General features: G+C 41.7%; 2 protein-coding genes across 8 annotated transcripts; both read right to left on the reverse strand.

Annotated features, from left to right (window-relative positions):
* Positions 1-279: 279 nt before the first annotated feature.
* Slc37a2 (solute carrier family 37 member 2) lies at positions 280-25003 on the reverse strand. Of its 2 annotated transcripts, XM_021638661.2 has the most exons (19): positions 24834-25003; positions 11614-11695; positions 11078-11171; positions 10880-10958; positions 9403-9538; positions 8947-9023; positions 7892-8058; positions 7329-7366; positions 6884-7036; positions 6527-6617; positions 5168-5230; positions 4738-4823; positions 4019-4067; positions 3792-3865; positions 3498-3576; positions 3291-3388; positions 2983-3047; positions 2716-2772; positions 280-1299 (listed from the first exon to the last, which is right to left on the reverse strand). In XM_021638661.2, exons 1-18 carry the CDS (start codon positions 24890-24892, stop codon positions 2742-2744), a joined length of 1521 nt encoding a protein of 506 aa, XP_021494336.1. In that variant the 5' UTR covers positions 24893-25003; the 3' UTR covers positions 280-1299; positions 2716-2741. The 2 variants fall into 2 exon arrangements, with proteins under 2 accessions (XP_021494336.1, XP_021494337.1); XM_021638662.2 differs by lacking the exon at positions 2716-2772 and having other exon boundaries at positions 24834-25000.
* Positions 25004-44773: 19770 nt separating this feature from the next.
* Ccdc15 (coiled-coil domain containing 15) lies at positions 44774-115547 on the reverse strand. 6 transcript variants are annotated; one of them, XM_060371727.1, is made up of 16 exons: positions 115444-115547; positions 114859-115044; positions 110790-110939; positions 109425-109607; positions 93580-93693; positions 90022-90141; positions 88910-89620; positions 87281-87403; positions 86130-86252; positions 85579-85701; positions 77451-77546; positions 75548-75651; positions 52047-52223; positions 51444-51592; positions 50033-50184; positions 44774-46468 (listed from the first exon to the last, which is right to left on the reverse strand). In XM_060371727.1, the coding sequence occupies exons 2-15, from the start codon at positions 115036-115038 to the stop codon at positions 50057-50059; spliced, it is 2481 nt and encodes an 826-aa protein (XP_060227710.1). In that variant the 5' UTR covers positions 115039-115044; positions 115444-115547; the 3' UTR covers positions 44774-46468; positions 50033-50056. The 6 variants fall into 6 exon arrangements, with proteins under 6 accessions (XP_060227710.1, XP_060227720.1, XP_060227713.1 ...); XM_060371737.1 differs by having other exon boundaries at positions 77451-77543; positions 115412-115532; XM_060371730.1 differs by having other exon boundaries at positions 50055-50184; positions 115412-115532.
* Between the last annotated feature and the right edge of the window lie 10295 nt (positions 115548-125842).

Here is a 125842-nt window from a genome sequence, read left to right on the forward strand (position 1 = left end):
AAGTGAGGACCAGGCGGATTAGCTTTACATTTTCCTGCTGAGGCCAGTGTGTCTAGCTAACACACTGACCAACACAGCATCCTAGTAAATGCAATGATTATCTTGCATGGAGTGGAGGGGGGAATCTAGGCTCCTGCTGTATTGTGTGTGTTACTAATATCACGAATAATTCCCTCTGGGAATGCCAGCTGTCACAGGCCCGGAAGACACTTTACTGTCCCTCATGAGCTCCGCCAACGCTGCTCCGCCAGGCCCCACCAAGGACAAGCACAGGCACAATTGGCAAAGGACATCTGTATTGGTGCTGACAGGCAGCTGAGAGGTCAGGCGGAAATGCCAGGAGTCAGCCTGGCATATCCACTCAGAGTGGAAGGAGCTCCTGCATCAGAACCTGTGGCAGAGGTGGCTGCAGGACAGCTCCAAGCAACTGCTGAGCAACAGTCACTCAGATGTTTCAAGCGGTAGCCTCATCCCTTCTACACTCGGCACCCACGTTCAGGCTTCAGTCCTCTGTATCCACTTCCTGTTCGTTCTTATGGGAGAGCTGCCATGCAGTGAGCACCAGGTGGTTAAAACACTGGTATTTTCAGTTGCACACGACACCCCTCAGTCTTCATAGCACACGCTCCAGTGTCTTCATCCACGGAGGCATATTCAGGGTGAGGTGAGGGAGGTACTGGATTCTGAGGGTGGGCATGCTCAGGAGCCAAAGAGTGAGTTTGTCCTCCAGTCGGTACCCATGACTGTTCCCTTACCCCATCCAAGCACTGCCCGTGCGTCAGAGTGGCTGAGTTACCAACAGAATCAAACAGAGGAGAGGGCAAGAGGGTCCTACTTGGGGAAATACATAAAGAAGACTGGTTCATGGACAAAGGGACAGAGAGAGGCCCGGCACCTTTGAAACAAGGTGAAATCCCTCGCAGGCACAGGCCGATTACAGAGGTTTTAAGTGGACATGGGAAGGAGAGACGTGCCTTTCCCAGGCCTTGGCTCTTGCTTGAAATCAAGAGTCTGAACGTCCTCCCCTTTCCCTTTCAGCCCCATCCCTTCTGATTGCAGCTCCCAGAGCTCAGGCCTTAAGTCCTCCAGTTTCCCATGCTTGCTGCTCAACAGTCCCTTCCCAGAGAGTCTTCCGTACCCTTCGTGGCAGTGTGGGTTTGGGCTGGATTGGTTAGATCAAGAGGCTTTGCCTCACCCTGTGATGGAAGTTTCCATTTTCTTGCACATAGGGAGACTTTGGGTACGCAGCAGGGACCCTCCATGCTGCTCTTCCAATTGAGGCGTCATATTTGTTTATACCTGCATGAACAGGAGAGATGAGATGGAGGAGAAAGTAAGCCACAACTTAAGCTTCTGCCTTTCGCGTCCACTGTAATTAGGGCTCCTGTTTACTTGTTGGGCAGGCACTAACAAGCCAGAATAATATGGAAGACAAAGTGTTTCTGCCGCATTTGGCCACTTTACAAAAAGCATCGCTCCCTATCTCATCTTCTCTCAGCCTCAGACCAACCCTACCAGGCACTTGAGGAAAACATCCCCATTATGTTCAGCGATGCAGAGAGTGAGGAGTTCACCAAGGTCTGAGAGGTGAGTGTGCAGAGAAACCAAGAACGTCCAGGGACATCAGGTTCTCAGCCGAGAGTGCTCCCTGCTCCAGTAAATCACTGCACATTTCTTAATGGGCCTTCCAGAAAAAAAAAAAAAAAAAAAAGAAAAGAAACCAAGAACCAGCCTGGGGGAGCTGCAGAGGCCAGAAAGGCAAGCTACCCCCACAGACCTCTGTTCAGTTTTAGGTTCTGCCAGGGCTGGCTCCTTCCTTCAAATGAGAATACCTGCCTCTCACGGTGGCTGTTAAGCTAGAGTGCCCTGCCTCTACAACTCACAACATACTTGGGTTTTTTTGTTTGTTTTGTTGTTTTGTTTTTTTCTCCCTTTCTGCTTTTCTTCTTCTTCCAGGTTCCCTTCAAGCCTAGCCAGGAAAATGTAGGTAAAAGGGAAAAATCATGCTGCCCAGTCCCCTGCTCTGGTCCTCCAGGACAAAGCAGTACAGGGCGGACCCTGTGGATGCCTCCACTTGCAGTACCACTTCCTGCTTTCAGCTTTTCTCCTTGCGTGATGCCTTCTTAAAGTGGAAGTGCTTCCCCAGACACTGTGTGGGTTACCGTGACCCCAGGGGGTGGGTCTTCACATTTGCCATCCAGCCCAGGTCCAGGCTTCGCCAGCTCTTTTTCTTAGTAAGGTACTTCTGCCAGGAGAGCCAGCAAGGCCCCAGGGACAGTTGCCCAATCACCAGCGCCTGAGCCTCTGACCTCTGACCCGCCACCGCTGGACACCAGGACTAACCACTGACTGCAGTATGTCCCAGAGGCTTTGATTGGTAGTTGCCCTTCTCTGCACAGCCCAGGCAGAGGGGCCAGGTGACTTTGATTTCTGACATTCAGGAGGCATCTGCAGCTCAGCCTCAGTTCAGGGAAGAAACGATTCTGGATCTCTGGCCCCTTTGCCCTACAGGCGTGTCCAAAGCCCTCTGCAGCCACTCAGCTCCCCTGAGGACCATTTCCCAAGCACCATGCTTTTACTAGCTTGAATCTCCAGGTATGGCTCCCAAGGAAACAGAGAAAGCTGGGGGGATGGGAGAATCAAATCCAGGAGAGAAGAGGATTGACATGCAGCCCGCATTCTGATGGCTTATTAGTCATACTTGAAAATACTCACAAAAGTCATGGGACTTGAGGAAAATACTATCGCGGGTGGGTTAGGGCCAGACTAGAGCTATGGAGACACACAGGGACAACAGAGGCAAGGTTAGCAGTTCTCAAGTGGGGGGGGGGGGTCCAGCACCACATCAAAGGTTGGGGGTGCTGCTTTGGTGTCCCTGAGGCCCAGGGTAGACCAGCACAGACTGAATATAGAGTAAGTGAGCACCGGGGAGATTTCTAGAAGTGAGGTTAGGAGCAGGGCTTCCACCACCAGGAAACTCACCCGCTGCTTCTGCTCCGGGCTGTCTTCCAGGCCAGGATCTCTTTGTACACCAACCTGCAGAGGAGCTGTGGGGAGTTGAGGGTGGAGAGGGAAGGGAAGATACCGTGAGCTTCCAGGCTCAGCTGACCGCTGGGCCAGGTGGTTGAGAAGTTTCCCAGCACACTGCTCCCCACGGGAGCAAGCAATTCTGAGCAAAGGGCAGCTCCTTCTCACCATCCCACAGAGCCCCAGTGTTTGATGCCAGAGTTCCAGATGGTAGACCTAAGGCATTTCCCAACTGACAACTACGAACCCCCGAGAACTCTTACCAAGCAAGCCAGGACGTCGGCAGAGATGAGCATGTAGAAGACATTGTTCCAGCCCGTGGGAGAAATGAGCCCAGCCAGCAGGGGCCCCAGAGCCGCACCTATACAGAACCATCTCATGAAAACAGTATGTATACATTCCCGGACCACCTTGGGCAGTGCACCTGGGGGGTCCGAGATAAGGCTGGGGCTCAGCTGCCAGTAACAAACCTATGGAGCCGGTGCCGTCGATGATGGCCGTGACAGTGGAGAGGGCCTTGGCGTTACCCTTCAGGCTCTCATGTGTGCCCTGGGGAGACAGAGTGGGACAGCCCGAGTTAAGCAGAACCACTGGATAAGAGCTAACTTGAGGAGGGTGGTGGTAGAGCCCTGGGGTTAAAGGAAAGAGCCCATGGTGGTTCTGTGGGACAACAGATGTGAAAGGAAGACGGGGAAATGGCCTTGTAGACAGAGCCCCTGACCAAGCCCTCAGACCAGCCTGGTACCCAGGAGTGACCCACTCACCAGATCAGCCGAGACTGCTGTGGTGATGAGTGCGTAAGGGCCGTTGACCAGGATCCCACAGATAATTAACATCACTGGGAAGACAGAAGAGATGATATGATTAGAGATGAGGGGCTGTGTGCAACCCCAAGTTCAGAGTAAGCAACACTCCCCACCCCTGGCCCCACACCCGCTTCATGGAGTTCCAGAAACTCGGGGAAGCAGGGGGATTCACTCCACCTCCTCACCTATGGAGCTGGTTATCCCATTCTGGCCAATGTAGTTGTACAGGAACATCTGAAGGAAGAAGGAGATGTTTTTCTCTTGCTAGGCTAGGAGGCCTACTAGTGTGAGCAGGGCCCCGCCTGCTCTAGAATGCCACATATCACTCTTCCTGCCTTGTATATCTGGTCTTCTCAGGTCTTCTAAATGTCTCAGAAATGGATGGTCTAACTATGGTACTCTCTAGTATCATTTTTGGTTTTGGTTTTTTGTTGGTTGGTTGGTTTTGAAATGAGTACCGTGCAACACAGGCTGCCCTGAAACTCACTCTGTAGCTGAGGGAAGACCTTGAACTCCTGATTCCCCCTGCCTCTGCCTCCCAAGTGCAGGGATTACAGGCATGTACCACCTGGTAGGGCTCTGTAATTTCTCCTTTCCCCAAACGTCTTCTCGTGTCTACCCTCAATCTCCTTATTGATCCTTGATCAAAACATGTAGCAGCTGATATCCTCCTCTCTGCCAAGGCTAGACAATCACTAATCCCATTCCAGAATTATCAGTCCCAGTCTCTTTTCACAGAGCCTGGTCCTCTGCTCACTCTGCTTCTCTTTCTCTGCACATACCAAGGAAGACACATAACACATGTACTAAGAGACAGCCATGTATGTAAGTGTAGAGATGAAGACACAGATACGAGGCCCCACACACCTGCTCACAGGCATGTGCACGCTGAGATTATACCCACCATGGGAGCAGCCAAGATCAGCATGATGCAGCAAGTGGTGGCCCTGCCATTGGTGTAGTCGCTGATGAGCCCTGCCATGATGCCACCTGGAACACAAGCGCACTCACACGCTGTCCCTGACACTACCATGCTGCTCCTCATCTGACACCTAGTTTTGTCTCATCGCCCTGCCCACTGCTGGCCTGGCATTAAGGAAGACTACCTCCCTCTATAGCCTTCCCCTGCACCCATTACGCCAGGAAACCAAAGCACCATGATTGTGTCTCGTAGGCCCACCCAGCCTAGCAGGAACAGAAATGAGGATACACCAGTATGCCTTTCTTCTCTGGAGCCACTGCCCAGAACATGGCCTGCTGTCCCTTCTTTCTGTGCCTCTGCATAGAAGCAAACAGGGAAGACAGCCTGCCAGGACACAAGGACAGGGTCTCACCTATGATGCCACCAACATCGAAGAGTGTGGATAGGTCCCCAGCCTCCTTGGCACTGAAGTGAGCTATGGAAAACACAAAACCATAATCAGAGACTCAGGGAGGTTCAGGACAAAGCTCCTGAATACCATGGCCAGAAGAGTCCCTGTGGGACATTGGTTCAGCCTAAGGAAGAAGCTGAGAGCCCATGGTCTGAAGCAGCTTAGGATATACCTTTCAGGCCCCAAGTCTTAAACTGTTCTCTTTCTCTGAAGGATGGCCTAGACCTTTCAGTGCAAGACCTCTCCTGCAAGCCTGGTACCTGACCCACGACAGTACCTCTAACTCTTTTTCCTGGAGTATAATGGTTCTGACTGAGCATTGGCCCAAACAGCCATTTTCTTGATCCGCTCCTAACCTAGAAGCAAGCTCCACAGGGGTTCTTCCTAGGCAGGTCAACTTAGGTCTGTGCTAAGGCCCACAGCCATAGAAGGAGACCTTCTGTGCAAGGAATATGGGGATCCTGGGCTTAGAAAAGGGGAACATCCAGAAGCTTGTAACTCCACCCTCAAGGCTGATTCATACTCTGAAGTCAGCATCAAAGCCACAAAACAAAGGGTCACAATGCCTTTGAAATTGCCCTGGTACCCTGCCAGTTCAGAGAGAGGGGCCCCTCGTGCAGAGCTATGGGGCAAGCCACAGCTTGAGACCTGGTCATGACTAATCCCCATGGTTTCCTGAGCTCCCATTCAGAGTACATGTGTGTATGTGGCAGGACAGCCATTGTCTTTTTCCAGAGCCAGGAAAGAGTAAAGCAGTTCTGGGCAAAAGGTCGTGGGTGAGGGGAGGGGCTCTCAGAACCCTGGAGGTCAGGCAAGTAGAGCATGTTGCTTTTGGTAGGTTACCCCATCACTGGCAAACCAGAGACCCTTTCAAGCAACAGTGATTTCTTTTCACCTTTATATCCTTAGGTAAGAGCAGTGGAAAGGAGCCATTGCATTGGGGCAGCTCCCTCAGTGTGGTCCAGAAGACCCCAATACAAAGATCCCTCCCATGATGCTCCTGGAAGATCCTTGGAGTCCATGGAGTAGGGAAGCTCACACAGCCTCTTCCTTGAATTAGAGGTACTCAAGGCAGACCGCTACCCACCTTTGAGCCAAGCAGCCCACACTCAAGCTGGAGAAAATAGGACTACATGACAGAACTCTGCACTCCTAAGTCCCAAGTCAGATCCAAGGGGGCACGTGGCTAGGGACAGTGCATAGGGCTCGGGCCTGACTGTGTGCTGGAAGCAAACCCAGGTATGGCGTTCTCCCTGCACCAGCAGTGGCCTGGGCCTCCTTGGAGATCCTTTTTCTCAGCTCTTCTCCCCTTGGACTTACCCACATTGAAGATGTACAAGGGCAGCCAGTAGAGAAAGGTATAGCTGACCAACTTGGCGAAGAGTAGACATAAAGAGAACTCGATCACACCCTGGGAAGCACAAGAAAGGGCACAATGGAAAGGGACTTGAGAAATCCCCAGTCCAGCGGAGGCCCCACAGATAGCACTACCCCATGACTGTCATCAACCCCCAACATTGCAACCTCAAATATACACCCTATCCTAATGGCAGCAATGTGCCTAATACTGCACGTCATGTCAAGATAACCTATAGAGATTCTACCCATAGCATCCCATCCCCTAGTATCTAATGGAAAACTCTAGAGACTCTCTCCTTCATTCCACAAACATCTCACCGGGATTTTGAGTGCTCCCAAGAAACTGATGGCTTCAGGCTCAGGGCCGTGTTCCTTGGAGGAGCTGGCTGCGATGTCCACGCTACTGTCCCTGCTGGTGTAGGGACCATTCACAGGATCTTCCAGGTTGTCCTGTTCTTTCTCCAGGTCACCCTAAGCAAAGGACATGATCCCTTCTTGAGGGCAGGGCCAGGTACCAGCCTTCTCTAATGGGAAGGACAGCCCTGGTGAGAAGTAGGAGACAGCCATGCTGGGGGAGGTGTATGTTTTTCTCTTGGGCTGGCAGGCCTAGCAGGTTGTGGGGTGTTTAGAGCCCAGCACTGGGTCTGTGAAGTCACTAGACGGTCACAGCTCTCTTCTCCAACTCTTAGCCCTCCCAGGGGGCCCTCTACATCTCTGCGATGTAGAGAGGAGGGCAGGAGGAGGGCTGGGATGGCAAACTCACATGGTGCTGAGGAGGGGTGCAGTCCACGTCTTCTGGATCTGGGGGGAGAAACAAATACCTTTCTGAGAAGTTTGCCAATAGTCAACCCAATTACAGTGGGTCTAAGCTAGTGCAGAGTTGGCCCTGCACGGCCCATGTGGTCCCCAGCATTTAGGGAGAAGGTTTTCTAGGCCTGTTTGACTCTTGTAGGAATGGGGTCATGACTTCCTCAAGGAATAGTAATGATAACACCAGTCTTGCCAACACAGAGCTGTCAGGGAATAGGAAAACAAAAACAAAAACAAAAACAAAACAGTAGCTGTCTGCACTGAATCTAAGAGGCACAGTCCTTTAACAGAGCACATGCTACAGACAAAACACTGAAACTACATTGTCCCCCTCACACCTTCAGAAAACCTACAGAGCAAGTACTACCATCACTTTACAGATGAAAAAACAAAACAAAACAGTTTTAGGGTCACAAAGCTAGTCACCCAATAGCCTGAGCAGCAACACTCGCAGAATGTCCAGCTGCTTCCTCCCATAAACACGTTAGGGCACGGGGATGGGAAGGGTTCACTCACATTCAATAAGAAAGAGGAAGGTGACGATGCCCATGACAGCAGTGATAATGCCAGGTACGATAAAGGACAGGCCCCACTGCTGGTTCACCCAGACTCCAGCGATCAGGGAGCCCAGAATGTTGCCCACAGACGTGTGGGAATTCCAGATGCCCATGATGAATCCCCGCCTGAAGAGAAGTAAAGGGGATAAAAATGGAAAAAACGACAAAACAAAACAACAAAACAGGCCCAGCCAAGCTCAAAAGGCTGCCTGCCTCTAGCCGCCAGGAGGAATCCACAACTGAGATCCTCAGAGCCCCTAAAGATAGTGCAGGAGAGCCTCAACTGTGGTCAAGCAGCCGATTGATAGCACTGTGTGGGGTTCCGCTGCTTCAGCCAGCCCCCAGGGCAAGCACAAATGGAACTCTGACCACGGAGAAATCACCTCCCATTCCTCTCTTTTGATCCCCACCAGAATGACTCTAAACGGTAGTCTTCAACTGGGGATGACTCCGCCCCTCAGCGGACATCTGAAAACATCTGGAGATCAATGGCCATAACCTGGGTTTCGCTCTTGGTACCTAGCGGGGAGATACCATGCCTACTGAAAAAACAGTGTGTGGGGCAGCCCCCAGAGCAAAACTTGAACAGCTCAGACCAGCAGTGCTGAAGGTGAGAAACTGAGGCAACCTTTTTGTTCTTCTGTCTTTTTTTCCCCCATAGCTGAGGACTGAACCCAGGGCCTTGTGCTTGCTAGGCAAGCATTCTACCACTGAGCTAAATCCCCAATCCCACAAACCCAGTCTAAGAAAACAGAGTTGTGGAGCCCTTTCACATTCCGTCAAAAAATAGAATTTCACCATGTTATGGAAAGTATACCTAAGCTGCTTGCTGAATGGGCTAAATCCTAAAGATGAGAGAAACAGCACTATCCTTTAGCCCCAGAGACATTTCTTCTCAGTGGACGAGACCCAGAAAGAAGACACAGTTTTAATCTTTTTTCCTGAAAGTACCCCGGAACCCCCACCACCCTGTGCCCCCGATCAGGGTCAGTCCCACTCCCTCATCACACTCACTTTCCCTTCCCAAACCAGTTGCCAACACAGGTCACCACGGACGGCCAGCCTGTAGTCTGAACAAGTCCATTGCAGATCTGTAGAAGGGAGATAGGAGTGAGCTCAAGCACCCTTGGTCCAGGAGGCTCAATGTCATGGCTCAGGAGTCCTCCACACCTACACTGCAAACCATGCCTTTCCCTCACTTGCATGTCCACACACAATGTCACAAACTGGCTTTTCCTAGCCCAAGGTCATGTGAGCTGAGACCAAATTTCTCATGCAGCTTCAGTGTGGTACCCAAGGAAGGCACTCTGAGCCAGTCACATGGGACTCTGAGGGGGGGAACAGGATCCTGAGTAGGTGACAGAAGGGACCTGAGACTAGAACAAGGAGAACAAGTTCGTGTCTGCTGTGACCTGCGGATGGCTAGGGACCTCTGAGGGGAACAAAGGCCCAAGCCAGAGAGGCTCATACCTGGATAAGCACAAAGTACCAGAGCATATGGATATTCCAGAAGTACCCTAGGCCAAACAGGGAGGTGAACAGGCCGCTTAGCACCATTCCAGCTGAAAGGTAGTAACGAAGGGGCAGCCGCTCCCCAAATATTCCACTAGAGAAAAAGACAGGGGTGAACTCCCAGTTAATGCTCTGTCCACCCTACCGCCTCCCTCTCCCATCCCGTATTGCTGAAGCCAGTGGCGACCAGCAATGATCTGTGTCTTGCTGCATTCCGAGACTGACCCTGGCCCTCACTTTCAGGACTCTCCTGCTTTACCTGGCACTACTCTGAGAATTCTGTTGCCCATGTCCCTCCCTGCTGGCTGACCACTCCTTGTCACTTGTTTTCATTAAGCCCAGTCTCTTGCATCAACTTCATGCTTCTAACTACCATGATATGTGAAACATCTCCAACTGCATGAGTTCGGTCCCCATGTATCCCTTTTTGCTGCAGGGTCATATTCAGATAGCCTTTTGGATACCTTTACACCGGTGTCCCTAAAGCAATGGAAACTCAACACTCTAAATTCTAAATTCTCCCTCCTCTCATCGTGGAAACCTCTGAAACACCGCTGTCCCCAAGTTCAGCAGCTTAGGCGGCTGTCATGCTTGCTGTAACCTGCCCTGTCTGCTTCAAGCCTTCCTCAGCTTCTCCTTCGCAAAGAGCTAAACTCCTCCCATGGTTCTCCCATTCTACAGTCTGGAGCGATCCCTCTGCAATTGACCTTATCCTTTAGCCCTGTCTTCTGCCGCAGCTTCCCAGGGAACCCTGTGATCATTTCCACCTACACTCCAGACTGTTCCCTACCTGTGCTCACTGGTGCCTCCAGCCTGGGTGTCTTTTCCCACTGTCAATGCCCGTGGCTCTTTACATTTCAAGGCTCATCTCCTCCAATGCCTTCCTTAACTTCTTGTCTTCCATCCCAGCTTACACCCCATGCTACCCAACACTTCAGCAATTTCCAACTAGCTGCTAAGCCAAGGGTCCTTCTACTCTAGATGGTGAGCTCCCTGAAGGCCACACCCCTGCCTTGTCCATCTGCGATTCTTGGCAGCAAGCTCTGTGTTTGCCAGGAGAGACCCCTAGACAGCTTACCTAGACAGTGCTAGGTAAGCTCTCCTCGGGAATCTACATGTCCAGGGCTGTGCTTTGAGGACCCTGACCATACCCACCAAAGCTTCCTTAAATGGAGTATCCAAGAAGCTTCATGGGAAAAGGGCTGCTACTAGCAGGAGTCCACCACCAGCAGTGGGGAGGAAGAGTTTGGTGACCACAGAAAAGGAAGAAGGAATTGCCTGGGTGGGTGGAGGCCTTAGCCTCAGTCCCATGTGGAGGCACAATCAGCTTTCTTACTTTTAGCTGCAGCCCCCAGGTCAGTCAGGAGAAACAGCAGTTATGAAGCACCCACCCCTCCAGCACCCCCAGTGGGCCCAGGCTCTGCCTTTCTCTTACCTAATAAACATGCCAATGGCATAAGCCACTAGGAAGGCATTGTCCACAGCTCCCAGTAACTCCTTGTAGTCATCTTTGTCTGAAAGCACATAGGAAAGACAGAAAGCTAGCTGGCTGGGCAGCTGCCCCCACAGGAAGCGCCCTTTCACTTTCAAGGAGGGACCAGGGAGTAGAGACAGCCACGTGCCCTGTTTTTACCAAATGGACTCCAGTTGCACCAGGTAGTATCATTGAGGTCATGGGTGTCATTATCGGGTCTGATCAGCTCTGAGCAGTTCTGATGCAGGCGGCTCTGCAAGGCAATGGCACCCTGGGTCAAAGGTCATATCATCCCCTGGAACCTGCTCCACCCAGGGAGAAGCAAGCAACCTGCTACTCAATCACAAGCATCACTGCTTGCCAGCACAGTCCATGCTCCTTCCTGCCAGGACCTCCTCCGACAAGGGTAGGTGGCCATATAAGACTCATAAATGGAATCCGCAGAGCCTGGAGCCTCTTCCTTCTTAGCTCACCCGCACTAACCAACAGGAGGCCAACTTAAAAGGAACATGTAGGAAAGCATTGCAGGAGGGTTGTAGGAAACAGTCACCAACACTGAGTGTCCGCCAGGTGGAAGGAGCAGTGCCAATGACCAGGGTAAAGGAAGTTGGAAGGGGATTGCCTGAGGTCTACAGCATCCAAGTCTGCCAGGCTCACGATGTCCTACATTCTTCCTTAGCAACCAGCTTCCTCACCTTAACAATGCTGATGGGCTTTCTGGACATGTGATAACAGGCATAAATGAGGAAGGTGAGCAGCAGGATGAAGCCACGGAACCTGGAGGAGAGAAGAGCATCCAGTCTTCAGAAGCCCAGTCGCAGTGTCCCCCAGGCCTCAGCACCACCAGCGCTTCACCTCCAGGTTCTCTGCACAAGTTCCTGGGGCAGAGGCCAGGAGTGTCTGGGAGCAAAGAACCTCTGTTGAAAGCACCCCCCTCCCACACACACACACACACACTCCTGCCACCTTCTTTCCAACCCCTTATCTTCTCTAGGGTCCCACTGAGGCAAGGGTGTCTCTGTGTCTGGGTGTGTGGAATCCACAGAGAGTTAAAATCATTTCCCTAATGTCAGCAATGACTGGCATGGGTTGGAATTAAAGGGGAGAGGGTTCTGTCTGCAGAGTGAGATCCATATTCCCCCACACACACACACTTAGAAGTTAGCAGTCTTAGCCCAGACTACAGAAAGAGATGACTCAGCCGGGACAGCCGGTGACAAAGCCTGAGTCCTCTCCCTCATGGTCCCTGGCTAATCAACTCCACTGGGCAGAAAAATGATTCTTTCCCCGGTGGCTCACATATGCCATGCGCCCTCTCCCGCCCTGCTTCTTATCTCATGTGGCGGCCAGATGGAAAAAGCAGTCTGATCAGGAGTCTCTCAAAGTTTCCACTGCAACACAGCCACTGCACCCACCCAAGGGTCTGGGGAGGGTCCTGCAGTGCCCTGCTGAGTCACTGTTTCCCCAGGAAGGAATCAGCTGAGCTCAGTCAGCAACCAGGAACCAGGAGGTATATGGAAAATAGATCTCAGAATGGGACTGGGGGTGGAGGGACAGCTCAGAACACATGATTTGTGAGCTTGAAGCCCTGAGTTACAACCCACCGACAAACCAGCCTGGAAGAAAATGTTAGACAAGAGACGACTCAGTGCCTCTGCTCATTAGAGAGAAGGGTGGGGGAGAAGGCTGAGCAGGCCCTGGAGCTCTCATTTCCCTTGGGTCTACAAACCCAAGGATGCTCACCCTGCCCTACCCATCTGGTAATCTGCCTCCAAACTCCAAACTCACTTCCCCGAAGCATGCAGTTAAGCAATGCAGGCCACGTCTTGTAAAATAGTTGTTTCTGCAGAGCCTGAATTGAGTTGAGTTACCAAGCCTTGTCTCACTTTGCCCTGGACTTAAGTTTCCTTCCTGGGCATCTGTTTCTATTCCCTGCACTGTCCTATATTTTTTCTTCTAAACCTTGGATGGTGGTGAGCACACATGCTGTACCAGCACTCAAGAGGCTGAGGCAGGAAGACTGGGAATCTGAGGCCAGCCTGGGCTACATAATGAGACCCAATCTCGAAGTACCTCCTTGGCTACTTGTTCCCAAGGCACCTGTGTGAGTCACATGGGTCCTCTAGGGACTTCAAGGAAGACAAGGCTACTCCAGATACCTGCCTGTCCCAGTGACTGACATAAAAAAGCTTGGTGACACCAAAGTTTTCCAAGTCTGCCAATTGCCATATAGCTGATTCCTAGTTCAGGGATTTCTAGAATTCTCTGAGAAACTTTAGAGCACATAGCTAGCCTAGGCAAAAAGCAATAGATGGAAGGCAACTGCAACACTATAGTTAACTGAGATGTTGCCTAAACCAGGGAGAAGCAGACAGCTTTGAGTGACACCTCCCACTCACTTACCAGGGAAGCCTTTTCTGCTTCTGGCTTCTTCAGTTTTACATGGATGGGAGCATCAGCCCTACCTATGTTACTCTCATCCTCGTCCTTGGGTGCCTGTGATGCCACCTTTAAGTGCCACACAACTCAGCTTGTGTGACCACTCATCTTGGCTGACCGTGCAGAGGTGCCAGGACTCTTACTGTGTGGCCACAGTCACGACATGTCAGATCCTTCCTGGTTCTGAAAGACCTTAGGGAACTCACATCCCACTGGATCCCCTGAGAGTGCAGCAGTGACAACTGGCCAACAAAAGACATGCCATGTCATGGTCAGCAGCCATGCCAAGTGCCTCATAAGTTTCACAGACCCAAAGAGGGACTAGAGGGATAAGCCAGCTATTGGAACCCTTCCCTTTCACCTCAACCCCCAACATCCATACTCCTTTACTCCCAGATACCAGGAGCTTCCCAGAGAGGGCGTTCCAGCCCACCTTTCTCCCACCCAAGCTCCCAGGTGTTTGTCCTTATCTGTTCCATGCCCTTTTCTTCCAGAGTCCTGTCACTCCCAACCGTAGGTAGAAAAAAAGCCATGGCAGCGAACAGGCATACTCATGTCCAATTCTAAAATCCAGACGTTCTTGGAAAAAACAAGACTTTCCTTGCGTCTACCTATATGCCTCCCATGCTGCAAGCACCACTCTAGGGACCTGACAATTGCAAGAGAAATGGGAAGAAAGATCCTTCTATAGCTCACAGGTCAGTGGGGAAAACAGAGAGAATGGGGGGGGGGGGCTGTTCTGTAAAAACAAGGAGCCTGTGCCACACAGGAGCACAGGAGGGACACCAAACCCAGTGGGATAGAAGTACTGTCAGGAAAAGTTCCAGGAGATGTGGTTTCAAAATCAAGCAGGACATGGCTAAGTCAACCAGGGCTAGGACAGGTGCCAGGGAAGAAGTGTCAGGCAAGGCACAGAGGCGTGAAATAACAATACCAGTTTGGGAACACTGCATGGCTTAGGATATCTGTAAGAGGAGACTAAGCCAAGCACAGAAGCAAAAGTGGTAGGGCCCAGGCCAGCCAGATAGGGTCCTGTGTGCCAAGAAGGAGAGTTTGGGCTATCTCTTGAGAAGGACAAAAGCCATCAAGAAGGGCCAGGCTTTCCTAGGCGAGGGTGCTCTGCATATGAGCCAGGTGAAGCCACAGGGAAGCCCCACACGGGCTTCCTTGCTGCAGGTTGGTGCTGGTCCCTGTGTCTTCCCATCCTGCTGGCTACTTCCTGATATATGGCTATCTCACAGGATGCCCTAGATATATTTCAAGCTCATGTCCATGGAGAAAAAAAAAGTAAGAACTTAAAAATCAGGCAAAATATAGTTTTATTCCCTAAACCTGTCCTCAAAAGGGACTTTTTTCCACCTTATTCACAGAACTATTGACAGATGTTTGTTATAGTTCTCAAAGCATTCCTGATACCCAGTGGACACTTAAAAATGGCTGGTACTATTTCAGATTAGGACAGGAAGTAGTAGATGTAGCCCTTGCTTTACAAGGGGAATTCCGGACCTTTATTTGCCTGGCAGAAATTTGGAGACCATCAGCCCTTCCTATCTCTCAAAGATGCCTACCTGAGTCTCTCAGGACACAAAGACCTAGGGTTGCTAGTACCCTGCCTTGTTTAGGGAGGGGAAGGTAGCTGCAAAAGAGTCTGCAACCACACAGGAAACTGACTCTGAGTAGCTAAGATCTTTCTCAGGACAGGAAGATCGCATTCTGACCTGTGATTTTTTTTTTCAGCCCTTCAGGGTCCCGCTCAACCTAGATGCCAACCTCCTAACAAAAACCCTGACCCCTAAGTTAGCAGGAAAAATGGGATCCTTGAGAGCCAGGGTTCCTTGGCTCTGCTGTGTGGTGTTAGCCTGACACTGGCTTCCTCTGGGGCTTCCTGCCTGGCCTCTAGAGGGTAGAAGGTTAAGCTCATAACACTGGCTGGGACCCAGCCTTCTTGGAGCCAGGCCTCCCTCCTACTAGCCAGTGCTCCTTTCAGGCCACATCAGGTGTTCATGGAAAGGGCCCCAGGGCTGTTATTGAAAGGGGCCTAAGCAACATGGGGGTAGGTTAGGTAAGGGCGGGGCTAGACTGAGGCTTCAAGGAACTCAAGCTCACAGGCCTGACAGCTGAGGAATATGGGCAGGGCAGGACCTGCAGGTTTCACTTCTCACAAGCCCTTTCTTCCCTCTGGAACCAAGACACCCCACAAGAGGAGCAGAGAGAAAACTTGCAGAGCCACGCAGTAAGGGATGGCCGCCTTGGTTCAGAGTTGGACTGGGCAAGCAGTTCAGAGGCCAAGGAACATGTTGGGGAAGGCCCACAGACTGCTCCACATGGGGCTAGCTGTCCCATGACCCTCTAAGTCTTTGTTAGCAAGAGGTGGTGCTTCTCAGAGTCCCACCTCCTCCATCAGATGCTGGTTACTGAATAACCAAGTCAGATAGAGAGGGACTAGCTATCTCTTAAGTATTAGCTAACAATCCAAATTATTCTTTCCCAGGACCTCGATAATAGCTTTATCAACTTCATTAAGACTTTGCACTAAGAATGATTCGGGGCTAGGAACAGGGAACAATGTGTCCCAAAGTAGCAATAAATAATGAACAAACCCCACCTGTAAGTACCCTCATTACCACCACCACAACAAGCCAGCGAGACCCCAAGAGCAGCCTCTGATCTCTGGAGAGGTGGAAACAGGCCCCTGTCCTCAGTCATCCCTGCTCCCTGCCTGATCCTCCTTTGATGTACAACTCTGATAGCCATGACCATGACTTAGAGACAATGGGGGTTTCAACCCTCTCAGTTACTAATCATCACCACCCCTGCTTCAACCTGGGATAGCCTCGGAGATCAATGTCAGGATGTGGCTGCAACTGACCTTGGCACTTCCTCTGAGGAAATGAACCTGGTGACCTGTTCTTGGGTGTGCCTGTTCTGGGGTCAGCAAGTTCTGAAAAGGATAGAGGGCTGGGTACAGTAACAACCAGAGCAGGATCAATGCTGGCTGTGCCACCACCCTCACCCTCCACCAAGCCCTCCACCAACACTGGGAGATAGCCTAGTGGGAAAGGGCCATCCAAGGGCAGATTCCCAAGGGCAGAGTCCTGAGTCATTGCCTGCAGCACACAAGGGCCAGCAGGGCCAGGCCAGGCTGGGAAGGTCTCTGAGGAGAGAGCTTTCTTGGATCAGGGAACAGGCCCATAGAATCCCAGGCCTCTTTCTCTCCTCCTCTTTCTCTGGCTGGGTCTTAGATCTGCTCTGAGAGAAGAGAATGACTTAGGGTGAAAGTTCCACACTTCTGAAAAAGTCTGTATTCTAAACAAATGTAGTATGGACGGGAATGTGATGATGGCCACAAAGCTGGAGTCCTAAGAAGCAGGTTCCCTCCGGGACCCTTCATGAGGCCTCACCCTCACTGTTTTTTTGTTTTGTTTTGTTTTTTTTCACCCTCACTGTTAATGAAGCAGTGACACAGCCCACCCAGGTCCCCCATGACCATCATACCAACCTAGTGACAATTGGATGAGGGCGGGGTCTGATTTTGGAACTCTACCCCTATTGGCCAGCTCTTCTGAAACCCACAAACTTGCCCCCTTCACAATTATCCTGTTGGCTGAGTGACACCTAGTGCTGCAGCTTACTCTGTCCATCCATTCTGAGCTCTTAGGAATCCCCTACTTGGTTTGCTTCTCAAATATATATTCCTCTTTCCTGAGAAAGATCATCACCTTAACCACATATTTCATCTAGAAAGTTCTGAGTTCCTGTGGCTACTGGCCAGTGATTTCTTCTCTGGGAAGGATCTTGGGGTCCAGCCTTATGTCCACTGGATTTTTCTAATCCAACGCTCAATCCCAACGAAAAGGGAGCGAGAAGCATGGGTTTCTGTGGGCCTGTTCTCTGGCCTAAGACAGCTTTTGTGCTTTATGTGGGTGTTACTTTGGGACTGTCTAACTCTAACCTCAGAGAGTACTGGTATAGCTTGACTGAAGAAAGGTCTTGACCAACTATGAAGACAACTCTGGGGCACTTGCTGCCTCCTAGACCAGGTCACACAGCACCATCCAGCATGGTGGAGGTTGAGGGCACATAGGTCTGTCCTTTAAGGAGGGAAAGAGGAAACATCAGGGAGAAAAGAGGAAGCCCAGAAGGCAGCAGCTGCAAGCTACAATAATAAAAGACGTGGGGGATGGGCCTCAGGGTCACATGCTAGGTGACAGATGGGCAGACTCCAGCATCCTTCGTATTATTCCTTCTCAGGGCAAGACAGCGCTGGCTTTCACAGCTCTCTTTAGGCAGTTCTTTCTGCTGCCCTTATCAAGTACCTCTTTGCAGGAACCAGGAAAATAAGATGAGAGACAGGCACTATCCGGGACTCAGATCTGATTCCAGCCCTCTGGCCACAGAATAGGGAAAAGGACATCAGACTTACGCCAAAAGAAGCTGAGTCTCCATTTCTGGTTCTGCTAACTGACTGTGACTTTTGAGAAAATGGTCTAACCTCTCAAGCCTCCATTTTTATTTTTAAAATAAAAGTCTTGTGACTGCATAAGACTGTCACAAGGACTGACAAACACAATGGGTGTGCACAAGTGTCTAACCCAGGCAGCGTCGCTCGGTCTGTGTGTTTCTGCTCTGTCTTTCTCACCAACTCCACAGCACAGCCAGCACGTCTGTCAGCCTTGTCCAGCTTCCATGGGAATATTAAGGTATGGGGAGAACACACTGCGTGGGAGTCCAGCTCCTGCTCCTCCCGCCTGTGAAAGCTTTCTCCCTCCACACCCATTCCTGCTCATCCAGCTGCTGTCTCACCCTGCTCCCTCCTGAAGGACCTGAGTTTTTCTACCTTACAAGGCCTCGGGAAATTCACCCAGCCCTGTAAGCATCGGCCACAAGTCATCTCTCTGGACAGATGCCATGCTGTCAGCTGCACCCCCTTTCCACCCCACCCCCCGCCACATGCCCTCACAATATTGGCACAAAAGGGAAAGAAGCAGGCAGGCCCAGGGCTAGAGACCATGGGTGTTTGGTGGCTCAGAAATACTGTGGACTGGCTGTCTACTTAGTCCTGACTAGGAATGGAGTAACGCCTACTGGGCAGAAACTCCACAGATTCTGCCGGCCTCCACACACCTGGTGCCACCTGCTCAGAGCCTCGCTCCAGGAACTGCTTTCTTCCATGCTATACTCCTGCTGGCTGGAATAACCAAATAACCAGTACAAAGACAAAGATTGCCCAATTCAAAGATGATTCAGTGATGGCCTCCTCCCAAATCCCTTCCACAACAGAAATTTTCACAGCCTAGCAAATCCCAACTACAGTAGCCTAAGTGCTTTAAAAAGCTTTTCATTTACACACACATTGTAAAGATAAAGATGCTATCAACTTGAGAGTGGGGGGGGGGGGGCATGGGAAGGGTTCAAGGGAGGGAAGCTGGAAGGAGCTAGAGGAAGAAGAGTGAAGAGGGAATGTGATATAATTCTATTTCAATTACAAATATATTTTTCAGGCTGGGGGCAGGGGGTGCATGCTTGACCCCAGCAATGGGGAGGGAGAGGCAGGCAGATTTCTATGAGTTTGAGGTCAGTGTGGTCTACAGTCAAGTTATAGACCAGCCAAGGCTACACAGAGAAACCCTGTATTGAAAAGCAAAAGCAACACACACACACATATATACACAAAAAAAATCAAGTTTCTCACTTAATCTCATTAATACCCTGAGATATAAGTATTGCTTTTTTTCCTTTTATAGTTAAGGAAATGTGGTCTCAGAGAGATTAAGTGATTTGTCTAAAGTCAAATGACAGTGTAATTTTTTTTTTTTTATTTTCCACTCACATGACCATCAGGAGTACAGCAGGAAGACCAAAGGTTTAGGAGTCAGATTAACACAGATCCAACTCCAGTGTAGTCATTTGCCAGCGATTCAATACTGTGCAAGCTACATGCTTTTCTGTCTCTTGTTTTACCAGAATGTCTCGTGAGGGAACTAACCTTTCATTAAAAAAAAAAAAAAAAAAAAAAAAAAAAGACAAATAATACCAGGCACAAAGTAGTATGAAAAGCTTATAGAATGACAGTGGATAGTAAAGCTTCTTTAGGGCTGACGGCAAGCCTGGCACGCATCCAGATACTTCCATTTAAACCTCAGCAATCTTAGGAGCGGGTACTGCTGTTATCCGTATTTCACAGGTGAAGAGTCCAAGACTATCTGTTATCTTCACGTCTATTTCAATGCTCTCCTTAGGGCCATGTGAAAGTAACGTGTGATGGAGCTCATTTCTCATTTTTTTTTTTCACACAACAAGTCCTCATCCTGTTGTTCCCACCTCAGCTTATATTTTGTTTAGCACAGGAAATGTCCATTGGACTAACATACATCTGTAATGATCTTCAGTAACACTAACAGTGAGAGCCACCATTACTGCATACTTACATGCCAAGCAATTTGTACCTCTAATCTCTAATACCTCAGGTATCAGATATACTCACAGGAGGCAGTTTTCTTCAAGATCAATTCAACTGATCACTAAATATATGAATCATCACCCTTTGACACTCAGTACATGCAGCGCTACTTCTAAAATTGCTAACTCGGGGGCTGGAACGTAGCTCAGTAGCAGAGCACTTGCCTGGCTTACACAAGATCCTGGGTTCTACACGTAATGCTACAAAAGCAAACAAGTAAAACAAAATAAAAATAAGATTGATGACTGCTGTGTGCACAGCACTTCCCAGCTCTGCTGCTAATTCCAAGAAGGCAGGGTGATGTCCTCATTTTCTCTGCGAGCCCCGGAGTTCAGTATAGCATCTTTTCATTAAAACGTTGGTTCTCAGGGCAGCAGAGCATCTGAATTCACACTCTTTAGGAAAATGGAAGACATCTCTTGTGGATCCTCTATCAGCCACAGAAGCTGAGAGTCTTTATATGAGCTATCAGACATCTCTTCTAGAACTACCTACTGATGAGAAAACGGAGGCTCCAGGAAGTTCATAACTCAGAAGCACAGAGCGCTAAAAGGATCCCTAGCCCTGCATGTCTTGAGCTTTGGAGAGCTTAGCAGTTAAGAAGAAGCGTGCCAGCGGGACTGGAGCTGCAGTTCCGTTGGTAGTGTGCTTGCCTGGCACACACAAGGCCCTGGGCTTCCATCCCCAGTACCACATAATCCAGAAAAGGTGGCTTACACATATAATCCCAGCACTAAGTAAGGGAAGGCAGTGGGGTCAGAAATTCAAGCTCACCCTTTCCTGCACAGGCAGTTCAAAGGCCAGTGTGGGCTAGAGACCTTATTTGGAAAAGACAACGCTCAAGCGATGTATGTTTAGAGGGCTGTGTTGTGTGCATTCCTGTGCTGAGGCGCTGGCATGAGACAATTCACCCTTATCACCCCTCATTTTCCCTGATATGTGCTACTTTGGTCTGAGGCTGTAGCTTGATGGTAGAACATTTGCCATGCGTGGTTATAAGTGTGTTTTACGGATAGGAGTGAGAGCTGCCTTGGACTGTAATAGGTTCAAGTGGAAAGTCTGAAAAGAAGCAAGTGAGTATGTTGAAAATCTTTCCAGAGCAAGCTCAGGCTTGGTGACTTGTCTCAAGTGGTTTTGAAAATTAGGGTTCCTGAGCTGGGCATGGTGGTGCACGCCTTTAATCCCAGCACTCAGGAGGCAGAAGCAGGTGGATCTCTATGAGTTAGAAGCCAGCCTGGTCTACAAAAGGACAGCCAAGGCTACACAAAGAAACCCTGTTGGAATAACCAAAAACAAACAAAAAAACCAACCAACCAACCAAACAAACAAACAAAACAGAGTTCTTGGGAAACCACCTAAATTTGATCTTTCACTTTTTAAAAGAAGTGCTGAAACTAGTATGGCTTGGTAAACCAATACTTAGAATCACTGGGAAATCAGAAGAAATAATCAATTTTCTCTACATCAAACTCAAATAGATAAAATGCTATCATTTTACCAATAGTTTAGAAATTTTTGTAAGAGAAATTGCATAGATTTCTGGATGCCCTTTCTGTCCATTTTGTTTTTGTTCATGGTATTTGGGGACCGAGCCTTGGGTCTTGCATGTTCTAAGCAAGTGCTCTACCACTAAGCAACATGCTCAGCCATTTTCTATTTTTATTTGAGATAGGGTCCCCTACTTGCCCAGACTGGCCTTGAATTCCCAACCACCTGCCTCAGCTTCCTGAGCATGGGAGAATTAGAGGCTTCTCCACACATTTCCACTGGTCCTGATGTTGTGTTATCTGATGGCAACACACTGAGTTGCCTGCCATGATTTCAGCTACCAGCTAAAATGTTACATAGACTGCAACTCTCTTTCTTTAATTTGAAATACAGCATCTTCCCAGGCTATTGATCTTTACCTACAAACCAGATACTTAGGGACCTATCCCAAACCTATCTTTTGGTTTTTTTGGTTGTTGTTTATAGTCTTTGCATATTATGTGAATGAGTCCCAAATTTCTTTAAGGATGTATTTATTTTTATTTAATGTGTATGAGTGTTTACCTGCATGCTTGTTTGTGTACTTGTTTGCCTGGTTCCCATGGAGGCCAGAGGATGTCAGAGCCCCTGGAACTGGAGTGCCATATGGCTGTGAGCTACCATGTGGGTGCTGGGAACAGATCCTGGGTCCTCTGGAACAGTAGCCAGTGCTCTTAATGAATGAGCCATGTCTTCAGCCCATTTCAGAATCTTTGTATGTTGTATCTAAAGGTTTTTCCTCTCTAAATCATGTTTGTTCATTTTCATAAGCTGAACGCTTATTCTTCCAAAGGTCCCACAGCAGCAGATGGTTAGGAAGACTTCTGTTCTTCCTGAGGAGCTGAGTTCCAGGGATCACTAAGCCAAGATGTGGAAGAGCAGCACTGATCATACAGGATTAAGGGAACTGCCAGTGACGGTCACTGATAACTGAAATGTTATGATAGGGCTCTATTTTCAGGATGCCAGTACAAGGAAGACCTTTTCCTTTCCTCTAGGTGATCTGTAACACATAATAACTTAATAGGCATTGCATTCTTTATAAACTGAAATGCAGCCTCCTACTCAACTCTGTGGAGAATGAAGAAACTCTTGAGTCCTCTTGTTTTACAGAGCAATATGGTTATTTGTAAAGTTTCAGTAGGAATCTCTTCTTTCTTTTTAACAAGAGCACATTTAGAAGAACTGGTTATGTAACCAAGGCCTTGCCTGATTATTGTATTCGACAACAACGTCTATTTAATATCAAGTATATTGGCCCCTTTCAAGGAACTGATGCTCACTGCATGGAGTAAATGCTAATAGAACATTCCAAGGAAAAGCAGTTTTCTGAGTTCCCAGTCTTACAAATAGAAGAAAGTCACTCAGTTTTTTTCGGAGGTCTAAAAGCCTTAGGATATTTAGGGAACCTAAAGAAAGGAATTTGACCAAATCTATAGATATAGCAGGTAAAACCTGGTTAAGACAGTTTCTTGGCATGTTTTCTCAAGGCAATAAATAGTAAAATGACTTTAATAAAACAGCGCAAGGCTACTTATGGAAGACTGGGGCAGTGGCCCAGGTAGCAGAGTGCTTGAGGCACAAGCTGAGCTTTATCCTCAGCACCCACATTAACAGTCTGGCAAGACGGTGGCTGCCTCTGTGCTCCCAGGCCTCAGAAGGCAGAGACAAGACCTAAAGGTCTGTGGGCTGACTGGGAAGTAGTGGGTCCCAGTGAAGAAGAAGAGCGGTGGCTCCTGAGGCTGACCTCCGGCCTCCACAGAGACACACACGTATCACTACCCACACACATACACAAAGGAAACACACACACACACCTTAAAAATTAAATTAAAAAAAAAAAGATTCCTTATGAAAACTTCCAGCAACACAAATTTAACATGACCCACCTGGCTAACTAACACTTTTATTGTACATAAGTAAACAATGAGATTAAATCTAAGGAGACCCACTTTATTGTGTGATCAAAAACCTTTCTTAGAGATTAAAAACACCTGGAGTCTATAAGGAAAACAATGGTGTGAAGAGAGGATACCTTCAGGTTGTCTGAGTCTAACCTCTCATTTATCCTGATTTTAGTTTTTCTTGACATTGAACTATTTTATTCTCTGAAGTGGTAACTAATAGATAAGTCATGTAAAATATGTCCACTGCTGAGATAGTCTCAAGAGTCTTAATGTATAAATGAGTTTATTTGTGTTATGTTTTAAAAAGTGTGTTAAAATATACACAGCATAAAACCTTATCATTTCAATCACCTTTAAATTTAAAGTCTGATAGCCAGGCAGAGTTCTCTGAGTTCGAGGCCAGCCTGGTCTACAAAGTCCAGGACAGCCAGGGATACACAGAGAAACCCTGTCTCGGAAAAATTAAGTCAGGGGCAGCAAGTATATTATGCAACCATTGCTGCCACCCATGTCTGCTAACTCTCCGCTCCCTCTAAGTTCTCTTTCTACCCAATCATGACATCTTCTAGCTCTTTCATTATGAAGGTGATACACTCTCTAACATACTCATGTTCAAATCCTTATGAGAGTCTTATCTTTTTGAAAACACAAGACCGTTTAATAGTTGCGAATTTAAAAAGGACCACATAAAGGATTTCGCGTACAATGATTAGCCTGATTGACAGGACGGGAAACAAAAGACTCTTTTAAAACCAGGCCAAATTGATCACTCTCTTTAAGTATCTGCCCAATCCAAAGGTGACCCTTAGTTTAGTTTGAGAATTTAGGTTTGGCAATGCTGTGCCGTCTGTTTTTCAAGAGAAGCCAGCACCTGACTATTTTGTTAAGTTTTATAGTTTGTAACTGATAGCAACTACAAAATATTTTAAATCTCCACGCAGACCAAGCACACAGCTCCAAACGCTCTAATGGAGAGTGGCTGAAACCTTTCCTCCCAGCATATGGGTGGCATGGTGGCCAGGAAGACAGCCGCTGCATGCCAGCTCACGCTTTTAAGGGCGACCACCCAGTGCTGGGCAGCTGCAGCTCTGATCCCAGAGACCTGCCCTAGCTAGATATCCCTGAGGCTGGAACAGTACTCCCCAGGCAGGCTCCCAGAACCAGTGACTTCTGGCCTCTACTACCTGATCCAATCAATAAAATATAAACTAAAAGGGGGCCTAAGCTCCCTGGCTACCTTTATAGTCTACTGCTCCTTGGCCTCTGTTCCCTACATGCAAGTCCGGGTCCCCCAAGTGCTCAGATAACACTTGGAGGCACTCTACAGGTGCCCGCCTGTACGCCTGTGTTTGCAGATGCAAAATGGCAAGCGGGAAAGGATGAAGACTCCTGGCTTCTTCACAAGGGTCATACAGAAGTCTGGGCTAATGTAAAATTAATAGGTCTGCGTTACTAACCTTCCACGCCTGCGCCGCCAGATAGAGCTAGAGCCCCCTCCCCCACCCCGGGGACTGGCAGAGACATCCGCCGCCTAAGCAAGTCTCTGACTGTCTCGGCAACCTCCCTCTCCAGCCCTGCTCACCAGCTGTCCCTAGAGAAGGCACGGAGGAACCAGACACCCGGAGCCAGGGAAGACCGCATCTTGCGAAGCCGGTACCCGAAACTGGGAAAATTGAGGGCGCAGAGCCGGCGCGCGTCCCCGCCAGCGTCGGCTGCGGTTTAAATGCCCCGCCGGCTGGCCCGCCCCAGACAGGCCATGGCCAGAGCCCCCGCCCCTTGAACATGACCGCCCTGCCCTCTAGGTCGCGCTGAGTGCAAACCCAGGCTATCCGTCTGCGCTCACTGGCAACTGTTTTCTGAGTGCTACCATCTGTTTTCTCGAAGTTTCTCTCTTTGTCAGAGACTAGCAGTCTGAGTTTCCCCCCGGCTCCTCTTTCTGGTCTGCGCTTTTCCGTTTTCACGAGGGATGGGGAACTGAAAACAGCAGTCCTATAAGTCTTCAACTCGGTGTGATGTCCTGTCTCCCACAGAACTACCTGTGCTAAGTGGTGCTGTGCCCTGACACAGCGCAAATCAGGTGCTCTATGAGCGAGCGCAGTGGGACTGCCACAATGACGCAAGTGAGCTGAGTGCGGGCGCTCTCCTGGAAGTGTCTCTCAGGGAAGAAAAGTATCCTCAATCCCACCTCAGGTCCTACAGGTCCTGCCTGCTCAGATTCCAAACTATTTACTGAGCCTGCGAGGAGCCTTCGTGAACCTCTACTAACAACGCCTTCTGCCTGCAGTAACAATGTTGCCAGCACTCCAATTTCCCCTTTCCAGGCAAGCAGCCAGGTGGCAGTGAAGAGTTACAAGGAAGGGTCTTACAGTGCTCTTAAAAATGACTGCCTCGAATTTCAGGGTATATTTCCACCTATAAAAAGGAGCTATGACGAGATTCTTGTATAGGAAACCAAGGGTGAAATACCGAGGGTGGAAAGGAACGTATTCGCCTGAAAAGTAAACTTGTTAATAGAACATAAAATAGGAATGTGTCTGTGCAAATGGATTTCAGCCCTAACCCCACCCACCCCTAACTCCTAGGAGTGTCCAGTCCTCTGAGCAAGGTCAGGGAGGTGCAACTGTTTGCTCCACCAAACAGTTGAGGACTTGGGAAAATGGCCTTGGCTAGTTAGCCCTGGTATCAAACAGAAAGAGGGAAAGCAGAGTTGTAAAACCCCTGGATAATACCAGCAGTTGGGAGTATGGATCTAGTGCCAGAAATGCAGGCAACAAATCAAGGCCAGGGGTAAAGGGTTAGAGGAAGAAGAAAGGCAATAGACAGGAGGTACAAATACCGGGCCCTGTAAAATGCTGGACTACCACGAGTATCTTATAATATGGCTGAGTCAACTCCTTAAGAGCAGGATCTAGGGAGATGGCTCAGTAAGAGCACTTGAGGGCAAGCACGAGGACCTGAGTTTGAATCTCCAGCAACCACATGAAAAGCCAGGCTTCCTGTGCCTGTAACCTCAGCACTAGGGGATGAAGACAGGCAGATCCCGGGAGCCTCACTGGCCGACCAGCTGACCTACCCTACCCAACACCAAGTATTTGTAGTTCAGTAAAAGACCCTGTCTTAAGACAATAATGTAGAATGACAGAGAAACACACTTGGGGTCTTACTCTGGCCATCATATGTCCATGCACAGGCAAATGCACACACATACACCATCACAATAAATAAACACCACATACTGTGCCTTTCTTATCATTCGTTGAGGTAGAAATGATCAAAATGGGTAGCATGACTTTAAGCTCTCATTGCCTGGGGCACTCCAATCCCAAGTGGTTAAACACCCCTGATTAAACAGAAGATACACTAGAGGAGTGAGTTGACATCCTCAGAAAGATAGATACTGGTTTCTAGGGGAATAAAAGAAGGATCAGGCTAGAATACAAATGAACCAAGGAAGCTGCAGGTCATCTGAGATCACTTAGTAAGTAAATGTCAGTAGAGAAATGAAACAGCCCATTTCCAGAACTTCTGTGGTGCTGGCTAGACTTCAGCAGTGCAGGACAGCTGTCTTTCCATCTCGAAGAGTCAAGGAAGAAGGCTCACTACTGCTTGTTTTGCATGCTTTTCTAGTGGTGTGCTGTGGTCTCTTGGATAGTGGTATCTGCTGAGTGCTGGAATTGAGTGCAGGCCTGTAAGCGCGCCGAAGCTGTAAGGCTATGCCGCCACTATGTGGCAACAAGTACCTGGGAGCAGGGCCAGTCCTCAGGCTTTGCTTCGTCTAAATTCCGACCTGTGGATTCGGGCCGTGTATCCCTGTCATACAGGGACCATACAGGGGCCAGGATGGCAACTAGGACATGCCTATCATCATTGGAACCATTTTTAATTGCTTCTGTAGGTGACCTGGATGGTCTTTGCTTCCTGCTGCTTGAAAGTGACAAAGAGGGATATTACAACTCAGGTATTCCTTTTCCTCAGTAAGAGCACTTCTCCACTTCTGCCTCACCTTCCTGATGTTATCAAACAACCCCATACAGCACCTTCTCAAACCCTGTGGGATGTGACTGGTGTTTGGAGACATGAGGAAGGGAGGAACCACTCAGTCAGCCACTGAAGGAAAATATCCTAGTTTCTGATTGGCAGCCCTCTAATTACTATTGTTCAGTATCAGGCATTTGTGACAAAGAAGCTCAATGTTAATGACCTTTTTAGCCATCAAGCATCAGTTCCAACTGCTGAGTTTCACTGTTCACTCATGTGACTTTCTGGACAGTGAATTAACTGTTTAGATCCTGTGAGATATACTAATGAATGTTTCCTTGATTTTATCAAAGGGACAAAACACCTGGAATGCTGCTAACTATCAGAGGCCAAAGAACCCAAATGTCAGTATATACACAAGCATCATCATAAAAATGAATTTCCCTCCTCCCATTTCTGTCTTATAAAACAGACGATAGAACCGTGTCTCAAGAGATGTGATCAAATGGGTAGGAAATCAGGATACTGGGAGAAATATAATAGTAGGATTGTTCATTGAGAGACAGAGTGGTACACTAAAATAAATAAACCACTGTTTGGAGTCAGCAACAATTCAGGCTCAGACACAACTCAACTTCAGTTCCCATGTCTACAAAACCTAGATAACAACACCTATACTGCAAAATGGCTATAAGAACTACAAGTTACTTATATGAAATATGTAATAGCACCTGGCATGCTCAGTAGGTCTTGTAAGTGGAGAGATTATGCACATATGATAAGAAATTGGATCAGATTTCTTACAAAGAATTGATGTGTATGGTGGCATAGGTTTGTCTTGTAAAATACTTAACAGTGTATTTGTGTAAACATACAAGACAAATCTATGCCACTCAATGAAAGTGACAGTTCTGAAATGCCTGTCAAACAAAACCTCCACCTTGACTTCCAGTGGAGGAAGGGGGACACTACCCATAAAATCTTAGATCCCAAATGTGTCCTGCCTACAAGACACATAGGGATAAAGATGGAGCAGAGATTGAGGGGATGGCAAACCAATGAATGGCCCAACTTGAGACCCACCCCATGGGAGAGAAGCAACCCCTGACACTATTAATGATACTCTGCTATGCTTGCAGACAGGAACCTACCATAACTGTCTTCTGAGAGGCTTCATCCAGCAGCTGATGGAAACAAATGTAGAGACCCACAGCCAAAAGTTAGGCTAAACTCAGGGAGTTTGTGGAACAGTGGGAGGAAGGATAGAGCCGGAGGAGTCAAGGACACCACAAGAAGACCTACCTACAGGGTCAACTCACTTGGGTCCATGGGAGCTCACAGAGACTGAACCACCAACCAAAGAGCATGCATGGACTGGGCCTAGATCTCCTACACATATTTAGCAAATGTGCAGCTTGGACAACATGTGGGTCCCCTAACAATGACAACTCTGTTGCTTGCGACTGGATCCCTTCCCCCTAACTGGGCTGCCTTGTCAGGTCCCAGCAAGAGGAGATGTGCTTGGTCCTGCTGTGACTTGAGGTGCCTGGATGGGTTGATATCCTTTAGGGGATTCCCCTTTTCTAAGAAAGAAAGGGGAACGGGAAGAGGGGGTAGTGAGGGCAGGACCTGGAGGAGAGAAGCGAGAGGGCTGGGATCAGGCTGTAAAGAGATTAAATTAACAAATAAATGTTAAAAAAAAAAAAAGGAAAGAAACCCTCCACCTCAATAAAACTAGTTACAATCAGAGGTTTCAATTTACTGAAGACTGGATTGTTAATAATGGCCTGAAAAACTGGCTTTAGAAACCACGTCTGCTGGCTGTCCCAAAGTAGAACCGCAGAACCTGAAAGTCATTACAGAAGTGGGAGGCAGTATGGTGTAAATGGTTAATTATTATAATTTTTCAAAGTTGCTTTGTTTAAGGGAAACTAAAAAGGAATAAATGGCAATGGTAAAAATGAATTTACCTAGTCTCTCAAGTTGCAGACAGTTTTTGGGTGAAAGTAATAAATCATCCATTTATTGATTTAATAAACATTTGTTCAGTGTCAGTTTCTATGCTGGGCTGAGGATATAGACTGTTAAGACGGGCAAAGTGCCTAACCTCAAAACATTTACAGTTGAATAGGTCAGAGATGTATAGCACAATCCTTCCTCAAGGGTAAGCTGGAAAATCTAGGCAAACAAGAAAACACACTCCAGAGTATGCACATACTGCTAGGATAACGCTGAGATGGGATGAAATACCTCTGAATTTCAGAGGGCTTCACCATATGTAACATGTCTAGATTTGAGCAATGGCCAGGTGCTCAGGTGCTTACCAAGCAGAGAAGATGAGAAGGTGGGACCCACAGAGCACCTCTGCAAAACAACAAAACACGAAAACACATGGCATTGAAGAAAGAATAACAGGAAATTACTAGCATAGCTGGCAACATAGTTTTCCACATGTGCATGGTGGAAAACTACAGAAGATATGACTGTTTTTAACTATAGTGAGGCAGTGAAGAGCAGCAAATGGCCATGCTAACAGGTTGATATTTTATCCTTTGGACAACAGGTTGTTGTGATAAGAGGGTTTCATTAAAGGTTCAGAAATGAGCCTAGTAGTCCGTGTTTGAAGCCCTGGCACTTTGGGAGGCAGAGGCAAGGACATGAATTCTAGGTTAGCCTATGCTAACATAGACAAACACTGCCAGAAGGGAGGGAGGAAAGCACCCAGAAAAGTTAACCCTCTCCAGCCAAAGACCAAGCAAAGAGCAGACAAGCAATAACCAGCCCGCTCCAACCAAACACCAGGCAGAACACTGTAGCCCTCTACTCCTGTTAGGCAAGACTGTGGGGGAACTAGACTTCTGTTTACGTCTATGACAGATCCCCGTGAGCTGAGGAGGCATCTGAGAACTTCAAACGTGAAGCAACTCTTACCTCTTTTCAGTGGGAATGAGCACTCCGACCATCAAGTACCACTGGAAGTCCAGAGAGGGAACAGTTAGAAGGTCTGCTCTCTCTCCCGTATGACTGTCAACAGAGGTCTAGTCTAAATTCTCCTTATCCTAACGGTAATGAAGTATATTGGGCCCCACAGGAGTAGTAGTGAGGACTAAGTAGGAAAAACCTACACTGTTACCCCTTGGCACCTAGCAGAGTAGGTGAAAAACAAAAGACAAAAACATGACCCTTATAACAAACTGTCACCTCCTAGAAAACATAATTTGGCAAGACGGCATAGCAGGTAAGATGCTTGCTGTCAAGCCTGACAACCAGAGTCAGTCCCTGGAACCCACGATGGAATTAAAGAACTGACTTCCAAAAGTTGTCTTTGACCTCAACGTGCACCATGGCACATGCATCCATTCATGTACACACAGTCATTTTTTTAAGTTTAAAGTGCACTTACTCTGTCTGTAGGTTTCATTTTTGGACACATATACTGATTAAGAAAACATTTTCATCCACACAAAAACTAGTACACAAATGTTAACAGTAGCTCATCTAAATAGCAAAAAATGACAAATGCCCTTCAATAAGTAAATGGTTATAACCTATTAGGAGGTGGTGCACACCTTTAGTCCCAGCAGGCCTGAGGCAGAGGAAGGCCAGTCTCTGAGTTTAAGGCCAGCCTAGTTGAGGATGGCCAGGGCTACACAGAGAAACCCTGTCTCAAAAACAAATAAAATACTGTCACATCGAAAAGCCAGAGTATATGATTTAATTTAAATATGTTGTAATGAAAATTATGAAGATGAAAAATATTAAAAATGACCTTGTGTTAGGGATTGTGGTGGTCAGGAAAGAGTTTAAGATTACTGGGTAAAACAAGGGACCTCTGTTACAACAGAGTCATTCTGTGTCTGGATTTATGTGCTGCTTATATGGATCAAAACATGATATATTGACAGAGAAATATGCATACGTATTGGCCAACGTTTGTGCACACTCCAAAATGAGAAGGCTTCAAAACTCAGGGACTAAGTGTAGCACTGATCTAAATTCCCTCACTTGTCAGAAGTTCTTATTCTCAGGCACTAATCATATTTCTAAGCACTTTTACTAAATCTTTCTGCCCCCACTTCCTAGTAACAAACTGGAGAAAGTTCTTCCCAGTTTACAACTGAGCTCTAGCTATAGAGATTGACAGGCATCACTAGAAAAAAACAGACATGTGTCAGGGCTTGCAGGGTCTTACTAAATCCTTACACTACACAGAATGAGGGTTGTGCAGCAATGCCCTGAGTTAAAACATTCAATCCTGGGGCTGGAGAGATGTCTCAGTGGTTAAAAGTACACTACTTTCAGGGAAGCCACGTTTGGTTCCCGGAACCCAAATGGTGGCTCACAACCACCTACACTTCCAGCTTCAGGTGATCAGACACCCTCTTCCAGTCTCTGCGGATACCAGGCCTGCAAGTGGTACAGACATACATAAAGGCAAAACACCCATTCATATAAAATAAGCCAAGCTTTCGAAAATTTATAAACAATTATCAAGCAGAGTAGATTGCCTATGTTCTAAATAGTTATTATACGTAGCTATACTGTGTTGGGAAGTTTCTGACCACAAGAGATCCATGCAAGTTTTCACAGAGCACTCTGCCTCAAAGGAAGTAAATAGTCAAGGCTGAAAATTTCAAAGGGCATTTCACTCCAGCAAAGGCGTTAATCCTAAGGGACACTCCTGCCAACTGATCTAAATGCTCTCTGAGTTTCCCGGCTCTCTATAGTTCCAAGCAGAGGCTATCAAACCCATGAGATTTACAAAGGGGCAATACCCAACTTAAACCCATCTTAGCAAGATTTCTAGTCCCGACTACAAAGATAAGGCTCCTGGCAAACAGACACATAAAGGAGCCTCACAGTCTACTTCCTGCATGCCAAATAGAACTATACCACCTACTACACAACAGCCTGAACAAACTCCTATTCCTGCTGCCTCAGTGGGCCAGTATAGAGAAATTCAGTCCAACTGTACTACTAATTCTGGTGCCAAACTAATTCTTGAACTATATTTAGATGAGTTGTTCATCTGTACATTTCCATTTGGCAATGGTCAAGAGGAAGAGGGATAAAGGAGTTAGAAAATGGGAAACAAAAGAACATATTTACTGAGCACCAACTATCCCCAGCTATCATTTTTCTGTGTCAGACAACATTCCTTAATCAATGGATTTCCCAGGTCGTAGATGATATGCAGATCCTCAAAGGTAATAATAAACAGCAGCTGTTGTCAGGAACTAGCTAAACTGCTCCTTCCTGCTGCGTTGGTGTATGCTCCACCCTGTTCTCCCACTGTCAGTCCCACTCACAGCTCTGCTCCTTGGCGTGTCTGCACAACCCTCTCCCAGTCTCCACTGTATCTAATGTTCATGGCGAAAGTTATTTACAGGGTGAGAATAACGAGCTATAGCAGCCTGGGAAGACTATCTGATGCCAGTCCCTAAACGACAGAGAGGTATTAGTCTTTTTTTCTTTCATTTTAAAACTTTTTATATTTATGCAAATAAATGTTTTGATGGTATGTACGTATGTCCCTGGTGCCTGCAGAAGACAGAAGAGGACACTGGATCCTGAAGCTGGAGTTAGATGGTTGAGCCACCATGTGGGTACTAAGAATCCAACCCAGGTCCTCTACCAGAGCAGCCAGTGCTCTAAACCACTGAGCCATGACTTTACAACTCCTGCCACCCCTTTAAAGCTGTCTTTTCTTTCAGCCGAAGTCCTAAGGCACGACAAAAAAAAAAAAAAAAAAAAAAGTGTTCTTGTACCTTTATGACAAAATGTTTTTAATTCCTTAGAGAAAACACTTAGCCCACCTGGCAACACAGGGTAGGCTTGGCCTCTTTAGGCTGAACCATAACTCAATCCTAGCAATTTAAAGGTGGGTGGGTCTCATTAGATGAGGGTACCTACAGCACTGAACCAGGAAGGATTTACAAACAGGCGTCAACTCACCCTCAGATTGAGCAAGAAAGAGGGCAGGCTGATTTGCAGTTTAATTGACACGCACTTATTTGGAAAACTCTTTCCTTGATCTTCCACCTTCAAGAAAACTTGGTTTGTGATAAGTAGGTTTAGTATAGGATGGAACAATGAGTAAAATCAAATAAGCAAATGCTATGTCATCATAACCTAGGGACACAGAAATGTCTTCACTTGGGCAGTAACATAAAAGCCATACTATATGTACTTGTATTCCTCTGCCCCATCAGCTCAGTTCATTTAGATGCCCTGAAACAGCAAGGGACCGGTGTGCTTGTGACGTAGAGGCGGCCTTGTTTCTTGGACTGCTAAGGAACAGCTACAATGGTTGTGCAGGGATATTCACATATGCATACAATGGAATTGAGAATTATACTGGAGACAGTGACCCTGCTGTTAGTATATTCACTTCACTCACTATGTGCTAGGCCCTGTACATATGCTGGCTCACCGAATTCTACAAAGTTCTGTTTTTCCCATCTAAAGTTTAGATACCTTCAGTCAGTCACTACTGACTTAAGGTCACTCAGCTGACATGGCAGGACCAGGATTTGAAACATAATCACAATCTTAACTACTCCACAAACTACCCCACAGGAATAGACTCTGAAGACAAAACAAGAAAGGGCTTTAGTATCAAAGGAAAAATTTGATATGTAAGAAGAAAAGCCTTGACTACTCTATCTATAGTGTAAGGAAAGAAATCATACTATAAGCAAGCAGAAATCTAGAATCTGGGTCATTTTGCAGAAAAACTGATCCCATTTCTAAAGCAAGCCAATAGCTTTTAACAATGGAGAAGTGTTTCTAGATTTAAACATTTACAGATTTACATGTCCTTTGACATCAAAGTACAACTTTCAATTTCTAGAGATTCTACTTATAGGAAAGAGAGAAATATAAATAATTTTTAGCATCTCTGAATTAAATGGAATGAATGTTCTTAACCCCATTTCACCCAAAGATTTCCAAGTTGTTTTTATTAAACTACCATTTTGTCCTTTTCATCTCTACCCTAATGTTCTCTACGGTTTTTCATCCTTGATTTCTCAACTTTTATAGGGCTGGAAATTCAGATATACTTCATAAAACCAGTTGATGAGGTGCCTCTGTGATTACTCATGGTGTGAGCTATGATAGGCTTATGGTACGAGTTATGTTCCAGAGCCTCCATATCAACCCAGCCACTAGCATGAATGCAATTTCTATTTAGTCATGACTTCTAGCTTCTATTTACCATGTGAAAATGCTTGTGTCAGAAGTTCCCAAACTGTGGAATGGCACTTTCTCCTTCAAATCTCCTGAGATGGGGGAGTACACAGAGGGGCAGTTATAGTAACAGAACATTTTAGGCTTAAGACTTCTGCTGTAAATTACTCAAAACACACAGACAAACCTCAGACATAAAATAAAGTGGACAGTGTAATGATTCCCACACACCCACCACCAGGTATCATCTCTTTTGTCCTATTTTTGTTAGATTAGGATAAATCTCAGGACATAATTTCATTTTACTCATATCAACCCCAGTATCCATATCTATGCAGATCTTTTCTTTTTCATTGCTGGCTTCTTTTTCCTTTTTCCTTTTGAGTTTGTGGTACTAGGGCCTTCAGAGCACTAGGGCATTTGCTTTAGCACTAAGCTACATCTCCAGCCATATGTTTTCATCACCACCCTTCACAGCACGAGTAGCTAAGACTCTACAAGTTCTTGAATAATTCCAAGTTACCTTTTTTTAGACTTTCTCTGCTTAGCATCCAAACAAACTTTACAAGCTACATAACCTTTAAGTCTAGAATGTAAAGCATTAGGTTGCTTTAAAAAGTTTCAGTTTTCCTCAAGAATGACCTAAGTTCTAGGTATTTGCTTCCTCATGGTACAGCTTGTTCCTATTTGCTGTGACTACTCAAGGCTTTTCTCTTTATCCAATATCAGCATCTAGATCCGAAGTGACTCAAGCAAGCATTATCTCACATATATGTAAATACTGTTCAATAGGAGTAAAAGTTAACTTACCACATACCATGGATCCTGACAATTTTAGGAGATCGGTTGTGTGTAATAAAGTAACTTTTTGGGACAGTTTCATCATGCAGACTAGGCTGGCCTTGGACTCAGAGATTTGTGTGCCTCTGCCTCCCGTACTGTGACTAAAGGTATAATGTAGCTTTTACTTATCGAGAATGATTCTTAGTTACATGCCATCCTTGAGTTTTCTTCCAGAACCTGGATTTTAAAAAAGATGCTAAAAGACTGATATAAGCAGTTGCATCCCTCTTCCTTTTCTTTTTGCAGAAATACTTTATTTTAAAAAAGACATTGTTTCTGTTTGCTTCTCTTTTTTACTGCTAGGAAGGTTAGGGGATTCAGAAAATAGATGACCTTGCCCAACAGGTTGGCTCATCAATGAATGCTAAAGAAACTGGAGCTCATGGAAAGGGATAGGGCCAAATTTCAGCTTGCAGCTGTGAAGAAATGACTCTTGTTGCAAAACTAAATACCTTAATTTAGAATCAAATTTGGTGTTTGGTATAGCATAGCCCTTTAAGATTGGTCAGCAATACTGAGGTCAGAATGGGATGGATTATTAATTTCTACTTTAAGAAAGCTTTAAAAATCTAAAGCAACCAATTTAAATTTTCACCCAATAGAAAGAGCCAGATACACTTTTGCTTTTGTCTTTCTCTACATTTACAAATCTCTCAAAATCTTTTTGATTGAGAAACCTGAAAATACCAACAATCAGACACAAAATGATTACTATATGTAAAAGATAAACTAGAATAAATATTTTGCTTCTAAAAATGTAATATAAATAAGCAAATACAGAAAAGTGACACCTCTAACTTAAAACAGTTAAAACACAGAAGCAGTTTCTAGTACCTGCTTACAGTGGGTGGTCAATAAAGTTGTTGACAGTCCTATTCCTGCCCATCATAAAAGGGCTTAAAAAGGTAAGGGTGAGGCCCGGATAATTAAGTAATACTGCAACAATACAAGGGAGAGAACATAGACATTTCCTAAATCTAAGCATCTGGGACAAGCTTACTCTGGTTGGACTGGCTAGGAAATTGTGTCACACATACTTCTGATGGTTGTTTTCCTAAGAAAACAGGCACAGACATCACGTTAGAATACGATCCTAAACTTGCCTCTACCACAAAGCTCTGGCTCTTGGCATGGTCATTGGCAGGTAATGAAGGACGTCTCTGGGTAAGAGCTAAAGCTTAGCTCTCAAGGCTTGTGCCCATCTGGCTGAATTCACGCCTTTACTCTAGGTGTCTCTTCTGCCTTTCTGGTCTATTCTGTCTCCCTCGGTGGGGCAGCACAGAGACCTCGTTGTGCCCTTATGTCTGACAAGTCAAATCTACCAGTAGTTGATAGTCAGCAAGAAGAGCAAATGAACTACCAATGTGAGAGTGAGGCCATAAGTAAAAACACCGTACATGCATGCTGTATTAGAGCTATGCTGGAAATACCATTGTATAGTTGTCTGATTTTATCAAAAATGACTGTCCAGAGAGATTAAATTATTTGTCCTAAATTACAGCAGCAATGAAAGAATGTGAAGCCAGGCAAAATGACTCCCACTGACTTTTCTGAGGAAATAGTACATCAGGTAAAACTATTAATCACTAGTTACCTTTAAAAAATTCCAATTGTCTTTGTTCTGGTCAGACTGAGTCTATACAGAGAGGTTAGAGAAAGCCCTAGAAAAGGGCTTACTATGACCGACCACATTCTCTACAGGCACCCACTGTACTGATTACTGGGCAAGGGGATCATATTACCATTAGGGATCCAGAGGTGAGGCAGCTCTGCTCTGCTGACCCGGAGTCCAGTGCTTATAGGGCATGAATTGTTTTTAAATGTTTATTTAAAACACTTATACTTAAGTACTAGCTCCATTTATGCACAACTGAATGTTTATAATTATTCTGTGTTGGGTATTCCACTGAAAACAATGAAACAAAAAACAGGAAAAAAAAGGGGGGGGATTTACAAGTTTGTTCCATTATTTAATAAATATTTATAGAAAGCCCATTAAGTATCAGGTATAGCCTTAACATTGGAGATATATAATAGAATTCAACAAATACAAACAATTTTTTTAAGAAGTATAAAATCCAGTGGAAAAAAAAGAAAATAAAATAAATAGTACATCACACAGCTCTATGTACCATGAAGGAAACATTTTAAAAAGGGAATATGGAGTTCCTGGTCCCTACAGGTCTTTCTAGCTCCCTCTTCTTCCATAAGGACTCCAGCACTCTGCCCAAAGTTTGGCTATGAGTCTTGGTATCTCCTTCGATACCCTGGTGGATAGAGTCTTTCTGAGGTCCTCTGTGGAAGGCTCCTGTCCTGTTCCTTGCCTTCTACTTCCGATGTCTATCCTGTTTGCCTTTCTGAATGAGGATTAAGCATTCTCCCTAGGGTCCTCCTTGTTGTTTAGCTTCTTAAGGGCTATAGATTTTAGTATGTTTATCCTATATTATATGACTATTATCCACTTACAAGCGAGTATATATCATTTGTGTCTTTCTGCTTCTGGGTTACCTCACTCAGGATGATCTTTTCTAGTTCCCACCATTTGCCTGCAAATTTCATGATTTCCTTGTTTTTAATTGCAGAGCAGTATTCCATTATGTCCACAAGGAGAACAACAAAGCCAAAATAGGGGACCTGCAGACCAATACTCTAACTATGGACCATGCATGGAGAGGACCTAGACCCTCTGTTCAAAGGAAACCCACTGGCTACTCAGATTCCAAGTGAGTTCCCTAGTAAGGGGTACAGGGCTGTCTCTGACATGAACTTAGTGGCTGGCTCTTTGATCACCTCCCCTTGGGGGCTGCAGCCTTGTCAGGCCACAGAGGAAGATGATGAAGCCAGCCTTGACGACACTTGATAAGCTAGGGTCAGATAGAAAGGGAGGAGGTCCTCCTCTATCAAGGGACTAAGGAACGGGCACACAGGGAGAAGAGGGAAGGGGGTAGGACTAGGAAGAGACAGAAGAGGGAGCTGCAGCGGGAATACAAAGTGAATAAATTGTAATAAATAAATATATAAATTAAATTTTAAAAAGGGAATATGGAACATTTGTATAAGGGGTGAGACAAAGGGGCACTTTAAATAGCTCATTAGGGAGGCCACATGATAAACTACATTTGAACCAAGATGAGGGAGGGAGGGAGGCCAAATATTATCATAGGACAACAGATGGAAAGGCCTTGAAGCAAAGGCCTTGAGTTTCAGGCCAGCATGGATTACAGGATACCTATCTCTAAGAAAAGAAAAGAAAAACAGGAGAGGAAAGGAAAAGGGACAGGGAGAGGGAGAGGGGAAGAGTGTCCTTGGAATGCTCAAGGAAGAACAAGGTCAGTGTGGCTAGGCAGAGTAAGCAAGGAAGAAAAGAGGCAGGAGAAAAGTCTCAGATATAACCGAAATCATATTGTCATGCCTTGCACAAACCTGTAAGGACTCCAAGCCTTTTCTGAGTAAAAGCAGTAGACAAATGAGAGTTTGAGCTGCAGTGGCATGACTGACCTTTCTAATTTTGAAGAGCCTGCTCTGGCTACTGTGCTAAGAAGAATGTATGAGCTGCACATAAACAGAAGCAAGAAAATCAAGTAGGAAGCTACGTTAGTAACTTGGACCAGCATTTCTGTAATGGGTAAGCACTGTAAAAAAAGTTATATTCTGAGTGAGTTTAAGGGTAAAGCCAATACTGCATATGGCTTGCATAAAAGAGTGGACAAGTGACTCCACAATTTTTGTTGAACATAAATTAGACAAAAATGGTATTTACTAAGATGGATAAGAGTATGATGTATGATGAAGATTGCTTATTGTTAATTTGCTTAAAATAGAGTGGTGTGTGTGTGTGTATGCGCGTGCGCAGGCACTTGTGTCACTAGGAGGTAGAGAGATTAGCTTTCTATGTGCTAAGTTTGGAGCTAAGTGTAGTAAGTAGTGCATACCTATAATCTAGCACTTGAAAAGTGGAGGCAGGAGAATCAGAAAAGCAAGGTCATTCTCGGCTATATAAAAAGTTTCAGGCCAGCATGGATTACAGGATACCTATCTCTAAGAAAAGAAAAGAAAAACAGGAGAGGACAGGAAAAGGGAGAGGGGAAGAGAGATGAGAAATTAAAAAAAAGAGGAAACACTTATAAAACTAACAACGAATCCATAAAAAAGATGGTTTGGAACATTTCAAGCAGTGAAAATAAGAACTAAGATCTCTGAAGGTAGACACATGGTCTCATTTGTTAATGGAGTGATGAAGGATGAGAGAAAGAAAGGAAAGAGCCAATGCTTTCTACAAGGTTTTGGGCAGATCTGTCATTAACTGATAGTGGGTAGAGTGTGAAAAAGCACACATCTTTGGGAAACCAACCACACAGAGATGTCACCTATGCAGCTAAATATATGAATCTGGAGTTTAGAGACAAATTCAGGAGCCAGAGAAATACATTTTAAAGTTGTCTATATATAGATGATATTCAAAGCCACAGACTTAGAAAAAACCTCAAAGGAACAAAGGAAAGGAAAGATGGAAAAGTAGTGCGAGGACTGAATCCTGGGATACCCAATAGGAACATGGTCGCTGTAGGTAAAAACGTAGGTAAAAACGAAAGAAACTAAGAAGCAACAGCCACTTGAAGCTGCAAGAAAAACTTTGGTGGTGGGAAAGCCAGTAAAGGCCCTTAAAAAAATAATAGATCACTTATGTTAAATTCTGTTGATAATTAGGATGAAGTTTGAAAATAACCTTTGGGTTTAGCAATGTAGAAGCCACTGGTGACTTTGGCCTGGAGCACAGGGTTCACCTGCCTCGGCCTCCCTAGTGCACGCACCACCACACCCAATTTGAAGAACGTTTTCTTATTTTAAAGGGAAGCAAACTACTAAAGTAAGTTTAGTAGTAACTGAAAGAATATGTCAGGTAAACCATGTTGTTTTTACCTCTTTTTCTCTATTTTTTAAGTTGGCTGTCTTTGTTTTGGGGTGTTTTTGTTTTTCAGTTTTTGGAGATAGAATTTCTCTGTGTAGTGTTGGCTGTCCTGGACTTGATTTGTAGACTAGGCTGGCTTCGAACTCACAGTGATGCACCTGCCTCCGCCTCCCTGAGTGCTGACTTTAAAGGTGTGCGCCATGACACCTGGCTTGGCTGGTTTTTAATATGGAACAAATTACAACAGGTCTGTATAACTACAGGGGTATTTTAATAGTTAGGAAATTTTGTGTTGAGACAGGGTTTCTCTGTGAAGCCTTGGGTGTCCTGGAACTTGTTTTGTATACCAGGCTGTCCTCAAACTCTTGAGATCTGCCTGCTGCTATCTCCTCTGTGCTGGGATTAATGGCATGTACCATCATGCCTGGTGTGGGAAAAATTAATGATGAGTAAGGAGAGGTCCTGAGGCAGTGCCTTTGAGGAGACAGGAGGCAACTCACTTTAACCACAGGATGAGATAGGATAAAAGCTCCACAGTAGCAGGATTGAGGATGGACAGGCAGGTGCATAGATATGATACGATGACAGGAGTTGTGGAAGTTCCCCTTTGTCTATTTTTTCATGCATACAGAAAGCCTTGTCATCAAATAATAGTGAGGAGGAAATACCTAGAGAAAATATGAACAGAGTTATGCAAGAAGTATTGATTCTCTTATTTCTTAAAGAAATTTTAAAAAAAGATGTTTTGTGTCTGAGTGCTCCCCTGCATGTATGTCTGTGCACCATGAGCATGCAGTCAGCACCCAGCACTCATTCTTATTCAGTCTTTTCCAATTTAAATGCCTCCCATTTACCCTCCTTATTTATCTATTCAGTTAAGCACTCACTCACACACTTATTCTGTACTGAGATCAAACTCCCAACCTTAAATATGCTAAACAAACACTCTGAGATATATTCCCCAACCACACTCTACTTTAAATTCTGGGTCCAAATGTAGTTTTCCTCATCCTCAAACCCTATTCCTACTCTACAGATCAAAATCCATCTCTTTATAATCAGATTTTATCATTCAGCCTCTTCTTTCTTAAAGGTCTTTGCTAGCTAAAAAGGTGATTAAAATCTACCCTGTAAATTTTGATTTAACAATTGTCTTAGTCAGGATTTTCATTGTTCCAATGTAACACCATGACCAAAACCAAGTTGGGGAGGAGAGGGTTTTTTTTTTGTTTATACTTTGACATCATAGTTTATAATCAAAGGAAGTCAGGACAGGAACTCAAATAAGGCAGAAACCTGGAGGCAGGAGCTGCTGCAGAGGCCATGGAGGAAGCTGCTTATTGTCTTGCTCCTAGGTTGCTCAGTCTGTTTTGTTGTAGACCCCAGGACCCCCAGCCGGGAGATGGCTTAGACTGGGCCCTCCGCCATTGATCACTAATTGAGAAAATGTTCTACAGACTTGCCTACAGCTTGATCTTATGGAGACATTTTCTCAATTGAGGCTTCCTCCTCTCTGGTGACTCCAACTTGAGTCAAGTAGTTACAAGACTAGCCAGGACAACAGTCTTGCAAGTTTAGGGACAAAACAAGAACTTCAGATTCCAACTGTCCTTCCAAAGCACATTTATCACTCCAAATAGAATTTACCACACTGCCACCATGTGTGACAGGTTAGACTTGGGCTTCTTCTTTGATCAATGCTACTTCTCTCAGAGTTCTGTAATCCACAAAGATACAACCACTGGGCACTGTGAACATATGACCAAACTTCAGTGCAAGAACATTCCAATTTGTGGTGGTTTGACTAAGAATGGCCCCACAGGCTCATGGATTTGTATGCTCAGCTACGGGGGTGCGGCACTGTCAGGTGGAGTGACCTTGTTGGAGGAAGTGTGTCACTGAGGTGGCTTTGGGATTTCAAATCCTCTCTTCCTGCTGTCTATCTGGATGTAGAACTCTTAGCTCTTTCTCCATCACCATATCTGCCTCTGTGCCACCATACTTCTCACCATAACGATAATAGACTAAACTTTTGAAAATGCAAGCCAGCTCCAATTAAATGTTTTCCTTTATAAGAGTTGCTGTGGTCATGGTCTCTTCACAGCAATAGAACACTGACTAAGACATCGATCTCGAAACTCATTTATAGAGTTAAAACTAAAAGATTTCAAGTTTTCTAATGATATTCAATGGCCCAATTTTTATCATAATTCTATTAACTTGAGATCAGATAAGTCAAATCACCTGTTTCAGAAAAAAAAAAAAAAAAACAAACAGAAGCAAAGAAACAAAAGCAAGTACAACATAACCTAGGAAAACAAAGTTGCATTAACACAAGAAAACCAAATAAAACCTTTTTTTTTTTTTTTTGTTAAGGCAAGAGCATAAATTTGAAGCTGGCTTATTCTATATGGCAAAGGCCCTGATCCAAAACACCAAAAAGAAGGAGAAAACAAAAACAAAACCCCCAAATAACACATGATAATCTTAGATGCAGAAAAAGGTTCAGGCAAAAATCTAACAATTCCAGGATAACAACACTCAGTAAGCTGGTAATAAAAGGGAACTTCATCAAACATGATAAATGCCATAATGACTAAAAAATTCTTTGCTCTTAAAGTACTGCACAATTTTGTGCAGGATGTTGTAACCAGTAACAAGATAAGTAATTATACAAGAAAAGAAAAAGGCTAAGTTGGAAGTAAGATTCTATTTTAAGATGATGAGATCCAACATATTCTTGGCTGGGACTTTTGAGATGGCTCAGTGGATATAAGTGCCTAGTGAAGCAGCCTGACAATATGAGGTGTATCCTTGGATCCCACAGCAGGAGGAACACAACTTCTGAAGTTGTCCTCTGACCTCCACACATAAGCAGTAGTATCCAGTGTATCTGTCTAATAATTAAAAATAAAACTCTGGACTGAGGATGTAGCCCAAGTGCTTGCTCAGTCCTCACAAAACCCTGCGCTCAATCCCTACCCCATGAAGTGGGTGTGGTAATACATGCCTATAATTTCAGCACTCAAGAAATGGAAACAGGAGAGGACCTCAGAACTTCAAGGCCATTCCTGAAGCCTGCCTGGGTTATATAAGACCCCATCTCAAAGGGGGAGAAAAAAGAAAAAGAAAGAAAAGGGAATTTCATTTACAGTAATATCAAAAGTAATACTTAGGAACAATTTTAACCGACATGTAATTTCTGTCCGCTGTAAATATAAAGCACAGCCAAGTAAAATTAAAGACAGACACATGAGTGCTTATCCGATGGTCATGGGTCAGATGGCAAATATTCCCAAATTAATCAACAATTTAGTATGTTCCCTATCAGAACACAGCTAGCCACTCTTGCGTTTTTGTTTTGATTTTGGTAGGAAAGTGACCTTAAAACTCATATGAAAATGCATAGACTCAAAAGAGTAAAATTACCTCTAAAAAGAACAAGGATGAAGGGCTCACAATCGTCAACTTCTACACTTACCACACAGTTACAGTACTCCAGAAATATCATGTATAAATATTATGTATTCCATACCAATGAATGGAGCAGAACTGAGAATTTACAGGTAAACTCTCACATTCACAATCAATTCTATGTGGCAAATGGGAGTCTTTAACAAGTGATAGTGGGATACTATTTATTCACATGTAAAAGAATGAAGTGTCACACACAGTAGCTCAAGCTGGATAGTAACTCTAACTAAAAAAACACTTAAGAATTGTAACAGAAAAAAAAAAAAGAGAAAAAAAAAAAAAAAAAGAATTGTAACAGAACACATAAGATAAACACTTATGGCCTTGAATTAGTAATGGCTTTTCAGACTATAGCAAAAGCAGAAACCACAAAGTATATAAATGTGATTTCATCAAATTTAGGTGTGTCCTGCAAGCTTCAGAAACTATTAAGGAAGTGAAAAGGAGGTATTACACCTTTTAGTCCCAGCATTTGGTAGGCAAAGCCACACAGATCTTGGTGAGTTCAAAGCCATCCTGGTATCTGATCTCCAAAGTAGGTTCCAAGACAGCCAGAACTACAGTGGGACTCTGTCTCAAAATCACACACACACACACACACACACACACACACACACACACAGGTGAAAAGATAATCCAGAATGGGAGAAAATAGAAATGATACAGTTGATAAAGGATCCACATGTAGGATACATTAGGGGCTCTCCTAATTCCGTAAGAAAAGGACAACCCAATCATAAAGCTGGCAAAGTATCTGACAAACATCTTCAAAAGATAGATCCACACAGCCAACAGGCTCATGAAGAAAAAGTGATCACCATCAACTGCTATGAGGAAAGTAAAGCCAGTGTGAAATTCCACATGACAGCCACCTGATGAGAGATGAGTGTTGGTGAAGAACACAAACTTTTACAAATTCTAGGGAATGAAGAAAATGGTACAGCTATTTTGGAAAACAGTTTGTAGTTTCTCAAAAGGTTAAACACAAAGCTACCACGTGACTCAGGAATTTTACTCTTATATACCATGAATAAAATGCAAATATGTACCTACAGAACCTTAAGAACAACTGCTCATAGCAGAAGTCATAATAACCAAGTAGAAAAATGTAAATGTGTACCAGCTGATGAATGAATAAATATGGTTTTATTATTACTATCAATACTATTCAACAATGAAGAGTAATGAACCATTAACGAATACGACAACACAGAGAAGCCTGACATCAGGCTAACTGAAAAAAGTTCAGTCACAAAAGAGCTCACATTGTACATTCCATTTAGAAGAGAATTCACATATAGGCTAATTTACATATAGAAGGAATAGATTAAGGGTTACCTAGGATTGGAAAGGGATTTTTAGAGTGGGAAGACTCAAGAGCAATTGCTATTATGGGTTTCTTATCTTTTATTGTTAACATTTTTAATTAGTAACAATCATGTTAAGAGTTGGTTGTCATGGAAGCACTAGTGTGAGGTCAGGAAGCCTCATATTGTGCTCTGTGCTTTCTAGAAAACAATACGTCAGGATGGCTAAAGGTAACCCCAAGAAACCAAAGGGCTTAATGACTGCTTATGCCCTCTTTATATAGACAGCCAAAGACCACAAGAAGAAAAGCCAGAGAGCTTTCTCAATATTGAAGGATTTACTAAGTGCTCTGAGAAATGGAGACAGCTTCTGGGAAGGGAAATTTAAAACTAATGAAGTGGCAAAGTTGGACAAAACATACTACATTTGGGAAATGAAGGACTGTGGACTAGCCTGCAGGACGCCTGAAGGAAAAGGACACGACTACTGCCCAAAGACTATTAACTGAATTCTTCTTGTTTTGTTCAGAATTCTGACCCAAGATCAAAGCCACAAATCCTGGGACTCTCTATTTGTAGATGTGGGTAAACAAACCCAACAGTTGAGTGAGATGCTGACAGCTTAAGTAACAGAGAAAAGCAGCTATGCATCAGGAAGGTATTGAAACAGAGGGAAAAATATAAGAAGGATGTCATAAGTAATAATTGAAAGGAAAGTCTGATGGTGAAAAGGGTCCATTGAATTTCACAAAAAGGAGGAAAAAGAAGATGAGAAACAGCAACAGCAGCAAAAGGAAAAACTATTTTATTTGGCTTAAAATTTTTTTGAGAGTTTTATGTAACCTAGCTGGCCTCAAAATCCTGATCCTCTTGCATCAGCCTCCATAATACTGGGATTATAGACATGCACCACTATGCTCAGCTAAAAAAGAATGTTTATCTGTCTCCTTGCAAATACCATAGAGAGAGGAGGAACATGATCAACACATCTTATCTGAGCTGTGTCTATTGTCCTCATTGGGTTTAATTTAGGATCTGACCACAATCACACTGCAGCTACTCAAAGCCTTGGGTTTACCTCAAGTGAACATGTGTGTCTAGAGCTTCTGAAACTGTATTAAAGTTGTACAGTTGTACAGTTTGAAAATGTTTTCAAACATTTTAAAATGGAAAGGTGCTCTTGTGTTCTCCTTATTTTGCATTTTGCTTTTGGTATGACCAGGCAACTGAACATATTTCTGGCACTTTGTTTTCAGTTTGTGAAGTGATATTAGCATGGTTATTGGCTGTAAACCCCAAGCTGAAAACTAGACATTATCTATAATTTGTAAACAAAGCAACAAAAACAAACTCTTGATGTTTCTTGCTTGGCGTGAGGAAAATGCCTTTTGGAAGGGCTATAGTTCAGGGCATGTACTGTAAGGCTAGATCTGTTGACAGTATGATGGCTTCCAATAACTTCAGGATGTCTGTGGTTTTCTTTGTGACATAGCATTTTGCTGACATTCTTTAGCTCTGAAAAAGAGAAGTTAAGTTAGCATGAGAAATTTTTTTTTCTTAAGTTATGTACAGTGGATATACACTAATTTTTAGACAAACTGCAGAGTTCTTCATTGTGAGTCAAGGAATACTGAATTAACGAAAGCTCAAGAGCCCTTCAAACCTGAGCACAATTTTCAGTGTTCTGCTGTTTTTGTATGTTTGACAGAATGTTCAGCATTCTTAGTCATCAGGGAAATGCAAATCAAAACAACTCTGAGATTCCATCTTACACTCATCAGAATGGCTAAGATCAAAAACTCTAGAATAACACATGCTGGAGAGGATATAAAGAATGGGAAATCCTCCTGCCTTGCTGGTGGGAATGTAAACTTTATACAATCACTTTGGAAATCAATTTGGCATTTTCTCAGAAAACTAGGAATAGTGCTACCTCAAGACCAAGCTTTCAGGCATATACCCGAAAAATGTTCAACCATACAGCAAGGACATTTGCTCAATTACATTCATAGCAGCTTTATTTGTAATTGCCAGAATCTGGAAACAAACCAGATGTCCCTCAACTGAATAAAGGATATAGAAATTGTGATACAATTATACAGTGGAGGGGGCTGGAGTGATGGCTCAGAAGCTAAGAACACTGGCTGTTCTTCCAGAGGTCCTGAGTTCAATCCCCAGCAACCACATGGTGGCTCACAACCATCTATGATGAGATCTTCTGGCGTGCAAGTGTACATGCAGACAAAATATTGTATACATAATAAATAAATCTTTTAAAAAAATTATACAGTGGAATACTACTCAGCTATTAAAAACAAGGAAATAATGAAAATTTCAGGCAAATAGAACTAGAAAAGATCATCCTAAGTGAAGTACAGCAGAAGCAGAGAGATATACATGGTATATACTCACTTATAAGTGGATATTAGCCATATAATATAGGACAAACATACTAAAATGTACAGGCCTAAGGAAGCTAAACAACAAGGAGGACCCTAGGAAAGATGCTTAATTCTCATTCACAAGGATAGACAACAGATGCTGTAGAAAGGAGGAAACAGGATGGGGGCCTACCATAGATATCCTCTGAGAGACTCCAACCAACAGGGAATCGAAGCAGATGCAGAGATTCACAGCTAAACTTTGGGTAGAATGCAGGAAGTATTATGGAAGAAGGGGGATATACAAGGACCCAGAGGGGACAGGAAACCAACAGAGCCAAAAAAGCTGGGCACAGGGGCTCCTGCAGTGACTGATGCATCAGCCAAAGACCTTGCATAGAGAGGTCCTAGACCCCTTGCTCAGCTGTAGCCCATAGATGGCTCTTTCTCCATAGGGTCCTCTAGTAAGGGGAAAAGAGACAGTCCCTGTCTGACATGAACTCAGTTGCCTGCTCCTTGATCACTTCTCCCAGAGGATCCAGGCAGTCCTGATGGGACCTGAAAGGCTAGGGTCAGGCAGTAGGGGAAGAGGACCTCCCCTATCAGTGGACTAGGGGAGAGGGATAGGGGAGGAAGAGGGAGGGAGGGTAGGACTGGGAACAGATGAGGGGAGGGGGCTACAACTGGGATACAAAGTGAATGAACTGTAAAAAAGCTGTAATGTTTTTGAAGGCAATTTTTTTTTAACACATTAAAAAAGTCACATTAGCTAGGGGCTGGAGAGATGGCTTAGTGGTTTAGAGCACATACTGTTTTTGCAGAGGACCAGAGTTCAATTCCCAGTACCTACATCAGACAGATCACAACTGCCTGTAACTCCAGCCCCAGGTGATCAGATACCCCTCTGACCCACCCACTGATAAATAATAATTAAAAATTTTTAAATGAAATATTTTTTAAAAGATTTAAAAAAAAGTCACAGACTAAACTTTAGCACTGTAACATTGTAAATGTACAGTTCAGTAGTTAAGCATATTCATACTTTATGAAAACGGACTTCTAGGACATTTTAATCCAGAAAAACTAAAATTCTGTGCCATTAAATGACAATGCCTCATTTCCTCTTACCTCCTAGCAAGCACTATTTTTCTGTTTCCAAAGTCTCACCACTTTCTGGATCTAACATAAGCAGCATCATATAATACTTGTCTTTCTGTCTTACTGATTTACTTCATTTTAGCACCATGTCGAAACAGATAACAGGAATCCTTTTGGAAGCCTAAAAACCCTTCTGCTTCAAGTGTGCATATACTTTTAATCCATCTCTCCATCAACAGACAGAGTATTCTGAGCGACTACACATAAAGCGTGCAAGCCTCTACTTCAGATCTTACTTTTAATTCTTTTGCATATAAACCCATAAGTAGGATCATGGTGTTTTCTTAGTAATGGCATGGAAAATCACTGAATTGTAGTAAAAATCACTAAATTGTGTTTGGGGGGCCTGTGTAGATGTAAATTAGATCTAAACAGCGCTATTAAAATTTAATTATTTAAGACCAAAGAAAATATATACTTACTTCAAGGACTCTGACTAAACTGGGTAATTAATTAATGTAGTTAAATAAGTGGTCAGTCTTATCATTCATGTAACTTTGACTCTTTTTCAATAGCCTGGCTAGGAGTATAGGCCTTTATTTTGTTTTATGACACAGTCTAAATGGTGGTTTTTGTCTTTTAAATTTTCTTTAATTTGCTTTTATTTTATCTGCACTGGTGTTTTGACTGCATGTGTGTCTGTGTAAAGGTGCTGGATTCCTTGGAACTAGAGTAATAGACAGTTATGAGCTGCCATGAGGACGCTGGAAATTAAACCAGGGTCCTCTGGAAGAGCAGTGCTCTTAACCACTGAACCATCTCTCCAGCCCCCAACTACTGTTTTCAGTCATTTCAATTTTTTTTTAAAGATTTGTATATTATGTATACATGTCTGCATGTATCCTGCATACCAGAAGAGGGCACCAGATCTCATTATAGATGGTTTTGAGCCACCATGTGGTTGCTGGGAATTGAACTCAGGACCTCTGGAAGAGCAGCCAGTGCTCCTAACCTCTGAGCCATCTCTTCATCCCTGCCATTTCAAATTTGGCATCAAGAAATAATGTGATGCCAGGCATGGTGGTGCATGCCTATAATCCCAGCGCTCGAGGAGTCAGAGGCAGGCAGATCTCTGTGAGCTACAGGCCAGCCTGGTCTACAAAGTGAGTCCAGGACAGCCAAGGCTACACAGAGAAACTCTGTCTCGAAAAAAAAAAAACAAAACAAAATGAAAAAGTACAATTTTAAAAGGATGTAAGATAATGTCAAAGGTTTCTCATGAGTTTCTCTAATTAGACAAAGAAAAAAGAAAGCTTAAAAGACATTTTTTTTAAATCCAGCAAAAACTAGAGAAATCTTTTATAATCACTTAAAAAAAAAACAAAAACAAAAAACAGGTTCTACATGGTTCAAACCAAAGAAGAGACAAGTTTAGCAGTAAACTTTCAATGTTGGTTCCAAGACAGATATCTAGTTATAACTGTCCAAGACAGTTCTTACGTGGAATTGCTTTCCTTTCAGATAATTTATCTTGCACACTTTAACAGCCTTTCCTAAATAATTTTCTGTGGTTGATTTTAAATGAAGGTGGAAATACTACCGGTCGTGGCACTGATTCATACTCTTATTGGTGACTTTTTTTTGAAGTCCGTCTATGTGCAGAAGCAAAATTACGAATGGCATTTCGAAGAGTTGTGTTCCCCTCGGAGATATCAGAAGAATTGATGACTGAATGCAATGCCCGATTATATGCTGCAAATGAAGGTTTGAATAATGAGTAAAGTTAGATTCTATCCACAATAGCCACTTCTTTTTCCTATTAGTACTGCTTCTTTACCCAAAATGCCATAGGCATTAATTCTAGCCACGAATAACCTATTGAGTACTTACAATAGAGTGAATACTCCGTAAGGAAAGAAAAGAGAATACAGAAATTGGTAACAAAAATAATGCAGCGAAGGGCTTCCACACCACAGGCATATACAAAATGTTATAATATGAAGGTAGGTATGAATGAACTAGAGAACACTGAATAGATATGAGAAGCTGTGCCATTTAAAGTGGGCTTTTGAGGAAAAGGAGGAAAGAAAAAAAAAGGCACTACAGGTAGAGAACTAAGTGTATGAGATGCAAAAAGTGTAAGAGGAAGTTTGATAAAGCTGGAGAACAGCCTGAGACCAGAGAGAAGTACATAAAATATTTCATGTATTTCACGCTGTCATGAGAAGTTTTAAAGTAACTCATAGGATTGATAAATTTATCTCCATCTCACACAGATTAAGCACACAAAAAATATAAATAATGGCATCATTTTCAGTGTTTATGTGAGGCTGAAAAAGTTCCTATGTTCGATAACTCAGTACTCAGGGCTGGACAGAAAACAGTGTCCCCAGCAGAACTGACAGTCTAATATGGCTATACACTAATAAGTCTGTATTTTACACCATTAAAGTATGTGGATAATAGACTCCTAATTTAGTCAAAAAGGACAACTATTCTTTCTTTCCTTCCCTCCTTCTTTTATTTTTTTGTTTGTCTGTTTTTTGAGACAGGATTTCTCTGTGTATCCCTGGCTAGCCTGGAACTCATTCTGTAGACCAGGCTGGCCTCTAACTCACTGAGATCTTCCAGCCTCTGTCTTCCAAGTGCTGATATTAAATGTGTGCACAACCACTGCCCAGTAAAGAAAAACTTTTTTTTAATTTTTTATTTTTTATATTAATTGTAGTTTATAGAAAAAAATCTTAATAGTGTTCAATTAAGGGAGGATCTTCTTCTGTATAGTGTGATGAGCTGAAAATGCTTCTCCACCATAAACAGGACCAATCAGAAACCATAATTGTTCTTGTCTTACAAAAATTGTTTTACAAAGGTATAAATACAATCTCTCATATGTATAATAAGTTATCAATAAATTCTAAAGTACCACAATCACTACATATATTTATATAAACATATATAAATATTTATGTTAACTGCTTCAGAACTCAACTTTTCCTTAAGAAACTTACCTCTATAGTTTTTATAGAAAATGCAGTTGTTTGCACAGGTATCAGGATGAGCATCCCAAAAATCAGGACCACAACAGCATAATGGAGGTAAAGTGATGTTATAAAGCTTCATTTTCTCCTGGACCTGAGCTCGTAAAGCTTCTACATATCTATAAAAACACAGCGTAGCCAGGTAAATCAACTACTAGGAGGAGAATAAGCATAAATTCTAATGTTATGGCCAGCTTTCTATGCTTTGTACCTCTAGTCTTCCTAGGCAGTGGGAAATGGCACTAGGAAAAAAGAGGTCCCAGCTAATCAAAACAGTACTGGAGTATGCACACTAAATAAGGAAAAGTATGAGAAGACATACAATGTCTCTGTCTCACTCTTTCATTTTTGCGAGCTAGGGTTTCTCTGTGTAGGCCTGGCTGTCCTGGAACTAACTATGTAGACCAGGCTGGCCTCAAACTCAAAGATCCACTTAACACTGCCTCCTGAGTGCTAAAATTAAAGACTTGGGCCACCACCACCAGGCTAAACCAAGTCTGTTAAGGAATATGAGAAAGCCTTTCAACTAGGTCCCTTCTGAGCCAGAATTTCAGGCACAATGTTTAAAATCACCTTTCATATTCCTTTTCTCTCTTGTGTTGTTTTTCTCTGGCTCCTTTTATTTCTTCAAGTTGTAGCTGGGCTAAAACATCACTTATCTTCTTTTCTGAATAAGGTTCTTCATGACAGTTCATTCTTAGGAGCCTCTGCTCTTCAGCATAGCGCTGTTGTTCTTTTCTTTTCTTAAGTCTGTATGAAACAAAACATACTTATGAATTTTCTAAAACTGTTCTTCAAAATTAGCTCCCTGATTCAAATAACTCAAGAAATTCCCTCAAAATGGGGATCACAAAATCAATTTAGTAATCCAAGAGCATCTTCAAAAAGTGCTTGTACTAGCTGACCTGAGTTTATCTTCTTTTCTTTTCCCTCTCATATATTACATTCCAATTGCAGTCTCTCTCCACACTCCACCCCACTGATCTTCTCTCCCACCTCCCATCAGGAAAGAGCAGGCCTCCCAGGGACGTTAAACAAGCACAGCATAACAAGCTACAAGAAGACCAGGCATATATGACCTGACATCAAGACTGGATGAGACAACCCAGTGGGGGGGAGGGAAGGGTCCACAAATAGGCTAGAGTCAGGGACAGCATGCACTCCCACTGGTAGGATTCCCACAAGAACACCAAGCTAATCAGCCATAACATATATGTATGTATTACCAAGGTCAGATCCGTACAGATTCCTGATCTCTCAAAGATCCCTGAATCTCAGAAATTTGATTCCGTAGTGTGTCACTGACCCCTCAGATTCCTTCCTCCCCATCCTCAGCACAACTCCTTGAGCTCCACCTAATGTTTAGCTGTGGGACTCTGCATCTACTACCATTAATTGCTGGATAAAGTCTCTCAGGTCTCTTTGATGAGGGTTCTGCAAGGTCCTGGTCCCAGCACACTCTAGGACCAACTATAGGTTAAAGATTTTGTGGCTGGGTTGGTGGCTTAAGCCCTCCACTTGAGGCCTTGCCTGGTTACAGAACATGTTCAAATCAGGCTCTGTGTCCCCCAACTAGGAGTTTTTTTTGTTGTTGTTTTTGCTAATGTTACTCTCATAGATTTCATGGATTTCCATTGCACTAGGGTTTCCACCTGTCCCTGAAATGCCTCCCAATTTTACCTGTTTCTCCCCGTATTTTCTCCCTCCCTCCCTCTGCACCATGTCAGTATGTAGGATACAGACAGATCCATACTTATCACCCTATACAAAACTGAAGTCCAAGTAGATCAAAGACCTCAATATACAACCTGAACTTCCTGAATAGAACACCAATAGCACCATGATCAACAATTAATAAATGGGACTTCATGAAACTGAAAAGCTTCTGCAAGGCAAAACACCATCAATAGGACAAAATGGCAACCCAAAGAATGGTAAAAGAAGGCTGGAGAGATAGCTCAGCAGTTAAAGGCTAGGCTCACAACCATAAATATAAGAATGGTAAAAGATCTTCACCAATTCTACATCTGACAGAAGGCTAATATCCTATATATATATATATATATATATATATATATATATATATATAAAGAACTCAAGAAACTAGACAGCAACAAAATGAATAGTCCAATTTTAAAAATGGGTATAGATGTAAACACAGAATTCTCAAAAGAGGAATTTCAAATGGCTGAGAAGCACTTATAGAAACTTTCAACATCCTTAGCCATCAGGGAAATGCAAATCAAAATGACTTTGAGATTCCATCGTACACCTGTCAGAATGACTAAAATCAAGAACACAACTGACAGCTCATACTGGTAAGGATGCAGGGCAAGGGGAACATTCCTCCATTGCTGGTGGGAGTAAAACTTATACAATCACTCTGAAGTCAATATGGCAGTTTCTCAGAAAACTGTGAATTGATCTACCTCAAGACCCCATATACTTCTCCTGGGAATATACTCAAAGGATGCTTCAGCCTACCACAAGGACACTTGCTCAACTATGTTCATAGCAGCTTTATTCATAATAGCCAGAAACCAGAAACAACCTAAATATCCCTCATGGGTAAAGAAAATGTGGTATATATAATTAATTAATATTATTAATTAATATAATCAATTAATATTAATATAACGTTAATTATATTATTAATATAATTTACATAATGGAATATTAATTAGCTATTAAAAACAAGGAAATCATAAAATTTGCAGCAAATGGATGGAACTAGAAAAGATGATCCTGAGTGAGGTAACCCAAACCTAGGAAGACAAGCATAGCATGTGCTCACTCATAAGTGGTTATTAGCTGTAAAGTAAAAGACAATCATGCTACGGTCCACAGTCCCAGAGAAATTAAGTAAAGAAGGGATTGGGATGGGCAGGAGAATCTCCCAGGGAAGGGGAAACAGAACAGATTTCACAGGTGGACTGGGGACCAGTGGGATTGGGAACCTGAGCTTACCTTCTAATCACCTATTTAGATGGACTCTCAGAAAGAAATGAGAAATAGTAAGACATTTTCTGTAAGAACCCCAGCAAAAGAACAGGCTCAGGCTAAAAGTACTGGTAGGCAGGACATTTGCCACTGCCAAGATAGTGTAACAGGGACCAGATTTGTCCTCACACCAAAGAAAGTTAAAAAGCAACTGGGCAGCAGTGGCATGTGCCTTTACTCTCAGCACTTGGGAGGCAGAGGCAAGTGGATCTCTGTGAGTTTAAGGGCAGGCTGGTCTACTGAGCAAGTTCCAGGGCAGCCAAGGCTACACAAAGAAGCCCTGTCTCAAGAAAACCAATCAATCAACCAATCAATAAATGAATAAATAAAATAGAGCAAATAAGATAAAATACCAAAAATAACAGCTTTTAAGACACATCAATCAGCAGAAGTCAATAGTTCCTAAAAGATGAGAAACAGAAAAGCAACCCCTATTAATGTCAACCATTAGTATCTTCAGTTTCTAGACAACAGCACGGGGGGAAGAATTCAAATGGAACCTGGTGGAGTCCCGAGCAAAACACATTTGAAACAGCAATACACTTACCAAAAAATAAAAAATTAAATCACAGTGTTAGATACTTTCTTAGGATTTGCATTGTTGTCATAAACTCTATAACTAAAAGCAACCTGAGGAGGAAAGGGTTTATTTTTCATTTTTCAACTCGAAAGTCACAGTCCATCAATGAGGGAAGTAAGGGCAGGAACTCAAGGCAGTAAGCTGGAGGCAGAAATCAAAGCAGAAGCCATGGGGGAAGGGTACTTACTGGCTTTCTATTTCTGGCCAGTCTTACAGAGGCATTTTCTTAATTAAGAGTCCGTTTCCTGAGATATGTCTAGGTTTGTATCACATTGGAAAAACAAACAAACAAACAAACAAACAAACAAAAAACAAACTGTAGAGATATCCAATCAAAGATTACTAATTGTGGTGGTTTGAATGAGAATGGCTCCCTTAGCCTCATAGATTTGAATGCTTGGTCACCAGAGAGTGACCAAGCACTATTTCAAAGAATTATGTGTGGTCTTGTTGGAGAGAGTGTGCCACTGGAGGTGTGTTTTAAGGTTTCAAAAGCCCTAGATGGGCATGGTGGTGCATACCTTTATTCCAGCCCTTGAAAGGCAAGTGGATCTCTGAGTTTGAGGACAGCCTGGACTAAAGAGAGGGTTCCAGGACAGCCAGGGCTATGCAGAGAAACCCTGTCCAAAATAAAATAAAATAAAACAAAATAAAATAAAATAAAAGTCCATGTCAAGCCCAGACAGACTCTCTATCTATGGACCAGGATGTAAAACTCTCAGCTACTGCTCCAGTGCTTGCCTACATGCTGCCATGCTCCCCACCAAGATGATAATGAACTAAACCTCTAAAGTAAGCAAGTCCCAATGAAATGCTTTCTTTTATAAGATAGCAAGTATGCAAAAGAGGCAGAAAACAACTCATAATGAACAGAATCATCAATCAAGATTAAGTACAACTAGAATGTTGTATTCAAATGAAATAGAAGGACATTCATATAGTTATTACGGCCATATGCTATATGTTCAAAAATAAAGATACATTGGGTATGATAGCACATACACATCTCAGCATTGAAGAGGCGGAAGCAGGAGGATCATCCAAAGTTTGAGGCCAGCCTGATCTATAAAGTGAGTTCTAGCTTGACGAACATTACATAGTGAAAGCCCATGTTGAACTAGAAGTAGTAACATGAAAAAGACTGAGATCTTCCGGGGGAGGAAGCTGCAATTTCTGAGAAAAGAAAAGACACTAAATATGATTTTGTCAGAAATGTAAATCTGAAAACATAGGAAAGACAGAAATGTGAAAGTGAATCACAGCAAAGGGGATGCAAATAAAAGAGCACAAAATTAGATTAAAAATCAGGTAAAGAAATTCAGTAGCCATTTCTCCAAAGATGACATACAAATAGGCCAATATGCATGTAAAACAGTATCATCACTCACTATATCAAGGAAATGCAAGCCAAAGTTACCAAAACAACAACAAAAACAAAAAACAAACAAACCAAAAACCAAAAAAACCTAGCTAGGCACGGTGGCACACACCTTTAATCCTAGCACTTGGGAGTCAGAGGCAGGAGGATCTCTGTGAGTTAGAGACTAGCCTTTGGTTCAAATCAGCGTCACATAAAACTGAATGTGGTACATTCCTGTAATCCTAATGTCTAAGGGACAGAGGCAGGGGGACTAACAGTTCAAGGCTAGCTTGAACTACATGACTTTGTCTCAGAGACAGACAGACACACTGACAGAAAGTACTAGGCATATGGTCTATCTGTAATCCCAGCTTATGAGAAGGCAAAGAAAGTGGATCACAAGTTAAAGTCCAGCCTGGGCAAATAGCAAAACTGCCTGAAAACAAAACAAAAGAAACAAAAAAAGAATGTGAGAAATTAAAATTCAGGTTTTCTTTCAGAGGACCCATGACCCATTCCTACCACCCATATGATGGTGGGTATTCTCAGGGAATCTGATGGTCTCTTCTGGCCTCCTTGGGCACAGTATGTACATGGTGTATATACATATATGCAGACAAAACACCCATATACGTTAAATGAATAAGTTAAAAATTAAATAACTTTTAAAAGATACACTGTACTTGAGTAATTAAAAGGAAGCATATATATGGAAATATGTCAGGTATAGATCATGTATATGTGCATATGATATCAGCCAGTATATACTTCAGAGTAAAGAAATGATAACAGATTAAAAAAAGAGCTCTATCCCACACTTTTTTTTAACACAATGTTTCATTACATAGGTCTGACTGGCCTGGAACTTAAAATATGAACCAGGCTGGCCTTGGACTTACACCGTTTCAACTGCCTTTGCCTCACAAGTAAAACTGCTAGTATTAAATATCATACCTGGCATTTAAAATCCAAACATTTAAAATCTAAAAGTAGATACTAAAGTATATATTGGGTTTAGGATATAGCTCGTGGTAGAGGCCTGCTTACCATACATGAGACCTTGGGATAAATCCACAGTACCACATATAAAAAAATGTATCTTGGGGTCTGGAAAGATGGCACAGCAGTTTATAGGTTGCTCTTCCAGACGACCTGAATTTAATTCCCAGCACCCACACAATGGTTCACAAACACCTGTGACTCCAGTTCCAGGGGATCTAATTTTGTCTTTTGGCCTTGTTAGGCACCAAACAGTCTGTCTCTGGGGTGCAACCTACTTGGTTATAATATGCTGCCCTCTTAACATGTTCTTTGATTCTTTCAGAATGCTGATAGAAGTATGAGCAGTCAACAGTGTGCTCATAAAGTCTCAGGTAGAAATAATGATTCTACTGAAAACTGAACTAGAGACAATTCATATTACATTTTTGCAAATAATTTGTCTCTATTTTGTTCATGTCCTGAGACTGTGAAAGGCTAAATAAAAAAAAAATTAAAAAACAAAACAAAACACATCTCTTCTGGATTAGATCTACTTCTTGCCTGTGGCTTTTCTCTGTTTGCAAGATATTGGCACAACAACTCTGGAAAACAGTTTGACAGCTTCTTTTAATATACACCTATCTCTTTTGACAAGTACTTAGCTAAGACAAATGATAATATATGCCTATACTAACGGTTGCTTACAAATTTCATTGGAGCTTTAAGACCAAGTCAATGCCTGTCTACAAAGCTTCAACGAATGAGATGACTATCTGATTAGGTGCTAAAGCTCCTTTTAAGTTAAAGCCAATGCTCATTTCCCAATCTGAAAGTCCTTAAGGATTATAATGCTAGGTCTACTCTGCTTGTGTCCTAAATGGAACAGAGCCTAAATGACAAAACACCCATTTAAAATATTGTTTATGGAAAGAAATTATGTGACAGGTCCCATGTGTTCCAGGTTGGTCTGGAATTTTCCATGTAGTCAAGTGTTCTAGCTTCCTTTCTGTTGCTGTGATAAAACATTCTGGTCCTGTCTTTTTTTAATTTTTAATTTTATTTTTTTCTGGTCTCTTCTTAAGTGAAGAAAAACTTTGTCTTACACTTTCTGGTCACATCCATCATAAAGGGATGTCAAGGGCAGGAAGTCAACCAGGAACCTAATTATCATAAACCATGAAGGAATGAAGCTTGCTGGCTTGCTCTTAAGCTCAGTCCCTCATGCTTAACTAGTTTTTTTATACAGCTCAGGACTACATGCCTGAGGAACAGTACCACTCACAATGCACTGGGTCTGCCTACATCAATTAATATTCACGACAATTTTTCACAGATACACTCATGGACCAACCTCATCCATGCAAATCTTCAATTGAGGCTTCTGCTTTCAAGGAACTGTGTCAAGATGACATTAAGGCTAACGTAGACACCAAGGATGACTTCTGATCCTCCTGTCTCTTCCTGAGTGCTGGGATGACAGGTGTGTACTATCACATAGTTTCTGTGGGGCTGCAGATCAGGCCCACAGATGTGTGTGTGTGTGTGTGTGTGTGTGCTGGGCAAGCAGTCTACCAAGTAAGCTACAGCCTTAGCCTATTCATTGAGTAGTTTAAATCTACTGCTAAGAAGTACTTCTTAGGGAAAACAAACAAAAAGAGTCTCTTCTGAAACAAAAATGAGTAATTTTTGTTGACAATGAACTTGGATCCCCAAGACCTCTCATGAAGATAAATGAAGAGATCAATGTTGTTTCCACACCTCCTATGCTAGATAGCTGTACTAGATCTGAGCAGTGTAAACTGTATGTGTTCTGGAAAGGATTCATTGCCAGTAAGAACCATTCTTCAGGAGGCTAAATAAAGTATATTGTTAACAGGAGCATAGGTGATGTTGATGCCAAGCTTTATTGCTGGCATTTAGAGATTCAATACTTAAGAGGAGGAAGTAGCTACAGCATGAAGAAGAAAAAACATAGAAACTAGGATTTGAAATGAAGCCTGAAAATCCAACTAATTCTGACAGACTTGTTGCAAATGATCAGGAGTTAAAATCAAGGGGTGAACAAAGAAAGAACATGGTTTCTGGATAAGAAATCTACTCCTGCTAAGCTGCTGTGCACATAGTGAGATGAGAGACTTAGAACATTATAAAAACGCAGTCATGAAGCGGCAGCAGGGTCAGGATCTCATTATATGGACTAGGGCTCTAACTCATGATTCCCTCTCTCTTCTTCCTCTACTTAGAATTCTCCAACACCCTTCTTTCTTGGTACCAGACATCAAGCCTAGGGCTACACAATAGTTAGGCAATCATTCTTTAACTCAGCAAAGCAACAGCCCCATCCCTTAACTACAAATTTGAAAGAATTACTATGGGCAAATGCTATCAAGTAGGACTATGTACTAAAGAGATATCTTTCATTAAAAGAAGAGTAAGTTAATGGTACTGTTATCTTATTGTAAGAAACTATTATTCAAGTACAATAATTTGGGTTATCTGTAGAAGATCAAGGCTAGTCTGGGGTACACAGCAAGATTCAGCCCAGCTTGGACTACAAAGTGAATGAGAGACCCTGTCTAAAAAAGAAAAAAGAAAAATTTCCATAGCCATTCCAATATTCACTAACCATTACTCTGATAAGTCTGTAGCCATTAACATAAGGACAAGAGATTCCACTATCAAAAGATTACAATTTATCAACAACTCAGATGATCCTCAACCTTTCTACTAATAAAGAATTTAACTGAGGCACAGTCTCATTATGTAGCCCTACCTGGCCTCCAATGTCTCCAATCACAAAGATCTTCCTACCTCTTCCTCCCTAGTGTGGGATTAAAGGCATGCACCAGCACCTCCCAGCCCTAAAAAAGTATTTTTAATGAAAGTGTATATATTTGAGGGCAGGGAGGGAGCCAGAGATAAGATGAGATGACCACTGCCACTAGGGCCACTAGGCCCAGGCAAGGAATAAGCCAGAGACAAGACAATTCTCACTTGGGGCAGTGTGGCCTTGGTGGGGAGCAAGCCTGAGATGATTCCTGCCAGGTGCCATGCTGCCAGGCTGGAGAGCAAGCCCCAGATGAGACAACCCCTGCCTAGGGCCAGTCTGGCCCCCACCCATGCCCAGGTAGGCAGATGACCCCTGCCCTGTGCCACACTACACAGGTAGGGTATAGCACTCAGGAGACTACTTCTGAGATGATCCCATACACCCAGAGACAACAAGTGCCACTAAGAGGAGCAAGTAAGAAGTAGAGAAATGTAAGAGAAAGAGAAGCAGAAAGATGTGTGCTCAATGAAGACAGGCAGAACTAGAGGGTAGTGAGGAATAGCTGGATGTGAGTAGCCGGTGATATCACCTAAGGCCACAGTGAGGTCCTCGCCTGTGGTCATGTCTGGGTCTCTGACCCTGCAGCAGCTGGGGGAAGAGAAGGGGTGTTGCCACCCTTGGCTGCTTCCTGGGGCCATGTTGATATCTGAGGGCTATGCAGAACTGTCCCTACTGCTCCCCTGGGCATCATGGGAGAGCTGGCTCCAGAGATCATGAGGCCACCAGCTGCAACACTCAGAAGGGCTGGCCCTGCATTTTAACCTCACAGCACAGCAGAGCTGAGCTGGGGGAAGTGAGCATGGGAGAGCTGGCCCCCACCACTTCTCTGCCAGGCAGTTGCATGGGTAAGGGAAGAGATAACCCCCCACCCTTACCCCCTGCCACCTGCAGCATGCAAGAGAGCCCAGATCCAGGAATTTGAGTCATGAAAGTGGGAAAGCTGGCCCTATCCCTCACCAGCTGTGACACTCCAGAGAGCAGGCTCAGGATAGAGCTAGCCCTGGTTGGTGGTGGCCCCAGCGTCGTAAGAGTGGGAGAGCTGGCCCTGCTCTTCACCTGTTGTAGCACTCGGGAGAGTGGGCCCTATACCTCACCTGGAACGCACAGCAGAACTGACCCTAGTGGTAGGGGCACAGGTGAACTGCCCTGAGCTCGCACCAAAATTTGTCTGCTGTACAGTGGCACCTCCACCCACCCCCATCCCTTGTCACCTACGGCAAGCAGGAGAATTAGACCTGGAGTCATGAAAGTGGGACAGCTGTCCCTGCCCCTCACCAGCTGTGACACTCAGGAAAGCAGGCAGTAGGGTAGAGCTGGCCCTGGCTGGTGTTAGGGAGGAGGGTTCTGGGTGAGCCAACCTTGTGGGGCATGAGAAGGGAAGAGTTGGCCCAGCCCCTTGCCTGCTGCAATACTTGGAAGAATGAGCCCTGATGGTAAGGATTCGAGTGAGCCCACCCAGGTGCATGAGAGCAGCAGAGCTGGTTCTGTCTCTTATTGACTGCAGGACTGGATGAGATTTGGAGCAGTGATAGAGAGCTTGCCCTGGAGGTGTGTGTGCAGGAGAGCAGGCAGGCTGACCAGCTCAGATACCTCCCAGGCCCAGATCCAGGGCTTTGAGTTGGTCCACCCCAATATCTACTGCTAGAGCATGTGAAAGGGCCAATCCTACAGATCGAAAACTATGGGATTTCCATGACCCAGGGCAACAACAGGATGTCCGAGAGAAGTCCCCGTGAGGTTTCAGTACTGACAGTGTAGAAACCAGAAGCCTCAGACCAATGACTCACTACAATAAACGTTTGCAAGCAAAGAAGTGTGGATGAAAAGGGTACACTGTAGGACACACTGTAACACATGACAACATCTACAACGAGATTTTTTTTTTCCTTTTTGGAGGAGGTTGCAATGGTGAAGGGTGGGTGTGAGAGGACAGGGGCATGAGTGGGATTAAGGTGCATGACATAAAATTCACAAAGAACCAAAAGTAAGTTTTAAAAAGTGTATATATTTTTAGGAACAATACTATTACACATTTAATAAGCTATGCTATGATATAAAGATAACTTTTATATGCAGTGAGAATACAGGTCAAGTGACTGTCTTTTGTGATATTCACTTTATTGGAGTGGTTGGAAACCAAACCCATAGTATTTCCAAAGCATGCTTGAATATAACTCTAAAATATGCAAACCATATTTTAACTATACCAGAAAGCAGACAAATGTTGCCTGGGTTAGAAGAGGATACAGAAGACTGCCAAGAGACATAACAAAAGCTCTGAGGATGACAGATGACTATTGCTGTGACCTTGACCAAAAAAACAATTTGGAGAGGAAAAGATTAGGCATATTCTTCAACAACACAGGAAGTCAAGACAGGAACTCAAGGAGGGCTGGAACACAGAGACAGGAACTGATGCAATGGCCACAGACGTTGCTGCTTACTGGCTTGCTCACTCTACTTTCTTACAGAACCCAGGACTACTAGCCCAGGAATGACATCACCCACAATAGGCAGGGCCCTCCCCAATTAATCACTAATTAAGGAAATGCCCTCCAGCCAGATCATAGGAAGACATTTTCTTAATTGTGGCTCCCTTTTAAAAGATGACTCTAGCATGTGTCAAGTTGACATAAAACTAGCCAGCACAACAGGTATGTTTACTATCATGACACTAATGGTGGTTTCATGTGTATACATGTCAAAACTTATCAACTTTTAAGCTGGAGAGATGGCTCAGTCAGTAAAGTGTTTGCCATATCAGCCTGAGGGTCTGAGTTTGGATTCTCGAAGCCATGAAAATGGCAGATGCAAAGGCATCTATCTGTCTGTAATCCCAATACTGGCAAAGCAGAGGCAGGTAAATCCTTGAAGGTCACTGGCCAGCCAGTCTAGCTGAAATGCTGACCTCCAAGTTCAACAAAAGACCATTTTTCAAAGCAAGGTAAAAACTGATTGAGGGTGTACATCTGATGTATACTCTGGACTATAAATGCAGGGACACACACACACAAACATGTACACAGACATACAAAAAAAAAAAAAAACAACCACGTAATCAACTCTTATACTGTCTGTATAAATTCCTGCACATCAATAAACTAGATCTACTTAAATCTACAGAAAATTAGCAGTGAGTACAATGAGAGAAATCATGAAAAAATTTAAAGAGCTTTGGTTAGGAAACATGACTTGCAAGGGGTATATAGCAAAGTTGTAGAAGGCACACTTAGCAGCTGCAAAGGCCTGAGTTCAATCCCCCAGACCAAAAAACAAAACAACAAAAAACAAAAAACAAAAAGTTTCTGTCAAGGCTAGAACTCATAAATACATGCTGTCCAGCCCAACTGCTAAAAGTACTTTATAACAAGTGAGATTATCTTCTGAAAAGTAGTACAACGCAAATTCATACTTTTACTTTTCCTATACTTTCACTATTTTAAGTGCTTCAGTGTTCAGCCTGAACAGGTGTCAGATGCCTTGGAACTGCAGTGGTTGTGAGCTCCAGGGGGAATTAAAGCCTCCATTAGATTAAATTTAAGTTCTAGATGTTACTCTACAAAAAAACCTAAAAGATCAGGAACCAGAAAAACAGGCATCGATGTTGTCATTGTGGAACCAATTCATCCATATTCTGATAGCTAGCCACTCCCAGGAGAGAGAGAGAGAGAGAGAGAGAGAGAGAGAGAGACGAAGCCACTTTAAGCAAGGATTTTCTCACAACTGCCTTCCCACATTTGCTGGTATTTTCCAAGCTACCCCTATAAATCCAAGTTGAGTATTTCTCAAGGCGCATAAAAAGAGTTTTTATGGTATGACTGAAACTGCAACACAACATAAAGGTGTAATAGGGCAGAGGTGAGAAGTCTCCTTATTGCAGTCTGGGCACAGGGAATCCCTTGTATACCAGGTAAGAGCAAGATTTAAAGGCATGTGAGGCACTGCACTGGGAATGTGAGACAGGTGATATGGCAGTACAGGCACACACAGATGACACTGACTTTAACATATGTTGCTTTCAACATAAGCTAGAGAATAAAAAGAAAAGACTTAAAATGCAAAACTTAAAAGGTAAGCCTGACACAAGAAGACCAACAGAGTCAACTAACCTAGCCCCATAGGGCCTCACAGAGACTGAAGCACCAAGCAAAGAACACGCACGCATGGACTGGATCTAGGCCCCCTGCACTGATAGGCAGCTTGGTCTTCATGTGGGTGCCCTAGCAAATGGAGCAGAAGCTGTTTTTGACATGGACTCTATTGCCTGCTTTTGGATCACTTTTCCCCAAGCTGGGCTGCCTTGTCTGGCCTCAGTGGAAGAGGATGCACTTAGTCCTGATTCAACTTGATGTCCCAGGTGGGTTGGTGTAGGATCTATAAACAAAAGAACTTTTTGTTTTGCTTGTTTTTGTTCTTTGTTTTGTTATGTTGTATTATGTTTTTTCCAGACAGGGTTTCTCTGTGTAGCCCTGGCTATTCTGGAACTTGCTCTGTAGACCAGGCTGGCCTTGACCTCAAAAAGATCTGCCTGCCTGTGCCTTTAGTGCTGGAATTAAAGGCCTGTTTTTTTTTTTTTTTACTTTTTAAAAACATTTATTTCTTTTTATTTTATTTTATTTTGAGTTCTATTTCTTTTTTATGTGGCTTAGTTTATTTTTCTTTTTAATTATTATTATTTATTACAATTTATTCACTTTGTATCCCGGCTGTGGCCCCCTCCCTTGTCTCCTCCCAATCCCACCCTCCCTCCCTCTTCTCCTATGCCCCTCCCTTAGTCCATTGATGGGGAGGGACCTCCTCCCCTTCTCCTGACCCTAGCCAATCAGGTCTCATCAGGACTTGCTACATTGTCTTCCTCTGTGGCCTGCCAAGGCTGCATCCCTCCAGGGGGAGGTGATCAGAGAGCCTGCCACTGAGTTCTTATCAGAGACAGCCCCTGCTCCCCTTTCTTGGGAACCCACTTGGAGACTGAGTCTAAGGGCTACATATGAGCAGGGGTTTTAGGTCTTTTCCATGCCTGGTCCTTGGTTGAGGTATCAGTCTCTACAGGACCTCCAGGGCCCAGTTTTTTTGGCTCTGTTGGTCTCCTTTTGGAGCTCCTGTCCCCTTCAGGTCTTTTTATCTCCTTTCATAAAATTCTATGTATTCTGTCCAATGTTTGGCTATGAGTCTCAGCCTGGTGTTCTGTCTATATAGTTTTCTGTGCAGAAATGCATGTGATGCCCACCAAGGCCAGAAGATGGCATTAGATCCCCCGGAACTGGAGTTACAGATAATTATTAGTTACCATTAGTTGGTGCTGGGAATCAAACCTGGATCCTCTAAAAGAGCAGCAAATGCTCTAAACTGCTAAACCATCTCTCTATCCCTGCTCACTACTTCATTTTACTGTGCTATGATGACCCAGGCTTTTGAGGGTGTGGACAACTGCTGTATCTACAATGTCATGGTGGCTACCAAGCATCCCTCCACAATTCTGCTCTGTAGTGATTCATCTGACCAAACTGACTATACTGAGAATACTTAAGGGACCAGTAAAACATTCTTTCAGTGTGCCTACAAGTGGGTTTCCAGAGACCATTGATCAAATAACATCTCATAAGACAGCCTGCTAAGAAACATACTTTCAGCCGGGCATGGTGGCACACACCTTTAACCCCAGAACTCAGGGAGGCAGAAGCAGGTAGATCTCTCTGAGTTTGGGGCTAGCCTGGTCTACAAAGTGAGTCCAGAACAGCCAAGGCTGATACACAGAGAAACCCTGACTGGAAAAACAAACAAAGAAAAAACAAAAAGAAGAAGGAAAAGAAGCATACTTTGCGGACATTCATATCACATTTGTTAAGGTCAGTAATGAAGCAGAATGAGATTTTTTTTTCAATGATGAAATAAAACAGACACAACAGAAAAGATAAGCATCAAATTCAATGTACATATTAGTTTGGGTACTACAAGAAGCAGCATAAACAACTTCATAAAGACTTCCTTCTTACTAGGATGATTTTTTTATTTGAGCTGACATTTTAGGTATTGCTGACAAGGCAGAAGTAATGGCATTAACTCCTTGCCTCCACTTAGAGGTCCTTCTCCTCAGTTAGTTATCTCAGCTTTCAGCCTCCAGTTCTACACTTCCTCACCAACTCTGAAACAGCTTACAGATTTAGCATTCCAGTAAAGGAACTCTTTAAGATCACTTAATGTATTTAGCACATGTATTCTCTGCAATACTGTCCTAAAGGGACAAAAATTTTTAAGTATTACAATAATTTGTGACCTTCCAAAAGGCTACCCTACATAAACAATGCATTCTGTGTACTAACATTTTAGGGTGTGTAGGAAAATATCTAAAAAGAATCTTTAGGAACAAAGGAAAAAAGGCTAAGGAACTGTGGGAGCACTTTCCTGTTCTTACTGACTTGCTCTCTCCTTACTCACTCCTCCCTCTTTCTTGAAACTTTTCTTGCTCAGCCTTTGAACAAATTTTTTGTTAGGTTTCCTCACAAACCTCTCTAAACTCATCCTTCTTTCTGTCTGCTTTGCAAGCCCATTTCCTTAAAGCTCTAGTAGGTGTTTTCCTTTTTTCCTGATATTCACTTAACCCAAGTGACTTAACCGAAGGCTTCTTTCTACTTCAGTTTCCACCCACAGCCACAAAGCTTTGTTATAACTCACAAAGCTACAGCACTGTCTTAGATTATGTTCCTAGGATTCAAGTCTCCACTGGATATCTCATAGGTATTTTCTTAGAAAAAGAATCCATAGTAGCTGTGGCCAGAATTCTCAGGATAAGAATAACCACCATAGAGTACTTTCAGAAAGAAGCATAAAATCCAAAATGACAGTGTTACAAAGGCTGATAAATAAACAACTGCTCTATAGCTCCTATTCTCTGATGTCTTCAAAGCTTCTTATGCAAACATACCCTTTACTGACACAATAGAAACTAGAGGAAGTCATAACAATAGTGTGACTACTATTACAACATTTCTCTGGTAATAATGAAAGGTATTCTGAAACCAGTATCCAATTTTCAATAAAAGAGAGATAAGAATCTGAGAGACTGCAAGTTGGTCTGTAAATTCAGTATACGGGGCATTTGCACAACTAAACAAGTAGACTGAGAGTTACACTTCTGGCCAGGTGTGGTGGTTCATGCCTTTAATCCCAGCACTCAAGAGGCAGAAGCAGGGAGATCTCTAGGCTCAAGGCTAGACTGGTTTACAGAGTGAGTTCCAGTACAGAGAGCATTACACAGAGAAACCATGTCTCAAAAAAAAAAAAAAAAAAAAAAAAGGCAAACAAAAATTACACTTTTGGAGTGTACTCTAAAAACATTCTGTATGTAAAATAACATAAAAATGTAACCTCACAACTAAAAAACTTTTTGTTTTTTGAGACATGGTCTTATTTGATAGCTTTGGCTGGCTTGAAACTCACTACATAGACAAGGCTGGCCTTGAATTCACAGAGATCCACTTGCCTCTGCCTCCCAAATGCTGGGGTTAAAGGTGTATACACCATGCACTACAAAAATTCTTCTTATAACTCAGTCCTCTTCTGTATAGTAAGGCCATAGACACTACTAATCCTTTATAATGTAAAAGTAAAATAAAGGGATAGAAATAAAAATAGGGATTTATCTTTTGACTCCCTGGATTTTCCTCCTGCGCAGTTACGAAAATTGTCAACACTAATAAATAGTATGTTCAAATAAAAGGAATTCTGCTTCTAAGATGAAAAAACAGGCTTATTCTTAAGTGTAAGAGGTGCTCTGCTAGAAAATTACGTTCTCATAAAAGTGTGAGTCAGCCTCTCTGACCCACAGGACTAAATCCTAAAGTCCATTAGCACAGTCTCAATCTTTCCTCACATCACTTTCCTGTTCAACCCTTTCCATAACTCCCATTCTCTGATTCTGAAAGTATTATTTTTTAGCGATTTATTTAGCAAGGGCTGGGGACGGAGCTCAGTTACACCTGCATGGCATAAACCTCGGTCTCAATCCTCAGCATGGTAGCTCACACCTGGAATCCCAACACTCAGGAGCTTTTACGTAGCAAGTCCAGATGTTCAGAGCATCCTTGGTTACACTGTGATTTCCAGACCAACTGAGCTACATAAAACCCATCTCTCTAATGATAACAACAAGAAGAATTTAACATTTCCTACTGATGTTTATGTACCTCAAGACCATATGCCCCAGTCTAAAATTTATCCTCTATCACACTTACTTCCTGGGAAATGTATTCAAGAGTATCTCATTCACCTGGTAGCACAAGCCACAGATCTAGGACTCTTCCTTAAAACCACTCTTAAAACTGCCTTCTATTCTAGATTATCTTGGCTTTGTTCACGTGCGACAGGCCATGGTAAAGACTCCGAAAAATCAGATAATATTATCAAATCTGGGATAAAGTCCCAGTTCTGCCACTTGTTAAGTGCAATCTGTTTTTTTTTTTTATTTTTATTTTTTATATGTATTTTTCTTTTTTTGTGAGTGCATATGTATTTTATTGTTTATTATTATTAGTTACATTTTATTAACTCTGTATCCCAGCTGTATCCCGCTCCCTTATTCCCTCCCCATCCCACCCTCCCTCCCTCAGCTTCTCCCTGCCCCTTTCCAAGTCCACAGATTGGGGAGGACCTCCTCCCCTTTCCTCTGGCCTTGTTTTATCAGGTATCTTCAGGGCTGGCTGCAAAGTCCTCCTCTGTGGCCTAGCAGAACTCCTCCTTCCTTGGGGGGTGGGAAGTCAAAAAGCCTGCCATTGAGTTCCTGTCAGAGATAGTCCCTGTTCCCCTTACTATGGGAAACCAACTGGTTATTGAGCTACCACGAGCTTTGTCCGAGTAAAGGTTCTAGGTTATATCCATACATGGTCCTTGGTTGAAGAAACAGTTTCAGAAAAAAACCCTGTGCCCAGATATATTTGGTCCTTGTGAGGTTCCTATCCTTTCCCCGTCATACTAGCTCCCCTTCTGCCGAAGGTTTGGTTATGAGTCTTAGTATCTGTTTTGAAACGCTGCTTGGTAGGGTCTTTCAGATGCCTTCTGCGGTAGACTCCTGTCATATGTCCTATGTACATCTCATCTGTCTTTCTAAGTGAGGATTGATCATCTTACCTCGTGTCTGCTTTCTTGTTTATCTCCTTTAGGTATATAGACTTCATTATGTTTATCATATCTTGTAGGTCTATATAAGTGAGTATATACCATGTGTGTCTTTCTCCTTCTGGGATACTTCAGTCAGAATGATCTTTTCTAGATCCGACCATTTGCCTGCAAATTTAATGATTTCCTCATTTTTGATTGCTGAGTAGTATTCCATTGTGTAAAAATACCACACTTTCTGTATCCATTCCTCCATTGATGGACATCTGGGTTGTTTCCAGGTTCTGGCTATTACAAATAAAGCTGCTACAAACATGGTTGAACAAATGTCCTTTTTGTGTACTTGAGCAAGTTTTGGGTATATACCTAGCAGTGGTATAGCTGAGTCTTGAGGCAGTGTTATTCCTAATTGTCTGAGTAAGCACCAGATTGACTTCCAAAGTGATTGTACCAGTTTACATTCCCACCAGCAATGGAGGAAGGTTCCCCTTTCTCCACAACCTCTCCAGCATGTGCTGTCACTTGAGTTTTTCATCTTGGCCATTCTGATGGGTGTAAGGTGAAATCTCAGGGTTGTTTTGATTTGCATTTCCCTAATGGCTAATGAGGTTGAGCATTTCTTTAAGTATTTCTCTGCCATTCGATATTCCTCTATTGAGAACTCTCTGTTTAGCTCTGTTCCCCATTTTTTTAATTGGATTCCTTGGTTGTTACTTTTCAGCTTCTTTAGTTCTTTATATATACTGGATATTAGCCCTCTGTCAGATAAAGGGTTGGTGAAGATTCTTTCCCAATCTGTAGGCTGTCATTTTGTTTTGATTACGGTGTCCTTTGCTTTACAGAAGCTTTTCAGCTTCATGAGGTCCCATCTATTGATTGTTGCTCTTGGAGCCTGTGCTGTTGGTGTTCTGTTCAGGAAGTTGTTTCCTGTGCCAATGAGTTCTAGGCTGTTCCCCACTTTTTTTTCTAACTGATTTAGAGTATCTGGTTTTATGTTGAGGTCTTTGATCAACTTGGACTTTAGTTTTGTGCAGGGTGATAAATATGGATCTATTTTCATTTTTCTGCATGTAGACATCCAGTTGGACCAGCACCATTTGTTGAAGATGCTGGTTTGTTTTTTTTTTTCCATTGAATGGATTTGGATGCTTTGTCAAAAATCAAGTATTCATAGGTGTGTGGGTTTATATTAGGCAGAAAGCTTAGCCTTGTAGGACTCATCTTCTCATCTTTAAAATGAAAAGATTATTTTATCTATCTTACCTATTTATCTACCTTTATCTCTCTTATCAAGTCTCTATAGCACTCAGTGTCACACCTAATAGAGTACTGACACACAATGACTCGTAGTGAAAGATGGCTAGATCAACAGAACACGGTAATCTGTGTGATGCCGCTGACTCACAACAAGGGCTTAGTATATATTTTAAATTGGTTTAAATTGTCTTATTTCAATAACCTCCTAGAAGTTAGTCTTATCTATTCCCACAATGCCTCTAACTGGGCTCCTGTTCTCAGTTTAAAGTCCAATTTCCTCCTAACACACTAAGCTCTTTATCATCTTGTCTTTCTGTTTTAAGGCTCACATCTTGCCATTTATTTAACTCTGATCACATCAGAAATGTCATATTATCTCACAAATAACCGTTTCTGCAATGCTGGTCCTTTAACCTACAATTATTGTCTCCTCCTTCCCCCCTAGTAACTCAAAACCTAGATTTGAGAAGTCATCCTCTCTGCCACCCAGACTCTCATGTTTGGTTTAAAAACAGTTTCTGTGCTCCCATATATTATTTTATTTCTCATAACAATAGCAGCCACTAACAGCTACTGAAAATGCACTACATTACAGAATTCAAGTTCATTTAGGTAAGATACTACCTTATTTTAATCAACACAGCATCTTTACAAAAAACATAATATTATCCTCATTTTATAAGGAGGTCGGAAGCAGAGCTAGGAATGGATGCCTTACAGCATACAAAGCACGATGATGATCTGCTTATTTATTTGTTCTCCTATTCTTGAAGACTGGTATTGTATTTTTTCATTTCACATATCCCTAAATCTAAGACATCCACCAATAAATAGTAGCCCAATAAGTAGCTGCTAAATTAGTGGAACTCTTAATTTCACTCTCATAAGTAGGCAAGAAGGAGCAGTTATCAATTCATCCTTAAAAAGCAGATCCATAATTATTTTAGAAAGTGGTTTCTGCCATCAAGTTAAAACACAGTCTCCATTAAACAATGCATACTTATTTTCTTCAACAACAACAAAAAGAAGCAAAAAAAAAAAATTAACTTTGTATGATTTTAAGTCTTCCAGTGCTACCTGTAAAATCATCAGTAACTTTCATATTATTCTCTAAGGTCAAGAGTCTAAATCTAAGGAAATGATTATCCAGAAGAAGATAGCAATAAAATCCTTAAGGAGAAAAGTTTGTTTGTTTTAATTTAAATTTAATTAAAAAATTTCCCACTGATTATGCCAATTGTCATATGATTTAGGCTAGACAACAAGCCTACAGGAGAGGCATATTGGTTTCAGTTAAATAAACTGAACTAAATACATTTCTATTCTGTCTTTAGCCTGACAGGCCCACGAAGAACTGAAAGATATCTTTAATGTTGATCAGACCATAATTATGGCTAAAAGATAAGACATATTAAGATAAATATGGCACAGGTATTACAGACTTCCTCAGAGCCAATATCCTTCCTTAGACTCTACTGTTGTAATTGAGAAAGATTATATAACCACAGTTCTAAAGAACATTATGAACACAAAAGAGCTAAGCTGCGGATGCAGTATAGTTTAGATGACTGCTTGCCTATCATACACAAAGCATACCTGCAATCTCAGCAATTGAAAGGTGCCAACTATGCTTGAACAGGCAGGAGGATCAAAAGTTCAAGGTCATCCTCAACTATATGGTAAATTCAAGATCAACCCTGGCCACATGAAACCTGACATCAAAAACAAACAAACAAACAAAACCCTGAAATATTAGAAATCTACCAAAAACTATACCAGACAACTTGATAACGATTTTTTTCCAGGACATATCCAAATGTACAAGCACATAAAGTGGCTTTTAGACAACAACATCATCAGTATTGCTACATACCTTGGGCTGGGATATAAATAAGAATAAAGACATACACAAAACACAAGCACCTCAAAGGAAATCTGGTCTCACCAGTGAACTGTCACACTAAAAACTTCCTCAGTCCTTGTACACTCTACTGTGAAGGAACTAGGACATTCAGTCAGAAGGAAGTACTCTTAAAAAGTCAACTAAGGGAGGACAGAGAGAGAGAAAATACATGGATGTCAAAGTATTATGGTTTAAGCCTGTGATTCCAGCACACAGGAGGTAGAGATAAGAGAATCAGGAGTTCAAGGCCATGTTTGGCTACATGGGTATTTAAGGATACCCTGGTCTATATAATATCCTATATATTGAAAAACAAATAAACAAAATGAGATGAAGAGATGGGTCAGTGGTTAAGAGCAGGTATTACTCTTACAGAGGACAAGAGTTCAGTTCCCACCCACCCACATCAGGCAACTTAAAACTGCCTGTAACTTTAGCTCCAGGTAACCTAATACCCTCTTCTGGACTCTAAAGCACCTGCAGTCAGGTGCAAAGGCTCACACACAGACACACATATATATACATACTTAAAAAAATCTTTAAAATAAAAATCGATGAGGAGCAGACAATGAAGGAAAACTACCACAAAGAGGAGGATGAAGAGAAGGAAAAGGTGCAGAGAGCAAAAAGGGGGAGGGAGAAGGAGAAGAAATAACATAGGAGTTGGTGTAGCTCAGTAGTCAAGCATTTGACTAGAAGGTACACAGCTAGGCTCTGGGTCTAATAATAAAGTTGGGCATGATAGCACATGCCTGTAACAGCAGTCAAGCAGGTGGAATTTGAGAGCAGTCTGGGGGATCCTGTGAGATCCCCCAGTGAGATCCTGTCTCAAAAGGCAAGGCCTAGATGATCCTAACGGAGTCTCTGGCTATGTGTGCCTGAGTTCCCACCAAAATTGCCGTTTGCTCAGCCTCTTAAGTGTCCCTGGCCAAGACTCACTGCAACCATGCCCAGTTCCCTGTGCTTCCAAAACACCTTCATTCATCAAAAACAATACAGATGATAGTGTTGTTTAGGGTGGGAATTTGCTCTGGTTCTCCAGCTCCCAATTTCTTAAAACTGTGTGCCACTCTCACACAGGATTATACAACTTAAGAGAGGGGACATACAATTTTGGCAACAGTGAAAGGTTTCTGAATACCTAATGATGAAAATTCAAATTTATAACATGACTTCCCTACAGCATTGATTTTTAACTTAGTGCACACTTTTTTTCTGTGCATGGCCATGACATTAAACACTGTCTGAAATACCTCAGCAGAGAATTGAGAATACTGTTATGTTGCAAACTGCATGTTTTTCACAGAAAGTTTCCTGCTTTTAAAACAAAGACTTTCTATATGTTCCTACATCATTCCTCAGGATCAAATTACTGTATCTTAAGATTGTATCAGCTGTTAAGTTCCAAGTTAGTAAATCTTTAGATTGTATTGTGTTAGAATATTTTATTTTTAAAAACCATTAACAGTTGCTAACTTAAAAACCATTACATACATTTTGGCTTGGTATTAGAAAAGAATTTCTAACAACATCTAACAAGGGTCTAGGCATACTTCACCCATTTTGTACAATATCTTTATTTGAAGTGAATTCTCAGTAAATTAATGATTATCAAATCAAAATATCAACTCTGAAAAATATTGAAAATCCTCTACATCCTAAAGGTCAAATATTCAAATCAGTGATAAAAACTAAATTAGCATATTCATTTCATTAGTATGCAAATTCCTCATCTTTAATAGGTGGCAAAAGTTTATTATTATATTGTCTCCATATAATTCCATATATAATGATATCAAGAAAATAAATTTATGATTTCTCAGTAAATTTTCAACTATATACCACTTATAAAACTGTATACCCAAAGTAGCAAAAAAAAACGGGTACTAAGAATAAAAAATGTAAGAAATGTTAGCGCAGATGATCCCTGTATCACTTTTAGTAATAAAATTAACATTTTTGGGTCTCCTTTTCTCCATCTGCCTGTCCCCTATTTATTAAACATTATGGCAGTGACAGTGACTCTTTACAGTAATTTTAGTAAGGACAGAACAGACATAATAGTAAGTTCTTTATATTTCTCCACTTCATGTAATCATTATACCAGAAGATAGGTATTATACTCATTTCAGAGAAGTGAGAAGATAGCTTAATGGGATGAGTATGTGCAAGCATCAGGACTTGTGTAAAAGCCAGGTGTGGTAACTCCATCATTGAGGGATGGAAACATGAAAATTCCAGGGGCTATTCTAACCAAAATATCAAACTCTAGATTCAATGAGGGACTCTATCTCAAAAATAAGGTGGAAAGTGATAGAGGTAGATGCCTGACATCATCCACCTCTGACCTCCATATGCCCTACAAAAATATATATACAAGCAGAGTTTTCAGGGCAATTGAAATAATCTGTATGATATGTATGTGACACATTTCACTACTATATACTTGAATATACAATACCAAGAATGAATCTTAAAGCCAGCCTTGAACTCTGTGTAACAGAATGTTGATGTAGGCTTATCAAAGTATAACAAAACTCTACTAGTGAGAAAGCTGTGCATGTCTAGGGCAGAAGATATTTGGAAACTCTATCGCTAAATTTTAATACAAACTGTTCTAAAATTTAAGTATTAAAAAAGTCAAACAAGCAAGATACAGAAGTGTACCTGTAATCCTAGCACTTGGGAGGCAGAGGAAAAAGATGACAAGTTTAAAGTCAGCTTGTTCTACACAGTGAGTTCCTACAAAGTGAGTTTGTGTACTTACCTACAACTTTAGCACTTTCTCTAGATTAAAAGTGATTATTTCTAGAGCAAAACCACAAAACTACTGCTTGATTACTGCTCATCCTTCTCTTCTTTTTTCTTTTAGGGTAGTGAGTGGTATAGTGGCTGGGGATTGAGCCTAGGGCGCTATGAATGCTAAGCATATGTTTTACCACTGAGCTATATCCTGAGCCCAAAACTGATGATTTTTAGCCCTTAGCCTTAGCAAGCATTACATTACCTTAACTGATCATTTAAGCCTCAGAATACAAATCAAGGAACTTACTTTTCCATTCTCTTCTTCTGTTCCCTTTGTCTGTTTTGTTCTTTCACTTGTTCTCTCTCAATATCCATGAAAAGCCTCCTCTGTCTCAGATATTGCTTTTGACGCTAAAGGAAAGAGGTTAAAATTATCAAGCCCATTCACAGACAACTTTACAAAGAAAGACAATATTCTTATTCTGAAGAAAACTGTCAAGATAGTGAGATTACAGGTGATAAGATCATTAAATTCCTTCTATATTCATGACAGTATATACAAAAAGGATATTACGTTTTCAAGTACATAGCTATTTTGTTAACAGACAGACCGGTGAAAGTGAAAATTTAGTTTACCTTAGTAAAAGCTGAACTAGTTAATATGATCTGAAGAAAAACACAGTATATCAGTTTGCCCTTAGTATGGTCCACTTGTCAACAGTACCTAGGAAATTGTTATATTTGACACAATAAGGTACGTACTATATTTACCCTGTGTTCTCAAGCAGTGTCATAAAAGTAGAGCCGCACAAAGAGAAAGGCATTTCATAATAGAACAATAGCCCATTTAACTTGTAAAGACTAAAATCACATCACAAAAACACACTCCAAGCCTAGCCATACATAATGGGGAGAAGTTCAGATGGGATGAAGTATATCCAGGTTATCATGATCATAAATGGAATAAGCGTAATAAAAGCAAGTGGTACTATACTGTCATGATCTGTTTATACCTCTGGATTAACATATTCTCTTTCAAGGACATAGGCTACTCAAAAGGATGACATATTTATACATATGCTTTGGTAAGAAGAATCTTAATGAATAACTCTTATTATTGAAGATACACCAGAAAAATGTTTCACATCTAACACTGGCACAAGAACAGGATTTAAACTCTTAATTTAAACTACCTTTTCATTGAAGGGGAAAAGCCAAATATTTAAAATATTATTTTATGTAAGTTATACTGGCAAATATGTACAGCTAGAGAAATTCACTTGGATCAAATCTGATTTCACACAATGCCCCTTAAAAACCAGGAGCCTATAAGAAAGTTAAGCACATTATGACGACTTAACATCTTTGGAATTTCTGGTTTTTCTTGTCTATATTAAAAAAATATTTATTTTAATGTGTATGAATGTTTTTGCCTGCCTGTACAACTGCGTACCATGTATGTGAAGTGCCCACAGAGGGTGCCGGATTCTCTAGGACTGGAGTTACAGATGGTTGTGAGATACCATGCGGGTGTTGGGAATTGAACCAAGGTCCATTGGAAGTGCAATCAGTGCTCTTAACCACTGAGACATCTCTCCAATCCGTTTTTTCTTTTAATATTTATTCATTTTTATTTTATCCAACACGTGTATTTTCTCTTTAAGGCACATAACAGCCTCCCCTCCTCTACCCTTTACACGATGAATTAAATCTACTCTACAATCTTTCTATGCTTAGGTGTGATATTGTGTTAGCAGAATAGTGTGTGTTGGGGGGTGGATCTTAATCAGAGGAATTACCAACTCTTTTTAACACAAAAAAGTATCAAATATGTCACCAAGTAGATTGCAAAAGTATGCTTGTTTGTGAGCTGATTCAAAGGGAGTCCCAGCTGGCAACATACATTTTGGATTACTCAAATCTTTCATATTTCTTGTGCATGCTGGCAAAGCATTTTCCATGTATGTAGGCCTGTATAATAAGTGCATATGTGCCTGTAGAGGTCAGAGGAAGTCATCAGATTGCCTGAGATTAGAGCTATAGATGGTTGTGAGGGCCCATGGAGGGGCTGGGAACTGAACTCAGATTCTTTCAAAGGGCAGCATGTTCTTACCTGCTGAGCCATCTCTCCAGCCCCAGAAGTCCTGTTGTTTGGACTAGTTAATTGCTTCCAACTACACAGAGAATTCAGAAGCAGCACCATTGCATACCTCTTTTTTGTCTTCTTCTTGATCCACTCCAGACTGAAACGCCAGTCGAGTTTGAGGTTCGGTGCTCAGTCCCGATGGATACTCCTCATAGACCTGCTACAAAATCCAACTACAAATTAGGACAAAACTGCTAAAATCTCTGAGTCCTCTTGATGTGTCTGTCTGGTATGGCATGGAAGAAACTGGGGCTGAGTATCTACTATACCCTCTACAAAAAGTCATGTGAGTTGGTACACCTACCTGAGCATTCTATAACCTAAGCAATAATTTCTAACTTTTAAAAAGAAAAAAATAGTTTAAAATTCTTTATTTTAAAAGTTATTGATCCTTAGTACTAGAGGTGAGATTAAGGAACCAGACTGCTCCTGGCAACAGGATTTTTTTGAGGTGATGAAAATACTCTCATATTGACTGTAGTAAATACTCACAAATTACTGAATTGTACATTTAGCCAATCTTTATTTTGTACTCATCATCATATTTACAAACTTGTCTAATTCATCCACATCTATGTAACCTCAACATTCACAGTTGCAGACATAAAGATTTGAGTAACAAAAAATACATGTTGCCAGCTGGACTGTTTCAGCTCTCAGATACACAAGCACAGTCTACTTGGTGACAAACTTGATGTGTTTTTGTGCTGTTGTTGGTAATTTCTCTCATTAAGATGACCCTCCACCCCTCAGTATATTGACGTATTATCAATATACTGATATATTATCACTCCTAAGCATAGAAAGGTTGTGATGTGGGTTCAATTCCTTGCACAACAGCCTTGGGTGCATGCAGTGGGGTAGGTGCCTTACAGAGAAAATACACGTGAGATAAGTTTTATTCAGGTTTGAGTTGTGATGCTGCTGGCTGAGATCAATGGTAAGGGATCGACCAAATAATTTTTCTTTTATACGGTGCTGAGGATGAAACCCAGGGGCTTGTGCACATGTAGCAAACCCTCTACTACTGAGTTATATCTCCAGCCAAACCACGTAAACGAAATCAGGACCTTTACACAGAAATAGCTAAAACAGATATAACTAAATAACAATAAATATAAATATTAACTAAATGACTATAAATAAGACCTCGTACACATGGTCAAATGCTCTAGATAAGGAAGCCAAAATCATTCATTGGGAAAAGACAGTCTCTTCAACAACTAGTATTGGGGAAATGGCTTTTCCAACAAAATACATAAATAAATAAATACATACATAAATAAATAAAGCTCAGCCCTTAGTATATACCATCTATAAAAATGAAGTCAACATGAGTCAGATCAAGAGATGTAAGTGTAAGAAAGCAAACCACAGAATGCCTGGAAGAGGGGAAAGCTGTTTAGAATCAGATTTGACAATTTCTTGAATAAAAAAAAAATAGGTATCATCAGAAAAAATGAATTAGACTACATTAATACGTGCACACAAATGGACACTGTGAGAGTAAAAAGGCAACATAGGAAATGGGAGAAATTTTCAAATCTGGTATGCTTGGAATATGAATGCCCCACCCCAGTATGTTCATATACTGGTCCCAGGCTATTGGTGCTACTTTGGTAGGCTTTAGAAAGTTTAGGAGGTAGGAACTAGTTGGAGGAAGTAGCTCTTGGGTGTGTGACTTTGAAGGTTATGCTGGGTCCTGAGTCCCTTCCTCTCTTTCTGTCCACCATGACTTGAACATCTGCTTCTTCACATATTGCTGCCAGTGATGTTCTGTCTCAGTACCTGGGACCAAGAAACCATAGGAGGGAATCTTTCAAAATCATGAACCAAAATAAATGTTTCCTTCTTTAAATTGTTATCCCAGAGACCAGAAGTATTATATAGTCCAAACCAGGTAAGTAAATTCACTCATACAGTACAAGTCTGCTAACTGAAATTGAATTGGTTAATTCATGCCCTAACAGTAGAGTAAATCCATTTTTCACTGTGTTTGCTTTGCCTTGGTCCATTATGACCCACTTTCCAAATACTTAACACTGATGTCAGCCTTGCCATACAAGAAAGCCACTGGCAGGATGACTTCCTACTCATCAGCATTAGGTTTACAGGAAAGAGGAATGCCTGGAATTCCTGGTGACCTATGAACCAAAACCATGTCAGCACAATCAATTACTACAAGAATTAATTGTCAGGCTAGGGGGAGAGCCCCACAGTAAAACACTCGCCTTGCATGCATGGGTTTCCCAGCACAAACACACAAAGGAATTAATCATCATTCCAGTGCTCACCTGACTACAGACTCCCAGAATCACCATGCAAGCTTTCCAGCTTGGAACCTCTGACAAGATGGAACTTGGGTGTGAAAGCCTTCCATCTCACACTTCTAGCTTATTACCAATAAAGCTCTTCCTTCCATCACTGCTTCTCTAGTTATTGGCTTTGGCAGCAGAAAGAGACATTTCCCTGTTATATACTCATGTGTGTTAAAGTATTATTCAGAACAACCTAAGTGCACATCAATAAATCAATAAACAAAATACAACACACACATATTATTAAAAATTTTTAAGTGAAAATACTGTACTATGCTATAACATAATGCTAAGTGCAACAGGACAGTCACAAAAGGACAAATACTGTTTGAAGCTATGTCATAAGGTACTTAAAGCAATCAGACTCCGAGACTGGAAGCAGGATAGTGCAGGAGAAGGAAGCAGGAGGCTTTTGTTTAATTGGTATAGAGTTCCAGATATATACAGTTTAAAAAAAGTTTTAGAGATAGTCAGTTGACAGGCTGTTTAACAATGTGAAAGTACTTACTGCCACAGGGTTTTATATTTGAAGACCCTTAAAATGAGCTTTGTGGTGGCTGATATCTACAATCCCAATACTTGGGGAATAAGGCAAGATTTCATGTTCAAGGCCAATCTGGGCTATATATGATATATATAAAGACTCTTTCAAAAATTCAAAAATATATTTATATTATAAATAAAATTGTTTACTTGGTAAATTTTGTTACATGTATTTTATCACAATTTAAAAAAATTAAACATTCACTTATTGTGGGACCATGGGATTTTATTTGTACTAATCAATCAAGCACTCTACTAACATCCCGGCTGTCTGTGTATTTATTTCTACAGGGTGTTTGTGAATTTAAACAATGTACAAGAATTTATCCAAGAAGTACATTTATATATACCAACATTTTGTTCTTAAAAGTTTTATAAGGTGTTCATCATACATTACAAGAAACACAGAATTACTTCTTCATATTTCATTTTTAATTCTCCATATTAATTTTTAAAATACTTTTCCTTTTAACACTTGTCTATGGATAAAATTATCTCCCAGGCACTTCTGATAATGCCTACAGGCATTTCTGTTTGTCATAATCTGGAGCAGGAGTGGGCTTGCAGCAGTGTCCTGCTACTGGCTTCTAGTGGGTAAATGTAAAAGTCAGAGACACAAGAAGTTAGAAACATCTCCAAGAGGGTGTAAGTATACCTAAATATTTGCATATCTCTACTACATATAAAAATAAATTATTATTATCACAGTTCAATATGTTAAGTTTAAAAAGTAAGTTGAACAATCGATATGCAATGTCATATAAAAATCCAGCCTATATACAATCCAATCAAAACTTTATTTGTAAGCATACATATATGTATATTTATGCAAATTAAGTGGTGTAGACTGATGAGCCTTAAGCTGCTGATAATAGGTATGTCTGAAGGAAAGGAAAGGCTGAGGAAATAAAAATGGAAAGGTAACTTTGATCTTTATGCTATCTATACCTCTGCATTTAATATTTTGCATTGAAAAATTTATAAAAATGAATAACAGGTTCTAACTGATCAATTTGAGATCACTAAAAATTAAATTGGCATCTCTAAATACCAGGTTCTATGTGACCATATTGTGAAAGATAAATGAAATGTAATAGAAAAGTCAAAGCCAGGAAATCAAGTTTCCTAGATCAGACAAAGTGAAGATAGATACTTAAAGTCAAATTAAAAGACTGGTTAAGAAATGGCAACGGCCTAACCCAAATGATGGCAACAAGAATAGAAGAGAAAAGTTCAATGCAAAACTGCCCCCAGTCTGCTTTATGAGTATCTAAAGGGGCCAGATGACTGAGAAAGTAAAGGTGTTTGCTGCACAAGCCTGGAGACTTGGGTTTGGTTCCTGAAACTCAAGGAGCTGTAGGAGACCACTAACTATTCCAGTTTAGTTCTCTACTGCTGTGACAAACACCAGCCAAAAGCAATTAGAAATGAAAGGGTTCACTTGGCTTACAGGTTATAGTCCGTCACTGAGGAAAGCTATGGCAGGAACCTAAATCAGGAACTAAAACAGAGACCATGGAGTAATGTTGCTTACATGGCCTGCCTCCCCTGGCTTGCTGATGAATAGCATCACTCACAATGGGCTGGGCCCTTCTACATCAGTTAGCAAATACGAAAATTCCCCTCAGACATGCCCACAGGCCAATCTGATTGAAGCAATTCCTCAACTGAGGTTTCCTTTTCTCAGGTGAGCCAAGGTGACAAGCGAAGCTAATGATGACATTAACTCTACAAAACTGTATCTCCACACACATTCCATGGGATGTAAATAACATTTGTCATGCCATAAACACACAATAATAATTTTTTCATCGAAAAATTATCTAAAATTAAGAAGTATAGGGATAAAGATGGAGCAGAGTTTGAAGAATAGCAAACCAATAACTGGCTCAACTTGAGACCCACCCAATAGGAGTCAGTCAGCCCCTGACACTATTAATGATACTCTGCTATGCTTGCAGACAGGAACCTAGCATAACTGCCTTCTGAGAGGCTTCATCTAGCAGCTGACAGAAACAGATGCAAAGACTCACAGCCAAACAATAGTACAAGCTCAGGGAGGTTTGTGGAAGAGTGCAAGGAAGGACAGAGGGAGCCGGAAGGGTTAAGGACACCACAAGAAGACCTATCGAGTCAACTGACTTGGGCCCATGAGGGCTCACAGAGACTGAATCAGTGACCAAAGTACACGCATGGACTAGACCTAGAACCCCTTACACATATGTAGCAGATGTACAGCTTGGTCAACATGTGGACCCCCTAACAACAACAGTAGGAGCTGTCTGTGACTCTGTTACCTGCCACTGAATCCCCTAGCTGGGCTGCCTCTCCTACTTGGCCCCAGTGGGAGAAAATGTGCTTAGTCCTGCTGTGATTTGAGGTGCCAAGGTGGGTTGAAACTTTGGGAGCATCCCTTCTCTGAGAAGGTAAGGGGAAAGTGGGGGAAGGGGCATGAGGGTAGGACTGGGAGGAGAGGAGGGAGCTGGGATCAGCCTGTAAAGAGATTGAATGATTGAATGAATGAATGAATGAATGAATGAATGAATGAAAAATATCTGGCAGCTGAAGTCACAAAGTAAATATGTGGAGATGAAGAAGGAGAGAGGTAGAAGGAAGAGAGAGGGGAAAAAAGAGAGGGAAATAGGAGCAGAGGGGGAGGAAGGGAAGAAAGGGAGAGGGAGGGAAGAGAATGAAGGGGAGGAATGAGGAGGGAGAGAGAGAGAGAAACTGAGACTGTTTAGTAATTTAAATAATTCAGTAAGCAGAAAGGCTCAAAAAAAGTGACCAGAATTTTATGAGTGAATCTGGAAACTGGCTGTTCATAAAGAAAAGGTTTCAAGAACAAGCAGTTTAGTTTTTCAAATGCTGCAGAAGGTCAGCAGCATGTAAGAACAAGTATCCACTGATTTATTAACAAGAATGGATCTGGGGACCTTCTAAACACTATTTAAGTTCAAGGGTATTGCTGAGGACAGTAATAAGAACATAGGTAACAAAGAAACTGCCTGTGTCTAAGTCAGTGGAAGATAAAAAGAGAGCTAGTTATCATTGATTATTCTTTTTAAAATAAACTGGTTGTCATGATCATGTAAAATTATTTGCAAATCACAATTTGGTTTTAAAAAAAAACAAGTTTCATGAAGAATTACATATCTTCAAAACCACTGTCTATAGAAATCAAGAGGAGTCTTGTTTTTGTTGTTTTTGCAGTTCCGGGTAAGGAAGCCAGGGCCTTGCACATGCCGGGCAAGCTCTCTACCAATGGTCCGTATCTTTCTGGTCTGAAGTAATTTTGTGTTTTTTTTGTTGTTGTTTGTTTGTTAAAATGGAAAACACATGAGAACATGTATACAGGGAAGTAATTTAAGATATATTCATGATACAGGATAATTAATGGCACAAGGGTCTATAAGAAAAAATAAGGGGCTGTGGAATATACATCCAAAAAGAAATCACTCTTGCTCTAATATAGTCAGAATAGGTAATATTGACAATAAATAAATAAGTATCTATAACTAGTAATAGCAGTGACAGTGTGAAAGCTTTGATTTTCTTTCTCTCATTCTTTTTTTCTTATTTCTGTCTCTCTTCCTTTCTCTCTGTCTCTTTCTGTTTCCCTTATTCCTTCCTTCCTTCTTTCCTTCCTTCCTTCCTTCCTTCCTTCCTTCCTTCCTTCCTTCCTTCCTTCCTTCTCTTCCTTCCTTCCTTCTTCCTCCCTCCCTCCCTTCCTTCCTGAGACAAAGTCTATGTAGACCAGCTCAGCTTTGAACTCGCAGAGATCCACCTGCCTCTCCTTCAAGTACTGTGATTAAAGACATATGCCACCATGCCCAGATTTTTATTTTCTTTATGCAACAAAATTCCTGAGAAAGTAAACTAAGGGAGGCTTTAAAGACTTGTTTTGACTTAGCTTCAAAGGTGTCAGCCTGTAGTCACATGGCTGTGTTATTTCTGGGATCATGTATTGTAAGACAAATCATTATGGGAGGAGCATGCAGTAGAGCAAAATGATACATTTCACATGGACAGGAAGAGCTGGATTGAACCAGGCAGAGGCCAGGAACAAGGTACATTCTTCCAAGACACACACCTAGTGATGTTCCTCTGTACTAGATCCCACCTCCTAATTGCCCATTAATGAGGTCAGCGTCTTCATGATCCAATCTCAATAACACCACCAGCTGGGGGCCAAGCCTTCAAATGTGCCTTTTTGGGGACATTTTAAATCTAAATTATAACAGACAGAAAGAATCAATGAAGAAAAAAAGGATGACTCTTTAGGTCAAGGGAAAAAAAATGCAAAAGCCCCAACTTAGAAAAGGGCCTTATCCAGAGTACAGGAAACCTTATGGAAGAAGACGGAGATAGAAGGACCTGGAGCAGACAGTAACTCCACAAAGAGACAAACAGAGCCAAAAAACCTGAGCCCAAGGTCCCTACAGGGACCAATACTCCAACGAAGGACTATGCATAGAGAGGACCTAGAGCCCCTGCTCAGAGAAAGCCCATAGGCTGCTCAGTTTCCAAGTAAGTTCCCTAGTAAGGGGAGCAGGAGCTGTCTCTGACATGAACCTCAGTGGCTGGCTCTTTCCTCAGCTATCCCTGGGACAGAGGGAGGGGGATGCAGCCTTGCCAGGCCACAGAGGAAAATGATGCAGCCAGCCCTGATGAGACCTGATAGGCTTCTGTCAGATAGAAAGGGAGGAGGTCCTCCCCTATCAGGGGATTAGGGAAGGGGCATAGGAAAAGAGTAAGGGTGGGTGGGACTGGGAGATGAGGGAGGGGGTTACAGCCAGGATTCAAGGTGAATAAATTTAATTAATTTATTTACTTAAAATATTTTTTTTAAAAAGGGCCTTATACTTCAGACTATATCAATGATAATATTGAAGAAGGCATGACAGTATACCCCTATGTCAAACTTAGCAGCCCAAATAAAAAGTCCTAAAGAACAGCAATTCACATCCTACTTTCTGCCATTTTCTTTCCTACCATTCTGATCTCCTTAACGAGGTCAAGGGGAAATTTCTTGATCTCTTTCAGGCACCCTAACACTACCAGTCACCTAGTCTTTTATACTAAAATATGTAAACACACAAACAGAAAATATAGAGTAGTAGAATTTTAGTGGGAATATATAAGACTTATAGACCACAGTCTTGTGACATTTAACACTACAGAACTTAATATCGCCAAACTTTGGCCAACACCACCCAACAAGTTCCAGCACAAGCTCTAAAATAACCCCTGCAGCGATGTGGTTTGGTCAGCCTCCCTGCTTGCAGGGTAGGAAGGTGTCTGTAATAGCACATACTCTGTGGGCTACTGTACCTGTTGCCTGATGCATGTATCTCTCCGTTGTCTGGGTGGAAGACGTTTGTGGCCACGAAGATGCAAACCCTCTTGCCAACTTTCAGCTGTCCTAACAGATGGCTGCTGCCTAAAATGTAAGCTCTAAAACACACATCAAACTGTATAAACAGTGGCATAATAGTGAAAATAGTACAGGCTTCAGTGATAGTTCTAGGTAATCTAAATAGGCCAAAATGTTCTGATCTGTTATACCATAAAAGCAGAAATATTTCTTGTCACTACCAATCTTTGCACCATCTGCAAAATAATCTTAAAGTTTACCTATAAAACAAAGGTCATATCAGCATCTACCCCCCAGGTTATCATGATAATTCAGCAAGATCATGCACACAAGGTTCTAAAACCATTTTGGCTTTTGTTAATACTTCATGAAGGTGAGCTATCATTTTAAAAGTGTTATTAATAAAGATAATAACATTAATATCTTTGTTAGTAATATACCTCTATACAGGCCAGCCCAAATTCTTACTTTTTCCCCACTGCTTACACCTTACTAAACTCTGCTCTACCTGCTTGCTGGCAGAGCCTGGATCCTGGATTTCATGTAAACCACATCCATAGCACTCTGGATATAACTCCTTTCTCCATCTCTCATCTATTAGGTCATGTGATGCCTGCTCACAGCTCCTGTACTAAAAGACAACATAATTATCAACATAAATTGCCCAAACAGGAAGATGACATCTACAGCAGCAATTAAAGCATGTGATGAGGACTGAAGTAGTTTTAATCAATCAGAATGGTAAGCAGAACAGAAAAACAGTCTGTTTCTGTTCTTTGCCCGTTGTTATTGGCCTTAACACTACATGCCTGAAGCAATTACTGCACTGCCTGTCATGTCTCAAGCCTAAGTCTGAGCAACGTGTTCTTTTTAGCACATTCTTCACTACACTCATCTCTACTAATTCTTCCAGGAAGGTTAGGTCTCAAATACTGTGTGAAGCATGCGTACAGTACTCCAAAGCAACTCTTCCTGCAATCTTCCATTTCTCCCAAGATGAAGTTTGCCTGACACACTTGATCGAAAGGAACTATAAAACTGTCTCAACAGAAATGGGCTCATCATAATACAAGGGAAAATCCTAGAATCATGACAGAACAGAGGGGTGTGTGAGTGTGACTGTATGTTTGTCTGCCCATGTGTCATGAAAATTTCCAAACACCCAATAAAGTAGGAACAAATCAATATAATGAATCCATTATGGTACCCTTACTGGCAACCTCTGTGACTTCTCCAACTTTTTTTAAAATTTATTTTATATGTGTTTTGCATGTGTATGTTTTGCCTGTGTATATGACTGTGCACTATATGCATGGTGTCTGTAGAAGTCAGGATATATTGGATCCCCTGGAACTAGAGCTATAGAAGGTTGTAAGCCATGGTGTGGGTGCTGGGAATTGAACTGGGTTCCTCTGGAGGACAGCCATTGCTCTTATCACTGAACCATCTCTCCAACACCTTCTCCATCTTTTTTCAGGAGTATTTTAAAGCAAACCACAGATTATTCTGGCACATTTCACAATACCTAGACATTTTACTCTTAGCTTTAAGTTTCTGTATTCCACACATAAGCTAGCTTGATAAATACTGAGTGAAGTAATGGTCTTTTTTCTCTTTCAGGGGTTATCCAGCCCTCATTCTATAGCTGCTGTTCGCTACCTGTTCTCTAAGGAAGACTTTGTCCCGGATCTGAGGTGGAGCATACTGATGACACTCAAGAGGCAACTCCTTATCCTCTCTCTCTCCTCTCATAAAAGTTGAGGGTTGTTTGAGAAACATGTCCTAAAAGATTATAAAAACAATAACAATGACAATAATAACATAATCATCATCATCTAGCCAGGGTAGTCAGCTAGTCAAAATTTTGCATGAATACAAAATGCTTCAGTAAGAACTCCGTGGAAATCTTAATGCTTTGGAATCAATGACAATGCTACTACACTTTTAGTCCAACTCTATAGATTTTAATTCTTAATTCTAAACCACATACAAGAGAGTCTAACAAACTCAGCAAACTTTAAAATAGCTTAAGGACAACAACTACTTACAGAATAGCTTAAGGTCAACAACTACTTCTTACACTCTTCATGTTGGGACAATAAGACCATGATAATACTGTGGCATTCAGCAATAGAAAACAATCCTGAAATTAAAAGAGTCTAACTGCCTTTTGAGTGGGAGAATTTATTTGACTCTCACAGTTTACTAAAACAGGATCATATTATTATTAGGTAAGAGATAGAACAGAAAAAGAGAGCAGCAAGAAATGAATTTTTGAGGGTTTACACCTTTGGCTCATCGTTCTTAGAGCAGAGAGCCATTCTAATAGAACTTAGAAATGGGATCCCACTAATACCATTCTGCCCCACCTGGTTTCTGATTAAATCTTGGACTTGTGGTTTGGGAGGTGGACACTGATAACTTGCCAGAGAAAAGATTTCTCTCCCTTTCCCATCTGTCATATCAGAGAATGGCTCCTCAAAGTTTACTTCCAAAAAAGACAGAGGGAAAGAAAAACAAATTGTCTAGCAGGAATAATACGACAGAAATGATATTTAAAACTGGTAAAACCTTGCGGTAATCTTTAAAGTCAGAGAAATATTAAATATCATGCAGGAAGTCGTACTTTGTTAGTTCTTAAGCTGCAAGACCAAGCTAAATCCCAGTTAAGTTTCTGCTCATTTCTGTCCTTTTTCTGCTCTACCTTGCTCCTAAAGGAGACCTGATAGTGCCCACAGAGATCCTGACAGACATCAGAGAAACTGACTTTCTCCCTTGTCTACCTCTCAGGACTGATTCTGCCTTCTCCACATTTGCTTTAAAAAGAATAAACACAGTGCACTAATTTCTTAGTTAAGAATAACAGGTTAGCTTAGATATCAGCTTGGGTGAGAATTTGGCCAGCTCTAACCCTAAGTTGTACCGTTCTCTCTGCACATCCTCTTCTTCCTTTAGCTCTAAATGATCTCTAGCAGAGATCTGGTCTGGAACCTATGTTGAAAGGTACAGTTGGGTACCTGTGGGACATGCCTCTTTCTAACTTCCAGCTGCCAATACAGAGGACGGTTGCCAGAAATATTTATCCTAATAAAGAATTATTTTTCACACATAAATCTCCCAAATATACAACTTACATTACTTAAACATTTTGGAGTTTTGAAAAAAAATCAATCAGGAAATTTCCAACTAGGAATCTCAAAATCAGCTGTAGAAGAATAGTTGCAGGTCCTTCTGCAAACCAAAAGTCACAAAAGTCTTGTTGTACCCCCCTTTCCTGCTCTATTTTACCTGATTTTGGAGTAGAAGATCCTGCTCCTGATATCTGTGAAGATTATTCTGGTCTTTGGAAAGAACGTCATGATCCTGACACTTAGGAAGAACATGCGGTAAAATATATTGATGTCTGGGCAGGAAACTCGGATCTTTAGGTGGGAGATCCTGGCTCTGACATTGGAGTGGATGACTCTCCTCTTTGAGTAAAGCAAACTGTTTTCCAGGTGTAAATTCCTGGTCTACTGGTAGAAAATGCTGGTCCTGGTATTCAGGTAGAACATTCCAGTATTTAGAGAGAACACAGTGATCTTTGCGAAAAGAATCCTGGTTTTGACAATTGGGCAGAAAATTCTGGTCTCTGGATAGAAAAGCCTGGTGTGATGGTAGAAAATCCTGGGCTTCCAACTTAGTAGTCCCATCTATCTCAAGAGTTTGGGCTTTAAGAATGTCCTGAATCTCTGTCTTAACAGCCTGGCCTTCTGGCTCTGTGGTCTGAAACTTCATTCCAGTGGCCTGGGACTCTGGCTCAACACCTGGAGCTTTAGGTTCAATTCTCGAAGCTTTGGGCTCAACATTCTGGACATCTATCATATCACTTTGGGATTCTGGAACTTCTACAAGATGCTCCTGGGCTTCTGGAAGAACAGCCTGAAGACTATGCAGATTTAATTGCTTTTGTTCATCTTCTTTTATCACAACAAATAATGGATTTTTGAATTTTACTTTCTAAAAGAAAATATAAATTAAAACAAAGACAGGTGGGAGCAAAAATCCAGATTTTTTTTTCAATGAGTCTTAAAAAATCTTAAATAATACAATAATCAAACACAACTAGAATAAAAGGTGAAACCTTAGTATTTGTTCAACTTTTAAATAACCTGAGTCAACATCCCAAATATGCCATAAATCTCTTTCTAAATCAAACTTCCTCTTTGCATTTCTGGTGGCTGAGCCAGAGCTTCATGCACGTTAGACATGTACTGTAGCACTGGGCTAAGTTCTCACAAAATTGTTTAGGCTGGCCTTGAACTCACTCTGTATCCCAGGCTGATTTTGAACTTGTAATCCTTCTGCTTCAGTCTCCCAAGTAACTAAGATTATAGATCTGTTCCCGTTTATTGCATTACCTGAACTTTGCTGAGAGCCTTTTCTTTGTCTGCAGAAAGGAGATCCTGCTGGTAACCCACAAACAAATCATCTCTCTCCTCACCTGTCACAACAGATGAAATTTCCCCATAGCCAAAGTCCTAAAGAAAAAGTAAACAATTTTTAAAAACCCCATTAACCCACTAAATGTAGCTATTACAAGTAAAAACCATGTTTGCAATAAATTTTAAAAACAGTAAGACTTTAGATACCACAAACAAATCTAGCAGGACAATGTATTCAAATAGCATTAAATGTTTATTAAGTACAAGGTTGTACACTTAAAACTATTAAACATAATTAAAAGAATTAAAAATCTAAATACATGAAAAGATATCCTACATTCACAGTGGGAGACAATATTGTTCTTTGGCAATATTCCAAGATTTGGTGGACAATCTGTTGTCCCAGAACTTGGAGGATAGAAACATGAGTCCATGAGTCCAGCTTGGGAAATATACTCAAACCTTATTGAACACACACACACTCACACACACACACCGGCCACATTTCCAACGTCGTAAATCACAAGTTGATGTACGGACTCAAGAATCCCTATCAAAATGCCAGCAGTTTTAAAAAAGAAAGAAAAAAACTGAATTAACAAGCAAATCATACAGACACACAGACTATTAGAAAGATGAGAAGAAACAAACCCACACATTTAGAGTAAACTGCCATCTGACAAAGGTTCCAGGGATGATTCAATGAGTAAATAACTGGGTATCAACCAAAATAAATAAAGATAGATAGATAGATAGATAAATAAATAAATAAATAAATAAATAAATGGAGGAAGGAAGGAATGAAGTGGACCACTTCTCCAATTCACTCATGAAAAATCAACGCAAGATGAATACAGACCAAAAAGTAAGAGCTAAAATTATAGTGTACTTAGAATACTTAAGAATAAAACTTCATGACATGTAATCAATAGTTAGGAGATACAAGACTAAAAGTGTAAGCAACAAAAGACAACAATAAACTAGACCACTCCAAAACTAAAATTTGGAGCTAATGAAATGATAGTATACAGAATGGAAGAAGTTCACATATGTCTACTCTCTAATAGACTAACATTCACAATACAAAGAAACATTTAAACCTTTACATTAAAAAGATGACCCAATTAAAATTTTTCAATAGACATTTTCTTCACATGAGATACAAATGGGCAATAAGCATCTATATCTGCATTTCCCTACCTCACTTTCTATAAAGTTTTGGTAATGCACTATAGTTAATAGACCTATGGGGACTTCACAGGGAGGTTCCTCTCTTACTTCTTTATTTATCTTGATACATGCTGGTTTTCTAACAAGTGCTTTCTGGGGAGGTAAAACAAGGCAATCTTTACATAATCTAGGGAAAGCAATGTCTTCATGATACTCATTCTTTATGAATGTTCTAGAATAATCTTAACTTAAAATAAGGTAAAATAATTATTATTTTTACTTCAAACATGAAAACAAATCACCAGTCAAACATGTTGAAAAAATATACTAGAACATATAGGGAGCTGGAGAGATGGCTCAGAGGTTAAGAGCACTGTCTGCTCTTCCTAGAGGCCCTGAGTTCAATTCCCAGCAACCACATGGTGGCTCACAACCATCCATACTGGAATCTGATGCCCTCTTCTAGCATGCAGGTATACATGCAGATAAAGCATTCTTACATAAAGTAAATAATAAATAAATTAAAAAAAAACATATAAACTTTAGAAAAGACAACTTGAAGTCATTCTAGCCACTAAGGATTACAGAAGGCCATAAATTCAGTCTTGGCAATCTGACAAGGCCACGCAAGAACATGCTTATGTCTGGAATTCTGAATGACAGTAACAATTAGATAGGATGTTATGCCACTAAAGTCTAATGGGAAAATAAAGGCAGAGATCAACTGGGTTACAATGTACTTCGTTTTGATTGGTAGTTTCCACTTCACACATATAAGAAGGCAGAACACAGGTCAGATATAATTGAAAGTGTAAGTGTAAGAAAAGGTTTCCTAGCCAGGCAGTGGTGATGTACGCCTTTAGGCCCACCACTCAAGAGGCAGAGGCAGGCAGATCTCTCTAAGTTCAAGGCCAGCCTTGTCTACAGAGTGAGTTCTAGGAAAGCCAAGGCTACACAGTGAAACCCTGTCTCAAAAAAAAACAAAAAGTTTCACTAATTTCACAGATCATTCCCAACTTTCATGGAGTGTATCTATTTCTATTCTTTGATCTGAAATAACGACATGGCATTTTCTGGAAACATGCAGCAAGCTTAAACTCATAATAATAATAATAATAATAATAATAATCATCATCATCATCATAATAAACTACACTCATATGACACCTCTGATGTATGAAACTGATTTTACAAGGATGTTATCTCAGGATTGATCCTCTTTTCTACAGGATTAATTATGTGAACAGTATTTTCTCTGGAAAAACAACAATTGAAATGTCTGGGTATATTCCAAACAATGTAAAATATCAATCTCTAGGAACTAACGACACCTTTTTCCCGACATATTGGAAAGTGTTTAGTCCTTTTTCTAATAGTACCCACCAGTGCCTCTAATGGTCCAAATCCATGGCAGGTGTAAGAAGAAGCAAGGCACAGAAGAAAAGGTATTTCAAAAGTCACCACAGGTTACCAGGAAAAAGAAACTTTATGACTATATCTAGGATGGGCTACCATACTTGAGCATGCAGACACCTATTTTCTTTTTAAACTTAATTTATACATTTTTAATTAATACTAAAGATAGAGATATTCATAGTTTAGTACCCAACCAATTACAAGCATAGAGACAGATGTCTTTGATGGCTGTGCTGAGATACTTAAAGAAAAACCCACCTATGTGGTGGTCGTCCCATAAGACTGTCACCTAATGAATGACGCTGTATCCTTCAGTTTGTGTAAGTATGCACTATCATTTTACACAATAAGGAAATCAACTAGAAACACATTTCCCTGAATGTATTGCTATAGTTAAGCAGTGCACAATGTGGATGGCCCATGCCATTTGTCAAGTAGGTACTGAAATTGGAAAAAGAACTGAGAGAAAGATGATGGCAGAAATACACCAAAAAGCCTAGGTAAGAGTCCATTTTACTAGATGCTGCCACCCAAAGTTGGAAGTTAATGAGCAAACATAAAAACACAAGAATTGAGCATCCAATCTGGTAAAATCTGAAATGAGTATGACATCCTAACATTTTACAAATAGAGGCTTAAATATACTTTTAAGCCTGGATCTAAACTTAGTTTCTAATTCTTCATTTAAACTTAAGTTTAGAATTAAATGAATTCCTTTATTAGAAATAGTACCCACACCAGGCAGTGGTGGTGCACACCTTTAATCCCAGCACTTCCGGAAGGAGAGGAAGGGGTACTATCTCTATGATTTCAAGGCCAGCTTGATCTACAAAGTTAGTTCCAGGACAGTCAGGGTTACACAGAGACTCCCTGTCTTGAAAAACAAACAAAAATAGTACTTACTATTTCCTTATTAAAAAGTAATATATATATTAGAAATTAATTTACCTCTTGGGTGGGAGAGCCTGTCTTTCTACCATTGAGAAACACTGGCGTCTTTTTTTCACTCACAGTTTTAAAGGATGCCAGCTGGTGACGTGCCTGTTTCATAGTTTGACTAAGCTGCCAGGGAAAGGTGGAAAAAAGAAAACAACAACAGGTTAAAGTCTTAATGCCAAATGCACTGAGTGTTCCAACAGGAAAACAGGTCTCTATTATTAAAAGATGCCAGACTCAGGACAAGAGGATTACTTGCAAGGGAGACTTTAATCTGCTGACAGTGCTGTATTAATACTGCTGTCAATAGACTAAGATGAAACTTGGTAACTTCATGACTTGATTTAAGGTCTATTAATCCAATGTATTTTTAAATGATATATGCCTTTTACACATAAAATGTCAGGAAATAATATCTAAATATACTTAGAAATTATTGAGCAAATACATTCCTTACCCTCTATTCATCTTACATAAATGTTTTTATTATTCCTTACTATAAGATTTCCTTTTCCTAGAGGAAGCCTTCCTAAATATCCTAAATTCATTTTTTTTTCTGTTGCTGTAATAAAAATACCCTGACAAAGCCATCTTTGTGGGGGGGGGGTAGCTTATTTCAGCTTACAATTCCAGGTTACAGTCTATCACTGTAAGGAAGCCAAAGCAGGAAATTAAAGAGATAGTCACACTATACCCAGTCAGGAACAGAAAGAAATGAATGCATACATGCTCACTTGATTCCTTGCTTGTACTCAATAACTTCTCCATTCATGTTATATAGTTCAGGACTCCTTGACCTAGGGAATGGTACTGCCCACACTAATGAGCTGAACTAAAACAAACTGCTATAGACCACTGGCCAACCCAGTGCAGACAGTCCCTCAGTGAAACTTCTTCCCAGATGCTTCAAGATTGTGACGAGTTGACAATGAAGGCTGACCATCACAGTAAGGTAATGTAGAATGCATATACTGTATACAAGAATCACTTTGTTTCAATAGTCTAAGAAATGACTGATATATAGCTTTATATTAACTCTTTATTTTAGTGATTTTAGTACATAACAATTTTTTTCCAGTAGCACAACCTATTTTATCTCTCTCAAATCTCCAAAGAATGTTCACTTAGGAGAAAAAAATAGCTATGTACCTTTTCATTTTAGGATAAGCAAGGCATCAGGTAAAGGACAAACATCTCTACACTAGTTAAAGAAATTATAGCAAGGCTAGGAATACTTCCAATCCACTCATTAAAATGCTAATGGTAGCAAGTCTTCCTTGAAGAAAAGTATGACTTACCGATATGGTAATCAATAGCATATGTTTTACTAATGATATTTTAAAAATTCTCTTAGCTAGGCATGATGGCACACACCTTTGTTCCCAGCACTCAGGGAAGCTGACACAGGCAGATGGTTTGAGTTTGAGGGTAGCCTGGTCTACAAAGAGTCTAAGACAGTCAGGGCTACAGAGAGAAACCCTGTCTCAAAAATGAAAAAAAGAACACAACAAAACAAAACAAAACAAACAAATATTCCCCTTACTATGGGAAACCAATTGGTTACTGAACTACCATGGGCTTCATCCTAACAAAGGTTCTAAGTTATATCCATACATGGTCCTTGGTGGAGTTTCAGTCTCAGAAAAGACCTATGTGTCCAGATATATTTGGTCCTTGTGGAACTCCTATCCTTTCCACGTCATACTAACTCACAGGAACTTAATGGCAGGCTCTTTGACCTCCCCAACCCCAAAGGGAGACGCAGTCCTGCTAGACCACAGAGGAGGACTTTGCAACCAGTCCTGAAGAGACCTGACAAAACAGGGTCCAATGAAAGGGGAGGAGGTCCTTCCCAATCAGTGGACTTGGAAAGGGGCAGGGAGCAGATGAGGAAGGAAGGGTTTGGGAGGGAATGAGGGAGCGGGATATAGCTGGGATACAGAGTTAATAAAATGTAACTAATAATAAAAAAATAAAAGAAGAAAAAAACAAATATTTACTCCTACTACCAGCCCTATGCCTCGCGGTGTATCTTCTCTCCTTTGTCCTTGCTTCTAGGGTTCTAAATCAGTTTGAAACATTACTCTTTGTTCTATCAAAAGGAAGCATCTAGAGCAGCTAACTGAAATCTAGACAGTCATTCACAACACAAAAAGACATTCTGTGCAGTTAGAGTTAAACAATGTACAGAGAGCCATGTGCTGCTTTATTTATTGTCGAACAAAATAGGTTTCAATGACCCATACCTAAGACCAAAAATTCCAAAGGTCTGTTGTAGTCTGTTGTAAAGCAACTAAAAACAAGTGTTCAGAACCTCCATTTCCCATCAAATACTAATTTTTATTAGAGTCCAAATCATAAGCAGATTTTTCAACTGGTCCAGCAGCTCTGTTTCTCTTTCATTATTTTAACTCTTTGCCAAACCTCAACCTTGTGGAAGCCTTTTCAATGACAAGAACTATAACAGTCTGAATATTGACAACCAAAAACACTAGATCCTAATCTCTGGAACCTTAAATGACACTTTATAAAGACAAAAGGGCCCTTACAGATGTGGTAATTCTTATCTTAAAGATAAGAATACTGATATATGAAGCCAGGCAGTGGCACACCTTTAGTCCAAGCACTGGGGAGGCAGAGCAGGCAGATCTCTGTGAGTCCAAGGTCATCCTAGTCTACAAAGTGAGTCCAGGACGGACAAGGTTACACAGAGAAACCTTGTCTCAAAAAAAAAAAGAAAATCTCAGATTATCCAGATGGGCACTAACTGCCATCACAAATACCCTTGTAAGAAAACAGTAGAGAGAGGGAGGTTTACCAGAGGAGAGGAGATTATTCGAAGATGCAGACAAAGGCCGATAGGATGTAACTACAAGAAAAGGAATGGCAGCAGATAAAAATAGAAAGCTGGAAAAGTCAATCTGTAAGGCCCTGCAGATACCTTGATTAGGATCCATAAAACTCAGTTTGGATGTCTAGCCTCTAGAACCTGGAGCAAATACATTTCTTACACTTTAAGCCATTTAAGTTGGATTATCTGGGTGTGTTGGAATATACCTATTATAATCATAGATTTTGGGATGCTAAAGCAAGAACATGGGTTCAAAGCCAGCCTAGGCTACACAGTGAGTTTAAAACTGGTCTGGCCTACTGACACTCTCTCAAAAACAAAACAAAAAAACTTTGAGGTAATATGTTAGAGCTATCACAAAATATATAACTACTGAAAGGGCCAAAGTTAATATTTATAACACAAAAACACAGAAAATAGCTATTACAAGTATAAAATTATTTGATAATTAAAATAAATTAGTATAAAAGAACACTTGTAAGATAATGATGATCAGTGTATGTGTACTTGTATGTACACATGTACAAAATTTAAATGTCTTTGTATAAAACTAGACATATAACTCATTCTTTTACAGCTATTAATTATTACTAAGAGCCTAGCCAAGAGACTTAAACTTTCTTTTTTTCCGTTTTTTAATTTGTATTTTTTTATATTGATTACACGTTATTTATTTTGTATCCCAGCTGTATCCCCCTCACTCATTCCCTCCCACTCTCACCTACCCTCCCTCATCTCCTCCCTGCCTATCTCTCAGTCCACTGATAGGGGAGGTCCTCCTCCCCTTCCATCTGACCCTAGTTTATCAGGTCTCATCAGGACTGGCTGCAATGTCTTCTTCTGTGGCCTAGCAAGGCTGCTCCTCCCTTGCGGGAGGTTGGGGGGAAGGTCAAAGAGCCCACCACTACATTCATGTCAGAGACAGTCCTTGTTCCCCTTACTACAGAACCCACTTGGATGCTGAGCTGCCATGGGCTATGTCTGAGCAGGGGTTCTAGGTTATAACCATGCATGGTCCTTGGTTGGAGAATCAGTCTCAGAAAAGACCCCTATGCCGAGATATATTTGGTCCTTGGGGCGCTCCCATCCTCTCCAGGTCTTACTAACTCCCCCTTCTTTATTATGATTCCCTGCATTCTGCCCAAGGTAAGGTTTGTTTGTGAGTCTCTGCATCTGCTTTGTGAGTCTCTGCACTGGACTTATGCTTTCTTGATGGATCTAATCACAGTGGCTCTTGCCTATAATCCCAGCACTTGGGAGATGCAGGCAAGAGGACCGCTACAACTTCAAAGCCAGCCTCAGCTAAACAGTAAGTTCCAGGAAAGCCTAGGTTATGAAGTAAGACTGCCTCCAAACAAACAAATGGGCTCCTGAAATGGCTCAGCTATTAAGAGCACAGTTCTTCCAAAAGACCTGAGTTCAGTCCCTGCACTCATGTTGGGCAACTCACAGCTGCCCTAACTTTAGCTCCAAAGGATCTGACACCCTCTTCTGGCCTCTATGAATGACAACCCTGCAACACACACATCACCATAAATAAAAATAATAATTTGGAAAACAACCAACTTCTAGTAGAGATGAAAAATTTATAAATGTGATAAAAACACATCAAATAAGAACAAATCAATATAACTCCAGATAAAAAGTAATTGCAGTTACCACCTGACTCGGCAATGATTAATATTTATACCAACAACAAAAATATAATCAAAACAAAATATAGTAATATTATAAAGAGAGGGTAAGGGATGAAAAGTACATTTGTAATGGCAAGAGGGGAAGAAAAGAGAGCCAAATCCTCACTTTTCCTAATGGTACAGCAATAAGAATCTCTACCATATGCTTATACTGCATAACAGTTTCCTCTCAGATTGAAACATTTATTCCAATCTCAGGGAACTCTTTAAAACAAACAAACAAACAAACAAACAAAAAAACTCTTTAGAGCACAAAACAGCTTCAGGAAATGCCTGAAAGTGACCAGATTCACTAGGCCCTTCCCTGCAAGAGTAAACAATAAAATCTGAGAGTGCACCTCAGAAGCTGAGCTACACAGAGGTCTAAGACAGCTGAGCCACCAAAGCCTCAAACAAACTGAGCTTCAAGGAAGACTCTGAGGAGAAAATCTGCAGAGAAGACTCAGACCACACCAGCTGCCTAGAACAGATTTAGACAATTGAGGCACCTGGGAAGGACACTCTCAAATCTGTGGAACTGCTGAAGGTTTTCTTCCATGAAACAGAAACATCAGGCAACAAATGTTCACTTGCACTGACTCTTAAGCAACAGTATCTTGTATGTGATAAACAGCCATTTCTACTGCCTTTGGGAGAAAACAGGTATCTCACAAGATCTACTAAAGGTTAACAGCCTCCTGCAGCCTTAGCTGGGAACAGTGGCTGAATAGTTGCATATCAAGTAATACAGGTCTTGATATGGTATCTTCTACATGTAACAACAACAGAAAGATCTATTATGCTCAAAACCCGTTTTAATCATTAGCAAAGAGACTTTTTCCTGATGAAACAGAAATTATAGAATATAAACAAATGTTGAGATTTAAGTGTAAAAATGTAGACCAATTATATATTATAAAACAAATTTAAAACATTCAGCAAGTAAAATTCAGCAAGGGTAAAATTTTAACAGAAATATCTATTATGTTTTATCTTTAGCTCTTTTAATTTGTTCATGTAATTTAGCCATTGGAAAGAGGGAATTTAGGGTTGGAGAGATAGATCAGAGGTTAAGAGCACTGACTGTTCTAAGATGCCAAGTTCAATTCCCAGCAACTACATGGTGGGATGAAAAGTACATTCATAACCATATATAAGGAGATCTGGTGCCCTCTTCTGATGTGTAGGCACGTATGCAGGCAGAACACTATAAATAATAAATAAATCTTAAAAAAAGAAAAAGATAGAATTTATACATAACTGAACTAAAATTATTACTACTATGTAGGGCATATGAAAATAGAACTTACTATTTATAGAATGCTACCAACTTTGTTGCTATGGTACTTATTATAAATTTAAGATGAGAACAATGCCATAATAGTTATCCAAAGTTGAATTTATTTAAGTATAATGCAGTGCATTTGAAAATTACACTGATTTTGTAGTAGGGGAGTGAGTTAGAGATAAAGTCTCGTGTAGTCTAGGCTGACCTCATACTGACTAAGTGGAGCCAATGTGTCCTTAACCAATGTGCAATCTTTCTAGCACCAACTATGTGTATTCTTGATACAAACTTTTCTCTTGCTTGAGTTAGCCGGAATTACCTGACTGGTACATACATATTTGACTGCTTGGTTCCCAGTTGATGGAACTGTCTGAGAAGCATTGGGAGGCATGGTCTTGTTGAAGGAGGTGTGCCACCTGGGGTGGACTTTGAAATTTAGAAAGCCCACACCATTCCTAGTTACCTCTCCTCTCTCCCTCTTCTCCCTGACTCCCTAACTGCTCCAGCACCATGCCTGCCTGCCTGCCTGCTGCCATGCTCCCATCATGAAGGTTATGGACTCACCCTCTAAAACTGCAACCCCCCAAAAAAACTGTTTCTTCTATACGTTGCCTTGGTCATGGTATCTTAGCACAGATACAGAAAAGTAAGATAGCACCTTACAGATAACTTAACAATTATGTCAGATCATTTAAGTATTTACTTAAAGGGCTAGAGAGACCACTGAGTGATCAAGAGTGCTTGCTTCTCTTCCAGAGGACCCGAGTGAGTTCAGTTCCCAAGCACTCACATCAGGTGGCTGGCTCACAACTGCCTTTAACTGCAGCTCCAGAGGATTTGATGCCCCCTTTTAGCCTCCCATAACCAACACACAGACACACACAGACATAAAATAAATTTTTTAAAAACTATATTTTAACTACAAAAGTAATCATTTCCAGGATAGAAAAAGGCTAGAAATCTGGCGGTGTAATGAGAGAATAAAAACAACATAGCATGTAAGAATGAAGCTAAATCTATGACACTCCTGGACCAAAAATAAATAAATAAATTAATTAATTAATTAAAGGATCAAATATAAGATCTCTATATGAAACCTGAAGCTCAGCTGTTACAAGAAAACAAAGGAAACACTTCAAGGTTTTTAAAGACTTTCCCAAAGTACTCCAATAGCACAGGAAATAGTTCTAAGAATTAATTGACATTTAATTGAGATTAAAAACTTCTACACAGCAAAAGAAACAATAGGTAGAGTGATGAACCTTGTAGAATGAGAGAAAATAATTACTAACCATGCATATGACAGAGGAGTACTACCTACTCTGTATAAAGAGCTGGAAAAATTAAACACTAAAAAGGAGGAATCTTCCAGTCAATAAAAAGACAAACAAACTGTAGCCAGCTCTCAAAAGAAAAAATGCAAAGGGCCAAGAATTATTTTTTTCAAATGCTTAACAGCCTTAGCTACCACGGAAATTCATATTAAAAACTGCTTTGAGATTCCATCTAAACCCAGTCAGAACACTGGCAAGGATGAGAAGGGACAGAACTGTTATACATTACTGGTAGAGACACAAACCGCAGCAGCCACTATGGAAAGCAGTTGGAAGCATCTCAAAAACTAAAAAAAGAATTATCGTATGATCCAGCTCTAACATTCCTGTGTATACACACCAAAAGGAATCTAAATCAGCATATCACAAAGATAGTTGCACAGCCATTTTATTGCTGCACAGTATTTACAATAGCCAAGATAGGGGGCCCACCAAAATGCTTATCAATGAATTAAGAAAATACAACATAGATACATTCAATGGAATTGTAGTCATCCACAAAGAGGAAAAAAATAATGTAATTTGTGCTTTGGCTGGAACTGGAGATCATCATGTTACATGAAAGAAATCAGACAGGTAAAATCAGACTCACACGATTATGAAAGTAGAAGGAGACTAAGAAAGAAGAAAAGGTCTAAAAGGGAGAGAGGAACGAGTAGATAATAAAAAATAAAATATATTTTTACTTAAGTTTTAGAGAAAGCAAAAGTGGAGACAGCAAAGAGAGAGAAGCTAGCTAGCAAATGGGAGAAGGATAGGGAACAGGAGATGGTAGTGAGAGAAGGAAATTGAGAACAAGATATAATGAATATATAAAAATCTCATAATTAATTTAATTATGTTGTATGCTAACTAAAAAGTTATTTTTTTTAAAAAAAGATAGCAAAATATTCAGCAAGAAACAGAAAGCTAAAATAAACCATGCTAATCTGGAAAGAAACAGTGGTAAACTGCACAGTTTAAAGATAAATGTGTTAGATGGTGAGAATGATAATATGGTAAGATTTTTTAAGAATATGTATCTAAAAATAAAATTAAATTAAAAAATAATATGTATCTAAATGAAATAAATATATCTATATGAAGTAACTAAGAGACAGCACAAAAACCAAATTCTTAATAATAACTATCCGTACTAAAAAAGAGAGTTGTGGCCACTTGAAACTTCTTTATGCTCTGCAGCTCTAGTTCCTTAGTTTCTGTTCTTAATCATATTTGGCCTTTCAACAGGTAGGCAATATCAAGTATCAGTAAGAGGCTGGGCAAAGAGAAAAAGGGAAATACTAGCCAAATCACATTTGTTTTTACTACAGTTTATTTCTTTAGAGTGTGTGCGTGAATACATAGAGGACTGAGGACAACCTGTGGAAGGTGGTTCTCTCTTTCTACCATATGGGTTCCAGATATCAGAGTCAGATCATCAAGCTTGGTGCCAAGAACCTTTACTGTTGAAACAACAGTGTCCCAGCCAGATGCGCTGGCACATGCCTTTAGTCCCAGAACTCAAAAAAAACAGGGGTTGGAGGATCTTTGTGAGTTCAAGGCCAGCCTGGTCTAGAGAGGGAGTTCCAGGTCAGCTAGGGCTACACAGAGAAAACCTGTCTTAAAAAAAAAAAAAAAAAACACAATGAAGGAAGAGAGAAAGAGAAAAAAAGTGTCCCAAATCACAGTTGAAATACAGAGGCTAGAAGACAATCTATAGAAGCTGGTTCTCTCTCCTTTTATTATGTGGGTCCCTGAAATTGAATTCAGATCACTAGGCTTGGCAGAAAATGCTTTCTCCCACTGAGCCACTAGCCCCTAAAAATGTTATTTATTTCATCTTTTAAAAAAATGAGTATTTCATGAATTCAAGTGTCTTTTTTTTAAGACTTACTCATTTTAATTTTATGTGTATAGGCATTTTACCTACATGTATGTCTAGCCATGTGTGTTCAGTGCCTGCAGAGGACAGAAGAGTGTCAGATTTTCTGAAACTCAAGTCACAGACAGCTATTAGCTACCATGGGATTCCTGGGAACTGAACCCGAGTCTTCTGAGTGAGCAGCCAGTGCTCTTATCTATAAACAAATCTCTCCAGCTTACTATTTTTTTAAAGGGAAGTGTAATTAAGTACCTAAAATTCAAGCATATTATCCAGATTTAGCATCAACTCCTGCACAAACCTGCCTTACCTATAATTCTCTACATTCAGAGCTTTGCTGGAGGAAGTAGGTCACTGAGGTGAGCCTTGAGGCTTTACAGCATGGCTGCATTTCCTACAGACTCTGCTTTTTTTTTTTTTTTTTTAATATTAGTTAGTTTGTTAACTTTGTATCCCTGCTGTATCCCACCCTCCCACCCTCATCTCCCCCCTGCCCCTTTCCAAGTCCACAGATTGGGGAGATCCTCCTCCCCTTCCATCTGATACTGGTTTATCAGGTATCTTCAGGACTGGCTGCAAAGTCCTCCTCTGTGGCCTAGTAGAGCTGCTCCTCCTTGGGGGGAGGAGGGGGAGGTCAAAGAGCCTAACATTGAGCTCATGTCAGAAACAGTCCCTGTTCCCCTTATTAGGGTACCCACTTGGATACTGAGCTACCAAGGGCTACATCTGAGCAGAGGCTCTAGGTTGCATCCATACATGGTCCTTGTTTGGAGAAAACAGTCTCATAAAAGACCCCTGTGCCCAGATATATTTGGTCCTTGTGGAACTCCTGTCCTCTCCAGGTCATGTTAACTCCCCCCCCCTTTTTTTTTACTTTGATTCCCTGCACTCTGCCAAAGGTTTGGTTATGATTCTTAAAATCTGCTTTGATACACTGCTAGGTAGTCTTTCAGGGGCCCTCTGTGGTAGACTCCTGTCCTGTTACTTGTTTGCTCCTACATCCAATGTCCATCCCATTTGTCTTTCTAAGTGAGGATTGATCATCATACCCTGGGACCTCTTTCTTGTTTATCTTCTTTAGGTGCATAGATTTCAGTATGTTTATCCTATCTATAGGTCTATATAAGTGAGTATATACCATGTGTATCTTTCTGCTTTTGGGATACCTCTCTCAGGATGATCTTTTCTAGGTCTCACCATTTGCCTGCAAATTTCATGATTTCCTCGTTTTTAATTGCTGAGTAATATTCCATCATGTAAAAGTACCACAATTTCTATATCCATTCCTCAACTGAGGGACATCTGGGTTGTTTCCAGGTTCTGGCTATTATGAATAAAGCTGCTACAAACATGGTTGAGCAAATGTCTTTGCTGTGTACTTGAGACTCTTTTGGGTATATACCTAGGAGTGGTATAGCTGGGTCTTGATGAAGCGTTACTCCTAATTGTCTGAGAAAGTGCCAGATTGATTTCCAAAGTGGTTATACAAGTTTGCATTCCCACCAACAATGGGGGAGGGTTCCCTTTTCTCCACAACCTCTCCAGCAAGTGTTGTCACTTGAGTTTTTGCCCTACCTGGTACTCAGCTAGACTCTGCTTTTTGAGTGCAGATACAATGTGACCAGCTAGCCTCCTGCTCCTGCACCTGCCCTCCTTACCTGATGCCACCTATTCTCAGCCACAATGGACTGCATGCTCTTGGAGCTGAGAGCCAAAATGAACCCCTTCTCCCTTAAGTTCCTGCTGTCAAGGTATTCTTATCACAGCAACAGTGATAAGACAACAGTAATGAAGACACTAGCTGATGCTTATATTATTAAGGATATTCCAGATGTTAGATCATTTCATCCTTAAATATTTCAATGTCAGATGTGCTTTAAAAACCAAAAACCCACCAAACAGAGTATCAGACACCCTTAATCCCAGCACTCCCAAGACAGAGGCAGGCAGATCTCTGTGACAGCCAGGGCTGTTACAAAAAGAAGCCTTGTCTTAGGGGCAAAAAACAAACAAATGAAACAAACAAGAAAAACAAAAAAACAAACAAAAACCAATCAATGCCAGGTTTTGGAGAGACAGCTCAGTAAGAAGGAAGCACTGGCTGCTCTTCTAGGGGACACTTGTTCAAGTCTGAGCATCTACAACAGCTCACAGCTCTCTGTAACCCAGGGATTCTATTGCCTTCTTCTGGCCTCTGCAGGCACCACACACACATGCTGCATAGATATATACAGGCAAAATAACCAGTCACATGAAGTAATAAAATAAAAAGTTAGGAGGAAAAAAACCTTAAAACCCCAACCTCAGTATTCTGCTTTTCTACAGCTTAAAGAAACAAAAACTGAAAAGTTCACTAACATTCAAAAATGACATTATGTTTGCCATTATTTAATCAGTTCTAGAAAAAGTAAGGGAGTCATGTTTCAACAATGTCGTTGGCTTCATAATGACACCTAGTGGATTAAAAGTGCAATAGCAATAGTAAGACTGGAAACCACCACTGTCCTAGGGCTGCGTGGGCAAACCTTCACAGGACCAATTAGTAACAGCCTTTAGGAAATCGGCCTTTTTTTTTTCCAAGAAAAATGAAAAGGAATACAAACTTTTAAAATTTCATCATACATAATCCCTAATTCCCTACCTCACCTCATTTCTCTGACATTTTCCTTTATAAACTACCAACTACAAAGGTTTCTTCACTTACTCTAGAACATACCAAGCACTGAGCCTACACTTTTCACTGTCTCTATTTCAAAAAGTCTCTTGAAGTTATCAATTCAGTTCAGTACACTAACTCAAAATAAACAGTTCAATTCTGTCTCTAGCATGAATTCTCTCTCTGTACTATTTCCTTAGAATTTAATTTTGGAATTTCTACAATACATTTTTGGTGAAACACATCAAATATACATCTATGTTTCCTACTTACTAAATTTGGAGTATAAGAGACTACAGTATATGTCCCTGAAAATTAAAGCTATGGAGGATTCTATTCCACATATTATTAGTACCCTACAATGCACAACAAGTATAGTACTTACATGTTGCCTGATGTGTTCTAGCCAGGCACGGTGTGCTCTACAGAAAAAATCCTTATTACAATGAGATTTGTAGTTATAATCGTTATGGTAAAGACCAGATTTGTCCTTCACTCTTCTATCTTTTACAATGTATCCAGTGTCTAGTTTAATAAATTCTTCCCTTTTTCTTTCTCTTCTTTCTTTTATTGGCAGAGTCTACTTGGCCCAAGTATGGCCTCAAAAGTATATATTACCATGTCTGGCTCCTATTTATAAACTTAAAATTAAAATAACTATAAAAATGATTGCTACAAGTCACACAATGACCCTAAACAAAGAAAAACCTTTGGACCAAAGAAATTTAAGAACAAGAGTTGAGGATAATGGCATGTCTCTTCTAAAGCTCTACTTATACATATAGCCCAACTAAATAATGATCAAATACTGCGGGACATGGAGGAAATCTGAGATAATGTATAATGCTGACACAGACACAGCCATTTCAAGGACCCTGGCTTAATTAAGATTTTATTGCTGTGAAGAGACACCACGGCCACAACTCTTATAAAGGAAAACACTTAACTGGGCCTGGCTTAAAGTCAATTATCAACATGGCGGGAAGCATAGTGACATGCAGACAGACATGGTGCTGGAGAGGTAGCTGAGAGTTCTACATCTGGATCAGCAGGCATCAGGAAGTGACTGTCACACTGGGCAAGGCTTGAGCAACTGAGACCTCAAAACCTGCCCCCAGTGACCAACTAACTTCTCCAAGGCCATACCAATTCCAACAATGCCACACATTCTAATAATGCCACTCCCTATGGGCCTACAGAAGCCATTGTCTTTCAAACCACCATTCTATTCCCTGGCCCCCATAGGCTTGAAGCCATACCATAATGCAGAAATGTATTAAGCCCTACTTCAAAAGTTCACACTTTAACAGCCTCAGTTTGGACTGTTTAAAAGTCCAAAGTTCAAAGTCTCTTCTGAGATTTATGCAATCTAGTAACTGTAAAACCTTGGAAAATAAAAATAAAAAGCAGATTACATACTTCCGAAATATCATGGCACAACATATATACATTGCCATTCCATAAGGATGTAAAGGGAGCACAGGAAGGAAATACTGAACCAAAGTAAGACCTAAAACCATCTGGGCAAACTCCAAACTCTGCATCTCCATGTCTGATGTCAAAGTGCTCTTCAGATCTCCAACACCTTTCAACTTTGTTGACTGCAACACACTTCTTTCTCTTGACCTGGTTTCACTCCCTGTGAGCAGCTTTCCTTGGCAGGAAAGACGACTCTGGCATCTCCAGCATCTTGGAGTCTCCAAGGCAATCCAAGCTTCACCTTCAAAGCTTCATGTAAGGGTCTCTCTAGGACTCCTTGCAGGGAACATCCCTGACACATGTCTGGCGTCAGTGGTTTTCCTTAGTTGTAGGAGATTCCATAACCCCTTTCTTCTATCCTTGACTCTGAAGCTGGAACCACATGGCTGAAGATGCCCACTTCATTCAATTACATATTCATTAGCACTCACTTTTTGATGATTTCCTTCACTACCTAAGCTTGCCTGGCCTGGAACTTGATCTGAAGACCAAGTTGGCCTTAATCTCAGAGATCTGCCTGCCTCTGCCTTTGTAGTGCTGGGATTAAAGGCCTGCACCACCACACCTGGTCTGTTCTTTTCATGACTGAAGTTTAGCTGGGTGGAAGCTCACCCTGAGGTCACCACTCCCTTTATTACATTTAATTCCAGGCTTTTCTTTAATCCATTTATTTCCTTGAACACAGGATTTAGCTCCATTCTACTTCCTGGTGCCCCTTTTCTCCTTGAACTGCACATTTTATATTTTTCCTTGCTCAGCTTGTTCCTCTTCATTATATATCTTTATAAGAGTGAACATTAATAACCACATGACAGACTTAATACTAGTCTGTTTTGAGATTTCCTCTGCCAACACAACTAATTTAAAACTCTTCAATTTAGCCTCAAGCAGATTTTTTGAACAATGGAAGAATGCAGCCACATTCTTCACCAAAGTATCACAAGAACTGTTTCTAGGCCACATACAAATATTCTTCTCCTCTGAAGCCTCGTGAGCCAGGGCCCCACAGTTGAAATCACCCTCAGTGCCAGATATGCATCACCCAAATATTGTTCCCCTCCAGAGGTTTCTCCTGAGATTAGCTAAACATGCCTCCTCAATCCAGCTGTATACCATAAGCCCTGCTTCCTTGATTCACCTGGATGCAATAACCTACCTTACCATTCAACTGTATATAATACACATGCTGAGCTTCTGAGGTGCTGCAACTTCTCTATCAGAGAAGCCAGTCCACCTGATCCCAGCTTTTCTGTCCATGTGTCCCTATATATTTGTCCTGCTGCCTCAGGACTTGGAAAAGTACATTAACTCAGTGGGTAAAACAGCTTTTATTTTCATGTGATCATCATTTTCCACATTTTTTTTCTTCTCACTGTGCCTAAATATGTGTTTTTAAATAGAATGAAGAACAAATCTTAAAGCAAAGGTAAGCTACACATCAACAAAAGCTCAGGTAACCAAAAGGAACTGACTGGATGGGAAAGATGATGCTACTAACAGTGCTTTAATTTTTAAGTATTAGATACATTTACAAAGGTCACTAAATTTTTTTCCAAGTATTCCAGATATGTTAAGAATTTACTATATTATTACCTGACATATAGTACAGATAAACTTAGTTTGATAATTAGTTTAAAGGAGAAAAGCGAAACAATAAATAATAAATGAAATACTCTTTAACTGTACTAGATCCCTTAGCAGCAAAGGTTAAGATCGTTTCTATTTGTAGCTACAAACTGACAACATATACAGAACAAATTTCAGTATAATTGGGAAATTCAGTGTTCTTTGATTTAAGACAATTTCTAATAATTGTTTGTTTTGCTTTTCAAGACAGGATTTCTCTGTGTAGCCCTGGCTGTCCTAGACTCACTATGTAGACCAGGCCAGCCTTGAACTCAGAGATCCACCTGCCTCCACCTTCCAAGTGCTGGGATTATAGGCATGCATCACTGCACCTGGCTCATTTTAATACATTTTGAATTCTAGACTTTTGATAGCTTTCTTCAGACAGTTCTACAATGTTTTATCAAAAATGAGTGAATATAAAAGACGTATTTATAAAGAAGGAAGCTACAGTGGTTCATGTGTATAACCTCAGCACTTAGGTAGCAGAGGACTGTAGGTCTCAGGTCAGCCGAGGATACACAGCAAGACGTTATCAACCAACCAGCCAATCAATCCATAAATAAGCACTTTTTGAAAAATAAAAATAAACACTATCATACTAGTCCCACTTTACTTTTAATAGAAAAAAAATGGCAACAAAAAAATAAAGTTGGGGCTGGGACAATAGCTCAGCTGGTAAAGAGTTTGCTGTGCAACTGTGAATTCAGAAAACCGCAATTCAGATCCCCAAAACCCACGTAAAAATCCAAATCCCAGCATATGGGAAGCAGAGATAGGGAATGGGGCATCAGGTTCAGTGAGAAACCCTGCTTCAATATGGAAGGTGGAGAGTGATTGAGAAAGACAACTGATCTTAACCTCAAACTTATACATGAATGCAAAAGTGCATGTGTGCACACACCTACACAGGCCCATACATATACAGCACACAGCACACATACACACAAGAAAAGAGGTGAAATTCAATACGTTAACTCCTAAGCTCTATTTTATGCCCTAAATATATCATATCATATCATATTAAGTTAGAGGACTGAGGGGAAACATCACAAACATTAAATAAAATGTACCTGTACTTACAGCTTCAGCTTGTTGTTGAAACAACTGATTCTGATTCTCTCCATCTTCTGTTGCATCCCCAATCACCTCAGAAGTGGGAAACTCACAATTTCCAAGAGCGGCATTCCAATTGTTAGGGAAAACACTTGTCCTTTTAGGAGTTAAATGTCCCGAATCTAAACAGTGCATGGCTATAAAGCCTCCCTACACAAAGGAAAATGAGGAAAAATCAGCCTCTACTCCATTCTAGCACAAATAATACCTCCTAGGAGCCAAGATTTTCAACTGGAGCAAGGAAGTAGGGGAAGGAGGCCTTAGCTGAGAGAGGAACTAACATTTACCCAGCACCTCCCATGTGTTAATAATTTAGGTAGACTTTCTCACCTAGTTCTTATGCAATCCTATAAGCTTAGGTATCATATTTTAGTGTAATAGCTAATTGTTGCTGTCAGCTTGACTACTTCTGGAACCAACTAAAACCCATGCAGCTGGGCACACCTGTGAAGGATTTTCCTTGATTGGATGATTTTAGGTAGAAAGACCTACGCGAAATCTAGGTCACCTTCTGGTGGCAGCCCACATAAAAAGACATAAAGAAGAAAGCTTTTGGGTTTCCGCCTACTCGCTCTCATTCGCATTGGCAACTTCATCTATCATATTGCTGATGCATTCCTTCACTAGGATTAGAAGGTACTCCTTTTAACACCTCTCTAAGAATCCTCTGGGACTCTAGAACCAGATTAAAACTGCGGAGTCCAATGGACTGAAGACTACAGGATTCCTGGCCTTTTCATTAGAGACAGACTTTGTTGAACTACTCAGACCACAGCCTGCAAGCCATTCTTATAAATTCCCCATCTGTTTTGTTTCTTTATAAAACTTTAATATGCATATCATGTATATATAACACATAGAAATACATAAATTGTATATATGTATACATTAATTTTTTGAGACAGGATGTTATTCTGTAACCCAGGTTGGAACTTGTGTCAATACTCCTGCCTCAGCCTCCCAAGTACTGAGATTATAGGTATGAGCCACCATACTCAGCATTTGTCTATTTTATAGATAAGGAAACTATTATACAATCAGAAAAGTTAAGTAATTAACCAAAGGTAACATAGTTAGAAGGTGGCAAAGATGGAATTCAGACTTATATCTGCATCCAAAATCCTGACATTCTTCTGAAGTATTTAGTGCAAGAGAAAAAAGTAAGTCAGAACAGCACAGGAATTAAGTTTCTCTATCTGAAAATTGACTGTGCTCAGCAGAAAGCTAGATTTTTAACAACACAGAATCAAGAGAAGTGATCCTGTTCCCACCTCACAGCTTGTCTCAAGACACACATGCTTTCCATTCAAGCTACCATACTTCAGAACTTACTGCCTTGTAAGATTTCTGAAGTTGTTGCCTTTTCTTCAGCTTAACCTGCTGATTTACCCGCTGTCTGACTTGTCTCTGAAAATGTTTCAGAGATTCTTGCTTTCTTCGTTGCTGTTCTTTTATTTCCTCTTCAATTATGTATGCTGAGGTCTTCAAAGAGAAAAAACAGAAAATAGACTTAAATGTCACTGATTTTGACCATGAGGAATGTGATGAATGCAGAAATGCTAGCACATAATTGTGAAGAACAGAAACTGAGTTCTATAATCTGGTCTCCAGAAGAGCAATGAAATCACAGTTCAAAACCACTGATCTAAGTGTACCTAGTGAGTCCCAAGAACTCAAAGCACATCAGAAACTTAAAAAATCTATAATTTGTGAATATTCATATCAAGTCTTAATGTTTTAGTAAACTAAAACTAAAGATGACTTGATTAATTAACAAATGGATTTTGACCCACTTGTGTTCACAGTTTCTTATATAAGCCGCAGATACACAATATCGCTCACAGTTCACCAGACGCATTCCCAATGCCTTCACACTCAGAATTAGCCACCCCTTTTTTGGATGGAAGGGGACATGTCACTATTATAGCCCTAGCTAGTCTACAGCACACTACACAGTAGAAGCTGACCTCAAATTCCCACCTCCATCTCCCAAGTGTCTTTCCACTCCATTTTTAAGTAAGCTTTCCTTTCACCCTTAGTCTTTCAGGGCTTAGTCTTCAAGATGATGCAGTATCCCAGCGCTTTCCTCACAGCAATTATGCTGTAGCACATTTCATTTTCATATGAATAAAATGTAGCATGTAGCACTTATTAAGTCTCCTACTAGATTATAAATTCTGAGGGCAGGAAATGTTTAACACTTCTTTCTCTGGATAATTTATGTATAATAACTTCTGCTGGAGCTCTAGAATGTTCACCATGTGGAAAGCCAGTAACATAAAGTCTAACTACTCTCAGACTCCCATGTTGGAGGGAAGCATGGCTAGCTAACCCAGCCATTTAGTAGGGAGCAATATCCAGGCAGCCCCCAAGTGTTATAACCATCCTAGCCCAAATGCCACATAGGTGAAAAAGCCTTACTGGACATTACAGCCTACAAAGTACCAAGAACTTCAACAGCCAAGCCCACCAAGCTGTCCTGAATACATCCAGTTACTTAAGCCACTCAGCTGAGGCCCAGGACCCTGAAGCAGCAAGACACGCTACACTCCTGACACACAATATCACCTGCTTTATGTCACTATATTCTGATATGGTTGGGGGGATGTTAACATGCAAGAGAAATCATATATAAGACCACAGAGACTTTTCATAATTTAATGATAAAAGAGAAATGAATTTCTGAAGCTATGAGGCTTTTTAAACCTTGAAATGTTACCTTCTTCTTTAGAACAGGCATGTCCTGAGAGAAGACAAGCTTTACAAGTAACTATTTACCGTATCTCTGATTGACAGCTGTGGCTGTTAATGCGGATGGATTCCTAGATTAAATATGTGTTAGTAACAGAGTTCTATCAGATGCTTTACCAAACTCCTTTGACTGGAACTGATTACAAAATTATTTAAAAGTAGGAGACAATCTGTACATGTTTCAAGAGTTTAATATTCGGAATGAGTGAGAACTTAAAACTATTTAAAACCACAAAGAAAGGTGTTAAGGTAACAACTTTTGAGCAGTTTGCTACTACTGACATTATAAAGGTGTCTTAGTAATTATACAGATGTACTAGAAAAGTGAGATCGCTCATCAGGTAAAGGCTCTGATGAGCTGAGGGCCATCACCAAGAACAACAGGGTGGAAGGAGAGAACCAATTTTGATTTCCACACGCTTTCTGACCTCCACACCATACATACACAAATAAACAGTTGGAATTAAAGTTTTTTAAAGTGTACTGAGTTAGTAATAAAAGAACTTTGTACCAATTCTTATTTATTGATTCCCATTTCACCCACTTTTTTCAGGGCTTTCCCCTCCTCCATTCCCTATTACTACAGAAATTTTGATGGTATGCTTTTCATGTCTAGATTGCTTTATTCTAATTTGTTCCCTTAAATCTAATCTCTCCATAACCCTTAAAACTTTGTGGCAATTAATCTAATCAAAACAGCTTGATCATGGAACTTACCTATAAATCTTAAATAGTGAATAATATCAATACTTTCCCCAAGACTTTCTAGTTTCTCGCTCCCCCCAATTTTCAGATCCTGTCAGCTGCACCATCCTTGTACTAAGCCTTCCCCTCCAAACAATCTAACACATCCTTCTAATCACCACTTACTTACTTCCTCCTGTCCTTAATCCCCTCCCTAGGACAATCACCTCATCTCTGCCTATCCAGACTCTTTCAAACTTCCCTGAGTTCACACCAGCCCAGTCATATCTTTCTTCCTTGATTGGGAGATTCTTAGCACCTAATCACATGCAGTCCAACTCTTAGATTTCCTCCTGACAGGCAGCAAGGTAGGCATAAATCAATGAATATGGTATACTCCATTATTATTAACATTTATAATTGTGGTGAGTTGATGTTGAGTTTTGTTTTGTTTGAGACAGGGTCTTACTATGACCAAGCCTCAAATTCAGAAATCTACCTGCCACTGCCGAGTGCTAAGATAAAAGGCGTATGCCACTATATCTAGTCATTTGTAACTTTTTAATATTAATTTTTATCTTTTGTGTGTGACTGTTTTGCCTATACGTACATTTATGCATCACATGCTTACAGTGTCCTCAGGGACCAGAAGCTTTAGATAGAGTCTCTGGAACTGAAGTTAAAAAACAGTGTTAGTTGCCACATAGGTGCTGGGAATTCTGGAAGAGCAGCCAGTTCTCTTAATTGCTGAGCCATCTCTCCAGCCCAACATTCTTAAACTTTAATATGTGTGTGTGTGTGTGTGTGTGTGTGTGTAGACATGTGACTGTATGGTATGATCTCATGTGTGGAGCTCAGGACTTTTCAGGAGTTGGCTCTCTCCTTCTGCCTGGTTTTGAGGCAAGGTCTCTCTTATCTCTGCTGCTTCACTCCAGGCTATCAGGCCTACAAACTCCTCCTATCTCTGCCTCCCATCTCAATTCAGGATTGTGGGGATTATACCACCCCATCCAGCTTGCACCTGGATTCCAGGAGTAGAACCTCAGTTCATCAGACTTGCAGAACAAGTATTTTTACCTAAGCCATCTCCCAGATCCTCGTATCATGTTTAAATGTCTTGTTTCTCTTCTACAATCAAGAACACTAAGAATATATTTTTCACCCATGTTTAGTACCTTATGTATACTAAGAACATTGCACATTTCCTATATTCCATATATATCTACTAGGTATCTGTGTACATCAGGAAGTATTTAATTGAAAAACAAGGGGTGTGGAACATGGCTTGTTCCCATGCATAATAGAATCTGAAAAAGAGCTAGAGTAATCTGTTGAAATACCTGCAAAAATGCTCTTATGTGTTAGTATGTGTAAACTTTCAAAAAGGCATCCCTTCATCTGAAATTCTGCCTATCTACATTTACTGCATTTCCATTCTTTCACAGCCAACAGACCATTTTTCCTCATTCATTCAACAAATACATCCTGAAAGATCTATTTTACTCCAAAACAGGACAGAAAACAGGACGTTCCCTGACCTCGTGGAATTTACAACTTTCTCAGAGTATCTGTCAGGATTAAGTTGCATTTTGCCTGGATCTTCATTTGAAAACTTATAAACTTTGAGCAACTAATTAACATTTAAAGGGTGACCAACTGCCATTCTTATGTTACAGTGTCTGAAAGATGTACACAGTTCCTATGTCTAACAAGGCAAACAATCATGTAGTCTAGTTGCTGGATATACAGTAAGTAAGTAAGTAAATATTTGATTATGTCAACTAAAGATGAGGCAAGTTTTGGAAAATACATCATTATTGTATAATTCTAACTCAAGAATATAATCTGTAACAGCATCCTCCAGCTGTTCATCTTTAAGCACCCAAAATTAGAAAAGACTAATTTAAAAAAAAAAAAAAAAAAAAGGCGGGCAGGTAATCCAGTATCTGGGTCAACTAACACTCACATGTGCTGGAATTTCCGAGCAATTTGGTTTAGCAGGTTCCACCCAAGCCCCAACTGGTATTATGGCCTGGTTCCTCTCTGCCAGCACTGCCAAAACGTCCTTGCTCTTCATGGGGTTTAAAGCCAGGGGCAATTTTGTGGGGTTCCGGGGCTTCTTGAGGGGCGCCATACCTCCTGGCATTGACTTCTGGTTAGGAGAAAAGAGAGAGGAGCAAGAAATAAAGACGGGGTTGGGTGAGGGATGGCTTCAAAATTACTTTCTGGAAGGAACGGGTGATGAGAGAAGAGGAACGAGGATTCGCTTGGGACATGAAACACCTCCCAGAGAGGAGCAGAGGCGGGCGCTAGGGACAGGTCTTGGGTCTGAGAGACGACCAGCTGAGGCGGAAAGCACGGTCCAGCCCGGGCCGGGGCGGCGGTGGAGGGGTGTCAGAGGCCCGGGCAGGAGGCGGGGGTCCTCGGAAGCCGGTTCCTGGAGGGGGGTGGGGAGTGGCGTCTGAAGCCCGAGGCAGGAGGGGGGGTCCTGGAAAGCTACGCCGGTTTGGACAAGGAACCTGTGAAGCTCGGAGCCCGCCGCGACCCGGACCTTCTCACACTCAAACTCCGCGGGCTGCTACGCAAAGCAAGGACAACAAACCGCCACACCGCGTCGGACGCCCGCCCTGCCTCTTCCGGGTTCGCATCCTCCCTTCTGGGCTAGGAAGGCGGGGAGCCGGCGCTGTCGCTGCGTCACTTCCGCCTCCCGCCGTTTGGTTGGGAGGACTGGAACGCGGGGGTTAGTTTCTGCAGTTCTGCGCCCTGACGTTCTGGTCATCTCGAATTTCGTAGATGTCATGCATGATGAGCAGGCAAGCAAGGGTTCACTGTGCCCGGAAAAGGCACAGCAGTTCTCAACCCGAGGGTCGCTACCCCTTTTGGGGGGTCGTATATCAGATATCCTGCAATCAGATATTTACATTACAACTGATGATAGCAGCAAAATTACAGTTACGAAATAGCAACGAAATTTTATGGTTGGGGGACACCAGAACATGAGAAATTGTATTAAAGGGTCGCAGCATTAGGAAGGTTGAGAACCACTGGGCTAGAACATCCTGCTGGGGTATCCTAAAGAGACAGACCAAGACCGGACTGCTTCTTCATAGCACTCACAAGGTTTACAACGCCATTTCATGATTGCGTGTTCTTTTGTGGGTGACCATCGCAAGCCATTGAGTGGTCACCATCTGAACTCCAAAGAGTGCTGGGGAAATTTCCTTAAACCTGAGCGATGCATACTCTTTCGTTCAAGGTGTGTGTGTGTGTGTGTGTGTGTGCAAAATGAAATACGCAGCCCCCTTAATATTTTTGCTTTTAAGTTAGGGTCCCATGCTGCACTCGAACTCACTATGTAGCCCAGGCCACTAACTTGCAATCCCACTGCCTTTGTTTTCTCAGTGGCTGGTGTTACAGGCATGTGACAACAGGTTCCATTTAAGCATATGTTATTGCAAGCATTTAATGTATCGGTTCATTTTCTAGGTATTCTCAATACTACCCGTGAACAAAGATTTCTTGTTTGCAGAATTTACAGTGTGTTGAATTGACATTGATAGGACATCCCTGAGAAGATTTCACTAAGGCAACTGAAGTTGTTCTTTGAGTTCTGTTTTTATTTCATTTTACTCAGTATTGGAAATTAAGCCCAGGGCCTCATACATGCTAGTCAAGAACTATATCCCCTGCCAACTTCTTTTTTACTAAAGCACTTTAAAGCAACGACTATATGAAATCATGGAACAAGCCATTATAATGGTAGGATTTTAGGTATTTAGTTGGGTTTTGATAGGTTTTAATAGGATCTCTTAGGTAGTTCAGGTTCTTTCCTAATTCAGTATTCCAGGGTCTTGAATAAAAAGCATACAACATCGTACCCAGGAATGAAAATATTCCAGGAAGGAGCTGGAGAGATAGATCAGTAGTTAAGGATGCTTAACCACTTAACTCTTCCAGAGGACCAGTGTTCAGATCCCAACAGCCATGTGCTCAAAACCTCCTACAACTCTAGATCCAGGTATCCAGTGTCCTCTTCTGGCCTCCCTAGGCCCATGCACACTTTTTGGGAAAGGTGTTATTAAGTAGCTCCTTGCCTTCTCCAAACCTTTCCTCAAATTCTTTACTTTACATTAAGGCCTAGGTCAGAGGTTTTCTAAGAATCCATACTCATAAATCCAGAGAATTCGAATTGGAGATCTGGCTAATTTTCTAATCTCTTCTGCAAACCCTGTATTCTGCCTGGCTGGGATTCGTTGCTTTGTAAGAAAAACTGTTGATTTAGAAGAGTGTATCTTTGGAAGTTTAAAATACCAAGGGTTGCTGGCAACAGAGTATGGAGTCCCTACTCTAGAGCAGCCCTCAGCAGAGTTAAAAAAAAAAAAAATCCTTTTTCTGCTGCTGGGAATCCCTGATCATGTGTGCACAAAGCACCAAGTCTCTTTGTTCTTGGCAGCACTCCATCCAACACAGAACCAATTGTTTGTTGAACACCAGGGAGCCGTTTGCTATTGGTCACTACTCTCCTCTGTTTGTGACCAGCTGAACCATACTTGTAACAATGTAGAAAGCTCAGTCACATTTAAGTCCTCAGAGCCTGTGCCAAGAAGAAGCTCTATATCAGTTGCCCCTCACATAACTTTCCCCACCCCTGCCACTCTACCCTAGCCTCAGAAAAAGGGGAGGGGGTCACCCATAGTTACTGACTCACCCACCCTGGCACATTAAATCCATGCAAGACTAGACACATCCTCTCCCACTGAAGCCAGTCAAGGCCCCAGTTAGGGTAACAGGATCCAAAGGGAGGCATCAGAGTCACAGAGGACACTGCTCCAGTTGTTGGGGGATCCACATGAAGGCCAAGCTGTGCATCCACTGTATATGCAGGGGGCCTAGGACTAATCAATTCATGCCTTTTGGTTGGTGGTTCAGTCTTTGTGAGAACTCCCTGGGCCCAGATTAGTTGACTCTAGATTTTTCTGTGGAGTCCTTGACCCCTCAAGCTCCCTCAGTTGTCCCCTCGAGTCTTCCATAGGACTCCCCCAGCTCGGTCTAATGCTCAGCTGTGGATCTCTGCATCTGTTTCCATCAGCTGCTGGGTGAAGCCTCTCAGAGGAGTTATGCCTCCAAGCATAGTATGTCTCAGAGGTTCCTGACTACGTGTATAGTCCTGGCTGTTCTGAAACTCACTGTGTCGACTTTGAATTCTCAGACCTGCCTGCCTCTGCCTCCAGAGTGCTGAGATTAAAAGCATGCACCACCACACCTGGCAGGGATATCTGATCTGTTTGTTTGTTTGTTTGTTTTTGTTCCTGGAGACAGGGTTTCTCTATGCCCTGGTTATACTGGGACTTACTCTGTCCACCAGGCTGGCCTGGAACTCACAGTTAATTAAAATTAAAGCCTGTTGTGACAATGCATACCTGTAATCCCAGCACTCAAAAGGCTGAAGCAGGAAAAGCACCTTAAATTTGAAACCAGCCTAAGTGATATAGTGAGTGCACGGCCAGCCTGTGCTATCTAGCAAGACCAAGTCTCAAAAACATTAATTAAATAAAACGCAACATTAATTTTCTCAGTCCTATTAGTCACGTAACACTAACCTCTACCATACTTGACACTATCAGTATAGAACCTTCCCACTATTTGGGGAAGTTGTAATGAATTGTGCTGATACTCTGTAGCATCTAGCAACCATGTTCCCATCAAAAAACAGTCTAAACACTTTTGAGCAGTGAAGCTGAAACTAAGAGCAAATTATTGTTATGACACTTGAACATCTCACTTTCTGCTTCCCCCTGTTTCGTTATTAATGCGAGAAATCCCCCCACCTGCACAGTCTGTGTTCCTGCTAATAGTGCAATGTGAACTTTTATTATTGATGCCCAAAGGATGTGTCCTGTTGTTGTTGTTGTTTGAGACAAGGGCTCATTAGAGAGCTCTGGGTGTCCTTGAACTCACTATGTAGACCATGCTGGCGTTGAACTCAGAGCTCTTCCTATCTCTGCCTCCCAGTGCTGGGATTAAAGGTGCGCATCATTAGCCCAGCCTAGCAAAGACTCTTCACAAGTCACATTCCTTAGCTTCCAGATAACCCAGCCTGACTATGGTCAGGATCTGTAAGGTAAGCAAAACCAAATACTTTCAGTGTTGCCACAAGGAGTGAAATTTTGGCACTGCCTTTGAAGCCACCTCCCCTAACAGTTTAGTGCAGATCTACTAAGAAACCTTTTTTTTCTCCTCCACTTTTATCATATGTAACAACCTCCCCCCCCATTTGGTGTTGTTTGTTATTTGTGTGGGGGTGAAGTTTTATTTCTCAAGGTTCTATTACTCATCTTTTCTCCCACATCCTGTCTCAGAGCCCTTCTTTTTTCATCTTATTTTAAGATTTTAAGAAAGTGTGTGTGTGTGTGTGTGTGTGTGTGTGTGTGTGTGTGTGTGTGTAAATCAGAAGGCGGTGCTGGATCACCTGGAGCTGGAGTTACAGGAAGTTGTGAGCTGTCCACCAAATTCAGGTCCTCTGAAATCACAGGAAGTGATCTTAAATTGCTGAGCCATCTCTGCAGTTCCTACAAGCCCTCTTTCTTTCTGTTCACTCTTTGCTTTGAGGTCTGGCTGTGGGCAGTGAATAGAATGCTTGCCTAGCATTCATAAAGTCCTGAGTTTGATCCTCAACATCATACAAAACCAGGAAAGAGCCATAAGCCTAGCTTTCAGAAGGTGGAGGCAGGAGGATAAAGTAGTTCAAGATCTTTCTCATCTAAATAGTAAGTTTAAGGCTAAACTTACTAAAGGAGATTCTATCTTTAAAAAAAAAATACTTAAAAATAATTTGTAAACAGTGATTCAAATGTAATACCAATAATCTAACACTAACTGAGGATTGAGGTGCAGTTTCCTTAACTGTACTTAAGCTTCTAAAGAGTAGCTGCCAACAATTACTTGCTTTGCTTTTTTGCTGCTGGGACAGATCCCAGGGCCTTGTTCATGCCAGGCACATGCTCTACCACTGAGCTCCAGCCCCAGGCCAGCTATTGGTTTTGAATATGCTGCTCCCCTTCTCATGGTCCACCATTCTTAATGTTTAGGACACAGAGTTCTGTTCACACAGTAGGCAATTATTGGATACTGGCCAGCTGATTTTCATTCCTGTGCCTCCCTCCCTCTTTGAGAGGCGGGTGAGAAGGGGGATGAGAACGAATCCTCTGCTGGGATGGTGGTGTTGGGTGGACACCATCTGAGGACCTAGCGGAAAGAAACAATGATGCTTTTGAGGAGTGGGCATCATCCGTGGCTTCCTGTGATTTCCCGTCCTGTTTATAGCCAACTCTGAAGACTTACAAGCACCGAGCTCCAAAGATGCTCTCAGAATGTCCTCACAGCGCGTCTTAAGTAGGTCAGAGAAAGCTGGCTGGCTCTCTCCAACTCTTTAAGGCCAATTAATTTCTTCCCTTTGTTCCTCTGGAGAGCTGCTGAATAGGGCACGTTTAGCAACCACAGCCACAGGCCTGAGTTCCTCCGGGCTTCTGAGGAGGTGGGCATTCTATTCAGAAATCAAATATTTACTCTCAGCACAAAAGGCTTTGATGTGTTTTCGGCTTCCAGGACAGAAATGAACTCACCTCTCATCCTATCAAAATTTACTTAGGACCCCTGGGTGCCCCAGGGGATCGTATGTTTCTCCTAAGAAACCCTACAGCTTTTGGAGATATATATCTCCACAGAAAGCCTTTTCTCTTAGTGTCTGATCATATATAGGCAGCAAAGTCACTGTTCAGGGAGAAAGACCTTGGAAGAGGAGGCCTTCTGACTCTTGCACTTTCTGCTTGTTGTTTCTCAGAAGCCACTCAGAGTAAGGCCACCTAGGGAAACTTTAGAAAGAAAAAGGAAGAGGGAAAAAAAAATGTCCTTGGAGAAGGCAATTCCTCACTGTCCAAGCTTCAGAAAGCTTGTTTTGCACTGAAGGAGCTAGTTAATCTGCCTCTTGTTTAGAAGTTGCTGGTGAGGCCCAGCCCTGCCTCCCCACAAAAAAGCTGCACACAAATTCCTTGTTTCCCAGGCAACGCTTCTCAGCTCTACAAATCTGCTGGCTGCTGTTTGCCCTGCAGACTCCCTCCACCGCATGGAATTGAACTGGGGAAAGCAGCAACCACAGCATTATTTGTGCACAGGCTTAAGAATCAAAACTAAAAATACCTTTGGCAATAGTGGAGAGGGACACAAAGAATGGGCAGAAAGAGCCACCTCACATCCTGAGCTTTGTCAAAGGTACGAGTGGTAAAAGGCTGGACCAACTCGAAGACTCCAATACATGAAAGGAGGACTTCCTGCAATGGTTGGGCTATTACTGTAGAGAAAGGACTGAGTTTTCTTGGTTAATCAACCTGAAGTCCTTGCTTTAATCTGTATAGCTACAGGATCTTAGCAAGTTGCTAACCTTTTAGAAGTTTACGTTTTGTTATTTATAATCTCTATCTAAAGTAGGTGCTGGGAAAATTGGATTAATAACTACAGGTAAAGGGTTTGACAGAGTCAATTGAGCAGAAATACATATATACATACACACACTGGGGGTGGGCATGGGTGCGGGGAGTTAGAAGGAGGAAAAAGCTTTGGGTGGGATGCTTCCATAGAAGGGCCAGTTTGGATGTCCGGAAAATCATCCTCCTCTTACCCTGAGCAGCTGCTCTCTTCATGTCTGGTAGTAGTGTAAGTTCCCCACCTCTCTTGCCCCTGCAGCGGGGGTGGTGGGTGGGGTGGGGGGTGGACAGATAACCCCGAGACACATTCTTCACTGCTTCCAGAGTTCCGAGGAAGAAGATAGGCTCTACTTGTCCACGATAGAAAACTGCTGGCTAGGATGGCTACTTTTGTCAACTTCTTCACTTCTGTGTCTCATTCTCCAACCTGTCACTTGCTCTGTATTTCTAGCTGGAGTTCATATTCCTTTTCCAAGCTCATAGGTTCCTGTGGATGTAGGACTGAGCTGAGGACCCTCTTCCTTTGCTGGCTGTTGATGGCTCTCAGCTCCTAAAGGTGGCATAGTGCCTTGCTGCGTGAGCCTCGAAACCAAGCAGTGTGCGTCATCAAAGTCAACAAGACAATCTCATTCTCTCTCTTTGTTGGGTGTGCATTAGTGTGACCTTGTTATTGTGGTGGGCCTGTTCTGTTATTGAGAAAGAAAGGAAGGGGGATGGGAATCAAACCCAAGGCCTCACGCAGGTTACACACATAGAATGTAAATGTAGTATGGATGGACCTGGGAGGAGTTAAGATGAGTAGTTGGGGTGAATAGGATCAAGATATGATATACTGTATGAAATACTCAAAAGAATTGGTAAAAATTTCTTTTTAGAAAGAATGTGAGTAGAATAAATTTTAAGAATGTGAGTGGGATCCATTTTTCTGAAGGCAGATGGGGGTTAGGGGAGGCATTAACCCTACCCCAAGCTGGGGGCCATGTTGGTGTCCATGGTCCATACTGCCACAGGAGTCCGTGTCGATGCCTGTGCTCTGTGCTGCTGCCAGAGGCCATGAAGAGGTCCGTACCACCGAAAACCAGGTGGAAGCCAATGCTGCCATTGGTTGTTACGAGCAAGGAAGCTTCTTTTGCAGTGATATCGACAACTGCAAATTCGTAATTGAGAATGAGAGACACTGATGGCTCCTGTGACAGCCTTCCCCCACACCCAACAAAAAAGAAACAGTCTAGACAGGAAGCCACTGAAGACAGTCCTTGAAAATTGTGGGAAAGATGCTGAACTGCAGCCCTTTAGAGGTGATGGCTTCTGGTGGAGAAATAGGAAGGGACTCAGTTGTCTTTACGGGGCCGGCCACTGGGAATCTGACTATGCTTCAAAAAGTTTATGGGCAACACAAATTGGACTTGGTGTATTTTGGGGGGGTAGGGAGGTAGTGGAGTGGGCAGGGGCACAGGGGTGGGAGGGTGCACCTGGGAGGAATGGGAATCAGTATGCTCAGGGTTCATTGTATGAAATTCCCAAGAAATCAATTAAAAAATTATCTTGGAAAAGAACTATACCCCAAATTGTTCTCACTGCTGTTGCTCTTTAATAATCTCCTCTCCATAGCTTCATTTCTTCTCTTTTTACTCTTTTCCATCCCCAAATTCAAGTTTATTTTGAATGCAAACTAGTTTCTCTTTTTACTTCTTAACTATGCTCAAGGCCTTATTTACCCCTCCATGGGGAATTTAGGTGTATTTCTTGCTAAAGAAAATTTCCTTCCACAGAGCAATTTTGGTGGCATTTGTGGAAAGGTTGGTTTTTGCTGATGGTAGGTTTTGGTTTTTTTTTTTAAATTCTACTGCCAAAGAATATTTACAGTTTGACAAAGGAGACAAATATGATTCAAATAATAGCAGGAAGTGAATAAAGAGGAGGAAGGGGAGAGGGCTAAATATAAAATTGCCAATGATACAATATTGTCACTAAGGCCATCTCAAAACCTCTGGCTGTGTTCTCGCCCTTCCCAAAGCCCAGAAACCAGGAAGAGGGTGGTAGGTGAGGACACTAAAAAAATACAAGGGCTAGAGTTGTTAAAAATTGGTAATTTTTTTGTACAAGGGTGCATCTTATCTTTTCTTTTATATATAATGAAGTTCATGACATTCTTTTGTTTGTTTGTTTTTGTTTTTCGAGACAGAGTTTCTCTGTGTAGCCTTGCTGTCTTGGACTCACTTTGTAGATGAGGCTGGCCTCGAACTCACAGAGATCTGCCTTTCTCTGCCCCCAACATTCTTATAATGAATATAGGTAACCTATTTTCATCAAATTCATTCTTACTACACTCTTTTGCCCCATTCCCACAATCCTCTTCAACTCCCAAGCTAGCCCCTCTTCTATTTTCATGTTTCTCTCTTTTAAAGACATGGTCTCTCTCACTCTATAGGCCTGGCTGGCCTGGAACTCACTATACAGCCCAAGGTAGCCTTAAACACATGAAAATTCTCCTGCCTCAGCATCATAGGTGCTGGGACTACCAGTGCCTATCTAGCACATCTACCTTTTACTGTGCACTTACCGTTATTGTTTACAAAACCAGGAACTGAAGGCAGGACCCGGCACACGCTAAGTCAGCATTATAGCACTGAGCTATATCTCAAGCCTTTTTTTCTACTGCTACTACTATTAGTGGTGGCGGTAGTGGTGGTGTGCGTGTTTGCTCGAGAGTCTTGGTCCCCTGGTTAATAATACTTTAACTTTGAACAAATTAGTCTTTCTGTTCTTGGTATTCTTCACTGGGAAATGAAGAAGTGGGACAAAGGCAGATCTGGCTGCAGGGGAAGTCCACTGTCTAGGTCTGCCCTGCTGATTCTGCAAGACCTTCAGTACTTGGAAGACGGAATGTACCTTTGCAATTTCCCGTCCTGCTTTTCAGTTTGTTTCCTCCGGTTCCTGAAGAGGCTTACTTAGGATGGTGACTCAGTTAAAACTACTAGCTTCTCCTTCCCTTGTTCCAGAACACACACTCCATAGTTTCAGCTGGTGAGTATGTACATGGTGGGTGGATAAGGGATTTTGTTCTGAGATGGAACCAATAGCATAGCTTTGAGGACAGGAGGTCTCAGCTTCTCAGCATACAGAGTTGAGGAGTCAGAATTCCTTCCCTCCATCCCTCCCTCCCTTTCTTCAAACAAACAAACAAACAAACAAACAAACAAAAAACCAATTAGATAAATACACGAAGAAGGAGAACCCAAAGAATACATGGAAGGATGACAAAATAAGCCAGGACAGATGACATAAATACAGTTCTTTAATTAAAGAGCCTTTATTTATTAGAAGAGAATTATATGCCTTTATAATTATAGCTTCTACAAGTCTGCTCTTCTCAAAGCCATCCAAAACAGGATTGCAAAATTCTGCATTGTTCACTGAGACAGATGAAGGCAAGGCAGTATGTGTTTGTAACTGTTGTGATCGTACACTGACCTCTCAGAAAACTCATTAGTCCATCCTCTTGAACTTGGCTTCTTAAGGTTCTCTGAGTGGCTGTTTTTCTCCTTTCTTCTTTCTACCCCAGCTCTTCTCTAGGAAGGAGGGGTGCAGGGGGTGTGGCTGAGGTGACATAGCAAGAGGCAGACAGTATTGGTATCTCTACCTGCTGTTCTGAGAATCCCCTGCTGGTCTTAGGAGCTACGTTCTGGCTCCTACACAGCAGTTGAGCTGCCTCATCTACTCAGGCACCAGAATTCCAATACACAGGGGCACTCTGCCTTCTGCCAGATTTCTACCACTAAACATCTCTGAGTCTTCTTATGGACATTCTGGGGCGGGGTGTTGGGACTGTAAATCCTTTTTAGCTCTCCCTCTGTCACAGTTTATTTTCTACAGTACTTCAGACTAAAAAGTCTGGCATCAAGCTTTCTGTTTCCTGAACATCCTATCTCCTTTTCCCACATAGGAAATCTCAAGCCATCACAAACAAAAGTAATTCCTCTACAATATTAAAAAAAAGAACAACAAAAAAACAAGCAAACAAACAAAAAACTTCTGATCTGGTTTATAGGCTGCTCCATGATATGTCAGAGGGAAAGATAAAAAAAAAAATAATGTTCTTTTTTCCTTTAGACTATCTATTAAGCTTTTCATCTTCTTACTAACTTTAAAATACAATTTTAAATGCCAAGAGCTAAAAGCTGCCTTTCTCTTCTGCTTTGCACGTCTGCTATAACAATAGCTTTTCAGAAGCAGATAGGTGCCTTGAGTTGTCTAGGCAAAAGTCACAGACTCAGACATAGAAAAGGAGAAGGGGGGAAAAAACCCCAACAGATTTCAGAGCATTATCTGAGTTCCTCCAGAATGCCCTTCTGGCTTTGATGGACAGTGACACAGTGGTGCTTCAGTCTTAGAAACCTGGCCCTGATAGGCTTGTCCCAGTTTGTAAAAAGAATATGTAGAGACAGTTGTATGATTACAAAACTAAGG

Source organism: Meriones unguiculatus, chromosome 1 (genome assembly GCF_030254825.1).
Source record: "Meriones unguiculatus strain TT.TT164.6M chromosome 1, Bangor_MerUng_6.1, whole genome shotgun sequence".
Classification (NCBI taxonomy): Eukaryota; Metazoa; Chordata; class Mammalia; order Rodentia; family Muridae; genus Meriones; species Meriones unguiculatus.

Bases quoted from the DNA above. Each gene is read 5' to 3' on its own strand.
- Ccdc15 (XM_060371727.1), bottom strand. From the start codon at position 115,038: ATGCCAGGAGGTATGGCGCCCCTCAAGAAGCCCCGGAACCCCACAAAA. The intron at 85,702-86,129 runs GTAGAGCAGAGT...TGTGTGTTTTAG, and splicing joins CAGGCTCTGCCAGCAAGCAG to AGCTTACATTTTAGGCAGCA. The intron at 51,593-52,046 runs GTGATTTTAAAC...GTGTTTTTATAG, and splicing joins AGAGAAAAGGAATATGAAAG to ATATGTAGAAGCTTTACGAG.
- Slc37a2 (XM_021638661.2), bottom strand. From the start codon at position 24,892: ATGCGGTCTTCCCTGGCTCCGGGTGTCTGGTTCCTCCGTGCCTTCTCT. The intron at 4,824-5,167 runs GTGAGACCCTGT...CTTGTGTTCCAG, and splicing joins CGATGTTGGTGGCATCATAG to GTGGCATCATGGCAGGGCTC. The intron at 2,773-2,982 runs GTGAGTTTCCTG...GTGTCTCCATAG, and splicing joins GCCCGGAGCAGAAGCAGCGG to CTCTAGTCTGGCCCTAACCC.